The sequence below is a fragment of the Megalops cyprinoides genome, chromosome 2 (assembly GCF_013368585.1).
Source record: "Megalops cyprinoides isolate fMegCyp1 chromosome 2, fMegCyp1.pri, whole genome shotgun sequence".
NCBI lineage: Eukaryota > Metazoa > Chordata > Actinopteri > Elopiformes > Megalopidae > Megalops > Megalops cyprinoides.
The window spans coordinates 31,794,861-31,900,445 of NC_050584.1; the positions used below are offsets into that span (position 1 = coordinate 31,794,861).

A 105,585-nucleotide genomic window follows, 5' to 3' on the forward strand; every position below is an offset into this window, starting at 1 on the left:
TACACAACGTAGAATGAGGGGTCAAATAAGACGTGTCAGATAGTGCACATTCGCATACTGCCCTATTTTTCTGAGGACATCTTTCCCCTTTAAGAAGTATGACCTTCTTAAAATGAGTCTCTTAAATGAATAACCAGCCCATTGCATCCATGGATGTTCATCTGCCCCAAAGGCTGGCATCAGCTGCCAGATCGTCAAAGCAAATGATGGCAATTGAACATGTGGTTATATCTTGGTGTGTTCTTTGACAGTCTCCCTTTGTCCAAGCTTCTTCTGGGTGTGTCGGTCATTTTGTCAGAGGGACATACTGTGCTCGTCCCCACCCTCAGGGAGTGATCGAATGCCCAGAAATGTAAGTCAGATGTTTTGTTGCCCCCTCCCCCCACCACACCCAGTTCCCTCCTTATGCCTTCAAACACAGCAAAGGGAGGATGGTGAGTGTATACCATGCATCTTAGGCCTTGTGCATCTGCCAATAGACCTACCCAGCATTAGAAACAGATCACTTAACCCCATTGATTTCCTGTGCGATATGTATGAAAAGAGGAGCCCATCCAGCCAATGCAAACACTGGCAGGCCAATCGATTATGTGACTATGGGAAAAGCCAGTGTCAAATCAAGCAGCAAAACATTGCTAGAAAGTTTCAATTAGGGCTTTGTAGATGAAATTAGAGACAACAATGAATTCCACAGCAATATGCTGGCTGGTATAATGGAGCTCTCACTTTCACTGCTCAAAAGCTTGACATTCACGGCTGGAATCTGAAGCAGAATATCTCTTTCTTCCACTGCCTCAGCATATGAAATGGAAAAAACTGATGGGATTCTCTTTGGTTTTGATTCATTCATGTTATATTCTTGTCAATGCTCATGATTCATGATCAACAATATTAATGAAAGACCTCTAACAAGTCTTTTAGATTCCACCACAGATCACCAGTACAGGCATCTCTGAACAGCTGTTATTCAGATGACTCCTGATAGATGCATACACTGAAATCTAGTGATGGCTATAGGAACACCTTAAAGCAACAACCTATATGAGCTGGACTGTTTTCCCATACCACCTAATTAATTGTTTTAAGGCTGCTCATTCCCTACATGGGCCATAGAAGGTTACTAAACTGTACATATATTACAAGGTAGGCATGTGCTTTGTTGTTAATGCTTAGTTAAACCACATCTTAACAATACTCAATTCTACAGTTCTTCTATTCTGAGCGGTGACAGTGTCTACACAATGTTGCCATTTAGACTTGCGTTCTGGTGAAATTTTTTCTCTGCATTTTAAAAACCATTATGGATTCTGTTCATCAACATCATCATTATCATCTTCACAGTCCTAATTGTTTGGCTGCCATCTGTCTGGAGCTGTGATAATTGAATAATCTGACAATGCACGACAGCATTCTGAGACAATCTCTCATCAAAGCTATAATGCTTGTTTTCCTAAATTAGGGCTCATTTCAATGGGGTTTCTGATTTGGTGATTCGGAGCTGTACTCTCTCTGATGACAGCTCTGTTCACATTGACTGGAAAATTCATGTGCTTTGATCCATGGATGTTACTGTTCATTAGAGGGCATTTTACAGTAGTACTGTCTTAATTAACTGTGTTGTTTACGCAGTAAAGTATTTTTCTTTTTTTTTCAAGTACAATGTGCTCCTCATGGTGGTCTCTGAAAAGTAGTCAGAAGATTATTTATAGAATGTGTAACGTTTTCTCTTTACTTGTGATATTCCTTCTTCTCAGAATTTGATGAGTCTGCAGATGATATAGGATTATAACTCTGAACACTGGTTGATGGTGCTGTGCTAAATAAGTTATGATGCAGCAGTTACAGAAAGTTGAGAATCTCTACTTTCATACTGATTATTATGTTGCAGTAATCCATTAGGGGAATTTGCCTACTCCAGATTATTTTCATTATCTGTAATACAGACAGTCTAAATACTGTGTCTGCATGCCAGTGGATCATATGAGTGCCTTCACGGAAGTCCTTTCATAACTGTTTGAGTTGGAATATAATTATTTGAATTAGAATAATTGTGTATCTATTTTATTGCTATTTGAACAATGGCCATTGCAATCTTTCTCCAGCAGCTTTAACCCATGTATTTTCACTCCAGTCAGCATTGGCTTTGATTACTGGAGCAGATCGGCCAATTATTGAAAGAAATCCTACACTGACAGATGACTCCATGCATATCAATTTTAAGCAACTGTCATACTTTGCTTATGTTTTTAAACATGAATTAATGCAGACTTATTTTATCATTAGTGTTACTGATATACGCTGATATAACATCAACAAATTTTGATAAATGAGAAGGCTCCTAATTTCTTTGTTAGCACCCACATTGGATTGCTTAATGTTATGGTAGATATTTAGCTGAGGAGCTAAATTGGTAGTCTGTGTCTGTCGGAGCTTTGAGAGAAAGTGCTTATGACTTTAAAAATGAAAGCTAATGATCTAATCAAGGAGCCACATTTATTAAGGGCAACTACCACGCAGCTTGGCCTCATTAAAGAAAATGATTTTGTGAGATACTGTCTTCTCCTGGCACAAGTCCTGAATGTTGCAGTTACCTTCTCTGAGAAATTGCTTTAAATGTGGCTGATAATATAATTCTTAAAGAAGTTAAATAGCCTTGAGGATTTTTTTTGTGTTCACCTTTATGGGGTTGATATCAAATTGTATGCAGGAGACAATGCAAGGTGTAATTACTGTTTACAAAGGATAATCGCCATCTCTTTGCTGATCCAAGATCTGTGAAATGCTACACCCTTAGAATTGAGCAGACTGCTGCTGTCTCAGTTCCCCTTTGAACTGGAGACAGCACATTCTTTTGTCTTGACTTTCATACACTCTTAAGTAATATTGGTGGACATGAGTTCTTGACCAAGGATTCAGTATGATTTATGACAGAAACAAAGATAATCAGCTCTGTGCTGCATTGCCTGTCTCCCTATTTAACAGGACATTTACACTTTGAAATGTAGTTGAAAGTAGATATACCATGAAAACAGTATACCTTGCTCTCCAAAAATGGTAAAATGGTGTAAACCACGGTTCCCAACAAGAAGCTGAACCAACAAAGGAAGCATACTATGGTTACTTAAAACAATAAAGGAGGAAATAAGAAGATATCATTGTAGTGCAGTGTCTCCATTTAAGAAGCCTAGGTTCATGATTATATCTTACAAGGCATGCTATAGTTTCATGAAATGAAATTGTAAATAAAATAGTTCTGCACCTTGCACCATAAGAAGACTTGAGATGTGCCATGTGCCTCTCATTTGGGTGGCTTTATTTTTGGGTGTTTATGTTGCTTGAGCTGCTGTCAGCATGGCTAGGACTGGAATGTACGTAAGCAACATGATTAACAGATAATGACAGGTCTGGGTGTCAATATGTTCTGCCCTCAGATTTGTGGCATGGACATAATCGCTGGCCCTCCCACTGATATGTCACCACACAAGCAGCAGAGGTCCGTGGGAAAATGGACAGGCTGAAACAGGGTGAGCGAGAGAGAGAGAGAGAGAGAGAGAGAGAGAGAGAGAAAGAGAGAGAGAGATAGAGAGAGATGTTGTGGTGCTTATCGTCCCTGCTGGTGCCACGTGGAAGTTATTTTTCATTACGCTGCACTTGGCAGTAAATACCTTGCTCTTCAGACTGTGGTCCTGGGCTGAACTTGTGACCTCTCCATCTCAAATGGTGCTCCCATGGTCCCCTGCTCAAGGCTGCCGAGTGCGCTGTGGCGAAATCGCAGCCCTGTAATTCACAGCCTGCTAGATGGCCTGCCAGCAAGTATTGATTTTTGTTTCCCAATCTCCAGGAGAGAAGCAAAGAAAAGATTAAAAACACTTTGTCAGTTTGGGGTTGAATAAGAATTCTACACGGGGGAGACACCTTGGAGTGCGAGGGGTCAGGGCTGAGGGATGTCTTTATGGCTTTAACTCTTTCTGGGCTAAAGCTGTGCTGCCTGGTGCAGAGACACTAAGCGTTCCAGGGCAATTATGGCTGTTTTTGAGGGTCTCACTACAGTCAAACTATACGGCTTTGATCTTGGTGTAGAATACAGATTACCTGTAGATTATGTAACTTAGCTAGAAGAGTTGTTTTATACATACATACATACGTACATACATACATACGTACACACACACACACATGCACGCACGAGACATGACCATCCCAAATGCCATTAGTATTCTAAAGATAGTTTTTTTGCTTTCAATACATTGGTAAATACACATGCAAATGAACGTGAGGGATATAGGCAATCGTTTGCTACATATGCTGGCTGCACACTACACATATGTACAGTTACCACTGCATGGCAAACTGTAAAGGTTGTGAAAGTTTTCAAACTTTGGGCTAATGGGTGTATGTTCAGTTTTATTTTGAGTCATTCACTAGGTTGATATTTTGTATTAGTTTTAATGCCACTCAACCTGGTAGCAAGCTACCTGCTGACATCACATTTGGGGACATGACTGGAGACTGTTCAGGGTAACTAACCAGTCATTAAGGAATAACAAAAGCCATGTAGTCAATATTAGCTCTCAATACATTTTATTTTATTTTCTAGCTCTGTACAAATATTAAAGTACAAAAGAGGATAAGTTTTTAGACATACTCTCTAAACTGTCGAAACATTGATGCTTTGATTGGAAATTTTATTTTTACTGTTTTCCACATTTTAAAAAAAGTGTTTTTACAAATCAAAACTTATATTTTATCTCATATTTATAGATTCTCATATCTTGAAATCTTATATTTTAGATTCTTCAAAGTAGCCAAAAATATTTTTTAAGAATAAAGTTTTTTTGGAAAGAAGTCAATAATTAGGCATAAAAATCACTATTTATATTTGTCTAAGAAACAAATTTCAAGCATTTGGTCTTATCTAGATCTAGATCAAAACGTCTTTGAATGCATGTTCTATGTATATATATATATATATATATATATATATATATATATATATATATATATATATATATATAGTTGCCAAAACCCATCAGGGGTAGCAACACACAGCGGTGACTGCTCCCCTCATCCCCTCACCCCCCCCGAAAGCATGGGTGGTTGCCCCCCCCCAACACACACACTCCCATTGTACATGCACCCCAGCTCTGTCTGCCAGGTCCAATTAAGATCACAGGCAGTACGGTGTCACTACCTCTCTGTTCAACGCACCCCCCTCAATGGCCAAGTGTTTTTCAATCACAGCGCTCTAACTGGATGGATGGGTCTGCTATTGGGTAAAATTCAGGTATTGAGCCCACAGCTATTCCCACCCCCATCCTGAGAAACACACCTCCATGTTCCTCATTATCCTGTTGTTGACTATTGTTCTGCTGTGGTGTTTGTTGTGTTCCTGTGTTCATCTAGCCTTTGGTTTTAAATTTTGCTGTCATTGTTTGTAGGTGCCTAGATTTTATTTGGAATTTTATTTTCTGGGATAACTATTAAGTGTTGTATCTGCATAATTTTAAATAAAGCAAATAAAAGAGAATTAAGCAACTCAATGTAATAGCTCCAAAACAGAAGAACAGCTGTATATGTTTAGCAAACAGATGGAGGAATTCCCAGTAGAATGGCCTCATACCCATTGCAATCCGTTGACTATGTATCCGTTTACTTTAAATTACACTCAATCATGACATGTATGAAGCATGTTAAGGATTTACCCTTAGACACAGCCACGTATGTTGTGCTGAACATTACACTGCATGAGGCACACTTCAAGGATGTCAGACATTCTAAGAAAAGCACATGTAAGGATTTGTGCAGCTACTGCTCCAGATAGGCAATTTAGTCTGCCGACTCTTGCCATAAATTAAGTCCATGCATTTAAATTCCCCCGGTTAATATGGAGATATAAGACAGAAGGAATCTAATCAGGATTTCTACTTAGTGACGTGATGTCACACCACAATATCATGGCAGGTACCCTTGTTCTATAATTAATAATAGGTGTTTGTTGACAAAGCATTGCTTTCCCTTTCAGGATGGAATCGGTTTCACATACAGGGAAAGCATTATTATTTATATTTCACTGATCTGCTGTCATATCCAAGCTAAAAAAACCCCAAAACAAAACAAAATATGTTTTGTCTTTAAATATTTAAAGCTCACAAGAGTAACACTTAATGCAATATGCTGCCAGGGACAGAGGCTGTTTGGCATTTGTTAAGTAGGGTAAATTAATCGGTCAAATCTCAAAACCCTCTTGTAATTAGATCATGGAGAGCTAGGAATGAAATTACCAAGAAAAAAAATATTATTGAAATTTTTTCAATACATGTGTATTTTGTGTGTCCTTTAAAAGCCCTATCTTCGTCATAGAGCTGAATGTGACTTTTTATTAAAAGGTGTGATCATGCAACAGTAGGAATGGTTACCTCTCTGGTCCATTGTTGGGTTGTATGATATTTTGCTGTGACCGTTGTAGAGTGTCATGTAAATATTTACAGCTTGCACGTCATAGGACATTAACCCTACTGCATATTAAAATTTTCATAGCAAATTCAGCCCACCAATCATAACCTGGTGTATTGGGTCTTTAGAAGGCAACACTTACATTTGTTTGACAGTAAAAGGCGTATTTTGTGGTTTCATCATCCCTTACTCAGTGATTTGATCACAATATTTCCTGTTTCTCCAGAGCGCTGAAAAAAGAATAGATCATGCCAGTGACTTGACTGTCAGAGTCATATTACTGGAGGACACATTGTGTTGTATATCCATTCCCTGGTATTCTACATTACATTATTTAATTTAAATCAGTCTGCATTAGGGCTGCGAGAATGCTCCCAGCTGCACATGGACTCAGACACAGAGAGTGCTCTGCTCAAAGGGCATATTATTTTTGCTGTTTCATATTCATTCACTGCGCCTAGGAGCAGGCAAAATCACTCTGACCACCGGCCCCTCTTCCACCCCATCTATATGCCCTGCCCTGGAGCGATGACACATTTTTCATTATATTGTATATTATTATATATTATCATCCCCCTACTGCACTACATGCGTTCTGATGGATGGCCATATTTTGTCATGTGGTCCAGTTGCTCAGTAAACATTACAGCTGAGTACTGCGCATCCTGCAAAAAGTATTATTTATTTTTTGCTTATTTGAAATGAAGTGTTGTCAAGTGAAAACGTTACTGATGTTATTGATGTTTCAAAGCTGCCATTAGTAACAAAACAAAACTATCAAATCTCACACATTCTACTACATAAAAATTTTCCCCAAAAATAATTTTGAAATACAATTACAACATTACAATACATTGATATGAAATGTGGTACTCCTGAAAATACCTGTACAGGCCATTGTGAATTTCTGTGTGTACTACCGTACGTCACTCTCAGTTTGCTTTAAATGAATTTGTTGTTTATGATGGTCAGTACGGAAATAAATAATTAAACCAATGATACCTCACCAAAGTGCTCAATGGGAAAGCCATCAACTTAATTTCAAACCGTTCTCTGCATCATTATTTTACAGCAGAAGTATTTGATCATTAAATCACTGCTTTACTGTCCCACAGCCTCTTCACAGATATTATATCAGAAATAAGGTTCTCTTCCACAGTGTCTGATGTAAGGTAGCATAACTTCACATTTTGTTAAGTTTAATACTTCTGTTGCAACAGTCAATATGTATTTATCAGAATGCATGCTTTGCGCTTGTGCTGTGTAAGACTAATATGAGAACTGTCCTAAATGTTTAGAATTTTACAAGGCAAACCTCCAATAGTTATTTCAGGCACTTCAGAGTGCAGCTTTGAAAAGGGTATACTGTATATTTATATGGATTGGCTCTGAATCTGTGAGTTAGCATGTGAGAGAAAGATGAGGTCTCACATTTACCTGGCCTTCAAATGAGGCTTATTTTCACCTTAATAGGCTACTCGTTTTAATGATGATTAATTGACCAGAACAATTGTGCTCATTTCTCGGCTCCATGGAAGCAGCAAGGCAGCATTAGGAGTTAGCAGGAGTTATCGTGCTCGGCACAAATTCTCCATCTCCTGTGCAGCCACCGCACATTTTTCGGCTGCAAAGACACCGGGCAGACAGGAAAGCAAACCTGTTACAACGCCACTGTGGTGACATTGCCTTGTATTGTTTGTCCTCTTGGCTAAGGGAGTGGGAGAGAGAGAGAGAGAGAGAGAGAGAGAGAGAGAGAGAGAGAGAGGAAGGGAGAGAGAGATAGAGGGAGGGAGAGAGAGAGAGAAAACATGTGCTTGCAGCAGGATTCTACAGAAGAGAACAGTGATACCAGGAGGAAAGGAAAGATAAACACACACATGCTCTCACAACATCACAAACAGGCATAGCAGCTGAGGTCCACGTGGATTTGGAGCAAGCTGTTCTCACAAGCATCCTCCCCCCATCAGCAGAGCTGTCAGACAGCCCATACTGATAATGAAGGGGAAAATATTTTATTCAGATTTATTAATTTGAAAATGAAGCATGCCTGTAGACAGAGGGACAGTTCTTCTCAATCTGTCATCGTTGAGCCACACGCCGCTGACATTGGGATTCATTTGTCTTGTCGTCTCTGACAGTCGGATTCTCCCAGCGCTCTTCAGAGAGGGATCGCCCTGGGATTTTAAACCGGATAAAACACTTTCCGACAAGGAACAGCCTCTTTATTAATGCAAATTACCCCAGAAAAATGCTAGCAACAGCTAGTGGGCTCTGCATTCCTGCATAAATCGCATTTGTCATTTTGACTAAAACAGGCCTGAGTGTGGCCACATTTACGATGCTGAAGGCGCGCTGAGACACTTGTCACTCTGCAGCTGTGACACTGTGATGCAAACACAGGACAGGACATTGGACAGACTGTACATGCCACATTGCCTCCTTGCCTCATCCAAACTTTTTCAACACCCTTAGATCCTAGGGACAGATTATCTTTAACCACATAAGCAACTCCACATATATTGAACCAAACACACTCCTGTAAGATAAAACTAATCATTTCAACAGGGCATCACAGAAAATGAGTTGATATGCAACCCACAGAGAAGTAGATGTGCATTTCTCAGTTACCCATATGACGACTATAAAGATGCAAATTTGAATAAAACTCAAACGTGTGTGGTGGTATATATCTTCTCATTGCTCCTGCCATAAAAATATTTAACATATCGTGTATGATTGCCTGACAAGTAACTCTGGATGAGAATGACAAATAAATATACAAACAACTGAGTGACTAATACTGTGTGTGGATTTCAGGGCAGCACCAGTAAGTCATAAAAGCTGATTTTACACCATGCTGCTGTGGCAACCTGAACTGCACAGGACTTGTTCTTCACTATAGCACATAACATTGGGAGTGGTGAAGACATTACCTTCTCTTTCCCATCATCCTATCATTTGGGAAGGTTCTAGTGCTTCCTTATTACCTTCCCATGGTGATTCAAGTGTGATTCATGGTGATTCTGGCAGGTGCAGAGGTCAGATGGCAAAACCAGAGCATATACTGCCAGACTGAGCTGGTCCTGAGAATTCATCATTGAGTCCAAAGACCCACGCAGTCCTATTACTCCAACAGGGAGCGTGGATTTGACAGAGCTAAATCTGACTTGATATCCATCAGTGGAGTGGACTCCGGTGCTTGTGTTGACCTTTCTGCTTTGTTTTTCACAACACAGAGGGTCACGTGACCACGGCTGCCACGGATGCGAAGGAGGGTGGGTTGCTGGGCGGGTTGTTATTTTCGCGCCGTGTCCTTTGACATTTAACTCTCCTTACCTGTTATCTGAAGCCTCTGAGCGAAATGCTGTGTGACAGACTCTGCTCTCTCTCCTCGGCCTGTGTTGCCTTCGCCTCACTGGGCATTATTCTGCTGGCCAGGTTTCCCCGCTCTGTGTGCTCACGTGGCCTCTCTGGGGGGAAGAGGGGCCTTTTTGCCAAGGCTGCCGGACATGTCAGTCCACGTGAGGAGAGTCGCCTTGCGCACCCCCACCCCCAACCCCCCTCGCCCCATGCTCCAAGGCTCCGCACTCAAGTTGTAATAACGTTAATTGAATGCCGGGACATGGGATTGTTTAAAAGGGAAAGCTGTCAGTCAGCAACATGACGGGGGATAGTAAAAGTTCTGACAATGGAGGGAGAGTGTGAGCGGTGGGAGTGCTCTTCTGGATGGCTTTTCCAATCCTTCAATTACCTAAATGGATGAGATGGGGATGGGAGGTGCGCCCCCTTCCCTGCAATTCAGTGTCGCTCAGATGTGTTAATGGGGTAAAGGTAAAGGTGGAGGGGGTATTATACAGGGGGGACAGTCGTATATAATTTGGCCCGCTCCATATGCATGATGGGGGGAGGGAGATCGAGAGCAGAATCAGTCAGATTTCCAATTGTGTGAATTTCTGAACCTCCTGTGCAAATCAGCACATTTCAGCTTAAAGAGTTCCAAAGTATGAAGTCTGGGTGAGCTGAAATGATGTACAGTGGTTGAAATTATGGACAGAAATGGAAATTACCATAGGACACGTTACATATAATCCAGCAGGTGAAACTATTCAATGAGTCTTAAAAGATTGCCAATCAGGCTTTGTGTGTATGTGTGTGTGTGTGTGTGTGTGTGTGTGTGTGTGTGTGTGTGTGTGTGTGTGTGATCCTATCAGGAAGTGTAATGCTCCTACTTAACTTCTCACATGTGTTAGAAATGAGATCGGTTACGCTATTTATTTTGTCAGGTTGCTGTACATTGTCTTTGTTTGGACTGTGAATAAATGCAGAGAAATAATTAAATAAATGCATTGTTTTCATCCTGTGATATGATTGTAAAAGGATACCATTGTGTTGGGATATGGCCAAAAAGGCATTATAATAATGTGCATTAGCGTTAAGTGTGTTAATAAAGGAGTGCTTTAGGTCTAGAGTACATGGTAGCCACTTGACTTTTTTTCTCACTTACTATTTTCTTAGCATGGATTTGGGGGGGAAATAGTCCTTTTAATGTGAATGGCGTCAATATTTGACCAGCTGTACTAGTTCCTTAGCATTGACATTAAAAGACGTCATCTCTGTCTGTGCTCCTCCTATTCACCAATCAGAAATGCATCTTCTCTACATCTCCCATTCTTCCCCACTGGAAACGTGCGCTCACATGTTCCACTTCATCAATTGACTTCATAATTTTAAAAGCCTTTTTTACATTATTGTTTTTCTTTCATATGGCAAATGGTGCCATAATTTAATATTTTAATGCATGTTAATGTGTTGTTTAACCTTTTTGCAACAATCAGCCACCTCTAAAAGGTTAACCTTGAGCATGAGCCAGTGCAGGCACCGGCGGAGCGACACGTCAATCTTGAAAAACATCTCTGACTAATGGATTGGTAGTTGATTGCCCAGTCCATCTCAAGTTAGATGCTGTATATATTGAATAGACATTGAAACAAACATTTCTCAATTTCTCTGCACCAGCCTCAGGGTCAATGGATAACCAGGGCAATGAAATGCTGAGTAGACTACTGCCTCTTAATTTATCTTGGGTTTGATTAAGGCTTTAACTGTGACTCCTCTAAGAACAGCCCCAAATTGAAGGGGGGGCTTTTTAAAGTTCAGTCTTCAAATGACTGAAACACAGTGTCTCCTTGTTTTGGGTGGATGGGAGGAAGTGCGTATGTCATTTGTTGCTCTTTATTCATGCTTGGGATATGGCAAAATAGCTGAATATTATATTAGACTTTTCAGACTGATGCTGGCACACAGGGACAAGTGCTGGATTTCCCTACTTACTTTTGTTTGTGAGTTCAGACAAGAATATGTATGTCGTCTGCACATTCCTTTTTACTATTTTTTATCTGTCATGGTGTACTGTAAATTCTGGGCCAAATTATTATGCGGAGAGGCATCCATTTCACCCTAGTCAGAGATCTGCTGGCACTACCCCTGGGGGAGAGAATGGGATTGCATGTTCCTGCCCCCAAGCTCCCTCTCTGATTGGATAAAATGAGCCTGTTATTCTTTTTCAACCCCATGAAACCAGGCACGAGCCAGAGTCAGATCCCCTGGAAATGAAATGAAATAATGCAGCTGTTTCTAGTTACAGTACGTTCTACCAAAAAAAACCATAAAAATGACAAATATTTGACTTCTTTTCTGTACTTAAACACCTATGACTACACCTTATTTCTGAAGACTGGGCTGCAGGCATGTTCATGGACCACACACTGTATGGCTACCCATGTTTGGCCCAATCTGCCCGTGGAAGGCATGCATGGGGGCAGCCAGGGCATTGGATGGGTTTCCAGTGGATTGGTGTCTCGGGCCCACCCCTTTACAGTGCTGTCAGCTGAAACACAGACCCCGTGCTCTTGTGGGTTCTGCCCCGCGTGCCAATGGTGTTGGGCTGTCCCTGGACCTCAAGCTATGGCCAGCACATCCAGAACTAGGGTTCCTTGGTGGAGCACTGCTGCTATCAATGGGGGTGGAGTCCCTCTCTCTGCCTTAAAGAGACTAGAGATCCCTGCCATTTGTTCTGCTACAAGTGGCAGTAACAGTCAGGCTCTCTCATTAGCAACTGCAAAGCCTGCACATGCTGCAGACTCAGTCCCCAGAAACCGTTATGGTGAAAGTGACCTTTGTGAACTAAGCCACAGTATAGTTGAGCGTCCACTGCCCTTTTTCTACCTATAAAGTCATATTAAAGATTAGTAAAACCCTGAGGGATGGCAAAGTGGCACACCTCTGTCTGAATAAGTTTTTGGAGAATGTAGAGACATGCAAATGCAATTCAGTTCCACTGTATTATAGTACTATGTCTGTGTATAATGAAATAAGTGAGTGGCTTGCTTGATTGTTTTCACTGGGAGCTCACTGGGCACCATTTTGTGTGATTGTGTTTGCTCAGTCAGGGGTTTTCTGTTGCTGTTTATTTTGCACTGGCATTTGTAACTGTACCTGTTGAGGGGGGAAAATGGCCTCTATGAAAACCTAATCAGGATTGTGAATAAACAAGGCCATGATTGATGCGACAGTTCATTCATGGAGACATTCCTGGACTTTAATTACAAAAGGAAAGAGAACAAAAAGTTGCCTGATCAAGAGAATAACCGAAAAGGATTGCTGCCATGTTCAATACTGAGAGTTTTGGTCAAGAATGTTTTTTTGTTCCCAGCAGATGTTCTTGTTTCACTGTCCCTCAACCAGCATATATCACTGATGCATTCTGGGATCATTTCAGCATCTTTGCCCCTATAACTGCATTGGTGTATGATGACAGCAGTTACCACTCTAAGTTAAAGCTTCCTCCACCATTGGCAATTGTATGAGAATGCATTATCATACACAGCAAATGTGAAAACTGTACGTCCGTAGTGGATCTCCTAAACTGAAATGAGGCAACTAAATGTTTTCACAACATCTGAGGTGTCAGGCAGTACAGTGCATACATACTTAGGTTGTCCTTTTTTAGCCTTGATGTTTTACCTTTGCCGTTTCTCTCTAAAGGGCATGCATGAGATACAGGCAGCAGCGGGTGACAGGGGCTGAGTGATGGGGTCTGTCTGCTCAGAACCCCGCTGAAGTACAGTTCCTCTTAGTTCTGTATTGATCCCCTTAGCCCTCTCTCCCATTGCGCTTGACTCATGCTAACTCTGTTTAAGCCAACCAGTAACATGCCCCCCCATGACTTCACATCCTTGGAGCTCCCATTTTTTTCCAGCCCCTTTCTTTCTGTCTTCCTTTCTTTTGGTGTGGAAAATTGCCAAAGGCGAGAAATAAAAGGGAAGGGGGAAATGAAACAAAGCTTCAGTGGTCCAGCTCCTCAAATTAAAACAGAAAGCAAATTAGCAGCGCTGAAAGCTGAGTGCAGCTGTGTCTCCTACGTCTGCAAGATAAGCTTACCTTACATACGTTTCTTAAACTTTTTTTCCTTTTTAAAATATGAAGCCTTCAAATGGAAGGCAGGTGTGAATGCAAGGTGCCTTTGGGCACAGCAGCGCAAAACGTACAAAATCATAATTTTAGCAGATGATCTATTTTCCTCTTTAATGAATGCATCTTCAGATTTAATTAAATGTTTTGTTTTTTTTTTTCCGCTTTCATGCATTCATATTATGGTCCTTATATTTACACTGCTGTAGGTGTGTTGCATGCATTATTGACTTGGCTTTAAATTTTATTCATGTTTCCAAGCAGGTCTGCAAACAGCTGGAAATAGGAAACAAGGCATGACATTTATGTTGGAAAAAAGAATTGCATCTGTACAGTATGGGAAGGAGGCATAACTGCTGTGTGCTTTTACTTCTTCTTAATGTGTAATCAGAGGAGACCAGTCTGTTTAGGCCAATGGTCCATAGGGACCAGTGAGAGCACACATTTAAATGTAGCTGTAAGATTGGTTACACCGAGGGTCAGAGTTCTTCAGCATAATGACTTTATTTTACCATTAAGGCCTTGCAGTGTGCATGTCTGAATGGCAGTGAGCATGTATTGTTGAAATATAAGAGGAGATTTAATCATTTGACCTTTGGCTTTCATTTACTCACAGTCCTGCTCACTTGATCCTACTGTATGTTTGAGTAACGTTGCCCTTGTAAGGATTACAGAGCTTCCACAAAAATCCTCAGAGGCCTTTGGACAATGGCCCTCTGTTTGCTTAAAGTTTGAGCATATTACACAACCAATTAATGCAACAGGGAACATATTTCTTAAATTAATAAATTCAGAGTAGCCCGAATTTACTGCACTTTGAGGTAGTAGCTTGTTTGTTCCACTTGTATTGACTGGGAATTTAAAACTGCTGAACTGAAAGGAAAATCTGCCACAACTGATGGAAAGTGCAAAATGCATGCATAGTTAAGGGGATGTTGATATATAAAAGCAAGGTTTTAATATTCATAAGCCTGCATTATCAAGGCATTACATGTGTTATGTTACAATTAAATTGTTTTAATCTTTGTGAATGAACAAAAAGCATATTTTGCAATTATAATTTTTAATCTTTAACACAATATTATGTTTTCCTATCACATCAGTTTATCTTAAAAGGGGTAAACTGTTTAATCAGATATAAATGCTCATTTAGTCTGTTTCCTGTACAATGTTGATCATGACTTACTGACCAGGATAGCAAAAATGGTTCTTCTTTATTGGCTCTCCTAACCCATTTCATTATTTATTTGTCCAGGCCTGTGAGCCAACAAGAAGGGCACACATCTCTTGCTGAAATTGATGGATCAATTACTCACTGTATTGATTGATTGATTGGGTCTGGCTGATGCTTGCTTCCAGGGACATGTAGCGTGAGTAATAATAAATAAAACCAGATGGTAGGTCAGTAGATTATGAGGAAGCACATGCCTGTCTTTAGCACTGGCTGCTCTTGCAATTTTCTCAGTAAATGTAAAAGTTAGTGTAAGATTTCCAATTTTTAATGAGGTGATTTCAATTGTCCACATCCAAAAGAAATCTATCTGCTCATTAACATCCTAAATTCTGCAATGACTAAAAAATCATGGATCGGTCTGATTAAAGACATAACAGCAGGAAGTGAACTTTCCTCCAATAGTGTAAATCCTCCATGCTATTACCGTCACTATCCTGTAGAGTATCAATAATGTCAAAACATAAATCTGCTGTTAGCGGGCAAGTAACCTCTCTGCCAAGGACCAGGATGAAAATAGCAAAACTGTTTTTTTTTGTTGTTTTTTAGTTTTTGCAGAGCCATGCTATGGTTTGCTCTCTCACTGCGGCTGAATTGGTGTTATATTATCCAACACACACACGCACGCATATAAGATAATGGAAACCCCAAAAAATATATGAACTATTAAGGAGTTGGGATTTCCTTTCCCTTCAGAATAGTTTCACTTCTTATGGTATACAAGTTTTGAACTGTTCCTAGTGGGATATCAGCCCATTCTTCAAGAAGGAAAGCCACTAGTTCTTTGAGAGATGAAAGAGGTTGAAATCTCTTCTGCACTCCACATTCCAGAATTTCCCATGAAGGTTCAATTATGTTAAGGTCTGGAGATTGGGAAAGCCATGGAAGGTGTTCATGAAACCCATCTTGCATTTGTTTAGGAGTGTGTATGGGGGAGCTATTGACTTAGAGTGTGGGAATGTATTATGGCCTTGTCTTCCTTGGCTGTAATTCTACCATGAAGAGTAATATTCAGATCCTATGACTCCCACAGGATGGCTGTTCGTACCACAACAGATCCACCACCACTTAACAGTGGGGAGCAGGCAATGTGGATTGAAAGCTTCCTTCAGTTTTCTTCAAATATAAATCTGTACAGATGTAGGAAAAATAGTAAGATGACTCATCGGACCATATTTGTATAATTTTCAAGTGCTGAAGGTGCTGGAATGATACCAATGCATATTTTGCTCTACACCTGCTGTAGACATCTAAAACTCTCTGAGGCTTTCAGAATTACAGTGCATGCAATGATTGTGACATTTATGATGACATTTCTGATCATAATGGTATGATATGTAATACAATTAATGTCATAATAATAGTGATAATAATAATATGATGATGATAATGATGATGATGACGATGATGGTGATGATATTTGTGTAATTAAGTGGACTATATTTACAAGAGTAAATTGTTAGTTATAAATGTCTGCATGTTTAAAAAATCACAAGAATAATTTACATACGACTCAGCAGCCCATTTCTGTGATGACACAAGCACTTAAGGGATATTCCACAACACCGCACTGAGAAGAAACTGCATACTTATTCCTATGCTATTAATAGGGACCCATGGAGTTTCAGCTGGGAACATGCACTCTGGATTTGTTAATCGTTCACTCTGCTTACACCCCTTTACACTTTCTCCTAGTGTCATGTCATCCAAACCCCATAAACCCCCCCCAAATAAGTCACAGTGCGCACACAACTCCAGTGCGCACACAACTCCAGATGTAAAAACAGGCAAGTTCAAGTCAAAAGCACATACAGTGCACTCGATCATAAGCAATGACTCAGCATCAAGTTCTGTCTTCAGTAACAGGTAATTTCAACTGATCCCCCACTGACTGCAACATTGTCAGCTCAGATTTACTCAAAACCAGAACTGTAAATGACTGACAGTGGTGACTATAATACATATATTTATTCACTCATTACTTTGGGGTCAAAGGGAGGTCGTTCCATATACATTTTTTTCTTCTTCTTGCTGGTGTCACCTGTAGGAGGCTTGAAAGATTGTAGAAAGGCATTCATAGAAAGGGTGGATGAGAAGACACAAAATATGTAAGCACTTTGCAAAATATGTAAGCTCCATATCAATGTCTAAGAACAACTTTTCCTATATTAAATATCTTGTACACTTTCTTCTGTGGTGACAGCAAAGAGAAAAAGAAAAGAACATACAGTGAGTGATGAGTGAGCACGTGTGTATGGACTCATAAATATATACTTTATAGACCTTATTATAAATATATCTCATAGAAATAATAACTAATATTTTCTTATCTCTAAAAGCTTTTTTTATTTACAATGCAAATAGAAGTAAGATGGAGGGTATCACTTGCTGCCTCAGCAAATATATGAATAAAATGAGTATTATCTGAGATGATGTTGTACCAAACCCTGTATTCAACATTAAAAACTGAAGAGGAGCACAAGATGTAGGTACTATACATAACTAGACAGTCTATATGACTAGACAGTCTTAATCAAGCATTGTTATTTTTAATATATGAATCAGTAAAATATGGAGACATGACACAGGGGAAAGTATTAAGCTGTTTTCAATGAAAAGACAAGATACTTTGAACTTCCATATTATGGTCAATTTACATTTACTGGCCTTGCTATAAAGGTAAGAGCTATTCTCTTCTCTTTCTGTTTCCTTTTAAAGCTAGCCATTTGTCCATTTTGAGCAGTACTGTCTTTAAATTATGGCCTTTTTTACACTCTACAAAGTCATCAGAGTATTGATTTTTTGGGGGCAATTGATATTGACTCCTACAGATGTAGCTGTTGACAGTTGTTTGATTCTAAAGGAACTGTTGTCATTTGATGTATTGAAAATTTTAGTCCAGTACAACATATTTAATTCCTGAGTTGAGTTAACAGTAGGCAAAGGATTATAAGAATAATATGATAATAATTATTTTCTTAAAAGACATCATCAACTCAGCACTTTTTGTATTTGTATTTGAATTCATCAACTACTGATTAAACCTTTATGCTCCAAACACAGCTGCTATACAAAAATGAGGGTTTATCTTAATTTATGCTGATACTCAAGACAGATGAATCTATCTGAACATCTACCAAGAGCTCTAACTGACAATTTAGACATGAATTTGTTAGTACTCAGCATCCCAACAGCTCCAAATTTTTTTTGTAATATATGTAGCTATGGGATGGTGGTCAGCAAACGGAAATGGCAGGGTTGACTTAAAACACTTTTGTTTACTCCGTACATATTTAGCTACTCATGCCACCGGAGTGATAGAGGAACTTTTCATGTTTTCTTATCCCATGTTGTAAGTTTAATTTCCTGAAGCAACCTTTCTTTTTCTTTCATTAACAATACACAGTAAGTATATTTAGTACATACATAAAGTATATGTACAATCCTTGTATAATGTGTTGAGTGTAGTACAAAGTTTGAAGTTAAGACCAATTAATCTGATACAAAATATTAAACCAGACTATGCTGTGTAAGCAATGTGTTGTTGTTGCATACACAGATATTGAAGTATGTAAGCCTTAAATGTATCTGTCTCAGTAAATTCAGCTCAGTGATGCAAAACTGTTTGCAGTGTGTGATCAGTTGCTGCTATATGACTGCACTGTAAGTGAGAGGAGAACCATTATGAAATTATTTTTGGAAATGGAATGGCCAGGATACCAGACATTCTACCAGACCACCAAGATGACATTTCAGTCTGTTCACCAAGATGACACATTGCTTAAAATCAAACAGATCTGATGGAATTTGTTATTTATTTCTCTCTCTCTCTCTCTCTCTCTCTCTCTCTCGCTCTCTCTCTAGGAATCAATTCAGTGATCGTACAGGGTCCTGCCAATGTCCTTGGATTATGGATGCCACAGCTCTGATCTTTCTGTCCCCGCTCCTGACAGTGGTAGAAAAGACTCTTGTAAGCTTGAAGGGCATTGTTCAGCCTGGCCAGACACAGGCCTTCCTGCATGGCTTGCTCACTGTGGGTCATTGGCACATTAAGGCGAAGCAATGAGGCTCAGTCAAGCACAGATATCTGAGATACCTGCAAGACAAAAAGCAATGCTGTGTGGAGTTAAGCACAAAGGCAAATAAAACGGCAACTTTTGATGTTTACATGCTTTAAACTTGTAGCTAAATGTATGTAAATAAACTACATCATACATTTTATTTTATGCAAAATAAATGTAATACTTTAGATAAACTAGAATGTCAAAGCAACATTTCTCACTTTAATGAGGTCATAGGTGGATTCTTCTTAAGTTAATGTTAAATTAAGCTACTCACGTATGCAATAACTTTAATAAATGGTGGGGAAATGTGATTGTTTTGATTCGGTTTACAAAGCATGGGATAAATCTACTTCTTGGCAGCAGTTGGGGAAATTAAATGGACTGCTTTAGAGAAAATGGAGGTCTTCCTCTGGTCGGACTAGGAGACAAGCGCAGACCTCTCGTGTCAGGGACTATTATTTATTTCAAGTTCAGGTTCAATCCATCACTCTGTTGCCACCCCGAGCTGTCCCAGGGCTAATACCATATCTTTAAGCGTATTACCACGTCCCACCTTCTCCGTTTCATGATTGACGTTTCATAAGCGGTACTTCAAGGCGGGGCTAAATTCTCTCTTTCTCCAATCATGTCTCGCGGGCGGAGTTTGGGCGTCATACTCTTGCGGTGTGTCAGCTGCCAGTCCTGAACTAAACAAAAGCAGTAGGAAGAAACAAGGCGAATAATCTTCTCAGGGGGTGTTTAAAACCTGCCCCAAACGCATTCCACCGTCAGAGGGAAAAAAGTTTGCATTCTCTGGAGGCCACGGTCACCGTTATTACACAGGATTAGCATTCATACCTAAAGTTGAACCTGCGTTTCTCCTCTTGCACAGCCGGAGTGGCTAAAGGGCAGCATTTCAGATCATATCTCAGATTTCACTCAGACAAGCTGGGAAGGATTGAGAGAGGGCTTGTTTCTATTCCTTTCGGTCTCTGTTCTCGAAGAGCAAACGAGGGAGGGAGGGCGATAGAGTGAGGCAGTGAGACGGACGGAGCTCCAAAGGAATTTGGAAGAATAACCCGAAGATACGCGTGTTTGAAGCGAAGCGGAGGTGAGGGAGACGAAGGCTGAGATGGACGAGCAGCCCCGGTTGATGCACTCTCACGCTGGAGTAGGGATGGCGGGACACCCCGGCCTGTCACAGCATATGCAGGATGGCACAGGAGGAACAGACGGTGAAGGAAGAAAGCAGGACATTGGAGACATTTTACAGCAAATAATGACCATTACAGACCAAAGTCTGGACGAAGCGCAGGCCAGGTAAGGTGCAAGAAGGATGAAAGGCAATCTACAGTGTAAATATCTGCTACAAATATTAGCTGGTTGGCTAGCTCACAAGGGAACAATTAGCTGACTTAAATAACGTTATATTTGAACAAGCTAGCTCATTTGAAAGTTAATTGATGGACTCAGATTATTAGCTAATCAGGCTCTTTTATGACTAGCAACCGAGCTATCACGCGTGCTAAACGCCCCCAAAATTGCTACTTAACGCTGACAAACCCGTCTACCGTATGTGTGTAACTTTTCAAAAATTGAACACTTTGTTTTGACGAAATGTTTACTGTGCAGCCCGCAACTAGCTACGTTACTAGTTGGTAATGCACATTTCAGTAGTTTCTCAAACCCAGATATAAATATGTAATTGTACTACCAACATATTCCACATAGTAACGTTATCAGAGGATTAAAAATGCTGCTACACTTTGGTAATGCCACGTTAGAATTAAATTCGAAGGCGCATAGGAAACCACGCTTTGCGCTGTTGCCATCTAGCTAGGTAGATGGTGAACATTACAAAATTGCCAGCGAGAAGTTGACAGGAAGTTTGTTTTAGCAATTGTTACGCTTCAGCCACGTTTGTTCCAAGAAAAAAAAAAAAAAAACATTGTTCACGTGCTCTTTATACCAAGGGATAGCACCACACATCTGCAACAGTAGGCATACATGAAAAGGCAAAACTTGTGGCTTGTCTTGTCTGTGTGGATGTTACTTGACATGAAGTAAAGCAGACACAAGTGAAGCGTTTTGTTACTGATTCCATTTCATATTTCTAGCACTAGCCAGATGCCTAAGAAACAGCACATCAGTGCTTACAGCGCGCGATTGGTCAAAGAGGCATTGTGACACGTGCGTTATAAGCATAGCCTTTCGTGTTGACTGAAAACGCTGTCGAAGTGAAGACAGTGGAAAAACAAAAAGAAAAAATGTAATCTACTAAGTAATTGCAATAAGACGCTCTTAAGGTTAACCTCTTTTGTCACGGTAAATGCTTATAAAGAACAGTTGTTAATGTTTCTTCACTGCTGTAGCCGACATGTTCAAATATGCATTTTTGTATCGATAATTCTAAATATTCACTCGTACACATGCTAAAACGTATTGACAAATCATTCTAAAATCACTCACTTGTAGCAGGTACATTGCTAACAAGCTAAGTGACGTATTTCGGGATGTCGGGAAAGCGCTCGTTCTGGGCCCCCGAAAAACTCAAAAGAAAACATACTGTGCCCAGTTATTCAGCTGTGAAGATGATGCTGATGATGATAATTGTAAAAATGTTGGTTTAACCTATTTTTGTCTCGCCTGTTTCTACCCACAAAGCATAAAGCTATATAGAGCATAAAGCTTCTATATCTGAATTCGTATGTACTTTACAGATCCACATTTGCAATATCGATGGATTTGAATACAAGTTTTATTTCAAATATATAGTTAATCTTTGAAAGCAAAATAAAATATCCTTTGCATGTAGTTTTCTTATTGATTAACTCTGTACCACGTGAAAAGTACGTGACGAATATAGGCAATATTTTGAAATTTGATGTAGATTATTTGAGGCATGCTAGGAGTTTGATTAAACATTTCTCATTCTGTGTAAAATATGATTTTTAAATATTGCTTACTGTGACAACATATGGTGAAAATCGGATCCCGGATCCTGTCAATGAACATTTATGGTAATGTGCTGTAATATGCAATTTTGTTTCACAAGTGTGTAAAAATGGACTACCTTGCTTTGTTTTAGGAAGCACGCGTTGAATTGCCATAGAATGAAACCTGCTCTCTTCAACGTCTTGTGTGAAATTAAAGAAAAAACAGGTAAAACAAAACACTTCATACTCTTTTAATTCGTAATGAAAAGTATAGCCCTACTATTATTTGACACCGTAGCAATAGGAATATATTATTCAACCTCAGTTATCACTTGTTATATAGCTTCCTGTAAATGCTGTTATGGAAACTAAGTTTGTGGAATAACAGCTTTTTTTGGGGATTTTCATCTTTTTGTGATTTTGGTTTTTCTAATATGAGATAGATATGCATAAAAATAATTGAATAAATGAATCATATGTCTTATATGGAAAACATAACAGAATTAAATACTGTCATATTTAAAAATATGAAATTACTATAAACTTTAAACAGGAACATTAAAAAGTGCTTAGTGATTAAATGTGTACCCTTTAAAATTACTGGTAATTCTAACATACTATACAAAGCTTTTCTTGACTGATTTTGCCTGGAACATTGGATAGAAATATCATATCATCATCTGTTATGACTAAGAATGTGGTTTACCTTTGACGTAGTGATAGGACTTAAGCACCTCAAAGCAGAAATCAATGTACATTGCCGTTTTCATGCATTGTCTGCATGAGTTTTGAAAGGAAAACAACAGCAAAATAGGTTTTTGTTGCTATAGATAACCTTGAGATTTGCTTTGTGCTTTTTTAAATGTTTGCTGTACTGAAAAAACTGTAAGACCTCAAGTCTGTACTCTGATGAGTGCAGACACATTGTTGTATCATCTGTTGTGTCGCACTTGTTATCTTGTGGGAATGGGCCACATTTACGGACTGACGACACCATTTATTGAGATGGTGCGCGGTGGCTATTCAGTGTTTTTAAAGGATTGGACGGCATTTGTGAATATGTGTGGCCTGCTGTTTTCTTGTTGTACTAAGTCAGATTTTTAATTTGTTTGTTCACCTGGTGCATGAGGATCTGAAATGCATGAAATTTTCCTTTGCATTCACTCGGAAATGGCTCCTCCTCAAAGAGGCTTAAGGAGGTGCTCCCAAGGTGTCTTTTTCCTTTCATCTTGAACTGTGTGCGCTTTCGTTTTGCTCTAGTGTAAGGCAGAAGGAACCCGATACTCAGCTCCAAGTTCTGATCGATTGTGGAATGAAATGCAAGCTGTAAGACATTGCAGGCTGAAGATGGTGAAATGTGCAGGCCGAAATTACAGTGCACAACATAATTCTGTGTACTGTACATGTGAGTTGTCAAGTCTGCTGGCTCTGTCTCATTTGCATGTGTTGTATCCCTCCATTTGTGTGATATGAGTGTGCATGTCGTTGGTATAATGGCACTAAGAACAGGCTTACTGACATTATAAAGAAGGCGTAAGTCATCTTTCTAAACCACTTTACGATGACATTTTTGAAATTGGCACAGATGAAAGTCGGCGCTGCTCAGACTGATACAATATATTTTTCTCCTTAATTCTTTTTCAAGACCAGTGAGGAAAGGCTTCTCTAAATTTACAATTTTAAAATGGGGACTAAGGAATTGCCATCTCCATGCCTGGCATAGGAATATGTCCACATTGGTTTACAGTTATTAACACATCAGCAAAAAGTGATTGGAGGCAAGGTGACAATTTTGTCTTCCTGATTAGCCTTTAAGTTTAATTTACTGAGATTTTATTGCCGTGTAGCGGAAAGTAGCATTGGACCCAAATTTTATTTTTATGCAAAGAGGCTTCTGCCATTATGTTTTATTGTAGCCTCCCCGGTAACTTACAGTGAATCGCCCAATGTCTCAGGAGAGCAGGGACCTTTTGGCCTGTGGCTGTTCTCCTCTTTTTTTTTTTTTGCTGTTCAGCTTGGTTCTTTTTTTGGTGGGCCAAAAGACATATGCATGGTGTTTTACTCCCTGGTGTTTGCCTGGGTTCATCCAGAGTTCGTATCCAGATGAAGAACAAAGTAACTCTTACCTTTTCCTGACTGCTAACCCTTGCCTCTCTTCCTCTGTTGGCAACAAGGAGTGGAGGAACAGGCCACTTTAAAAATGAGGTTTCCTGTTTTTTTTTCACCTCCTTAAAATGAGTTGCGTGTCTCATCCATAATCTTTCAACTTCTTTTTTGACTTAGGTTAACCATCAGAATGTATTAACCCCAGAAACCTTGTCTAGATTTAAAGGATTTAAAAAGGTTTAAAGAGCATTCAATGAAACATATGACTCTGTCAGTATTCTGGTGAGAGAGTGCTATATTAATTTGGCTTGGTGGCTGTGTACTACAAGCAGGCTTCCTATCAGGGGATATCCATGCACTTGGCCACTCAAGATAAAAACGCTGCAGGGAATCCCATTGACTTAGAAGTTGAGAGCCCCCATGAATGTTTTGTTTTACAAGACAACTGCAGGCCTGCTATTGCTGATGGAAGCATTAATTTTCTAAAGCTGTAGCATCTTGTATTGTCACTTGGTACTTTTCCACAGTTCTACCATCAAAGTCCATACTGTCATCCTTCCAAGTTCATTTTCTTAACCTCCTGGGATATAGAATGATACTGAAGCGAATGGTTTTCAAACACACACACACACACACATACACACACATACACACATACACACACACACACACACACACACACACACACACACACACACACACACACACACACACACAAATTCATTTTTTCTTTTCAAATTCAGCTGAGAAATAAATTGTGTCTCCCCCAAAATTTTGACAGGCTCCAAGTTGCAGTGCTAGTTGTGATGTGAGCTGAAAAGAGGAGTTTTGAGAGACTTAAAAATTGTAATTTAAAAATGGAATTGTATGCTACTGAAGCCTGGAAAAATCTCTTTTGTTGAGCAAACAATGACTTGCCTTTCTAGGCGGACTGCCAAAATTGTTAAAAAGTAAAGACAAGTCTCCTTTAAAAGGGGGCAGTGTCCTTATTTTTCTTGGCCTCTGATCAGTGTGGTTGAAAACTGCCAAATACTGAGTAGTCTCTGCATACTTCAGTGAGAAAGAGGTTTCTCAGAGCCTACACCATTTTACTTGGCTATTCAGGCTGTTGAAATAGACTGGTGAACAGTACTAGGACTGGATTTGGTAATGTATGTACCACATACCAACTGTAAAAAGCTGTATGTTGTGTTTTAAAACATCAGATATGTATGAAAACAGCAGACACATTAGCTTGGCTATTTGCTTCTATATATGACACCTTTTTTTTTTTTCTGAAGATTGTAATGTAGGGGTCATTACATGTATAGATGGGAGTGCTGCTGACCTAAAAGATGAGTCTTAAAAGTTATGTTTTTGTAGGCTTAATGATGAATGCTGAAGTTATTGTCCAAACTACAAAGCCAAAAAAAGAGAATCAAAGCCAAAAAAAGCATCTTGTAAAAATAGCGATATTGTACTAGGACTACACGATTTATGATTTATCGGATAGCTATTTTTAGTGCAATAACAGCTATCCCCGGTATGAGGCGTTAGGTTTCTTCCCGAATTTGTTTTCACTTTAGTCACACCTGATGCGGGAGCACACCTCCAGTTTTTCAAGGCCATGTGAAATGCTTCCGGGGGAAAAAAATGCCAGTCGTATGTATTCAATGTTGATATCACAGCAACTGCTACTGATATGCTGCTTCCATGTGGTAGATAGAAACACATGGCTACAAAGATAAAGAGTGAAAACATATGCTATGTGTTTTTCAAAGCTAATAGGTAAGTTAACCAACATATAGATACAGGTGATATTTTTCTGCCCTGAAAGCATTTCACTGAACTTTGGAGGTGTGCTCCTGCATCATGTATGACTAAAGTGAAAACAAATTCGGGAAGAAACCTAACGCCTCATACCGGGGATAGCTGTTATTGTGCTAAAAATAGCTATTCGATATATCACGACGGCTATATCATGCAACCCTAACTGGTACTCTACCTGTAGTAGTAGGCTGTTGTATGTGTTTCTGTGTGATTGCACATGTGCACATGTCTTCACATGCATATACGTGATTATAACTGCTGTATTACCTGTTTAATAATTATGAAAATTTGATTTACATGTTTATTGGTGTTTCTGCAGTGCAGTACAGAAATGTATTAGTTATTTTATTTTTAATTCATATATACATTATGCAGTACAGTAGGCTTGAGAAAGGCAGTTCTGTTCTCCAGGCTTATAGCATATTTGACAACAAACTAACATTGTAGAATACAGATTACTATGTTTTACTGTGCATTACAGCCTGTTGTTCATACTCCGTAGTACTGCAGTCATGACAGTTTATCATTTATGATGAATGGGGGGAAAAAACAAATCTTCAGAATGTCTCATAATAAGGCTGTATATCACCTTTAAAATTACTAGTTGTAGTTTTGCTTGAAATGTGCATACTGTGAATAATATTGACAGTATTTTGATATGATGAAGAGATGGTTGCAATAACTACTGTTGACTGTAAGTAGATCTGAATTCAGCTGATACTCTAACCTTAATTTCAGAACCATCCCCGGTAAAAAAACAATATAGTCATGTTATTCTGACATCCACCATCTAGCGGTAAATAAAGCTGTAATAGCACTTTTGCCAGATAACGTATGAACAAGTGTTGATTATTAGAACTTGTCTGTGTTATGGTGGATTTCATCAGCTTCTTTATCATTGACATTCAAAATAACCTGAGGCAAATTCAGCATTTTTAACTGTGCATTATTTTTCAGTTGTATGTAGGCTAATTCATTTATTGACTTTAATGAACATTTACAGTGAGTGTTTATGAAACATGTTGACAACAAAAATATTACAGTAAAAGATTACTTTTACCTTCCACAGACAAAGAATCTAACATGGCAGGAAGGCTTAGGCTGACAGTGCTTCCTCATCTACACTTTCTGCGGTTACTGTGGTAGACAACAGATAAGTAGTATATTTCTGTGATTAATAATTTCCTCTGTTTTGAGTATTTACTTACACGTTACTTTTATATACAGACTATGCCATTCATTCTATTCATCCTATTGAATATGTAACTAATTATGTTACACTAATAGATCATAATTTAACTTTATTTAAAATGAAGATCATATATATAAAGTTAATAATATCCCTATGTCTGCTTAGTATAGGACCAATAGTTATTCTTAAAATTCTCTGCAATTAATCATAACATGCTGTAAAACTTAAACTTAATTATAATTACGATTATGGTTATGAAGATTAATATTAATTCGTATTATAATATTAGTATTCATAAAAATAAGAAGCCAAAGCTTGCCTTGAGAAAGGTATAGTGTATTGTTTCGTCTTTTAAAATGGCACGTGACTCTTCAGCCCTCTGCATTAACATAAAGACACAGCGAAAATGAGAGTGAAAATTCCCTGTGACATTTACTGGGAAAGTGCCTAGTGTGGCACGAAACGGAAACGGCCCCGCTCCCATTTTCTAAATACAGAGCCAGCCCCTCTCGTTTTGCACCGCCACAGATGGATCCCCAGCGGACAGCGAAGGGGCCGCCGCAAACGCGTTTGTCAAAGTGGGTACAGCCCAGCTCTGCAAGCGCCGCTCAGCTCGCAGCTTCATCCCGTCAGCATGGGGAGAAGGCGCAAAGCTGCCCCTGCACGGCCCGGGCTTTGCCTCCTCTCAAAACAGAGAGCGGCCTTGCTTGAAACGGTGAGCTGAAGTTACACTTTTGTTAAGTAAAAAGGGGTAGAGCAGAAAATGGATCGCTTCTTCAGTGTAAAAATGATATAACGGTGCACACAACGTGCAAGTATTACTGTCAGATTATGCTGTGATGGTCGTCGCTTTGAATTCTATGTCGGCAGCTGCGACACAATTGAATTTGCCATCTGTAATGCAGGGAGTTCTCCGGGTCAGTGCCTGGATATGATCAGTTTCCTCAGTGGTGCTGTTTTGGTGGCCAGGTTTGGCATTTGGGGAGTGAGAACGGGGACCGTGCTGCAAGGCGGCCCACACCGGTGCTTTGTCTCAACCCATCACAAGAGCAGCTGACTGACTCTACAGGACACAGTGCCAAGTTTGAGCAGGTCTAAACTCATGACCCGCTCTGTGTATTTTTTTTTTTTTTACTGAGGTGTACACAGCTATATGAAGGAGAGCACTGTGCAGTATAAACAAGCACGTTGGTGCACATCAGCCCAGAGGAAATGGAGAAGGAAGGAGCACTTTGTTTGAGCTGAGACGTTTCTGCTCTTCCCTTACAGACACAGCTCTCTTTTTGTCCTCCGCCGATCAATTGGAATCAATCATTCCAAATGTGTCTGACTGAAAGGAATGCTGGGCTGAATCAGTATTGGCATATGTGTCGTCTTGTTTGTATGTGTAGATGAGCATACATGCTTGCATGTGTGTGCCTGTTTATGCATGTGTTTCTTGGTAAACAGGCGCACACACGCAAGCATGTGTACTCATTATGTTTATATGTCAGTCCCCTATATGTCAGCACAAGCACACACTGTAAGTGTGTGTGACTATGCCTAACTGGAAACATTGTGACAGGGAGGTTGGCACGTACAGGTTGGCTGGGTAGGTAAGGGAAGCCAATTTTAAAATATAATAATTGAAAATAGCTATAATAACCATAATCATAATTATTCAGTTATTATAGTTATATAATATTCCAAGAAAGCTTTGCCCTTTCCAGCTGTTTCAAACTATTGTACAGTACTGTAAGTGCAGAAATGGGGTGAGGTGGGAGGAGGCTAGGAATACTTTGAACACAAAGCCGTTCAAAGTATTCTTGCACTTGCATTGCTTGGCTACCTTTGGATCAGTTTACTGTATGTTATCAATTTGACAAAGGTTTTCAGAGCAGTGGTAGATGGTGTATAATTGAAATTTTAGCTCTCTCAGTGTGACAAATTGGAACTGGGTAAATATTGTGTAGTCTTTTGCAATGAAGGCCATTTTGCTATCATTTTGAAAAAAAAATCACCAATCTGTATTAGCAGCAGAATTAACAGTGATTTAGCGAAACCTGTTAAATTCTGCAAGTGTAAATCAGTATCCCTTTAACTCTAAGAAAGCTGTTTATATGTGAATCGTTGAACTTTTCACCTGCTCTCCATTATATAATTAAGTGTCGAGATTGCAGTTGAAGAACCACCCATAGAACAATGGCGTCTTTCATAAGATTATACCTGCAGAGTTATTTTTTTCTTTAAGCAAATCTGTTGAATGTGCCTTTGTTTATCAGTGACTTGCATGTCTTACTGTACCCTGAAAAGCAAAGTCTGATCAAGGCTGAGTCTTGTAAACCTATTGCCCTGAATAAATGACACCTTAAGCTATATTAACCTCATTGCTGTTTTAATGCAAGTTATTACAACCTTTTATTTCATATGACAGCATCAGCCCATAATAAGACAATATTTCCATGTAAATATATGTGTGTTCTTTGGAGTTGAGGAATTGAAGTACCTCTAAAATGGGAGAGATTTGACATTAGGGGAGCCCTGTGTGCATTGTTGTGTTTCTTTGCTGTTCGAGATTGTGGTTTGGAAGTCAGGAAGGGTCTGAGTAATCCTTTACACGTGGCTACAGTTAGCTGCAGCTTGACAGATGTCTGTGGAGTGTAGGTAGAAAGCATTCTCTAAATGCTGGTAGAAATGCACATACACACCCATAGATGGCAAATCACCATAACAAAAGCATTAAACATCGACTGTATGCTCAAAAGATAAATGGTTCTGTAGCCATATCTTCTGAATGAAGTGCAATGTTGTCTTTCTTCTGACTGAAGTGCGATTATGTCTATTGCTTTCTTCAGTGTGCTTATTTAAGTTGTGTCTTATGCACTCACATATGCTATTTCAAATCACATTACTTGTCTGTCATGGATCAAGAAGTTTGAACCAAAGATCTACATTGGCACAAATGCTTTGGTGACTGATGTCAAAAACGTCAAACTTCTCAGGCCTATAGGAATAATAAAAATTGAGAAAACCTCACCAAAGTGTATGAAACGCGTTTTGAAGCTATTGTTGCACTTCTCTTAAAGATTAAAATTCCATGATCAATATAACTTTTAGCACACTTCATGTGTAGGTAATCCTTAGCATCTCTGTATTCACTCCCTTTTTCTCAAATCAAAATGCATATATGTAAATTGTTGGTTGTCAATTACATGCACATGTGCCATAAAATACTTTTCATTATTAGGGAAATTGATACAAAATGTTTGTAGAGTATAGATTATCAGGATTTTGTTTTCATTTCTGCAAGCAGTGGTGGCATAACCTTTATCTTATTATTGTGAGCATTGGACCTTGAACAAAATACTTTATTTAAAATCATATTTTCCTCCTTACAGCACTGAAAAATTGTGTAAACATGTAAACAGTATGTACTGAAGCATTCAGGAACAAATGATATCAGTATGTGCTGAAATGGAACTCTCAACTGTTTTTATAATATGAAGTGCATTTTTTCATCATGATTTGATTTGTGTATGTTGTTTTAACAATAACAGATGTTGCTTACAGTGGAAAAAATGATTCACATCTTCTCATTCCTAGCTTGGTCTCTATTAAAAATGGCAGTTGATACAGTTTGGTGATCAACATGCTTGATCTTTCAAATGCAGATTGGATGCTTCCATTTTAATGTTGGCTTGGTTGACCAGTCAAATTTTAACCTTGCAGTGAAAAAAAATAATATGCTAACTCTAATACATCTTGGTATCTAACACATCAGAAAGCTATTCCCAACAATTTAATTTTAGAAAATAACTCATGCGTAGGTGACTGAATGATTTTCTTAGTGGTATATTCTGAATACACAACATCTTTGTTTAGGTGTTTATACTGAATGCCTGATATTGACTCTGCACAGCTAATGCGTGTTTTACATCATTTTATGCTGATATAGAGAGTAGGAGTAATGAGTGCCAAATTAAATATCAATTTGGAAGTGTTGCTAATATATTTCCAAAATATATTTTTTCAACAAATATGTCAATTATATGAAGTATAGCCAGTAATTATGATCATTTTAGTATGACATTAAAATTAGCATATGTTGCATGGCTTGATTGAAAAGCACAAATACATATTAATGGTTAAAATGTCCTGACATGTGTTACCGTCAGTCGTATACCTGGAATCTCATCATGGTCAAGGATCTGGATTGATGGTTTTGTTATCTGTACTACTGAATCAATGCTGTTCATTAGCTAGTAGCTAACATTCAAGGAACAGTGCCTACTGCTGAACTAGTTACAAAATGGGTATAGAATATAAACAAAAGGCTAAACATAGTCTCTGAAATGAAAGCAATCAACTGGTGTATACAGAAACAAAAAAAAAGTTTGAAAAAAAAATCAACAATATGGGAATGTGGTTTTTATGTAAGATAAGAGGCCGGTTGAAGTCAAGAAAAACCTTTAGCCCTCGTTGGGTACGTTTTATCCAGGGTGATCAGTGCTTTTTGTGGGATATTACCAGTCTGTGGGATAATGTCATGGCAAATTTTAATTTACTAGCTGATTACTCTCCTGCACATGGTACTGAGTCACTCTTTGTATTCAGAATTCCCCTTTAAGTGATACAAGTAACCTGTCATGGTGCAACACCTATGCAGGTTATTTTCAGGATGTCATGATGAGTTTCAGCATTGACACAAGCCTAATTAGTACTGTCTTTGAACGGCTGGAATTGGTACATAGGTTTTTATATCCATAAGTAGAGCAATGGCAAGAAGTAAATGTTAGTTACTTCCTTAGTTGCTTCCAGAGGAAAACTATTGTAACAGAAAAAGTAATTGTATGAAACATTTACACAAGATTTACATAAGATTGGTGTAAAGATTCCTGGCTACTTTTCTTGACATTTTCAATTTAATAATTTCAAACTGGAATCTTTCTTTGTACATAGTTGTAAACAATTTGTTTACAACATGTGTCCAATGTATATGTTGATAAAAGCGTAAACATACTAAACAAGAAAAAAATACATATTTACATGGTTTAAATTTCAGTTTATGATTTTTTTTAAGTGTATTTTCTTTTTTTTCTATTGGCTCAGCAGCTGAAGGTAGACCACATGAGCCAAATGAGGTGTCATTATACAATGGCTTCTGTCCCATAGGTTGGGAAGAAACTCCGTGTTTGACTGAATGTAACTGTTCACGTTTTACTTTCTAAAAAAAATAATGAAAAGTAGCCTGTGCCCTTCCACTGTAAACTAAAACATGACAAAACACCTTAAAGAATGAGTTGTATGGGCCAGTGTATACATCTTACAAACTTAATAAATTTTGACTGGTGTCAAACATAATAGTTGCTCAAGTGAAGCACTTGCACAGGCAGCTGGCCTTTTTTGTGATCATCCCTGTACAAAAGCCCAATTTTCTAGCCTCTGTTTAAATAGTGTTAGGTTTCAGGCCTGGGGGATGACCCATTTATAAATATGACTAGCAGCATGATGTAATGTTATTTTTGAAGAGTGGAAAGAAGGTGTGTTCCAGAGGTCAGAAGAATAATGGTGGATGTTGGTTGAATGAGTGGAAGATCTAATTTATAGAGTGGAATGTGTTGTCAAGAGTCATATCAATCCGATGAGATACTGAGCACCTGTCCATTTCTGTGAGAGACAATATGGCACAAATAGCTGAATGGCTGTCTTTGCCATAAGGGCTAGAGCTGTTGCCGGAATTGTAAATGTGCAGCAAATATTCAGGTCAGTTTAAACTTCTGACTCTTGTAGTTTTCTTGAGGGGAAAAATACAGTTGGTGTGCAACGATTGAGAGCAAGAAAAAAGACAAAGCTGCTTGATTTTTACATAATTTTGCATCATTTGCATGGGCATTAGCACCAAACAGAATTCAGATTATGTATTTTGTGGAAGTGTTCTATCAAGAACTAATATTTTTGTCATGTAAAGGGGCTGCCATTTTTATTCAAAGCCTGTCTTTGTCAATTTTGTTTTATGGTCTCTTTTTGTTAATGTCAGAAACATGGAATTCTTAAAAATAAATAAATAAATATTGAAAGCTAGCAGCCGGAAACAGTTTATTTTACATTGTATCAGTGCAGTAGATGTACGTGTCTGCTCTAATAAAATGTACTGTAGCACAAGCCTATGTGTCCTTCCTGTTGATGTCTTGGAGGCTGCATGGCAATATCTCGCTCTGTTGTGTGAGTAGAGCTTTGCCTTTATTAATCCTGCATAGCATATGCTGATGCAGCAGCAATTCAGAAACACAGCCGCTACAGCTGTTCCCCAGTTGTACTACTTAATCAACTTCTCTAATCAACGTCTAAATTCTGCGTATAAAATAATTTTGGCAATGTCAAAATCTGTGGTCTGCATAGAATTTTTCTTTAGGCCTCAAGGAATCTTCCTCCCTTTTATTTTATTCCTGATTATTAACCCATATATCGGCAGTTGGACGGATATGCTTGAGCAGCAGCGTAATGCGTTTTGTTCTCCGTTATTACCAGGCTTTAATTCAGAACTCAAGCACAATTAAGAGTCCTTATAAATTATGCAAATGATCATTGGCCTAATTGAGACATGTTAATTATATTTTAAGAACTTAATTACAGAAATATAACTGTGGTGTGATTTGGTAATTAACTGTGTCAACAAGTATGGAATGAAGTGATCTAGCTTTACCAAGCAGGAAATTTTTCTTTCCAGGCTGCCAACTCGTTCACATTCACATTCACAAAAAAAAAAAAACCTTCAAAAACTTCCAAGTTCACCATATTCCTCACCTCACTTTGAAGACGTGATGCAGAGATGTTCTTTTGCGCATGTGCATTTTTGGCTTTCTCTGCCATAGGCTTGTGTTAAATTGTCTTAAATGGGTGTGTGAACTTGTGAATGGAGGGCTGTTTGCTGTTTTGTAGCTGTAATCACCTTGGTGACAGTATGAGGAAAATGCCGTCTAATAATATAACTGGCAACACCACTGGTCTCTGTACAAATGTGGCTCACTCATATCTGTGTGTGCGTGTGCACGTGTGGGTGTGTGTGTACACGTGTGTGCCCGTGTGTGTGTGTGTGTGTGTGTGTGTGTGTGTGTGTGGAGCTAGTCGTTGAAAACAAAAGAGGAAAAGACGTTGAGAGAAAGATCCTTCTTTAATTGGCCTGTAAAGTGTAGCACTACAAGGCAAGTGTTTTTTTTTTTTTTCACACACAGCTGTGACTGTGATCATAGATGCCAATATACACAGTGATTTAAATGGGAAAGCACTATAAAGGCAGTGGTACTGTACCTGTGGTAAGGAAGAAAACACAGAGAGGGAGAGGGAGAGGGAGGGAGGGAGGGAGAGGGAGAGGGAGAGGGAGAGGGAGAGAGAGGGAGAGAGAGAGAGAGAGAGAGATATGCACCAGGCTCATATTTAGTCACCCAGTAATACTTATTTGCAAATATGTATTCTTTTTTCCTGTTATCTTTTTGAAGGCTTGCAGTGTTTATATGGCACTAGTCTCTTTCATTATGTAATGCCATACATTTTTCTTTATGTGATTTAAAATGGCTTCTGTTCTTGGTTGTCTGACAAATCACATTGGAATCCATTGTGCTTTAATATCTTGCCACTTAGTGTACACAAAATTGCTTAGAAGGGAAATTTACCTGTGAGTGGTTTTTATCAACTGCAGTCTCTCTGTTGTTTGGGCCACTGTTAGCAGTCCTCACCCAGACTGAATACACAGTTGCAGCTCTCATGGCACAAGTGTGTAAGACAGTGACAGAGTATTTATTTTATTGCTGCTATTTATTTTTATTTTTGGCTCTGGTTTATCGCCCTGTGTCTGTATGTGATTATCCCTGTTGATCCGCGCATGCTGGGGAATCTTAAATGACCCCCCGCACACACGCGCTCATACATGCACATACACATACAGGCAACGCATGCAACACACACGTGCACACTCACACATTTTTTTCTTCCCTTCTTCGCATTTAATGTCTTAATGATGCTACAAATATATTAAAATCCACAAATTTGTGGGGTCTGTTAGAGTTAACAGCCAACGCCACTTTCAAATGTGGTTGCCATACCAACACCCCAGGAGTTCATCTTCCTTAATTCAGGGGTTGGAATCTGATTTCCTTCCCGCCCTGCCGTAGGATGTAGACACCAGTGCGAAATCTGCACATGGCTCCCTTTACTGTATGAAAGGACTCAGCCACCAGCGTAGTCCAACGGCAAAGCTGCAAGAGGCCCTTCATGACTTAGCAGAAATGACACAAATTAATATACACTACTTAAACCAGACCAAGATTAATGGCTCTCTTTTGCAGCAGCTTAGTCCAACTGTCATTCGCAGGGTGCTCGTTGGACAAAATCAACACTAATCAACATTTATTCCTCTTTTGCCCTGGGCTCAGAGGAGTGCTGGCGGGACCGTGTCATTCCCCCCATCTGTCTCGCTACGCTTTTCACCTCTCATCCAGCTCTGCCATACATCAACCCCCAGCATGCTGTGCCACTCCTTATAGAATAGCGCGCCTCTTTCCATCAGGGCACATTAGATCCCTGATAGATTTTCTCTTTTAATTTGCATTTGATATTTTACACTGTTAAGTAAGTGTTCAGTCTGTCACCGCACAGCCTGCGTGTGGATGTATTTTTTCCTCCTGTTTTGAGGCCTGCAGTTGTCCCTTATCTCCGTCCTCAGCCTCCTATTGCATTAGCCACATCAGCCTGCATTATGTTGGCAGGCGCATACATACATTATGTACATACGTAAGTAGATTTTCCTGAAAAGGCCTTATTCACTCTTTCTCATATTACTGGGAGGCTGAAAATCCCCCATGTGTTTACAGGGCTTGTACAGCATTAAGGAAGAAAACAATGCCAGCAATGCTCAGTACCTGGGCCCACTGTTATCCACAGCTTAATGTCTGTCGTTCACTGCCTTTTCACAGGCTCCCAATCCGCATGCCTCCATTTAAACCCAATTTATTTAGAAATTAATGTGGAAAGGAGTGCTTCCCACAATTCCGCAGGTATTCAATTCAATTACCTTTTATTCACAGCTAGCCGCTCTGTTGCTAGCACCGCAGCAGATACTACAGATTACAGTAATTGTGTATTTGACCACATTATTTACAGTTACAAGAAATTGGCAACCTGGGCTGAGCATTCCGACAGAAATTACACTTAATTTGATAATGATAAGGTTATTTGTTTTGTTGCCCTATAATACGAATATTAGCATTCACCCACCGTATGAGAGCCTGTGATGTCTAAAAGGAACTGCAGGGTTTTTTCCCTTTCTTCATGGCTAAAGATTTTCAAATTCTAGTGCCATTAAGGTGGGGGCTGGTGGAGGTGTACTGGAGTCGGGGGGTATCTGTGTACATGTCAATAACAAAGTAATGCATCGCAATGAGGTGTGTCTCACCGTGCCTTATGCTAATTTATGTTAATGAATTCCGGTGATACATTTTCACTTCAGTATCGTGAGAAACAAAGGACCTCCATGGTTTCCCTGTATCCTGCCACCAGGATTGGCAGTGGTGAGGTGCAGAGCGAGAGCGATAAATTTAGGCTCCATCCTGCATGGTAGGATGTTCTGTCATCCTGCTGGCCTGCATTCATGCACAGCCTCCGCTTTCAGAACGATACTCAAAATGTCACATGCCCCCACCTCCACCCTGTTTAATACAGCCTGCCTGTACAAATTCCTCATAATTACGCATGCTAATGTATAGCAGTGGCGAACTGCTGTTTCTCATTATGTCTCCTAGCTTCCCCGTTGCGTCTGAAAAGGGGGAGTTGCATTTGGTCCAGGAGAATAAATCCCTGTGGGGAAAAAAAAAAAATATTCCGGGATAGTCTCTGGCTCTCTATATGAAAGGAAAAAAAAAGTTCAAAACTCCTAAATGAGGAATGTGAGCTGAGATAGGTGGGCCTTTGATTGTCATTTAAGGGAATGGGTTTCATTTTGTCGGCTGATTGAGTGGTGACTAGTACAGGTGCAGCACTCGTATTGGTCTTGTCAGTGGCTGTCAGCCCAGGAAATGACATCCGCAGCGAATATGTATGTGTCAAATCGATTAGACCCTTTTCTTTTGCTGGCATCAAAACATGTGGCTTTCTCCTTGTGTCAGCGCTAGACATCTCAAGGAAACAGTTTTTTTAAAATTTCTCATGACTCAGCAAAGTGATTACGAGCAGAGATTTTGTATTTCACCCTGAGAATGTAGGCAATTGAGCCTACACCTTGGCCTTTATATGTCCTCTGACCATTAAAATCCTTGTATTGTGTCTGTAGAATTTGTTTCGCCTTGGGATGTGTGTTCAGATGTTAAGCACTCGCATATCCTGGCATGGCACTGAGATGGCTTTGTTTACTCTATGTTCTTATCATTGAGAAACGTATGCAATGGGCGATTTCTTTGCATGTCTCTACGGAAATGCATTGCTTGGTAAGCGGCTTAAATCCTCTCTAACACTGTTATGAGCATGGAAGAGGAAAGGTATTTTGTAAAATGAAATTAGAAATGGACAATTTTCTGAATGGAATACATATTTTTTTATGACAGAATTATTTCATGTTTTACAGAAAAAGGCCAGTGTTTATTGTGTGTGTTTTTTCATGATGGGTGTATCGAATTTACCCCCTTTTCCAGCAAAAAGCAAATGTGTGGCATCTCAAGTGCAGACTGTGCACAACAATCTGAAGCATAGAACCACAAGTGGAGACGGCGTGGTGATGGGAGGGCACTCTGCATCATTTCACTCTTTAGGTTTTTTGACTTTGTTTTGAAACCCACAACCCACATCTGGAAAATGTGGGTGTTTTTGTGTGACCGAAACAATCTGTGCACAATGGCACTGGCTGTATTGTGAGAATGGCATTTCAGGTGGGCTCTTCGGGTCTTTAAATAGACCGCTTCAGCAGCTGGGGGGAGGGGTGGGGTTAGGAAAAGTGCATGGGCGTTCTGTTGCAAGAAGAGATAAATCTCCCTGAGAAGGAGCATGTTGTGGATTTGGATCACTTCCCGGTGCCGACATGAGTGACATCGCAGGTAGCTTTTAGCACAGCAGGGTGAAGTACAGGATCTCTTGCAGGGGTCAGTGCTTGGCACGGTCATTTGGCAGAGGAGGCACATAAAAAGTACATCTGGAAGCTGCCACAGTACCACTGGAGCACCCATAAAACCCTAAGGGAATAATCAGGGCAAACAAGACAAAGAAATGGAGCAAAACCTCTTGTGTTTTGTCTGAGAACAGCACTGTTGCAAGTGATTTTAAACATTTTCAATTACAGGCTTAGGAGTTATATGGAGGAGTGCGTTTATTTCAAGGGACCATGTTGGTTCAGTTACTTCAGATGCTGTTAACCTGATTATGAGCATTTAGATCAAACAAAATACTATGTAACCTATGTAAATTGGATGCAGACAAATTAGACACATTGTCCTTGTGCAGTAGTCTGTTGTGCGTGTTGAAGTGAAAACATAACATAGCCTAGGTGTGACCTTGAAAACAGTGTTCGAATGACCTGTCTCACATTCTGGAACACTTAAAAAATCATTTTGCCATGGCTTGATTGAAGATTTCATAACTGCTCAGTCCCCTGCACCTTTTACATTGACAGCCTTAAGCTCTCTTTCCTTCTGTTTGCAAGATTGACTTTGCCAGTGTTAGTTATGCATAGTTAACTTCTCCCGGTATTCTATAAATGACTGTCATTTCTTTTTCTTCTTCTGCATAATCAGCGTTATATTCATCTGTCTCGGCTTCTGCACCTTTGACTCACGGGCTGTGTGTTCTGCATGCAGAGTTTGGGAAAGGAAGGATAGGGGATGGGTGCCTTACATTACAGCTGGACTTCCTTCTGGAAAGGGAGCGCTGCAGTGAGGTAGTACTGTCCTAGGGCTGTGACTCGCTCGCCATTACGTTTCACATTCTGTGCTCCGTAACAGGATGCTCTGCTAAAAGGCAAAGTGTGCACTCAAAGCATCAAAGCACACTCGCTCTCTCTCTTCTTTGTCTCTCTTTCTCTACCCCCCCCCCTCTCTATCTCTGTCTTTTTCTCTCTGCTTAGGCCTTTTTTGTGGATGTTACTAGTTTCCTCTGTCTCTGTGTCTAATCTGGGGGTCATAGCTGGTAAGCATGGAAAGGCATTTTTTATACTGGAGGACATGAGTAGATTCAGCAGCCAAACAGCAGTCAAATGTAATACGTGGCTGAGGTGGTGAATATAGAAACCCGAAACTCCTTTAATTCTCATTCAAAGAGCAGTTGAGACTAAGGAACCACAATGCACATACTCATGCTTGGAAACATGTGTTAACATGTAGCGTACTAATGCTTAGTGTAAAATTATAGAAGTGGAATAATGGAAGTGAGGGATATAGACTTAAAGGGATATAGTAGTGTTATTTGTAATACACAGCATTGGCACAGGCAAAATACCAAATAGGGTTAATCATTGCCAATGTTTTTTGTCTTTTCAAAACATGCTGAAAAGTCCATCTCTTGGCTGAGGTTATGCATTAAATTTTCTGAGGATCTGTTATGTACATATAAAGACAATGTAGTTTGGCAACGGACTCAGCTGCTGCTGCTGCCCACAGATTCGTAAACTGACCCTTCTTTGTTGTCTTCCTGTCACCAAGTTCAGCTTGTTCTCCATAGCACACCTCCACAGAATTCACCCTGATAAAATTATGTTGATAATTCAATAATGTCAAGAGAGGCAAGATTTAAGAAAAGGGGGTTAAGAGCTTTGAAGGTAGTTTAACCTTGATGAAATAGTTGTTTCAATGAGGTTGATTTTGCCCCATTTATCTTCATCCATCAAGACACAGTTGATGTATGCAAATGAAATGAACTGATAAGAGTACAGTGCAGTTCAATGGACCGTTTCAAATGTCTGTGTACTACGCTGGCAGGGCAATACTACTTACTTTCCGAATTTAGTATGTCTCCCAGGATTTTTTGCCCCCCCTCCGTCTCACCCCTTGCTACATTTTAAAGATGTATAGCATAACGTCAAAATGTGGTGACTCGTAAAATATTAATAGCAGGTAGAAAATTTTTACACCGGTGCATTCTTCACTTTTAACTATGTCAGCACAAACTGCAAAATGGTTATGTGGGCACGTTTTCCATAGATTTTAATGCTGGTTTTACGATGCTGTTTTTTCCCCATTTTTCACCTCTTTGAGGATTGGTAGCTGCTCTCACTGCATGGACCCCACTTGACAAGTTTCTGGTCTCTGTGATTTTAATTGGTTCATGGATTCAGGCATATTATTGCTATACCTGCTCTAGGCTGGGTAATTACATTTCCAGGATAAACCCTTTGACAGTGTAATTGTGTTGATGATTTTTTTTTTTTATCATTTTTTTGGACAGGTTAATGATGTGGGTCTGTGTCTTAGTTACAGAGAAAAGAATATTCCATATTTAGTGTCCATTTTATAAATATGGCCCCCAAATGTTTTGCTGTTAATGTAGGTGGCCATTGTTTGAAGATGTATGTTAGGAGTTTTATGTTGTTATCGTTTACCTCTTTACGGGCAAGTGAAACCCACAGGTGTAGTTTCAGGCACAGCGTCTGTACCAAAGGGCAGGTTTTGGCACAGCAGCCATTGTTAAATGTCTTCACAGTTTTGTGTCTTATTACTTATTTAGCTTGACATGAATTCAGCTTAACATGTTGATACACCAGTCTTTTGTGATGAATAAATATGCAGTGCACCATATATGGTAATAAACTTTACAGTAAGAAAATGCATTGCCTCAGATGTATTTATCATATGCGTTCTGGGAACTGGGAACGGGAGCCTAAGAAATCTGTAAAATAATTTATTCTGTGATTTACTTCATCCTTCTGAATTGATTGATTCTCCTCCAGGTCACACTTCATTTCACAGCATATCCACCTGCAAGGGGGTGAGGGCGAAGACAACCTCTGTGTCTTTTTACTGGACAGCCACTGTAAAGATATAGTTGTCAATCATTCTTTCCTTTGCCAGGTCCGTTTTGAATATGGCTTGTGGGTGGGTCTGAGGGAGATTGATGTCTCCCAGAGCCTGTTGGGCAGAAAGGCCAATCTATCTCTGCCTGGAGCCTTTTACAGGGCAGTGCAATCCTAACTACTGAGTGCCACTAAAAATATTAACATTAATGAAGACCGGTTAAAAATTCAAATGGAGCAGAAGTGAATGAAACACTAATGAGGCCAATGTCTGCCATAAAATGTCATGATTTATTTAGTGACACTTTGGCAGTTATTGCTTGGAGGAGGCTGCTGTTTTTTTTTAATTCTAAAGTTTGTATGCTATTTTAGATTGGCACACAGCACTTGTGAGAACTTTGACAACAGCTAACTTTGGTCTGTACCATTATAATTGTTTTATCCACATACATTGCTGATGGAAGGCAGTTTATCAAATCAAACCCAATCATCCATCTTGGAAATAAAGGTTGTTTGTTCACTTTTCATGGACTCAAAATTTGGGCTGGTGATTAGCATATGCCAAACTACAAACGCAAAAATAGTTATAATAGCAAGGATAACAGCTGCAATAAAATAACATCACACAGCTCTGAGTGATATGTAGAGTCAAACATATTATATTAAAAAAATAGTTACCCCTGTTCATCCACTTCTTATTATGAAGACATGTGTCCTCCACTAGTTCCCTTAATAATATGTTGTGCAGGTACTTGTCAGCTTGAATGATTAATTTGAGAGGAAACCTGAGCCAATTTGTCAGGATTTCTGTGGCCCTGGTCAAAGCACTGGGGCAGCACTGCCTTTGCCTCAGCAAAATCCGAAGAGGGGCGTCAGGAGCTGCAGATCCACAAACAGCGCCCGCCTTTCTCTAATTAGCGGACAGGAAGGACCTGAGGAGTCCCCTTGTTTCCAAAAGCAGGCAACTCAGCAGTCGGCTACAGCCGCTAATCAGGTGTCCTCCCAGAGTGGCACTGTGATGCGCTGGTGCTCGAGTGTCTCTGCCCCAGCAGTTCCTCTTCAGCTCTCTCCTCCTCGGGTTGGCCAGTGCTATGTTGCAAAGGATCTGGTGGGTTGGGTTCCCTTTTGATACGGAGAATTGGCACGTGGTGGGCTTGGTGCCATGAAGTCTGTGCCGGGTGGTATACTGGACATGACCACTCTGAACAGCTGCTGCATGAGTCTGCATTTAGGGCAGCGCGACCCACAGAGAGGACAAAAAGGTGTCACGGGTCCCGGTGACATCTTCGCTGGGAGGCCCCTATGATGTTTTGATGAGGCAAGACACTAATTGGAAGTGATGATAAGTTCACAGTCAGGGTAGAGGTATCAGAGGAGGTCAGAGTGCATGTAGCTCACGCCTTCTGTGACTAAGCAGCCATAGACCAAGTGCAAGAGTTACAGAGGCCATGGAACTGAGGAATGGAAGAGGAGTGCTTAGAGAAACATAAAGTGTGACCCGGAGAAGATGGGTGTGCGCCAGCCATTCCCTCCCACCAGAGAGACAAACATGTTGCTCGCTCATAGATTGTGCTGATAGCAGTTGCTGTCGCTGGTCCTGTCACTTCTGTCGCACACCTGTCCCGCTGGTGTCACAGCTGAGCACAGCCAAGGAGAGACAGGTGTCACTGCTTTCTGGGCAGATGCCTATCATGACGGTGTGGACCTGCCGAAGCTGAGCAGGACGCAAGGTGTTTGGCCTCCATCGCCGGTATGCGGACGCTATGCAGAGAGACACCCGGTGGCTCATTCTCATATGAGACTGCTCACCACAGATACTCGTCCTGAGGATGGTCTTGCCAGTCAGAGGAGGCTCCCCGTCTAAAATGGTTAGGGCTGTTTCCTTCCTCTAGCCTGTCTCCGGTGTGTCTTTTTGCATTGCCTCTGTCTCGTCCAGGACCTGTCTTCAAAACGATCGTGTCAGCTGACACACAAAAAGAGCTTGCCATCAAAAAAGAGCGGCATCGCGGGAGAAGGGGAACCACGGCATTTCGGACATGAAAGACTTTGAGTTTTGGGAGCATGCACTCCAATAGCGCACATTGCATCCCGCATTCCTGCAAATAGCAATTCAAAAAGCACCTAGTAGTGGCCTGGCTCTTCATTTTACAGGCAATATCTGGCATTCCTCCGTAGCTCTACCTGCTAGCTTGTGGCACTGCCCCTCAGAGCAGGGAGGTGAAATAGCAGGAGGCAAATGACTAATGCAAGCCCCCTCCCATACACTCTCTCTCTCTCTCTCTCACACACACACACACACACACACACAAAACCACGCACACCTCCCCATTCTGCTCCACGTACCCATTGTTTTCTTATTGCGTATATTTATAAGTGAATTTGAATTGAGCTGTTGTGGGGCCAGACAAAGGTTGGCAGATCTCTAATGTCCTTCAGCGGGCATATTAACAACACTCTTTACATCATGTGACGCGGTTTTCCTGCACGTGTCCCACCTACCACAGCACGTTTCCAAGGTGCCTGCAAATATATTAATAATTAAATTGAAAGAAGGTGTATCCGAGCCTCTGGAGCCTGCGGTGACGGATATTGTTTGTAATATAAATGACAGCTAGGCTGAAATCACGTGGACCCTCGTGTTTTCAGTCCTTTCTGTGATGGTAAGCCCACTCCCAGCCCCTCCTTCTTCTGCCTCCATCATGTATTAATTGCTCTTCTTCTCCCCCAAAACGTTGCGCCCAAGAAATATTGTTTGGGCTCGCTGGCTGTCTGGTGCGATCTTGAGGATTGAAGGTCCTTCCCCAAATCATTCTGTCCCTTTACTCTGACTGTCACCGCTGACAGCCCTCATGTTTATTTCATCCTGCGTTTGGGCTGTCTCGTTTCCCTATCCCCCGATGTCATTAACGCACAGAGAGCGGACCCTGCAGTGCCGCGCCGCTTAATGAATTCCACTGCGGCGCTGCGCTCCCCACCTCGTTACCCCAGCTCAAGGTGTCAAATTAAAAGCAGCCTGGAAGGAAGGGGAAGAGGGACAAAGAGAGGGAGAGAGAGTGAGAGAGAGAAAGAGAGAGAGCTGTGTGTGTGTGTGTGTGTGTATGTGTATGTGTATGTGTATGTTTGGGGGGGGGGGGGGGGGGGGTGTATGGCCAGATATGGTGGGGGGGGGCAAGTGGATGTGGTGTATGGACTCGCATGCAATGCTTGTGGTGAAGACAGCCTTTTGTGGACAATAAAGATGAAGAATGCTGTTAGCTGGTGGCTGGTGGGGCCACTAGGCGCATGCGCCGGTGCTAGTTGAGATATTGAGATTGGTATGCTGATTTGAGATATCATTAATATTAACAATGATTAGAGCTATAAGTTAATATGATCTAGCATATGATCTCTAACTTCAGTATGCCCTCGAAGATGTGTTGATTTTCTTCCAGTTCTCACGCTTCCTTATTGCATCATTTTTGTATTACAGTGGAGTATTACAGTGTTAAAAGCCAGTGCAATTTATATGTGTAGTCTTAAGTACCTGCCGATATATTGTAAAGATCCTCGGTAGCTTTGTTTGCTCGTGTGCTTGGAGCGCATGCTAATTGAACAGTAAACTGGTGCTCTGTGGAATTTTACTGGGATATGCCTGTGTGAAGGCCTCAATGCTGAATTCAATCTCTCCATGGACCAGGGAGTGTATGTGCACAGTAAAACTAGGTTCACATTCATTCACATGCAGACAACTAGGTGCACCGCACAGGACAATGTTTATTTCAGTAATTCTTCTCACATTTTTTTTATTTTGATGTAATTATAACAAAACACCAATACTGCCCCCTTCGGTACGGTGATGTCACTGATGCATGTGGCCTGTGGTCGGAAAGAGAGAGAGAGAGTGAAGGCATGCGCACCCCTTCACTTCTCATTTTGACAGCCAATGTTGTGACCCTAATTCTCGACCATAAAATGTTTCCTACCACAGCTGTCGCAGTGGCCCAACTCCCACACAAACCCGGCTTGATAGCAGGGCTTTGTTTCCGGCTCCATGTCAATCTCTGATATGCACAGCACGGTGTCACATTTCTGAATTTTTGTGAGCAGAGATGAAGAGGTTCCTTTGCGTAATTAATTGATTCAATCTCCAGAACCAAGAAAAAGTGAAATTGTACTAGTTGCAATTATTTAGTTGTCATTCTTGTGAAGGTAATGAGGTTGGATGTGTGCTACCATGATGGAGTAGTGAAGTCCGTGTGATTCCCTGGAGGAATGGAAGGGGCACAGTGTCTCAGGCCTCTCTGAGAAGGCTCCTGGCCCTGTAGCTGTCCTCAGGCAGCTCTGGCAGGTGGCAGGTGCATCCAATCATTTCATTGGTCGAGGGGTGAGTCGATCTGCAGTGGAGATTCATGAAGGGAGGTGGGATGGTGAGGTGTCGGGGGGCATCATTGCTTGGAGTAGTGGTGATGTCACACAAACCAGTGTGGCAAGCAGGACACAACAAGGGACTCTGTGGCATCGGTATCAGTTCACAGGAGATGAGATGGATGTTCTTCTTCAAACAGACAACCTGGTTTCATGAAAGACCATAATGTGGCCAGGGACAGTAGCCAAGATTTATTTTCTTTTGGGTGTTTTTTAGCCATTCTTTTGTTCTTTCTCTGCATTCTGCCATGTCCGTTGGTAAAGTGGGCCCCAAAAAACAGCGGACAACAGGACAAGTGACATCGTTTTTATGACGGAAGCATTCGGATGCCTACAGAATGACCCCACAATGATGTGAGGAAAGCTTAACCGAGCATCCTGCTTCCACCTGAGCTCGCTGCCGGGCTCGCGCCTCTGAACCTGCTGCCCGTCTGGTGACTCGCGGACCCCCACCCAGCCAGCCGCAACTTTGCCGAGCTCCAAGCGCCATGCTGGATCACCTTGGCAGCTCCTGCCCACGTCTCGTTACACTGAAAGAATGCGCCGCTTCAATTAATGATATGTAAATATCCTTGAATGGGCCACATTTGCATATTAAGAGAGATTTGTGGAATCTGTGGAGTAATATATTTTAATTAAGGATTAATTAAAAATAATGGGGATTTAATTTCGCCTGCTAGATTCGGTTTAAATTTGAGCATGCTACTGCCATGGCCGACTGGCTGAACGCTGAGCGCTTTGCAATGTGCCGATGCACTGCTCGCTGTCTGTGAGGTGCTGGCCAGGCAGCTCTCTAAAGCAAAAGTGTGTGGGACAAAAAAAAATAAATAAAACATTAAAGGCGGGGGTCTTGTTTGGCTTAATTGAATTTTTTTCTTCCACCCTTTTCTCTCCATCGTCTCATGAAGGAAGGGAATGGCTAGCAGACACGGAACGCTAGTTGTGTCGGCAATTATGTTAATGGCATGCTATTAGGCTATGATTCTGTATGAGCGATCGGGGAGAGAAAGTGCTTCAGCGAGAGGAAAAGATAACAGACATGTGCCTTGTTGAGACTGCTCCAGTACTCTCATTTGCATACTCAACCCTCCCACTACCTGGGGGTGTGGCCACAGCACTGGGCCAATGGAATTGAAAAAAATAACAGCTTGCACAAGGGACTTACAGCCTCATATGACCAGACCTTAAATGCTGATATTATTTGTATATTTTCATGCATTTTTTATACATTTACTATTGTGGAAATGTATACATTTTTTCTCATGACACAATTTGTATAGCTTCCTCTGTTTACAGAGCTTTGAGCCTCAGCATGATGGGATGAGGGTGTCGACATCTGTGGGTAGCAGTAGCCTGCACGCATACCTTTTACACATGATGAAATGGACTGCCTGGGCAGTGGAGTGTTCTGCATGAGAGAAGATGTAAGGGATCTATGGAGTGTCACTACCTGGCGCAGTTGGAGCGTGTGCCTTCCCTGCAGTGGCATCTTTAGCAGTCTCCCATCCCCGCTCCTGCTTTGGTGCCAAAGTCACATTCTCTTTCCATGAATGAACGCTGACATCATCCAGGCTCTGTGGAAGGCAACTGCATGAACCCTGGTCTACTCCCGTGACCTCATCCTCAGTGCTGCAGACATTGACACCCGTTCTCGTAGGCTCTCCAGCAGAAAGCCTTCAAGGGGTGGGGGGTATGTTGCATGCATTGCCGCAGTACCACGCTGCCTCCCCTCCATCTCTCCTAATTGTCAATGAGTTTGAAATGGCTACAAGGGAAAAAAATTGCATATAATGTAATTCATTCCAGGGTTTCTGTGGATGATTGAATTAGTAAAAATAATTGAGCAGAGAGAAAGTGACTGAGTGGTGCTGCTTTTTTTTTCTTTTTGCATTGTGCAATTACCATTTTGCATGCTTGGAAGCAGAAGCAATTCTCCAGCTTTAGCTGGGGGAGGGGAAAGTGGGAAGTCAGGGGCTTCTGCCTTTTTTCCTGGGTTTTTTTTTTTTTAAAGGGAGCCGTGGTGCTGATATTATTGATCCCAGCCTTCAGAATTCATCATCGATTCTGTGGAGACTCGTCGCATCTTTATTTATGTTTCCCCTCCCTTGGTCTTCATGTATTATTCTTTTACTGCCTCCTTATTGTGTGTATTTTTCTGTGGATAAGACCTGTCATCTTTAGGCGCGGTGGGGGATTTGATCAGAGAGATCTGGTGGCCCGCGGGGAGGCATTAAACACCCCGCAGATCCCCTCTTGCCACCGCCCCGCCCCCCCCGAACCTTTCGCTTCCCCTTAATGAGAACTTCTCCTAATTATTTCAGTGGCTGGAGCACTAGGGCCGCACTGGAGCTGGGTCTCAGTGCCGAGACGTGACTGTTATGCTGATAAAGGCAAGGGATCAATAATTTAGGCCCTGGCCTTAATGGTAGGGCGAGGAGCTGATCTGTCTGTGCCTGAGACTAGACTTTAAAGGTATAGTGCAGATAAAGTGAGCCGGTCCCCTGATTTGGTTAACCTGCAAGCTTGAGGTGTTGTGTGTGTGTGTGTGTGTGTGTGTGTGTGTGTGTGTGTGTGTGTGTGTGTGTTGGGGGTGTTTTCATATGCTGGTCTGGAGGGAAAAAGGAGGAAAAATTTCAGCACTGCCCTATATTATGGGATGGTTTTGTTCAATGAGGAGGCGTTCTTTGATTTGTGGGGGAGATTTTTCACCTTTTTAAAAAGGATGCGAGCATATTGTGAGTGTGCTCACTCACTTACAACTTCAGATTCTCTTGTGGTTTTGTTTGGTCGTGTTTGTGCCTGAAACAAATCCAGCTCTGTATGTCCTCCACTTGCATTTGGTCTCACTCGGGTGAAATTCTAAAAGCAGAGATGCCAGTTACTGTAAACACAAAGACTCTTGAAATGACTGGGTTTTAAAAGGTTGGGTGTGGGGTTCTGACTCTTCCTGGAAGAATTCTGTTAATTATGATTATGATTGGCACATTGGCACATTCACTCTGAAGCTATGACTGGCATATTAATACTGAGACCAGGACACTGGCATATTAACTTTGGCATCATGACTCTGGTACGTTTACACTAAGGTTATAACTCAGGCATATTAACACTGACACTCGCTGTAGTCTTGGGGTGTTTTCAAGCCTGTCTTCCCCCTAGAAAATGGTTGGATTGCAGTTTGCTTCAGGTCATCCCCCCCCCAGGAATGCATGTACTTTAGATGTAATAAAGGCGATTTTAAGCAGTCCCTGCAGACTCACCTGGGACAGGCATGCATTTTCTGATACGCTCCACATGGGCCCACCCAGTGTCCCCTCCAGCCTCAACAAGCCTAGCTTCCTCAATTATTAAAGCCATCATTCCATGCCTCAATGAAAGAATCAAGACAGTTTGAGCAGAGCCCTGTGAAGGAATTGGACAAGATGGCCACATGCATAATACAGTGGTTTAGCAGAACATCCTCCTCATGAGGCGAAATGGTGACCAAGTTCAATTGCTCTCTTTTGGTTGAATGATGATCAGATCTGGCACATTTGAAGGAAGAGGATTGTATGGATTTCAGCCTTGAAATTCCCACATCTGACAGTCCAACGTGTTGTGGTTTATGTTATAACTTTCCGTTGGAGGGTTTTTCTTTACAGTGCGATGGACTCAGAAGAATTGCCAAAGAATGATTACATGGGGACAGCCTTTGTCTTACAACGCAGTCCTTGCTTGAAGTAGGATCTCTCTGGTTTGCCCCCCTGATGAGGTCAAATAGTCTTGATTGAAATGTTGTTTGAGTGCCGCCACAGAACAAGTATTACAAGGCATTCTGCCATGAACTTTGCGGCACAGGCAGATGCATTATGTTTTAATTTTGCTTCATGAAGTACAGAGAGAGTAGTCTGCATTATGAACAAAGCATTAGCCATGAAGATATAGCTAGGCTGGACAATATCTCCGCCATACGTATAATAGGAGATTGACATATATTTGGCACTTGTGCCTGTGATCCCAGGGCTTTGATCTTTTGATATTATTCTTTAATTTTCTGGGTATTTCTGTTGTTAAGTGTGGTTCTAGGCAGTTAATTCAAATTTGGCCCAAGGCACCAATAACTCCAGTAACAAATTCCAACTCCAGCCTTAGCCAGCATGGTGGAATGGTGGCCGTCTTAGAAGTTTAATATATTATTGATATTCATGTTAATGCAATTCACATTTTGAGCTGCTCATTTCAAGGCTCTGCCTTTTCTCTAATGCCAGGCAAAAGGCACCATTAGATAAATAGAGAAAAATAGAGCTATTGTTTGTCTTGTGGTGTGCTACAATGAATGATAGTGACACACTAAAGCGTTTAAACAGTAAATTGAAATGAATGCTCCTTTATTTTTAGCCATGCTGACAATACATTAAAGTAAATACCGTTGAAAATAAAACAAACTTTTGTATGTGCAGAGTACACAGGACTCTCTTGTTCCCTACAATAAATGGCGGCCTGATTAAATCTCCCTGAAGTAAATCTTCTCAGAGTGACATTGAAATGAGTGGGGAAAACAAACAGAAGATCAGCGTTAGTCTCATTCTCTTCTTTGTACGATTACTTGACTAATGAAGAAATTCTACCATTAGGAGTGTATTTGGATCTGATTGCTGATAGTGATGATATGATGGTTCCACTATGCTGACAGAAACAACATGTTTAGGAGGTTTATAAAAATATTAACTTCGTTTACATTGTAGGTAGTAGAGCTGAAAATATATTAGGTGTTTATTCCCTTGTATTCTTATGTATTGAAGGTGGCTTCCAATCCAGCACAGACATAGCCACAGGCCACATGTGTGTGAAGGGACTTATTTGTACATAAGGCCTCCTTTTTTCCTTTTATTTTCTCTGAAATATAAATTTACTGCAAATGGACTGGGTGCAAATCATTTTCCTCAGTCTCTGCTCTGGTATCCCAGAGTTGACGGAGTGGTTTTGTAGAATAGAAACATTATGGACTGTTACTGTCAAAGTGTTAAATGTGATATATTGAATTGGGTGGGGGGTGCGGATGGGGGGTGCACACTGCAAGCTATGTCTGAGGCAGGGCGCTCATGGGAGAAGAAGCGTTCACATATACAAAATGAATGAGGTAATGTGGTAGGAGGTAATGGGTTTACGCAGCACTGTGGAAGAGAGGAGCTCATTAGAGAGAGGGGTTAACCCTGCGACTCCTGCGCTTTCTTTGTCATCCCTATCGTCGGGGGGATGCTCTCAATATGGCAGCCATATCCGAAACTCCCGCAACTGGAGCGCTCGAGATCAGAAGCACAAGCAACAGGGCAAATGAGGAAAACAATGTGACCCGGCTTCTAAAAGGTCACCCTCCCCTTCGTAGACTGTGTTGACTGTTGTTCACCTCAACTCTGATGTGATAGAACACTTTTGAGGGTAATATTTGGTCTGATTGTGAGAGAGCCCCAGCAAATGACCAATTGCCTAATTAAGTGGTCGATTCAATGAGGGGATTAAGGCAGTCATTCAATGTGGGGATTAATAAGTATTTATGCTTTTCCTGGTGTATTCTTAACTACCTATCTTTTTGGTTATGTTCAAAAAAAGCTACACATTGTATCAGTTGCTTATTTTGTCAGAAGCCGCTGGCTTCTTCTGGTGCACTTGGTGTATTAGCCAGGGGCAATAACAAGATCAGGACTTAGATATGTGCATACTGATGAAAATATGCCAGTGGAGGAACTGAAAGCGGTGCAGTCTGAGAGGGTTAACAACGCTGAGTCGTTGTGCCATCAGCTCTCAGTTGAATTCCACCCTCGCAAGCTCATTTTGGGTGACTGGGAGGATTGTGTGTCATTAAGGGCTGTGTTCTGCCTGCTATCCAAGTGTGAAATGTGGGGACTTTGAGATGCTGGTCTGCTTCTGTTTGTCTGACTAGTGTGTCAGAACATAGAAAAGCCTGGAGAGAGAGCTGGGGTAGCTTTTTAAATCTTGAAGAGCCAGGTTTAAAAACAGTATCATTCTGCTCTTTTTTTCTGTTTTATTGCTTGTCGTTTATTGTTTATCCATTCTGTGATTGTATTGTCAGATATTTTGAAGGGAAGCACGCTCTGTACAGAGCACTAGAACACTGAGTTTTGTGGATCGTGCAAAGGTGTCACGCTGCAGACAGATTGACGTGGCGAAAAGAACCTCGAGGGAATTATGATAACAGTAAAGCAGACCAATTATTCCCCAGTTGACAACTTTCAAACCGTTTTACAGTCGATTCAAAGATATAAAACTTTATTGCACAACTGGAAAGGGGACACTGCCTTGTTGCGCAGCTTTCCCAGGCCTAGGTTTATACTGTCTGTTATTGCTCTTCTGTGACATTTTAAACTTTATTGAACAAGACTTTTAAATCTGGGGGAAGTATATAAAATGAGGAATTTATTAGATTGCGCACGCATATGTGGCCCAGGCCCGTAAGTCAAGACAGCACAACCTTCAGGTCAGAGTGGATTTCCAATGCCTCGATGGGGGTTTTGTTCATAATTCTGTACAGTAAACACAACATTTTATAGCTGGCCTGATTTAATGCTTTACATATTTTTTACTGCTTTGTGGCACATTGCATATCATGCAGCATTCTGTGATACCGATCATGTTCCCTTGTATACAGACATTTTTTTGATATTTGAAATTCTGTATTCTTTATTTTGTATGATTTGCCTCAGTATATTTTTCTGGTTAAATGGTTGTGCAGTATTTCAATCCCAAAAGATTTTTGAGCTGTATTGTCATTTACATAAAAACATTTTTTGTCTGTTTTACACCAAGGTAAGAACAGCATTGAAAGGGCACTTCTTAGCAAAGCTACAAAGCTTACAAAACAAAACCTGAATTTTGAAAGGATAGGAAAGTGGTTGAATAGGCCGTTGTCCTAATGATAGATCCTTTCCTTTCCATTACAAAAACAGGGAAAATAAGCTGGTTAACCTGGCATGACTTCTCTAGGAAGGCTGGACACGCCCTCTGCCATGAGAAGAAGGGAGGCTCTGCAGGGAAGTGGAGCTAGGAAGTCAATAAGTCCTGAATCTTTTATGAAGGCCACGATATTCAGATCACAGTTTAGCCAATGTGCAGACCTGGCCATTGGTTATACAAGGAGACTGAAGAGGAGAGGAAGGCCCGAATCTCTCCAAGTATTACTGTGCCCTAGTGCATTGAGGTGTTACACTGTCCACTCTGTCTAGGTCAGATGGTGCCTGTAGGAAATTCAAGATGATCACTAATCCTGATTGGTGATTTGAAAAGAAATTCCAGTGAATGCACATAGCAATGAGAAAGTTGTGTACATATAGCAGTTTTTAGAATTGGCAGAATGACCATGATGATTTGGCCTATATGCATACCAGAATATGTCTGTTGTACCTTTCATTTTTTGACTTACTGGGATCATCCAAAAAATTAGATCTGATTGTACTTGTCTTTAAAAAGGTTTGATTTTAGAAATTATTCATTTATTGTAATAGCCCCTCATTGCCATGAAATCTATGTGGGGCATCAAATGCCCAGTGTCCATATAGTCCACAATTTAAGTGCTGTCTTCAGGTTTAAGCATATTTTGTCCTTGCTGGCATTTCCAGCACCATTAATCACAGGAGAGATGGTATTTTTTCAAGGGCCGTTGCTGAGGTTCAGCATTTGCGTCAGCTCATGAATATAGCATTGGGGACCTTTCGGTCCACCGTCGTCATTCCTATCATGGATTTTCATTGTTGTTGCATATTTTATTATATATTATATTATACATTTTAACATCAATGATGTTGATCACTTATATTTTTTATCCCATATATACATTATAGTTACATTATAGATAGTTGGAGATTTAATTATTTTGTCAGTTCTATTGTTTTTTCAGCCTGCATACTGTGCAGTCTTGCTGTGTGTCTGTGGGAATGGAAATGAAAAGTGAAAAGCTCATGTCACACCGTGATTCCATCATGTAATCTTCTGTATTTGCCTGTTTTCATTCACAGCAGTGAAAGTGAGGCCTCTGTTCAAAATTACTACAGGATGCTTCCTCATTAACTTTGAACAATGCATTAAGCAAGTGTTTTTCATTTTGCTTTGATTTTCACTGATTACTAACTGTGGAACTAATCATGTTCTATAAGGAGCAAACATTAAAATTTGGTTAAATGTATTACTCAACAATACAGACAATTACAGTATGGTAATATGGATTTACCTGCTGGCTTGAGAGTCCCTTTGTAAAATCTCTTGGTGTGCCACTGTATTGCCACCAAGGAATAGCCCGGCTCTGTGTAATTGACTCTGTAGCAGTGGTTGTTCATGTAGTGTAACTTTTATTTATCTCCTTTTACAAAGAATAACCTGTTTAGAGGAGAGCAGACAGCAGCAGCACCCACCTTAAGGTTGGGAGATACTTTTTTATCATAAATGGTATATATTGTATATGCAGTACTCAAAAGAGCAGTAAAGTTTGTGTGCCGTGCAGTAGAAAGGTGAGTCTGTGGCTCTGTCCCAGCCTTCTGGAGAAAGGAAATCTCCACAATAATAGAAGCTGCCTTTCCTTTGTGAGCTTTTTTGGAGGCACACCGCTGGCACTCATTGCAATTAAAATGAAGTGTCCATCAGAGACTATCTTGTCTGTGTGGCCCATATGTTTCTGTGCTGATACAGTGCGGATTATTCTGTTTGGGAAGCCGATAACGGGCTGTTTATAACCTTGGCAGAGTGCAGGGCCTAATCTGGCAGGAGCACATTTTCCCCGACTCTCTGATAAAGGCCTGTTAGCAGCTTTATCACAGGGGGGAGATAGGCCAGAAAGAGGCGCGTGGCTGCGCGATGCCCAATCTGGCTCCGCACAGCGTTCGGCTGCTGTATTTTTAGAACCTGTTTTCTTCCCCTCAGCCGGGGAGCAATCAATTTCTACATCTCCCTTTCAGAGTGGTGCGTCTATTTCTGACATTAAAGCCACAGAGGACAGCGCGACAAAGAAAGGGGCGTCGTTCCCATTGGCACTGCCCCCCGTCATGCATGTAGATTTATCGGTTATTAATTGGGAAAAGAGACAGTTTGTCCCAGGAAGAATGGCTGGATGTGTGGATGTATTTTAGAGTGTGGGTTTTAGATCATCAGCATCCTTTTTGCTGTTCTATTCAGTTATTTGCATCAAGGCTATTTGCATCAAGGCTCTACAGCTGACTGCTGATTTGGATAAACTCTTGCACAGGACAAACACAATTTATGAAAAACAGGAAAAAAGAAAATAAAAAGAAATTGGGAAAAGCCTGGATAAGGATGGTGTAATCACAAAACTGTGTGTGCTTTAAATCTGCACTGTTATTTGTCAGTATACTAGTCTGGCAGTAAAGATGCTCTCTCTGTACCTTGCAGTAAAATGGGGTTAGTTTTCAAGACTAACATGCCACCAGTAGGTTTTATTCTTTTTTGACTTTTGTGTTTGTAGTATGTGCAAAATACACTTGGCTCCTTGCATTTTTGTCATAAAACATTTCTGATGTAGAGTCTATTTTTTGCATTATTTAGCTTTTCCATGTGTGTTTTATGTGTCCTTCATTGGTAGAAGAAAATCTCAGCACAACACGCCCTTCACCTTTTGATATTGTTGAATATTTTTCCTTTAATTTTTTTTCCCTAAAATAAATCTTGAACAGCACCACTAACTTCTGCTGAAAACTGAGGAAAAATGTTCCTCAGAAGATGCTTGTGCTTGGGTGCGTGGGTTGGTATTTATGTTGAGACAGTACAAAACACATGGACTATTAAGTTTTTTGGGATCACACTGGAATGCATAACAGTGGCTGTGTCCTGTGGCACCAGGCCCCAGCCTGCTCTTTTTGCTGCAGCCAGGGAGCTGAGGGGGAGTGCACCTCATATGCAGCTCTCTGGCCTTGGGTTGGCTCCTGTGTCTCAGCACAGTTATACAGTGCTATTTTCAGAGGGGGTGACAAAATTGTCATCCATGTCTCCAAATTGGCCATGGTTTTCTTGTAGCCAAAGAAAATCATCTGTTCCCCCATCTTTCATGCATGGCTGTCTCAGAAGAAAAAAGAATCACATGCCTGCAATGGCAGTGCTGGCTGCACTTAGAGGTAAATACAGGTAGCCTAAAGCATTAGCATAAGATTACTCTGAGAACTGTCAAGCCCTCAGCAGTCTGAATTTTCACCACAGCCTTTGTAGTGGCATTTGACACAAACTCCCATGGATGACTCAAGGAATAAAGCTACACCCAGAAGAATGAAGCAATTATAGAACGCATTTTTCACTTTTAAGCCATGAAGTGCACTTCGGCAGCATTAATGCTTGATTGAAGTAGAGGTTTAAATTGTTCTGTAATAATTAGTTGCCAAAAAATGTGTAAAACAATCAACCACATATGAGTCACAGAATGTTATTGTTTTCCTTGAATTTGCCCTTGCATGGTACCAGAGGAAAACGGTATGTTCTGCTGCCGTCCCAGCCAACTAAATGACCACAAATTTGAGTGTACAGACCTGGTTATGTCAACTGAACATACATACATTTGTGTTCATGAATCAGCAGTGAGCTGTGTTTCATTTGTCAGAATGAGGACATACCATTTTATTGCCCTACCAGTGTATAGCCAGTTACAAAAAAACCCAGCCGCAGTAGATTTGGCATTTTCAGCTCTCTTTTATCCTGGAATGCATTTTGAAGTGTTGATATCTGATGGCTCCTTTCTGTTAATTTAATGCTAGACTAAATTTAATACTATGACATGGCATGATAATTGAGGTGACTAGTCATTTTTCTACTGTAATGAAATTTTCTGCTCATGCAAAGAACATTGTCACAAATAAACTACCGAAGCCATGCTTGTACAGATAGTGTTATACCTCTGCTGGTATGTATGTACTATATACAGACCCATTGCTGTTTCAGGTTGATTTCAAGGGCCTTCGTGTGACATGATCAGCTCTCTGGTTTGTAATGGCCTGGCGAGGTGAAGAATCCAGTCAGACCCATGCTCACAGTCAGATGTTTCTCCTGCCGTTGTGGACACTTTTTTTTGATCAGTGTGGCTCAGATCTGCAGTAGGAGAACAGAGATCCTGTGCATATGTCTGCCTTCCCGAATGCTGAAGCTGATTTGGCTCTGTTTGCCTGGAGCAAGAGATACTCATGCTTAGCAACAGAAAGTCTGACACAATCACACAACAAGCCATTAAGGCAGCCACATGCCAGGCTCTGCACGGATATTGGGAGAGTGTCAGAATAACTGTCAGCTGCGCTCTTCTCTTTTCCCTTGTTGCAAGAAGGCTTGATAAATTACAGTTACTTCGACTGTGTGTTGTGGCCATGTTGGTTCTACAGAGAACCTTGATTCTGGAGTCTCTGGAGGTCTCCAGCAACTAGGTCAGATTGATATTATAATCCAGTGACTATCTGCAGAAGAAGACAAAGAAAGGAGGGGACCTTCCGCAGCAAGCCCCAGCTGCTTGAGCGGGCTTGTGAGGCTGCCTTTCTGGAAGAATAAAACAAACACCACAGGTCGCTGATAGTAGAAAGATGGTATCAATCAAACCTGTTTTTGCAGGTACTGCAGTAAATGACAACTCCACTAGAGAACAATTTCTTGGCTTTTTTTCCTCAGGAAGGAATGAAATTGTATGAACAGGGTGAAGTTCCTTTAGATTTTTGAGTGAATTATCGCAGTTTTTATTAATAGGGAAACTGTGGGCAGTTGGCTGTTATGTAATAAGTTAAAGCTCAGCTTCAGCTTTTGAAGAAACTGTCATCACATGATTTGAATGAAAATATGATAAAGGACTTCCTCATCGCTGGATACACATCTGCCAGGTGTACAATGATGTCATGGGCAAAAAAAAAATAATAGTAAAAAAAATAAAAATTCAAAAGCAGCACCAGCAACAGGCTCACCTCTAGAGAAACATGAAGTGCTCTCTGCTACCCTTACTGCCTGAGGGCAAATGTTTACCAACTTTGACAAAGTTATGACAAACTGGTGGTGCATTAGCACCGCCAGCCAATGCATGCTTTTATTTACCCTGAATATTCCAGCAGAAGTTGTTCAGACTTAACTGTGAAAGTGGTTCTGTCCTGGCAGGTGTTCAAATATAAGAATGTCTAAAAATATCCAGGGCAGCTGGAAGGTATACAGAGCACCGGAACAGTGGGATTGAGAGAGCCCAGCACCATAAGCAGGTGTGTTCTGATCTCCAACTGAAAGTCACATTTAAATAGGTCTCTTTCTTTTTACAAAGAGTTTACCCAAAATTCATGTCATATTCCATTTCCCTGTCTTCAGTTCCCCATGTTTGTGTCTTTGTATTACTTTAGCTTGAAATAATTGGAGGGACTAACACCAATGGCTGCTCCCCAGTCTCGTGGCCTTCATTAACATCACAGCATCATCTTCCATTAAATCTGCCTCATCACAGCATCTGGCAGCGGACAACAGACTGGTCATTGAGTAACATCAGTATCAGAGAATGGCTCACATTAGAGGTGGTAATTCAGTTCTGAAAGTTAGTGGACTTTATCCCTGCTTGTGCTCTGTGCCCAGTGCTGGTGCCACAGCACGGTCTGCATTTCCCCATTCTCACTCCTTGCATCTCTCAACAATGACTTCTGCTCAATCAAGTGTAGCCAGGCTTGTATTAAATATTCTTTTGTAGCTTCCTGGGTTGGGGTGTGTATGAGATTGCATAGATACCATCCCATGCTGAAGCAGTCACCCCCCCCCCCCCATGAATGTTTTGATTGACAACAGGGGGTTCCCACTGACCTACATTTGCATCTGTTGTGTGACCCACATAGGTCCGATAATGAGCGACCGTGGTATTGCAAACCTTGAGCACTTGTGTCAGTTTCATCTATTAAGAGACGACTGTTGATAGGACTTATGTCCCCAGGGCCTGTGGACATCATGTCTGCTGCTTCAGGGATGCGCTGTCCCATTCATGCATATCTTTCGCTGTGAGCACTCAGCCGGGACTTCTGACTGCTCATCCCTCTGATTACGGTTTATCTAAGATCAAAATGAAATTATAACCCAATATCACATATGATATGCCCGTTTAAAAAACTCAAATGGACACATTGCTTACACATGCTCACCTCAGTTATTGCTGGGTGAAGTTTTTTTAGAGCACTATTTTCCACAGGTTGTTTAAGAATGAAATGTATAATAATACGAAACGTAATATTCGTAATGTTTACATACATAACATTAATGGTTGCTTTAAATAGAATCTAAGCTTTATAAAGTTAATCTTAGATTTGTAGGAAATGTAATGAACAAAGTATACATTTGCCTCAAAAAGCAAAATGCTGGTCTTCTCCAACAGTATCATGTAGAAGTTAGTTGCAACTGAGTTTGATATTTTTGACGGCTTGCTTTTTTTTTTTTTTCAAGAATGCCGAGAGCAAAGTTAGCACTGGCAGCATTTTGTACACTCATAAATGGAAGCTCCCCTGGGATATCTCTAGACTGCAATGGATGCTGCTAAGTTTATTGCAGATACTCTGCAGGAAAGTAACGGTGTGTTTTGATGCTGCCCTCTGCATGAAAGTTGTCTGGTAAATATAGGAAACAATAGGTGTAACCTTAACTTTAACTGCAAGACAATATTGAAAAGTAATGGTGGTGACAGTCCATTGAAATTTCTAGAAAGAACTTTAAAGTTCTTTCAACTTGAATGTATCATTACCATGACAGATGTGTAGACTACTTTCTATAAGAGAAAGTCCTCCTCTAAGCCTTTAGTGGAATCTCAAAAGAAATCACTGAGCAGTTCTATAGAAGTCTTTGTATCTCTCCTGTTGACTTCATGGGGTGAATATGTATTGCACACGCTTTTTCAAATATGATAAAAGCCCTTTGAAAAGGCATTTTCCCATTCACATAACGAAGAATTACAGCTGCCATCAGAGGAATTTTGTAGATTTTATTTGAAGAAAGTGTTTGTTTATACAGAAGTAGCGATTCTGTAACAATCACGAGGAAGAATACTCTGTTTTTTACCTCAATTTTAAAAAGGGTTCTGTCTTTCTTAGCTTTTAAACATATTGTCATGGGACTTGATTACCTGTTGCACACGGATGACTTGTAAGACAGTCTGACGTCTGAAGGGGGAATGCTGAAGCCCCAGGTCCAGAGTATCTGTCCTGTTATTAAAATATATTTGTGCCTGTTGGCTGTTGCACAGTCCTGTTCCAGTAGCCCTGTCTCTCCCCGAATGACACAGATATGCGGTCTCTTAGGAACCACTTCCGTTCACTTGTCAAAGGGTCTAGCTTTCCTTAATCATATACACATATTCCGCAGCCTTGTTTTTTTTTCTTGTCTCGGTGCTCATTGTCTAATTCCCAACACAACAGTTTGAGACTACAAGAACCCTGCGCATGGATACCAGTGCCATCTCCTTTATTCTTTCTTCATCATAGTCTGCCTTTGCGATTCAATTCTGACATGAACCCAGAGGGTGAGAGCCAACGTGCCTTTTGTCTTGGTTACAAGAGGCAAGAAGGTAACCACGTCTGTTACTTGCCTTTCTGTAAACACTTATTCAGATGTTCTGTTTGTAATCAAACTGAAGTCACGGGACCGGAGAGTGTCAGATTATATGAAATACACCCGAAGGGGGATATGGCTGCATTGTCTCATGAGTGCCACAGGAAAGAAATGAAGTGCTTTTCTGCTTAATTCTTTCATAGGCGTCTTCCATTTCAAATGAAATTCTCATCTCGCTACAGAAGCAGCTCACATTCAAGCTTTGTTCCATCTTCATGGGGTGGTTACCCTTTCATTTCTCTTTGGCCTGCAATTAAGATGACATAATTTCATGAAAAACCTTCTCTTTGCTGTTGTGATTCCTTTTATATATATTAGACTTGTGTCGGCTTACTGTACGTGTATTATGTAAAACTCAAAATCCTGTTATTTCTATCACTATATAATATCAGTCCCACAGGCAGTGTGTGATGTTATAATGAGGAGCAGAAACCCATTGCTCTCCACTGACTGCTCCACCGAATTTCCTTAAACTGCCAACTAAGAGCCCCATTAATAATTCATCTCATTAAAGTGTGTAATTAATCCGGAGCTGTAGAACAGGGAGAGAGCAGAGTGCAAAGCTCTTCTAGGGGGAAGCAGCAAAGGGTAAAGTGAGGAACACAAACCCCATTTTGACAGCTGCAGCTTCACAGCGCGGCGCATCATCGAATGCATTATTTATCCCCAAAAAGGGACAGGGGGAGAGAGGGGGTGGAACGCCGGCAGTACGACACAACAGCCTCCTCCGGTCCTCCCGACGAGCAGCGATCATTAATGCTGCTGCAGCGGCGCGGGGTGCACTGTGCAGCCCCTGACTCCTGCGTGTGTGTGCTGTAATAAATGCGGAGGGGCCTGCTTTGGTCCTGAATGTGCTGTGGGAGGAGGGGTCTCATTTAGCACACATCCGCAACACACGTACACACGGCTGTGCTTCACATATCCTACAGTGAACTGCGCGTTGCTGCGAGGTCTGTGTCAGTTGCGCTGATTTAGCCCTACATATAAAATACAAGAAGTGAAGTAAAAACAGCTAGTGAGGCTTTACTGCTTGCTGTTTGCCTCTCTCCTTGCTGACTGAAACATTAAAGCGGAGGCCTGCATTTAAAATTAATGGAGGACAAATTGTGAGAATCTCAGGAGATGCGTTATCATAAATAATCTTTGATTATGTGATTATGTCACACTCTGTATGTATATGTAACTACCAGCAGTTTGTGTTCTGTTTATAAGCAGACATATGGTATGTATCGTTGCATGGTAGCTTAAGGGAGATTCTCCCCATAATTGAATAATTTCAAAGCACCTCCTGCCCCTGTTTCTGTCATAGGAATCAGTGCTGTAGGGATGAATGGAGATGTCCCTCAAAACAACAAATAAGGCTTATGCAGATGAGGCCAGGCGTAACAGGTAGACCAAAACAGTCGCTGTCAGATGAATTCAGCATCTCCCCTCATCAAGCCAACGCCCGCTGCTGCTCGTGAGCCCTCATCTGCTCCAGATGTGGTTTAATTTACTGCGACTCAGCTAATTACAGTAATTAAGGATTAATTACTGTTAATTACTTTTACATAAACTCATTGCCAGTTAAAGAGCGAACCCTTATGAAATGTGTCATGCAAACACAGAAATATGTAGCCAGGGAGAGCGAGGCAGGCCTCTTAATCTGCTTGAATGAGTCCATGAGGGCCCAGCCTCTCCCTTTTGCCCCTCGTGTAGATTGCACGGGGCAGCCTCCCCATCCTTGTTCACCCTCAGCTTCATGCTACACCTCCATAAATTGCCTCGCTTTCTCTCCTCCAGGCCTGGCTGCTGCAGTTGAGCAGGCTGCAGAAGGGGCTGTTAGCCTAATGTTTCGATTTCCACTCAAGCCAAAAATTGTCAAAAAATGTTGAAACAAGAATTTCAAATGAGTGAATTAAAGTGAATTAAATATGGTCTGCTTTTAATCAGTGATTACGTTTCTGCAGGTGCCTAATATGTGTAATTGAAAAGCAAAACTCCAGTGCTGTGCTGTGATAGCGAACCAGAGAACTAGTCACAGTATCAACAGGGAGAATTGCATTTCATTTTTGAACAGTGATGCTAGAATGAATGTATGCCACAGGCAACACACATTTAATGAGCACCAAACCCACCCTTAGGAACAGAAATTAAGTCAGATTGACCCCTCTGTTGATAAATAGTCTGCCCCTCCAGAAATATGGGATAAATGGCAGAACTATTTGTAGAGCAGATGATATTGGATTTGAAGAACTGATTCTACAAAAAAACATGAACAACTAATTCTGACTTGGATCAGTGTAGCAGGTTTTGAAAGGAATAATCATACATGTTTAGTTAATGTCTTCAGCATGGACCTCTCTGTTTTGCTGTGGTGGGCTGTCAGTGTTATGCCAAAAACACATACAGCTGACTAACTGCTGTCCTGTTGTCCTAAATAATACAGCCTGAGATGGTGTGGCCAAAGTACACAGTGTGTATGAAAGCACACTGCAATGGGAAAGACAGCAAAAAGCACGGGGACTGGGCTGTGGGAAGAGCCACGGGAACTGGCCAGCCTCGTCTTGTTTTTATTTCCTTGGAGACTTGCAGCGGCGTTGGTCATCTCAATATTCGGCCCAGTTTAAGCAAGTGACATGTTCATTTAGCCTCCTGAATGAATGGGTTTAATAAGGAGCCGGGAATTGAGGCGGGACAGTGCTAATGACATGAAAGTCCAATCACAGTGTTCCCTCAGGGCCTGAAGACCTCAGTCTGTAGCGCGCTGTACTGTAATGTTTTTGATTTAAGCCCTGTTCTTCATACCATGGCTTCAGACAGTTCAATCTACACTCATGGTGACTGGGGTGTTTAAATGTTGTGAGATATCGTGTGATTATGTCTATAATATTTAAGAGAGCTTTACATATCAATAGAATATTATTTGTTTATTTGAATGCCTATAATATTAATCCTAAAATTCAGTAATAGTACAAATGGAGGTTTATGTTTTGTGATTTTGTGCCCATTTCAGAATGTTTAAGCCCCCAGTTACACCTGGTTTATAACTGAAGAGTGGATGAGCCAACATTCATATCATTTCACCTTACATTCAGCCACAGCACATCCATACAGCCAGACAAAATTAAATCACTTAATTTGTTCAATGCTTTAGTTACAAAAAGCCGGCAATACCATTCCACACATAATCATGCAGATTATTTTCTATGAAGCCCCAGGCTCCTCAAACTGCTTTTAAATGTGAAGAGGTGACTGATTAAATCAAACAGATATATAATATATATCTTTAGACACCTATAAGAAAGGGGAAAAAACTTTAGTGGCCTGAGGCCTAATATATTGCCTGTTTTGAATAATGAATACCACTCTTTTAATGAACGCTGTTTGCTTAAAATAAAGGGATAAAAATGTCTTTCCTGTAGCACTGACTGCTTCATTACAAGCTGCCTCTAGGCCTGGTTTGGCCTGCTTAAACCTCCAGCGATTGTAATTACCATTATTAGAGATAGCTGCAGGGGAGGTGCACAAACACCCAAATGAAGTGTATGCCTGCCCACTCGCTTCAGAACCACCGGTCACAAGCTCAGGGGACCACAAAAGACAAGAAGCCACCAAAGCAGGCTAATGTGATGCCTGTCAGCTTCACTCCCGCCAGTTGTCACCACCAAAATGCACAAGGGTTCATTTTTTTAATTGACACCTTGTTCTCTCACCCTGTTTTTTTATTATTATTTTTCTCCTCTCTCCCTACCTCTCTTTGTTATTCTCACTGCCTTACCCCTTGCTACACTTAACAAGCTGGTCAGAGGATCCTTCTGCCAGTCCTTCTCGAGCAGCGCTGTGTAAAAGATGGGTAAATTGTTTTATAACGTTTTTACCACTCACTCCATTTACTGGAGTGTTTGTTTCTGTCATTGTGCCAGAGGGCAGCTGGGCACCGGAAGGCTCGCAGGCCTTTGTCAGATGAGCCTCTGCATACCTGATATGCTGGCTTTACTGTGTGTTGCAGTAAATGTAATTGTAAATAGACTGAATAGACTGGAATATGTTAAATAGATTTTATAATAATGTTTTGCTTTACGAATATAGGTCATCTAGTCGTAATCTATGTAATGTAGTCTAGATAGGTAATGCTGGGGTTCTCATGACAGAGGCTCTCATCTCCTTCAGGCAATTTTAATATTTTTATTCATGTTAAGTATGGGCTGTTAATTGTTGGGTGCTGTAATATCTGTTAGTGATGTTATTGATTCCCTGTGATGTTATTGAGCCCTGTGATTCCCCCAGGAAATGTTAAAGATTGTGTAGGTCAGTGTTGCTGTGAAGCCCTTGACTGCAATTTTAAAACCACTCCCTTGATTGTGGTGACTAATATGCACAATGCAGACTTCACATGGGATGTCTTGCTGGCAAAAACGGAGTGCTGGTTTGATTTTTGAGAGGTAGGTAAAGAGAGAGAGAGGAGGAGGAGGAGGAGGAGGAGAGGGGCCTTATTTGAAGAGTTTGATCCCCCATTTTGGTACACTGCATCACTATAATGAACGATGCTGATGTTGAATTAGCGCCTGGGTGTCACTTTGGCTCTGGGGCCCGAGATGTGACAGGCCCACCATCACGCACCGAGTGAGGGGGGTGACTGCTGTGATTTATTAACTGCTAAAGCCGCAATGAAGTGCAGCAACTGAATCACCAATGCAAACAAACAGGGCTTGTGTTGTCACCATAAATACTGCCAGACACGCCAACTACAGCCCCAACTAGAAAGGGTTAATTATATAAGAGCACTCTTCTCATTCATGTCAAATTTACCATTTGTTTTTTGTTATAGTTTGTGTATTTTTGTTATAAGGTTTTATATCAAATTTATTTTATGCCAGTTTTCTATAAAATAACATTTGAAAAAATAACATATTTGTGCTGTTTGGTGTGGTGTTTGTAATTTATGAAGCTTGTTTGAGCTTGAGGAAAAAATTTCTGAGAAAATGAAATGTAAAAACAAGGTGAACAGGCTCTGGCCATGTTGACCATGTTTACGCTGCTGGCCTTTTTTTGCCATCTATTACCTTGTAATACTATTGCCTTGGATTTGGTTCATTTGAACTGAAAATTTTCAGTCAATCCAAATGTTGTCATTTTTTTTTCTTTTTTTTAACTTCATTCATAATAAATGAACTGCATTCATAAGTGTTTATTATGATTTGTGTCGATGGTCAAACGAAACCGTAATAAGTAGCGTGTCAACCTGGGGGTTTATGTTTCAGGTGCAGCTTGCAGGGAAGAGTTAATTAGAGCTCCTTAGAGGAGCACTTTTATGTGGTGAGTCCTTAACCCTTAGTTTGATATGATGCGCCTTAGAGCGTTGTCGGGTCCCTGGTGCAGCACTGGATCGGAGGGCGTTGGAGGCAGTTTCCTATGCTACTGTTGCACATCCATTGCTGCTCGGTAGAGCATGGTCCCCTGTGCTTCCCTGTCAGTTGTAAGTGTGTGCGCGCATCAAACTGTGCCGTTTACCCCCCAGTGCAACACTTGTGAAGTATACACATACAACACTGTTATGGGCTGCTGAAGGGTGCCTTTTGAAAGAATATGGCAATAAATCAACATGCTAGAAGTGAACTCGATAAATGTTTTTCCCCCCACTTTTGATGTCCAGCAAAAGGTCTGAAAGCATGTGTTTTGTTGGCGTGCTTTTCTGATGTATCTTACGTGCTAACAGTGCTGTAAGCCATCTCCCGTGGCAGCAGTGGGCATGTCTGGACTTGGCTGGCATTGTGTATGGGTTTTGGCTGGCACACCGCTCCGCCCCCAGCGCGGCCCGCTCCCCTGGCTGCGACGAGCGGATCGCGTTACGGCGTCGATGCAAAATGGAGCTGCTCCAGCAGCCCGCTCGCCCGAGACGGAGGAGCTCTGATCGGCTCTGTCAGAAACATCACAACCGGCTTGTTTGACCATACGTCTTCCTAATTGTGACAGAATACTCCAACATCATTAATTAAACATGCTTTCATTTAACCGCTGATGAAACCGCTCAGAAGGAGCCACAGAGCGATTGGTTAGTCCACTATTGCGGTGCTGTGTCTCTGTCTGTGTTCCTCATTCGCATGTTTTTCAGTACGTGTGCTGTTCCTTTTTATCTGCTCTCATGCAATCACTTCAAATCATAATAAACCCTGCATAAAATCAGGCTGTCTGTGTATCAAGCCTTTTACAGCTAATGAGCTGGTGTTTTGCCACTTATATTTCACCATCCAGGGGTGGACTTGCATTATGATACTTTCCACACCCACTGTTTGGTTAATGGAAGACACAGACAGCTGTGTATGTTAAAGAAGGATGCTTCTTTGCAAATGCATGCAAAGGAAGAGAAACAAAGGGGATTTCATATTTCAGTCTTACTCTTGCCCTCAAAAGGGATATCTCATAAATGAATATGCAAAGAATGACATAAATATCCTCAGATATCTCCAAAGCTCATGGGCCGTTTTTTTATTAAATACTGATTTGATTTGGAAAGGCCAGATGGTGTAAGGGTGAAGCAATATCATATCCCACCCTTTCGATTGCATTTTATTTGGAGTTTTGTTCAGTCTGTGTCACCCCTGAGTTCGCCACGAGCAGGGGTTGAGGTGATGAAACGGCCGACTCGTTTCAGACCCTCGTGGTCCCGCTTGTAGCTCAGGAAAGCAGATCAGAGAGTAATTTCCCGGAAGAATGGATTTCAATATGATAAATGGCAATAACTGAGCTGCCTCTCACTGCTAAAGTAACCGGGGGAGAACAACCTGACAAGCGTCAATCAACGAGGGCGGCATTGCGCCTGAAGTGTTCCTGTTATCCCTGTAAACACGCCCAGCCATGTGTGGAAAGGGTGCATGGCGGCACTGAGCAAGCCTGCGTCTGCAACATCATAACCGCGTCCCCACATTCAAAACGTGCAGATAAAAGGGTGGGTAATCGGCTACCAAGAGGGAATTGCTCATGAGCGTCTGGGGAAGGAGATCAGGCCTTGTCTAACAACAACTCATCTTTGAAATGCTTCCAAATGGGGGAAAAAAAAACATCCATTGGAGACTCTGAGCAAGTGCTGCTCCTAGAATTGGATGGAGGGCGGGAGAAGTCGTGCACAAATAATTGTTTATCCCTTGGAGTGCTCTGGATGCCTGTCTGCGGGTGGCTAAGTAAGTTCAGCAGCACTCTGGATGGGAAAGCTCAGCAGACCCAAGGCTGGCAACATTAAGACAAATCAATTATCCGGCTATTACCGAATCAAAATAAAGTGGCCCATGATGGTTAGCGTAAATATGACCCACAGCGAAGTGAATTTTATGGACACTGGGTTTTTTCCTCCCCCTTCCCTTATTAATTGTATTTATTTAAGATAATTCATTGCATGCTTTTAATTATGTGCTTCAGGACAAGGACAGAATAAATAAATCACAATTTGCCTTTAACAGGTTTACTTTAGAGAGGAAGCCAAAAAGACTGCAGGTCATTGGGAATATTTTGTACCTGGCCGAATGGTAATCGCATTTTTCTGTAGGCTTGTGTCACACGAATTAAAGACGAGAGGTGCCTGGGCTTTTCAGTCAGCAGACTGCATTCCTCTGTCACAACTAAGCTGTGAGTTTGATGGGAGCTGAAGTATTGTAATTTATCAGTAATGTATCGATAATGATGATGCCAAACAAAACCTGACATTAATTTGGAATGATGCTACGAAAACACTGAGCGGTAGAACACAAGACAGTAATAATATAACATTAAGCCTAGGCAATGGGAAGAGATTCATTTAAATTTGACTTCAGAGAATGAACATGCTATACAAAACAGCCGGTTACTGGTTCTGACCTTAGAGGACTCGTTATTGTGGTTTCCCTTTGGCAAGCATACCACTGTTCTTGTGTGGCTTGGTAATAATATTACTACTAATAATACTACTACTACTACTACTACTACTAATAATAATAATAATAATAATAATAATAATAATAATAATAATAATAATAATAATAATAATAATAATAATAATAATAATAATAACTATTATTATTATTAGTGTGATTGTCCAAAACTCAAATAGCAAGTATAACATGGAAAAAAACATGTATTGAAATATTTAATAACACCCAGAAATGCAGGATTTCAGTATTTTAATAACTCATGTGTTATTAAGCTTCTCATAGTTTTCACCACCGTATTTGCTATACTTTCTAACGTTAAATCACTGTTTCCTCAAACCTAACGTTAGTTAGAATTTTTCCGATTTGTGAGTCAGAACTGTGTTAAGCTGCTTATGTTTCAACTAATGCATTGAAAAATAAATAATCATACTGCATTTGTGGAATGTTTTTATGTGAAAAAGCAGTGGGTTTAGAACGAATGTTGCTTTGTTGCGTCACTTGTAAATAGCTGCTCTAATGTAATGTTCTAATCACACCGGTTTGACTGCATGCTGTAGGGACCACTCTAGAATGATCACACCCGTTTGACCGTACGTGCAAAAGGGTTAAGAGCAGTAGTAATGCACACACATACATTTGGGGAATTTTTTTCTGCATTTGTTTTGCAGCTAGTCATGCAGATGTCATCTATGGCAGTGAATGACTGTCATAACAAGGCATAGGACTAAAAAGTGACTGCTTTACAGATTTTTAAATGTACTTGTAAGCCTTCATGTAAGCCTTCCTAAAGGAAGATGATTATTTAGGGTTACAAAGAAAAAAAAAGTACAGTATAATAAACACACTGATACATACTCCAACTTGATTTACCAAATTTAGACCAGTTTCACAGATAACGCCTCAAATTTCATTAGTCCTAACTTGAATGAATTCTTTTGTAGTTTAGCAAAGCTTTTCAGATCTAAGGTCAGGTAGCATGTACTGTAGGATAGTAGAGTACACATCAATGTTGCTTTTTTTAAGAATCATTCCTTGGTATCATAAAACACAATGCCTTATGTTGCTCCCATAGATCATTATTTGCTTCTACATTCATTTTAATATAATGTACAGAAGTTATGTTTCTCCTGAGGTTAATCGTGAAGCACTATGCTTGTGTGACTGCATTTTTATTTTAGTGCTGTTGTTCACCCTCATGTGTATCGAGTGTATTTAATGTATCATGTAATAATGGCCTTGTGAGTCATTTGGGAAAAGAGTATTTGCCAAATAAACAAACAGTACAGGATGATAGGTCATTGGCTGTGTATTTTAGTCATGAGCAATATTGAAGTGTTACATTTAATTCAACATTTTTACATGAACAGGTAGGATGAATGCAAGTTAAAAAACAAGCTTTTCCAGAGATTTAAGAGAAGTTTTCCTTTTAGAGGGAAATATTAGCAGAACAGTTACATAGCAGCTTGGTTCTCTGATTAAGAAACTGATTAAGCAACTGTCAATGCACCCATATGCGTATTACATGTGAATAACACTATGACACTGCTGGAATGTGGCATTGATACTCTGTAGGACACATTAGCTTCTCTATCACTGCGCATGAGTTATGACCCTCTGATATATATGCCTGTGACTTCTGCAAACCTTCCATTTGAGTGACCCTTGGGCAGAGAAGCAGTCTTGATACCTTCAGTTCAGCGCTGTGAAGAGCGGTTTTTGAGTTATGAGCCTAATTAGTTGCGGACTTCAGTCACTGCTCTAAGTCATGTGACCACAGGGCTTTGTCTCAGGCTCCCCAGTAGCGTCAGACACAGAGAGAGGAGGGATGGGCATATATGCACAGTTAGAGAGATATAAAGGAAGACACCAACTACAATAGTGATATTGAGAGCACTAGTAATGCACGCATATAATAAAAACATGCAACCACACATTTCATTTTCTTCAGGAAATGCACACAGATCTAGTTGTGTAATGATCTACTGTCAATGACCGATGACAGCATATCTAAATGGGATCCTGTCTCTGTTGTATTGTTTCTGGGTTCATTTTTTTCCCTTCACTGCCAGATGTTCTCTAAAAGGCCTGGATCAACCACAAGACAAAGCTTGTATCTGTACCACAATGGAACAAAGACAATACAAACTGGAATATTCTTCAGTTTTAAAAAGATACCTCAAAGGCCAGATTAGAACAAAGATGATAAAAATTTGGAGTTTTGCCTCAGCAGTGACAGCTCCTATTTTCTCAGAAATAGTTCCTGCTAGTTGAGACGGTGCATTTTTGGAGTTTTGGACCAAGTTTTGGGGGAAGTTTTGAAGCAGCGAAGGTGTGAATGGCAAGAGATGATGTATTTCATAATCCTCTTACAAAGATACCAGCACCCCACAGTGTAACTCTTTGAAAGCAGCAGATTATGCAGGTTGGTGTCGCCTTTCAAACATTGTCCATTGTTGAGGAGGACCAAAGTCTGCCCCTCTGCTTTTTTAGCCAAAGGATCCCACCCTCATTTCCTTTGTTTAAAGGTGAAGGCCAGGTCTGTGACACCATTCTGCCACATCTGTAGCCTTTTAGATTAACAAATTCTGAATGTATGAGCTTGATGGTGGAGTTCACAGGTCATTTTACACTTTCCATGGAAACACAACCACAGAATAATACTGATAAAGTACTGTAACATGATTTGTCTGCCATACATCACCCAAAAACACTTAATCACCTGGGGTAATGCATAATGGAATTAGTATTTTTTTCTCTCAAAAGCACGTATAATTAATGAATTGCAGTGCATCGCCATTCTTGTCAAAACAGCCTCTGAAAAGACTGGTGCTGGTGGAGGGGCTAAGTAAAATAAACACTGGAGAATGTGAAACCAGGGTCTGGCAGATGCATTTGAATCACTGCATGAAAGCAGGGGATTTTTAATTTTCACGTGGCAGTGTAGACATTTTATGGCTTGGGTAAAATAAAAATTGTAAGCCTTGATTTATCATCATTGATGCTGCCCAAAAATAAATTTCACTTCCTCTGTCTCATTCACCTATTCTTTCATATCCAAAACTTTCTTTATAACCCCAAATAACCCCTATTCAGATTAAAAAAAAAAAAATTCTCAAAGGACATTTTGACAGGTGCAAGTATTCTGAGTCCACTTGAAAATTTCACTGGCCTCAAGTGCATTGCGATGGTCCTAAATTTTAGTTCACTGGGCACAGCAGCAGCTGAAGACCCTTTTAAGCAGAACACTGTATATTTGGCTGATAGGTTTAAATTCTGTACATCAAAGCTCCAAGGCAACCCTTTGAAAAGTTGTAGATGATAAAATGCCGTAGCACTGTTTTACAGTTAATTTTACATTTGGAACTGTGGACTTGTTTTCACACTCCATTGACTCTAGTATTTATGAGGTAGTACCTGCAGGAAAATGTTTTATATTCTGCTCTGCAGATTCTGTGGAACGAGAGTGGGGCCTTTGTAAATCACTGTACGCGGTGGGAGAAGAGGCCTTGCAGAATCACCGAATCAGGAGAGTTTTCAGGGGGAATCTCTGTGACTTCTGTAAATAGACAAGATCATGGGCACATGGGGGAGGGGTGGAAAAGTGCTGGGCCTGACACAATGGGCGAGCTGGCAGCAGGACTCAGCCCCCCCCCCCCCCCCCACCCCCCACCACGATCATACCTTGTCAACGCTGTGAAGGACACGCGCTAATGAAACAGGATGTTTTTACAGTCCCTGCGTTCCCAGAAGGAATCTGACCGCTCCCCACTCAGTCCCCCTCACGCTAGGCCTACGGCCTGAACTCCTGACCTCCTCACCAGCAGTCTTGACATTTGCATCGTGATTTGGCTTGGAGGAGGAGGGGCAGATTGGCAGGGGGTGGAGGGCTCAGGGCTCAGAAGTGGCTGTGCTCCCTCCCGCTGGCTCAACAGCAGGCCTCTTTCTCATTCCGGTCGCCCCCCCCGTCCCTGGCTCCCACGCAGGGTCTGAACCCAGGCCGCAGTCTGGGGTTAATGCACCGAGCGCTCCCATTGTCTCTGCATTAATGAAGTTATCTCGAGTCATTCCATTTGACTCAAGGGCGCTTAACGGTGGGGGCACCTGATAACATGCGTTAAAGATGTAAAGGCAATTAGGGTGACTTCTGATCTGAAGCTGATCGACTTGAGAACTTAATGTCAAAATATTCAGACATTCAAAGCCCTCAAATTATCACTTTCTTTGATTTGTCATCGACATGAACAGTAATGTCTATTACAGTAAAAATATGAGCTATTTATAGAGAAGGACTCACTGATGAGAAAGGGTGTGTGTGTCTTGCTGTCAGCATTTTTTGACCACCATTAGTATCGGTGGTGAATTGGATGTGCTCCTGGTGTGTGATCTCTGAAATGTCAGAAAGAGTCCCTTAGAGTCTGAGAGCACAAAGGGAGACCTCTAGTGGGCATGAGAGGGAGCAGTTTGCTTTTCTCTCTGACCGAGACTGAGGGATGGCCTGGTCGCAGCGCTGCGGGCGGCTTGGCTCCGGCGCCTGGCAGCAGAGCAGTAATATTCAGTGACACACCGCTGCTGCAGCCCCAGCCTGGCACACGGTGTCCCATTTCTCGGCCATGTATCTTACAAGCCCTGAGTTAGAGCATCTCACCTGCAGGACAGTCTGTGTTCCCTCTCTTTGGACTTTTCGTACCTGTTCCTTCAGGAATATATATATATATATATATATATATATATATGTAGCTCTCCAACAGAGGTGATGCATATTTCACAGCATAGCTCTCAAACAGAGGTGATGTCCATGAGCTAAGTCAATCAGGGTGAAGCATTCTCTGTTTGGTGGTTGAGATGCCTGTGGTTGCCCTTAGTTTTTATGTGTATCTGTTTTTGTTTTTCATACTTTTTGTCAGGCCAGGAAGCACTGACATGACCCTCTGAGAATGCACTCATAATTATTTGTTAAATGATATTTTAAATGGATGAAATTAGGGTTTTATTTTCTTGTCTCTTGCCAAATATAGCATGTAGTTATAGCACTTTATGGCACAGAAATGGGCAATAAAAGGAATGGTGATATATGTGGTTTGGCAAAGTGAGTAGGACTGGGCAGTGTCAGCTGTGGGCAGAACAGGACAGTGTTATCAGAGGTGTGTAAGAATGATTCCTCCAGTCCAGTGGAGAATAAAGAGCAGTGGCATTTTGGTACTTTGTGTGGTTGCAGCGGCACCTGATGCCTTCTTGTAACCGATGTGTGTGACCCCCTCTGCTTTTGTGACCTTTGACCCCTCCCGTATTTTGCAGTGCTGAGTATCCGTGGTGCCCAGGAGGAGGAGCCCCCGGACGCCCAGCTGATGCGGCTGGACAACATGCTGCTAGCAGAGGGCGTGTCCGGCCCAGAGAAGGGGGGTGGTTCAGCAGCTGCCGCCGCCGCTGCTGCCGCCTCTGGTGGGGCCAACACCGACAACTCAGCTGAGCACTCTGACTACAGAGCCAAGTTGTCCCAGATCAGGCAGATCTACCACACCGAGCTAGAGAAATATGAGCAGGTCAGTGCCCCCGTCTCCCCCTCCCCGTCCCCCATCCCTACCCCCTTCATTTCATCACCGTTTCAGCACATGTGCTCCATTAACCATCGTCTTTAAATGATCCAACACCTCAGTTACAGCCCGGAGTTCTCCAGATTACTACTGGCCCATTGTAGCGCACGTTATGTTCAATGACAGTATTTTGGCCGGACATAAAAGATCCTTAAACCCCATTTTGGAATGAGGATGAGTGCTTTGTTCCCCCCATTTTGCTGCTTTGTATATTTGATCCAGCAAGGCATCTCGCTTTGCTAACTTTATCTGTTCTTAATTGTCAGATTATTACATTCTAACCTTTCATTGAAGTGCGGTGCCAGTTCTCCTTCGTGTTTTTACAGGGGAATGGATTAAACAAATAGCACTCAGTGTGGATGTCGTCTTGAACAAACTTGGAATATTGTTATTTAAAGTCATTCAGTGTGCCCTTTGGCCAAAGTGGACACAGAATAGCTCATGGCTCATTAACTAGCTCCACCCCCACACCCAGAGCACTGCCATGTTTATTGTCTGTTTTTGATAATGCACTTTCACATGAAGCTAGTCCCCTGTACCTGATCATTGAATCGTTAGGTCAGAGTACAGAGATGCAGTGATCTGGAAGGAGATGAGGTCGTTGATTTTGAGTTTGGCTGTACAAGAGGCAGGGCAGCCCATTGATCAGTGGTACTAAGAGATCCAGCAGCTTCCCCTGCTGGGCTGTCACTTCAAAGCCAGGCCAGGGTAGAGCATAACATCATGGGGAGCCTCTGCCTTCTAGCCTATGAGGTCACCTTTAGCACAGGCAGGAAGGGGCTAAGAAGTGTCACACAAGACTTTCTGCACCCACCTGCCAGAAGGCGTCCCCACTTAGACGGGTGTCATCAGAACAACTTTTCTTTTTTCCACAAATCCACCACTATTTAGCAAGCATTAAATGACTGGATTAGACAGCGATGTATACCATGTCTCCAACTAAATGTGCAGGCTTTGACAGGAATGCATGCTCTGTTTGATGATATATGAACTGTCCTCCACACCTCAGAACTGTAAGCAAAGCAGATACCTTTTTAATGCCTGCTCAGGGAAAATGCAACGTAGCAAACTGTTGATGTAGGATGTTCTGTGTTAAATTAACAACATGGAATTTATCAAGAGACAGGGTTGCCATCACTTTTGACATGTTGTAGCCATATCAGTCAGGAGACTGGAGATGATCTGGAGAGGTCACATGACTTAACCACATGACCGTGCCACCACATGCTGATGATTCGTATACTGTATTTAAGATGGTTTCCGAGTGCAGACGGAGGGGCAGTCAGAGTTACACAGGGAGTCATGGCAGCGGACACCAGGTACTCTTCCCTGTGCATCCCTTCTCCATACACTTCAGCAGTGCGTCTCTGAGGAGCACACAAGAATGCTTCTTCTTTCATTCACAAAATGACCGCCCTCTGTTAATGCAAATAGGAGAGGAACTAGATGGCAACCCAGACTCTGGTGATCCGCAGTAGCGTTGCATGCGGAGAAAGAGAATGCATCTTTGACATGTCTCTACTGCATTATTGATTGTCTTTTTTTCCTCTTAAAAAGGGACAAATCATGAATGTATTTTCATTATCGCGTATCAGAGAAAAAATCCTGGCTCTGATCATAAGTCTCATATTTTGTGCATACTTGATGCCTTTGATTGAAATGTGGACCTATTTTGTGGTGTCAGTTGCCAAATGTTGTTCATTTTAAATCTTATATAAAGATCATGGAAAGGAACATTGACTGCCGTGAAGTGCATGCAGATCCATCAGTGGCCTTGTCTTAGTCAGTGCCCACCACCTTATCTCATTAGCCTGATTAGGAGACAAGGAATCCCTCTTGTTTTGTATTCACGATCATATAGCCTTCCCAACAGATGCTGGAAAGGGCTGGAGCCTCTGATTTGTTTCACGTGCCTGTGTACCTGACTGTTAGCGCGTCTGGGTGTGTGCATGTGTGGCATACGTGTCGTCGCGCTTCTGCTCAGCTGTGGTGTACATTGATATTCACCACCCAGCTGCCACCCTCTATCGCTGCACAGCAGAGGAAACCCAGTTCTGACAGAGGACAGAGTTCCCCTGTCCCAGAGCATCTGGTGACTCCGAGAGAGAGAGGGAGGAACGGCTGTGATACCGTCACAGGTTCAGTCCCTGATCAGCAATGCAAGAGAGAGACGGCGGTGATGGGGAGGGGGTGGTTTCACATTTCAAAACCGCTGAACGCAAACAGGCATACTTGTCAGGAATGAAAGCATGTCATTCAGCAGCCCCCCCCGCCCCCATTATCTCCTCCAAGATGCTCCATCCTCATGTTCTTATTATGGAAAACATGCTCGCTTGGAGTTCAAGGAGGAGTGCACTTCACAGGCATGCCGAATTCAAACCTACCCACATAGAGCCAGGCTAAAAGCACCCCTCACTCGGCATTTCAATGCCTCCCGTCCGATTTCCGCGTGACTGCGTGATTCATGTTGAATCCTATATTTATCTACCAATTTCCCTCCTGCATGCAAACACAGACGAGTTTTACATATTGTCACTCGCTGGTGTTGGAAGTGACTAATCTCATTAGTATTGCCAGCTGCACTCGCGTTAGCAGTTGCCACATACATATTATGATTTTGCTATCACTGCTAATTCCACAGATGGGCCCCCTAATGTAAGCCTGATTCTGCTCACCATTTCACCACAGCGGGCCTGCATGTGTCGATGAGGGCCACCCTCCCTGATCACCGCTGCTCCTTGTCGTTCCCATCGTAGGCATGCAATGAGTTCACCACTCACGTGATGAACCTGCTGCGGGAGCAGAGTCGGACGCGCCCCATCTCGCCCAAGGAGATTGAGCGCATGGTGGGCATCATCCACCGCAAGTTCAGCTCCATCCAGATGCAGCTCAAGCAGAGCACCTGTGAAGCTGTCATGATCCTGCGCTCACGCTTCCTGGATGCCAGGTTGGTCCGCCCGTCTGTCTGTCCATCTGCCTGCCTCTCCACCTGTCTGTCAAACTGTAGGTACCAACAGGAATACCCGCGCAAGGCCCCTGTGACCTATCTCTTAGGTCCTTTTTTCCCATATGTTTGTCTGTTCCCCTTTATGCGGAGAACTTGTACGTTCATGAATCCTGACTGTAGGGTGGAAGTGCTCATGGAATGGTCCCACACTGTGTTGTACCGCTCCGTATAAAACAGCCCTGTGCTGTCAGCCTCCATCTGTGTCAGATGGGTAGGTCTGTACATTTGTAGACCACAAGCAATCCCGCCTTTGCTCAGTTAAACCTTTTTCTTTTTTTATTTTAATCACTTGTCGGCTACCCATTGGAATACATTTTGGATTTGTGTAAATTTAAGAGAGGATAAATTACACTCAAAGTCTGAGTCGGAGGCGTAACATATAAATGAGGGTAGTCCTTCCTTTCAGCTGCTCCTCTCATTTCTACTGTAAATGATTATAAGAATGCCAGAGCGGTTTTCCTTTGCGACAAGCACAGGCTCACTCAGGCAGGCTGATTAATCCTTCAGCTGCAGGAGACCATGCTGTGCACATTTACATTTCTGAAGTGTGCTCTTTTGGGGCTGCGGACAGATATTCTCCAGCAGCAGTGCTGATCCATGGAGAGGAACTTGCAGAGTGCCCCTCTGGGTTATGTAAAAACCCTCATTAGATGTAGCATCCACCCTTACTCTTACCAAAATGGACTGGCCGAGATGGGGAGGATGGTGAATTAATACAGGTGTTTGCACTGTTTCTCCTCATGTTTTACAGTCATATGCATTGGGGTTTTATTGTGAGTATGTACTCACATCGTCTCAGTACTCAAGCCTTGTAGTGCAGCTTGACCATTTCTGATGTAACATTATTATCCTGCTGCAACAGCTGGGTCATCTCTGAAATGCTGATATCAAAATTTAAATGTGCAGGTCCCCGAAACTGCATTTCACGGCACTGGTTCTAGTTTTTACCACAGTGGAAGCTTATTACCTCTTTTTTTTTATCCTGCCATTCCTAATGCTTGTGTTGCCTCTGTCTTCGCATGTGCTGTCGACACAGGCGAAAGAGAAGAAACTTCAACAAGCAGGCGACAGAAATTCTCAACGAGTACTTCTACTCGCACCTCAGTAACCCATACCCCAGTGAGGAGGCTAAAGAGGAGCTGGCCAAGAAGTGCTCCATTACTGTGTCACAGGTAAGCAGCTGTTCTACAGGCAGCACATGCTCATTCTACAGTCCATTCTATAGGAAACACATGCTACTGTGACAACACGCACCACTGGACCCAGATAATGTATAATGTGTCTATTGGCCTCTAAGTACGAAAGTCAACCTTTTTGCTGATTTTATTCGCATTCTTACATGATTCCAATGCTCTGGTGTAGACTACTCAATGAATTCATGCAGATCAGTGTAGATGCAATAAAATGTGTAAATCTTCTCAGGATACTGCCAGTGTTTCTATTCAGGCTATGAAGGAGGCATTTAAGGCTCATGTAGTGCAAAAAACACTCTAATAAAAATGATCAAATAAGGAATAAGCTATAGTTAAGTGCAAACATAGAAAAAGTTCAAATATTGATCAGGTGTCACTCACTCATTACAGTTTTATGATTTGTGTACACTGTAGTTTCCTAAATGACTAGTCATTCCAACCAAACTGTACCATTGCTTGCTGCTCAGTTTGGATTTCACAACATCACCATCAGCTGTGTTGTGTTCTAACCCGAACCTTAGCTCCATGATTTACGCATTGCTACCAGACACTGCACTCGAGAAAGCTGAAAATTGATCTCCTCCAGCTTTACCCTTTCTCCCTTTAATGGATCCAAATGGAAATACAGCTTGTGCATGTAGTTACAGTGCTCAGCTTTCATGGAGAGCAGACTGTCTGTCTGAATGCATGCAAAGAAAATATCTGGAGAGGTTTCCTTAAGTGTTCAAGGAGCTGCTTTCCATAGCCATCTCATAGTGGAGCCCACTCAAAAGGCATCTGTGAAATGGACTCAAATATGCTGTAGATTTAATAACAATGCAAAGACAGGTAGACATATCAAAGTTTACATTTACTGTCAATATTAAATTTGGTTTAGCTTCAAACTCCCAAGATTTTGGATGTTTAATGCATTTTAGGGTGGTTTGGGGAGGTTTTTATTCAATGGAGCAAATTTTTTGACAGTGCTCTAAATTGTTCAGTAAACTGCTAAACTGTGCTCTGTGACAAAAGATAAAAGATATTTGGGAAAACCTGTAAAAAACATGTGGATGCACTTTTATCTTCGTAGGTGTCCAATTGGTTTGGAAACAAAAGAATCCGGTACAAGAAAAACATTGGAAAATTCCAGGAAGAAGCCAACATGTATGCAGCCAAAACAGCTGTCAACGCAGCGAGTGTATCCACGCACGGAAGTCAAGCGAACTCACCTTCCACTCCAAACTCTGCCGGTGAGTGTGAATGTTTTGCTCAACCAGCCTCAACAATACAGCACTCCAGTTTCCTGTACCAGTAATGAAATGGAAAAGGCCAACATACGCTGGAACTCATAACAAGTGTGTAGCATTGTGTAGTAATATAGCTAAGGAGATTGATTTACACCAGAATTTGATGATGAATTTTTTTTTTTTTGTCTAGCACAAAACAGCTGTTATATTTGGCAGTTAAGTTTAAGTTTAGTTTATTTAAATATATGGTCAACAGATGTAACAATTAAGAGCTAGTATTTTTCACAACTTGCATTTTTTTAATCCGTTTTGTCTTCTTAATCTGATCTGTTGAAATGCCCTTACTTTTAGCAAAATCATTAATAGGCTGTTACACTGTACAAGCTCCCCAAGCAGAAATATTGAGCTGAATTGTCAGCCAAAGCAATATTTGCCAATAGATGATTGTGTTTATTTTCAGTAACTTGACCATTATTGATTCAATTAGGATACGTTTTCTCTAGCAACTCATGAAAGGCTTGTGTGGTAAATGAGAGCTGAAGTATCAGTATGAGTGAAGGGGTAGTTGTGCTGAAGCACCAAGCCCAAGCTGATGTGAATGGACACAGACTTTGCCGTCAAGACATTATACTGCGGACTAATTTACATCACAGCACACGCTGTGGCATCGCTGTCTAAGCCAATGGATTCAATGGAGTAAGTCGGGGAATTGCCTATACTAAGATCAAAGCAGCCTCTAGCAAGAAGATGACATGGGTTACATATTACACATTGACTTTGTAATATTGTATACTTTCTTGTCTCAGTAGTTATTAAAAACGTGATCAAAGATTAGCTAACCTGGGCCCCACTCCAAGTAGCAAGTCTCTTGCTTTCTTGTTCTACTAATGAATTCTTCACTATTTGTTCACTAATAAAGCCTTTTCTAACATGGACTTCTAAAATGCTCTTTCGATATAATGTGATGTATGTATGCAGTCATCTCTGTGATGTGCTTTGCCTTTTAAACCATCACAAGGAAAGTATTGCTTGTTTTTGAGCTGGCTTCTGGCATGTCTTTAAACTGATGATGTGGCACAGTAGTTTTGTTTTGGTAAGTCATAAGATGTATCTGATTGTGGACTATGATTGTTTTTGAAATTGTTCAGCCACAGTTCATTAATATCTAGGTTATGTTTTTCGGCCACTAACGCACAGATTCTTCCATTGTAATTCAGCTTCCCTGTTGATGTGCAGCAACAAAAATTAATCCTTTTGAGGTCTATCAAGCCATTTAATATTTGACTGTGACTTGTTGATTTGATTAGTTGTGTAAAACTATTATGACTGAAAGCGAAACCGTTTTGAAAGGCTACTGTGGAATAAAAACCTCAACCATCAGATTCAGAGATCAAACATAACTGAACATCAAAAGTACTGGTCAGTTACACCTGAACCATATACCACCACTAGCTGTACTTGCTTGAAGTTCTGCCTGCTTGTCTGCGCCTGGTGGCTCTATCAGCCTGTTCCATCTATCTCTCTCTGGCAGAGGACCTCTCTCTCTAATCTGCTCCACTAACAGCTGACCACTGTTGGCAGCCTCTTGCTTTTGCATGATGGCCGTCCAGTCTCTGCACCAGGGCATGGCCATGTGACCATTCCTCCTTCCCTCTGTGATTCTGGTGCTCACTCTCTCCTTTCAGGTTCTGCTGGTTCTTTTAATATGTCAAATTCCGGAGACTTGTTCATGAGCGTGCAGTCACTCAATGGGGACTCCTACCAAGGGGCCCAGGTTGGAGCCAACGTGCAGTCACAGGTAGGGATTGCTGCAGTTCAGCTGCAATATCAGAGGCAGGGCCCCCTCTCACTCCCCACCCCCCCAGGACCACACTCCTTACCAAACTAATCTGAGACCAAGGTGCTCAAACCTGAAGAACTTAACATTTTGCTGTAGGAGTGTAAATGTTTGAGGAAAATGAAATCAGAGAAGGTGCCTTCACGTCTTGGCTCTTGGCATGTCTTGAGAGCGTTGTAACCCTTCTGCTCATCTCATGAGCTACAAAGGGTACTTTAAAAAATATTAGAAGTGAAGAACCTAAAAGGACTACCTGGTCAGATCTAGGTTTGGATCAAAACTTTGTTTGAATTTTGCCCTAGGCTGGGTTGTGTTCTTTGCAAAAGTCAAGTATCTTAATATCATGTGGATGTGCACTACATTAATTAACCAAACATTTAAGCGGGCTGGTAAATGTAAAATTAGCACAGAAGGAAGGAATTCTATGACATTAATGAGAAGCTTCACTGTAGTATGAAAATCTGCCATAAAAGTAATTGTACTCATGCAGAAAAATGTAGTCTGCACCTTCAATGTTATTATTAAAGTATTCAAACCTGTTAACAAATATTTCTAAAATATTGCTGGGTATTGCAGTCTCTCTGTGTTTCATGTATTGATATTTGAATTGACATTTTCAGCAGGGTTCATCCAATTTAGAGAATATCTCAATTTATCTTATTACAGGGTGCCTCACTTAAAGTTGCTCCGAGAACCACTTTTTAGGCTAATATTTGTGAGGACTCTGACTCTCTGACTTTGACTTTCTCAAGATGGTTCTTTAATTATTTAGTATGTACTAGTTCAGATCATTAAATAGTAGAACAAACATGGAAAATAAATTATTAACCATTGACATAGGAGCCCTTGGCAGCATGTTACCAGAATGTTTTATTAACATCTTTAGATCAGATGATCACAGATGTCTTCGGAAGACTGAACTCATCTGCACTCAGAGCGAGTCACGTGGTCTTGCCCAGCATGCTGTACTGTACGGGTAGCTCTGTCTATATCATCCCTCTAAGAAAGGCAGCTTATTTCTTCATAGTCCCCACCCCACACCACCCCCTCAATTCAAAACACTGTTTGATTGCTGGGGGATGGGTTACTATTCAAAACGATTCAAAACAAGAGTGTGTAGTTTGGTGAAAATTTGTTTTGGCTTCTTTGGTAAACCCAGCGTTTTTGTTGTGTAGGTATGGTAATTTGACTATGTGGAACCAAAAGATGTTTTTGCAAGGAAATGGCATGTTTTTCATGGTTTCATATTGTGCCAAAGGATATGATGACTATGTTACTTTTTTTGCTCAGTGTCTGGCAGCTTTGTTGTTTAATTTTCCATAACATACATGCACTTGAAATTGTTCTAATGGTTCTTGATATGTAGACAGAGTAAAAAGAAAGCATAGCTTCAGTCATGTTCTGCAGCTGAAATGTTTTGTTTCTGCGGTGCAGATTAGGTCAGTTTATGACTCTGTTCACCATCGTACCACCTTTCCTGTCCATGGTAACCTTCCACTCTCACATGTCCTTGCGATACTGAGCAGTTGTCTGAGTGTGCTTTGTTTATGTTTCCTTGTGTTTCAGGTGGATACCCTTCGCCATGTTATCAGTCAGACAGGAGGATACAGTGACGGACTCACAGCCAGCCAGATGTACAGTCCACAGGGCATCAATGTAAGAAAAATACGCATTTGTCCCAGTTCTTTCTACCAATTATTTCAAAGCCATAGGGCTTAGAATGCCACTTAGTAGGACTTGTCTTAGCTCCACAGTCACCTAGTTGATTGCTTCTGTATCGGTCATGCCGTGGGCAGACCATTGCCCGTGAAAAGTGCGGATTGTGCAGGCTTCATGCAGGCAGCTGGCGTCTAAGGCTGTCAAAGGCAATCAGTGTTCACATGGCACCTGCGGCCACGCACTCCCAGCAGAGAGGAGCCGTGAAACAGGTGACGCCTAACCGCAACACTAGTTTCAAATGTCACCAAAGACCGGACTTTCCACCAAGGGGTCAATGGCTCCAAACCTCTCAGGACGAGCTAAGAGTTTCACTAAAAATAAAACAAGTAGAAGGTACATAGGGGTAACGCGCGCTTTTTGGGGGGCAATGCTAGCAGCTGTGGCTAGCATGAAAATTCACAGCGACAAGCTGTGTTGCAAAGAGGAAAATTGATAAGACAGACACAAGGAAAGCTGAGTGTAGACTTGGGACAGCAATCCAAGCACATTCCTCAGATCACACATCTGCCATCTTAATGGCACTGACAGCAAGCCGCTATTAGAGGACAGTCGCAAGCACAAGTGTGCTCTTGGCTTGGCTTTGCTGGCTGGCCACTCCTTCCATAATGAAAAGAAATTTCTCTTGGAAAAAAAAAAGTGTGTATCCCAATCCCTTTTTTTATTACCGCAACATTCCGGGGGAGGAAAGGTATCCACCCTAGAAGGCTTCCTTTGATAAACTAGAGAGAAAATTACTGCATGCAGTCTCTCCATCCAGGCAGCCAAACTGTCTTCACGGATAATGTTACGCCTATATATCTGCGAGCAACACATTCAGTGTTGAAGCCTGCAAATAATTTAAATGATGTGTCCTTTGATGGTATTGTCTTTGTCATCAAAGTAAATATAAGGTAAATGCAATGACTACTTGTTGTCAAAGTGTTGTAACTTTTACACAACAATTTACTAAGTAATCCTCTTGATATATTGTGTGAGATGGTAAGATATTTCAAGACATAGATTAATTACTGTCCTTGTCGGAACAGTGAAAAAACTACTGGAAAGATGGCAGTATTATTTTTTTAAAAAAGTGATATTCCTCATTGTTTATGTGTTAGGTGGCTTGTATACCAAGATATCAAGGTAACATTTTTGTTAGGGTTATTAAGAGTCAGCTTCCTCTGATGTTCAGTGACTTGTCGCTTAGGGAAAAGCTTTTTTAAAATAAAGACTGATTACATGCATGTCTGTGTTGGGGGCATTTGCATTTGTAAGTCGACCTCTTGAAACTAGAATCTTTTCAGATCTGGGCTCACCGACATTTCCCTTCAGATACCTCATGATATATTGTCATTAGCATCAACAATCCTGACCTTTTATGGTTCAGTGCAAGATTTTTTTTCTGTTTTTAAATAACTTACAGTGTAGTGTCAAACACTATAAATATTCATGAAAATGATGAAACCACACAGCTGTAAAGTGGTCTGTCATGACCCCCATTTATGCGCAATATGGAGAAGGAGAGTAAGGATTGGAGAACATCCTTTTTGTGAAATTATTGCCTCCTATTTGTCTGCTGGTGGTAATGACCAAGCTAACATACAGTGTATTCACACTGTCTTCCTCTGTCTTAGAACAGTAATTATGGCTTTGACATAGATGTAGAATGTCACAAAAGCTGAAGATTTTGTAAGATTTTTTTTCCTCTCATTTTATGATTATAGACTGCTTCTACCTTAAATAACAGGCTGTGAAATAAGAGGCTGCCAAGGGCCATTCTCTGCCTTTTTCTGATGGCATGAAAATTGCTATTAATGTCCCAAATGCTCTTTAGCAGGCCTGTCTCAGGGATTTGAAATGGCTTCCATGTTTCCCATTGTACTTTCATTCCATTCTCCAATGTGATAATTTGGTATCTTTGATTTTTCTCATTGCCTGTCATATGAGTTTTGTTTTGGAGAGCACTTGATACATTCTCAGTTTTGTAATTTGTGTTTGTCTCTCATACAAATCATTCCCTGACAGGGCAGCTAAATGCTGCCTTTTAATTCTGCCTCTCTTAGAGGATGCATTTTGGTATTTTAAGATGTGTAATTAGAGCGCTGCAGATTCACAATGTCTCCTGCGACAAGGTTTTAACTCCACAACAGCGCTGTAATGTTGTAGCTTTTTTTCTGGTTCAGATAAAGAGGGCTAAATTACTTACAATCAAACCATTATTCATTTAACACTGTGCCGTGTCTTACTTTAATATTATTGTTTAAAAATCTTTTTTGTTGTATATTGAAGAATAGCGAATTACACTTCTGGAATGGAAATGTTTTTATTTATGAACAGATTATTTAAAAATTTAATTTAGCAGACAGTGGGCACGAAGAGAGTGGCTGTTTCCTCTTGCAGAGCTCGGGCAAGGAAGCCACTGGGAGGCTCTGACATAATCTCAATAATGTATGTGCATGCCCACAGGACACGAAAGCACTCCACACCAGGCTGGCCATGTTCAAGCCAACGTGCTTGGTGGAGGGGGGGTGGGGGGGGTGCAGCGTGCACTCGTGGATTCAACCCTTCTCTTGTCCTCTGCTCTTGACTCCATAGGCAAATGGCGGCTGGCAGGATGCTGCAACCCCCTCATCAGTGACCTCGCCCACAGAAGGACCTGGAAGCGTTCACTCTGACACCTCCAACTGATCCTGCCACCATGCTGACAAAACAAACAAAACTGCCTCAGTCTCCGCAGCCTCCACCATCCAGACCGGAGGGCAATCCACCAATAACAAAATGGGTTTTTCCTCTGTTTTGGGGTTGCTGTAGATGGGCAGAAAAATACAATATCATCAATACTGACAGTTATTCATGGTTGTTGTCTTGTCTCTTGGTCAAAACCCTGTCCTCTATGGGGGGTTATTTAGAATCGCACAGAGGAATTTCACAATAACCACAGCAACAGCAACAACAGCAAAAATGCTTGTACAGTTTTCACAGTTTATCCAGAGGTCTGTGGTTACCTCACTGTAATATTTCACTCAAATTGAATAAAAAGGTAAAATAATCCAAACAACAAGCAACCCTTTTCTTTAGATTAAAATGCTTTCACTCTACCTCTCAGCAAAAAAAAAAAAAAAAAAAAATCAAAAACAAGCTTTGTTTTCTATATTTTTGTTACTACTAGCAGGTAGCGCCTGACTACTCTCATCATTCTATATCTCAAAGGACACTCTCTTGTCTTCATCTTGTATTAACTCCAGATATATCTGTTGGCCCTTTTTATTTTCAGCTTCAGGTGCCTTCTTTTGCATATTAAAGTACTGACCATGTTGATCCCTAGAGCAGAAAAAGGTAGTAGAAAACATCAATTGTACATTTTGCATGGATCTTACTATAGCAGTGGCAAGTCTCAGTACATACCTGAACAGAATCAGAGGAACTGCAGAGTAACAAACCCCACTAGGGAACATGAGACCCCAAAGCAAATTGGTGAACTCAAGTCATTTACATCGGCTTTGCTCACAGGTTCTAGACTTGTGAACATGTGTCAAATCTGCAAGTTAAATGTTTTGCACAGATTCCAATCAGCATAGTGGGTAAGATTTTAGATTGCTGAAAATGGAGTACAGTATAGTTCCACTTGCAAAGATACAATGTACAGTTCCTGTGTGTTATGAAATACGACAGTTCATTTTGATGCATTTCTCCCTGGTAGTTGGTTTACACTGATTTAAAGTGGCCTGTACAAAAAGATAACAGAAATGTACAAGACAATGTGTGGTATATTCATTTGCTGCTCAGGCTCTTCAATATTTTTTTTTTATTTTGTAAAATATTGGAAAGATCAGTGAAATATCGTAGAGATCCTTCCATCTAATAACTCAAAGCCAGCTTAACAATGAATTATGTTGTCATATTTTGATCACATTGTAGCTCCAATGTGTCCTCAGTCCAGTGTCGTTTGAAAGTTCTTTGATGTCTGTTCCTAATCATGTGACTTTGTATTTTTTTGGGCTGCCACCAAGTGAAAGCAAACACATGTATTCCTGAATTGTGCATTGGTTATCTTTCATGCAGAATTACTTCAGCTTCTGTTTCTGTCTCAACAGAGATTGTATTTGGCATAGCAATTATTCACCTAATAACTACATTCGCTAATCACAGGGATATGTGTGTGTTTAGCTCTACTCGTCCATTTAAGACAAATGAGGCTCAGATAAACAAGGTAAATGAATCCTAAATTTGAGTGAGTAGGAATCTCATCTACTCTGTTTTGACTGCTCTATTAGTCATACAATTCTTATGCAGTATTACAAAGGGAAGCATTTTGTATGCATATGACCATTCGTACGACCACCTTACACCAGACATCCTGTATAGCCAAATGCTGCTGTCAACCAAAACAGTTATCTAAGTGGGAAAAAATGTTTTTTATGCTGATTTTTACAAAATGCTAACAATGATGTTGTCATTTAGTTACACTGCTTGTTTTGTGTTGTTGCAACCTTATCTATGTGTGTCCGTCACTGTCAGTGCTGGTGCTACAAACTAACTGAAAATCAGATGAACTGTATTTTTTACTCGTGGATACTGTCAGCAAATCTCATGATTTTTTTTTTTCCCCATGGCAGTGCATTATGTCTTAGAAGAATGATCTTAAACATGGAAGTGATTACGCTTTGTAGATTAAGAGATTTCTACAGTCACCTCTAGCCTGATAAGGTAACAAATGGGCAGAACCATCATGCAATTATTGTGAAATGTCTTTTTGTTTTTCAAGCAGAAATAAGCCACTCTCTCTTGTTGACAAGGGATTCTGATTCATCGACACATTTTAGTGCCATTGAATAAATCTCCAAGTTTCAGCCTGCAATAAACCATTCCCAAGCAATCTGTCAATTTAGTAAACAAATCCAAAATGTGAAATGTATTTTCTCCTTTTGTCTTTGTTTTTGTATTGCTTAATTTTTTTTAATTCTCATTTATGTTCAATATTATCAAGTTTACACAGATTACAGATTGCCTTCTCTCTCAGTTTTACATATCCACTCAGACTATTACTTACCAAAAACTGCCGAAGTTTAAATTCTCTACATTGTCAGCTTTATTTACACTTCTTTCATGGTTTCTTGCAAATCATGTCTTGGTATCTGTAGTGATGAGGAACATGTTTTCAAGAATGTTCTGGTATTCTCAAAACCAAAAACACAGTAAGAGATGAGTAGTTTTTATAGATAAAAATAATGGAAACATAACTGTGTGGCACATACGTACAGCAGTTGTTTAGGTATATTTTTCATGTTGTGAGAGACGAGACGTATTTCTTTCAAGGTTTTGTCATTTTGCTTTGTTACCGTATAGGACTACCTATATTTTGTTTTCTTGTTCTCATATATAAATTAGCTCAAGAACGCTCTATATATGTAGATGTGTACCTTTGTCCTTGTTTTGCTTTGTTGAAAAGGGAGAATATCCAAATTTTTTAAACCATTGCGGCTAATTATTTTGTAGAGAAGGGAGGAGGGCCATGCACATTGGGATGTTATCCACAGGATTTAATTTGTACATTCAGACACAAATATAGCATAGGGACATGCCTTTAAAATGGATACTGTCTTGTCAGGGTGATGTGAAAAGTAAGTGTAATCATTAAGTTTTGATATTGGTTTTTTATCAAGCCCAAATACTACTCATAATTAGTTACTATACACAAAAATCAACATAGACTGGCTACTCTAATTAATGCTGGCTCTAATGCAGCTATTACAAATTCAAAGCAAGAAACAAAACATGAAAGATAACTTGAGCATTGACAATATTTACAAAAACACATAGTGTGTATTTGGTTTATATGGCCTGGAACAAAGTGTATCATCTGATTACAGAAATATTGTGCATTCTATCAAAAAAGTAATTTGTTAGCCTGCAGAGAAATATTTCACTACTCATTTGTTAGATCCTTTCTTTCCAAAATGGCTGTATTTACTTTTCTCATTAAAGGTGTATTGTTAGATCTAAAATCTGACTTTCCTCTGTGTGCATCTTTTGTCTTTTGAAGTGTAGTTCTACACGATGAGCTGTAAACAGTATTTGCCAGTCACCTCCCTTCCATAAACTGACTGGGGCCCAGATAAAGGTCCATAAAGCAACATGTTTCCTCTGATCCTCTGTACTTTTCACATTACCTGTCCAATATCATGGTATTATTAAAAGCTTCATGTAATGATGCTTTTAGTTTTTGCAGAAAAAAAAATTATATGGGAAAAAGCTCAGCAATTTGTAAAACATCAAATGTTTTGTTGCATGTCTTTTGTTCTTTCATATAATACTGCAGTGTTTTTGAATGTTTCTTCTTTTTTATAAAGGTTTCCAAGTGTGAAATCAGTGAGCCTTTCTCTGCCTCAGTTTTAACTTTTACAATCTCTGCATATGTAAAAAGGTATGAAAATGGAAACACAAAACTAGTGTCTTTTTGATTCCAACTAAAAACTCTTGTGTTCTGTGGAGAAAAAACTAAAAAGGTGTAGGTTTATGGTCTCTTCATTTGTACTGGTAATGCATATTATCAATAAATAGTTTCTTTTGTTGCATACTTGTGTTTTGTCATCAACTTTGGAAGGTACTGTTATATGTTTACATTTGTAGTCAGTGAGGAACATGTATGCATATTTGTACTATATTATATTTCTACTCATATTTGTCTTTTCTAAACCTACTTTTTAAAAAATGTTTCAAGCTAATTCATTTTAAACAAATGTGATGAAACATTTTACAGGTACCTGTTAACACCAAGAGAAACACTGCACTGTATGAAAACAAAAATCATAAGCAGGCATTACTGATCTTGAAGGCCTGTGACACAAACTTTCAGGCTGTTGATCATGGCCTGTGTTATTACTAAGCACTGAGTTGAGCAAGTTGAATGCATCAAACATGCACTAAATAATTAGCCCTTGTTTAACAGATTTGGAAATGTTTGATAGATGCAACCAAATGCTTTTTTATCATAAAACAATAAAGGTTCATTTTGTGAAGGGGCCTTTTAAGTACCTTTGGGACATGCTTAATTTCAATACTTGTCTTACATGCTCATAATGGTTTCATTGTCCCCAAGGAGTCCACATTGTTTGGATAATTATATAAGTAATTTCAATTTCAGAAATCTCTTAATCCCAGATTGACATAATTTAATACTTCTCCTGGAATATAAAATAATTTTCTGAGACCTATATGTCTGTTTTTGAATAATTATTTTTGTTCAGTACATTGTTTATGCCACGGAAGACAAAATAATTCACTCTTACATGGTCCTGTGTGTTTCTGCAACATCAATATCTATCATCACCACTGTTCATTCCATGCTGCTCATTAGCGTTGGACAATGTGTTACACAACCACTAATGGCTTTGGGCAGACAGGAAGCTTCAGACAACAAAAGTTTGTCTGCCTGAGGGCACAAGTTTACTTGCTTCACATCTCACCTTCACACTGCTTATTCCACCTAATCATTTTCATGGCTTTTTTTTGCCATTGAACGAGAGTCTCAAGTTTACAACAAGGGGAAGCCAGGTTTTGTGAGGATGCATCCCCCTCCCCTTCTCCCTCCTTCCCCCTCCTTCCCCCTCTTTCCCCATCCACCCACTCCCACCTTAAGATGGCAGTCCCTCTGAGGCACAATTTATATGATGCTCAGAGGGATGTGAAGAGCTGCACTTATCTCTGGTGCCCAGATAAACGAGAAAGGGTTTCTGATCCTCTTCTTCCAATTCACCGTCTGTTTGAACTAGGTGTGAAAGGGAGATAGATATAATGAGGGAGAGAAACAGAAAGGCAGAAAACACATCAACTTTAGAAGAATTAGGAATGGTTTCCAAATGTTTCAAGGAGTGAAATCACTCTGAGCGTGGCAGTGCCCGTGGGAGTAACAGGTGCAAATGCGAACAAATATACTTACATGGGAAAGCCTTATTGTTCAAATCAAGAGAATTTCCTCTACTGATGAGATGAAAGGACAGGGCTGTTGGATGAACATTTAATTTAAGTGTTTTCATTTGCTGAGAAGGAAATAATTCCAGCTGCTACCAGGTAGTAATATTTCATCAAGGGGAACGCAACCACTTTAGAAGTGAGACTTCAGCATCTTAAGGGAGATGGTAGGCTCCCGTGGTTAAAAATGATCTGACATTTCCACAGCTCTTTTAATGTATCCCTTTACAGTCTGCAACTCATAAACAAATTGCCTACAAAACAAAGTATTTGCAATATCTGCTGTTTCAGGAGTCTCCCTGGAAAGGTCAGTAGCCAGGGGACAGACATGTGGGAAACAAATTATGTGAAGAAGATAAACGCAATCTAAAGCAGTGATGTTTATTGATGGCAGCCATTTAAATTCCCAGGGTGGAATATTTTTCATTGGCGATGAGCAGAACTTTATGTGAGAATGAATTGCGAATACAAACCCTTGGGATATGTCTCCCCAGTTTGATTACAGGGGAATTATTTTTTAAAATGTACGTCAAACAGCTTAGCATTTAAGGAGGATGAGAATGAATATGTTTATTTAATTTGAAAATTTATCAGTGTGTGGACATTCCTTATCATTTAAAAATATTTCATGTGTCAAAGAAAAATTAATCAGCATGTTTATGATTGCTATCTATGATCTTGTACACAGTGTAGCAGGAGACCTGTGCAGTCTTTCACACTATTATTTAAAAAAAGACAAGCTGTTTACTGGAAACATTTAAATTCCAGCAACCTGTGTTCATTGAATAGTGTCCGCTATAGATAATCAATTATTATTTCTCTGACCTTTTCTAGGCTGAACAACACCATTTGTGAGGGAAATGATCATGTTCACCACTCATGAGAGACCTAAAATCCCCAAATCAACACAGCCAAACAGATTTTTAGAAAACCTGCGTAATTATCTGCCTTCGACGCTGTTTAATTTTTTACTGGTCAAACGCTACTCCACTCACTGCTGCATAATTCAAATAAATGTGTTACCATTAGTTGGGAGGGGGCACACAGGCCAAGAGAGTTGTGGGGCGTTGGGGGCATGTCAGAACAGTACAAGAGAGCAGGTGTCTTAGTCTTAGGTATAAATGCCAGCTTATTTAGAGATGTAAACAGAACATTATTCTAGCTTTTCAAAGGCCTTACTAGTTCAATGTTGGTCAGAACCTTGTTACTCTATGTTCTTTTGCTTTAGCGCTATGCCAGAAACATTGAGCACAATTCAGAGGAAAGTATATATGTACACCACAGCACTTCCAGCTTGACAGCTGTGCTTTGTACTCCCCTTGGATGTTAAGGCCAGAGAAAACAGAGGTGTGTACCTGAAGGCGAAGGAACTACGGGTATTCTTTGGCTGTACCAAGCTGCTAGATGGATAAATGTCTCTTGTTGGTCTTGCTGCAAAGGATGATGGGATGAAAATCAAAATATTTTGCTAACATCTAAGTGAGATAGACTTGTGTCTCTTCTTCTCTAATGACTATTCTATAATCCTATGGAACATACACCCTCTGTTCACCATAGAGGTTCTTGCAAACCTCCTGGGTTCCACTGAAAGTAATCTATTCTGATTGTACATCCTTGAAAAGGGCTAAGAGATGCATGTAAAGATTTATCAAGACCTTGAAATAATCAATAGAAATATGGGTTCAATTTAATTTCTTTCTGAAGCAATCAAATTAGAATTCAATATATTAGAGGTTCCTAGTGCCTGTTAATATTATTTTATGTATTGATTTACACACTAGAGATATTCATTTTTACATGAAGGCAAATGAATAAGTAAATATGCTTCATCTAATTTTTAGTTTAAAATATCTGTAAACCAGCTCTTTGCTACACACAGTTGTAAACAGGGAATGGTCTACAGATATGCTTTTCATAATCAGGAACAAGATGGGACAAGATCCAGCAAACTAGTGTTGTGCCTGTGCTCAGGAACAGTAGCTTTGTCATTTTTAGGGGTTCAGGACTTAATAGGCAGTTCAAGTTGGCAGCCAGGAGAAACTCGTTGGGAAAGAAATCATAGTGTTCAAAAGGCAGGAGAACATCAACAAAGGATGCATAATCTCAAGGTATAATCTGTGAATTCTCTCTAAATGCCTGACTTTTTTTTACCTGTGGTAGTAACACACAATGAGTCCAACCAATCAATACCAAGATAAAAGTGAACATCTGAGAGTTTTCTTTTTTCACTTTATTGGATTAAAAGTTTTAATGGCTTTACTCTTTTGCCTCAACACCTGCTAAATTCTGTGTATTCTAGGATTGTTACTGGCCCCACAGATATAGTTTACAGTGTAATGTCTTCCATGCCAATTTCATGATTTTTGCTTTTTTTTTTTTAAATGCAGTTCCCAATCCAATACATTCAATAGTGTTTGCTGCGCCACTGTGATGCGCGGTCGAGTTTGGCAATACAATTCTGGTGTGGATACACAACGTGACTGTGAACCTTAGCATAAATGAATTGATGAAATGATTTGTCTAATCTGACTCCTACCTTGAATTCTTTACGCATTCTGTACGCAATGGAATTTGCGTTTCACAAGGATGTTCTTGAAGAAACTGTAATTCTGACATGCCAGTTATGAGAATTCAACGACCAATCAAGGTCATCGCCACCTCTGATGTGCCTTCAGCCGTAAACTCTGTAAATGTGGGGAATATTTGCCAGTGGTAAATAAGGTTGTTTTTTCTTGTGTGGGTGTCTATGCATCATTTATAATGTGGCTTTACAGTATGATGTGAGCCCTAAGCATTTATGTGATTGCATTAATGAGCCAGATACAGGCTAGATATGGATATTTTCCACACCAATTTTAAATGGAGTGAAAATAACCCTTGGATCAAAAAACAAGGCCCGGAGACACTTGCTAAAAGTAAGTAGCATTGTTATGTTTTATCTTCGTGGAACACAAATCCAGGAATCACTTGAAATGTGTACAAATCTTAAAAGGGACACATGCACTGTTGGAGCTGTGGTTGTTTTGCCAGAAAAAGCTACAGGAGGAGAGAGGAAACATATTTTGTTTAATTCCAGCTCTGTTAGTCGAGTCGAGTCCTGTCGAAATCAAGGCTATCATTGTGTGCTATCTTGCATGTTGAATTATTTAAACATTAATAATTAATTTAATTTAAAGATTAATTTTTATAATCTTTTTGAGGGTTACACAAATATTAAATGAACACGCTGGCTGTGTGGGAAACTCACCAGAAACAGGAGATAATCTGAAACCATTACATTAAGATATCCCAAAAAAGGGAAAAACTTTGCCAGTGGGGTTGCTGACTTGAGTGGCATGCACTTTGTATGTGTTTTGCATATTCTGAACTGAGCCATACACACTATTTAAAATGTTTTTAAGCATGTTTAACTTTGTTAATAAGCATATGTGCAGTAACATCTGTGCATGTCTGTACATAAGTGAGTGTGTATTCCTGTATGTGCACAGTTTTGGGTCACTCCGCACATGTATGTGTTTTGAGCCACCAAGCCACTGCACATTCTTTGTTTGAGGACACAGCTGTCAGTGAACTGCATTGGCAGTTGTCACATTGACTTTCCCAACTGTTCCAGGGCACAAATCCATTCAGTGCCTGAAAGATACCTTCTCTTTTTCTTTCCTTTCACATTTATGCAGGAAATGCTGTCAGATCAAAAGTGAAGAGACATGTTCTCATTGGAGACATATGATTAAACAAGTTTTTCTTGCTTTTCTCTGGACATGCTCTGAATAAACTGTTTTCCATTACCACTCATGGTTTAACAGGAGGTGCATTTCAAGAAAGCTATTGTGATGGCTAAAAAAATAGTTTTGCATACAATGCTGTGCATTACCTAGCTGCACTTTGCACCCTTGATAATTTTATACAAACATCTGTTCTGATTAACCTTTAAAGTTGAATTCTAAAGTTGAAGTCACAAGAGAGAACAGGCCATGCAAGTGTAGACAGTATTATTGCATTTCCCACAGCTCCGGTCTGATCTAGCTGAACATCCTGTAACTAAGGAGACAATACTTTCTGACAATGAAACAATGCAGAGAGAGGTTTTGTCAATTTATACTGTCTCTTAAGCAGTTGACTATTGATTATGAAGGTAAAAAAAATACTTGTTTTCATTGTTGATGTCAAAGTCATCTTGTATAGCTCATTTTTAAAGCTTAGTCCATGTCAAAAGGAGATTAAGTCATGTATTGTGAATTTTCTGTCATCTGATCTGCAATGACACTCAAGTCTGTTCAGATAACAATATTGTCAAAGTGGAGGCAGCTCAGAGCTTTAACTCTTCCCTTTTTAGTTGTTGAAATAATTGATAGCATATGACATAAATACAGAAAAAAAATTTGATGGCACATAGGAACTTAAATAGTTAAAAACAGTGTTACATTGCTGTGATCTGTGGATATGCCTTCAGTACATGTGGTAAGCATTAGGCAAACTAGCAAAACACTGGCATTAATATGACAAACAAGTTTTCTTTTCGGTGATGTTTTCTTCTCCTGTACATGTAGCTCTTCGTTTGTAAGCTCAATGCCTACAGAAGTGACAGAAATCCCTTGTTAGCGCAGTTCTGCTCTGACAGTCCTGAAAAAAGGCTGACTGTGTACTTGTTGTTTTCCACCCAGAAAGATTGTGAGGAAGATATGGAAGAATACTGAAGCAATATTGTGATGCAGATCATTTTTGAGCTACTCCATTACAAATGGCAATTAAAATGGTTCAGTAAGAGCAGAAACCAATTGTAAAGACTAGAGATTTCAAAACACATTTGCTTAATATTCTTGGTGAAGGTTGAAGCTAACAGAAATTCAAACAGTTTTCAAACAAGACAACACTGAATTCACTGCTAAGGTTTGAATCACCTCAGAGTCGGTGAAAAACTTCTTGTCATTTTGCTTGGAACACATGCCATTATTAGAACAAATCATATGTCTTACTGCCATGTTCACTCAGTAATATATAAAGATTATTTTAGCTTTACATGTTTTTACTCAAAATGTGATTTTTTTTTATAAATAGGCAGGAGAGATGACAGATGGACATATAGATAGATGTCAGCTGTCTCTCCGCTAATTCATTTGTCATTACAGAGATCAAAAGCTGAGAACTGCAGCAGAAATTCCTTGTGGCAGGACCATGATCCTCTACAGCACTGACAGCAGATGTTAGTTTGGTGAGTTGCCAAATGTGACTGTGTGCAGTGCTTCCTATAAATCCCTATAACATTTGCTTTATTAAAATAATCAGTTATGTACATGGTATATGTGTGGTACAAAGAAGACTTACTGTGCTTTGAATTGTATGAATTCTGAAACATGAATTGCTACGCAGATGTCTTCTTATTAAATACAATCCAAAGTGTGCTATTTAGTGACATTGATGTAAGTAAAATTTATTTGTATAGCGCTTTTCACAGACATAAGTCACAAAGTGCTTTACAAGAGCATTATACAACATAAAAGAGAGAAAAATTTAGCTGATTTGACCTAAGTGAGAGAGCTGATGAGTGAGGGTGAAGTAGGTCAGCCACATAAGCAGGAGCCTGACCGTGCAATGCTCTGTAAGTAAGAGCGAGAATTTTAAACTGGATCCTATACTTCACAGGAAGCCAGTGAAGAGATATAAGTATAGGGGTAATGTGAGACCGTCTATTTGACCTAGTAAGTAGTCTTGCAGCAGCACTCTGAATTGCTTGCAGACGATCAACGGCAGACATACTATGTGACATGATGCGGTAGTACTGCTCTTCTGAATGGATCCAGACAGCATGTTAATAATGAATAAACAGTAAGGTTTACTGTATGTGAAAAACCATTCATTATGATTTTGTTTAAATATTTAACTAAATAAGTATAAAACATATACAACTTGCTCTATCATCTACGAATGTGAAATAACTTAGACTCAATAATCTAATGCGTATACATAAACTAATGTGTTACCATTGCAGTAACAGCTACAGCAGCAGGTAATGAAAGAATCACAGAGGAAATACCAGCTGACCGCATGGCAGGACGGGTCAGATGACACGGAATCAATGTGTTAACCATGCGCTGAGGGCAGGTCTTTTGGAGGGTTGCCTGGGCACGTCTGGGCTCTCCACGCGTCTTGCGTGGCGGACGCTCTCAGCATGTATCGGTCTCGGCTCATCTCCATCTGCGGTCGAACTCCGAGACACCCCGCTCTGGAGCGCAATCACACTGCGATCCCCATCAGGCAGTGTCAGACGCCGGTCTGGCTTGCATCCGTGAAACTAATTACATCCCCGCTCCTCTGATCCATCTCTGTTTGAGCACCGCACCTGTCAGAGGTTACGGATGTGTACAGTACTTGCCGCAGATGTCAACTAACCTGCTGCAAATTAAAAATGTCATAGAGCCCTAAGGCAAGGCGCACTGTCCCACTGTACATGTTCCGTTAATCACCCAGAGGTAATACAAGGGAGAAATAATGAAATCTCACTCTACAGTGAAGATTTTCAATATGAATTTGTGATAATCCATTCCATTTAAAACGTATGTGGTTAAATTGTAAAATAGAGTTTTAATATTTTGCATCTTTGAAGAAATATGAGCAATCAGATGTTAATTTAAAGGCGAATACTCACGCCAGCAAAAGTATGCTACATTTTGTTAATAACGTATGTCACTCATCAGGGAAAGCTGTCCAGATGGAGGCTGGGAGGTGTTTGCTGAGAGAAAGTGAGACTAAATATAGACCTCAATCTGGGGATTTCCGATTTCTAAACATCAGTAACTGGAATGAGATTCAAGAGATCTACAAAGCCCATTTAAGCAGAAAGAGTAACAATTTGTTTTAAGGAGAAGATTGCGAGGCAACCCTGCCTGTATGTTTATTCAAACTTAAAATGGCTTCACAGCAATTGGTTGTGTCTGAAATATTCAAAGTAAGAGGAGAGCTGAACTGACTTTGTTCTTAAGACCCTTCATGACTGTATTTTTATACAGACCACAGTGCATTTACTCTTGCTCTGGAATCTGTTTCATATGTAGCATTTTAAAAATTAACAAGGTCTGCCAGGAGTGCTCTGCAGCATAGTTATTGAATCATCTGCTTATACATTCTTTGTAGTCCTCTGCTAATTAGTACCAAGGCCTCTCATTACATAATTTTACACTCAAATAAACATGGAACATATTACATTTAGCTTGTTAATAGCCAGCAATATTTATTTCAACCAGCCATGAGGAAAAGCGGTTCTGGCACAAAGACAATGGATGTAGTGGTTATGAATATTCGTTTTAATGTATTGTGCTGTAGAGACAGACACATTTCAAGCTGTGGTGGGAAATAGGTCACTCAATCTGTGGGCTCAATATCAAAAGGAGGACACAGCATTCCTGAAGAAAGTGAGGGCAGTGTTTCCAGAAAATAACCATTGCCTATTGTTTTGCAATGCATTTGAGGACTTTAAAATGCACATTTTAATTGTTATCATTCCAAATGTTAAATACGAAACGCATTGCTGAGAAAGTGATCTGTTTGACTGCTGTCACATGCCATGTAATGTGAGACTGTTATTGTAGTTTCAGAAATCTCACAAGTCAAAATAATGAAGCAATGAAAACAGTAAAATGATAAATGTTGTTTATTTGGACAATGAGGGACCCCTAGTTATGAAGTGTCAATATATGGCCTTATTCCTAGTCTAAGTATCAAAGGAACTGACCAATGATCTGTTCATGGCGAACAGATGTGTTCTTAGTCTCATAACATTTTTATCTTGTTTTTTATGTCTCTTTCTGCTATTCTTAAAATTAAACATTTTAACCAAAGGCAGTTCTTTGTAAAACCATGCATTGTCTGCATTACCTACACAATGCCTCTTAGTGGTTATGCTTATCTTTGCTGGTGCTGTTTGTTTTGTGGCAAGTGTTTCTTGAGGATTTTACAAATGGCATTGAAGGGCGCTATATCCTTAACAAAGTCATATTTTGTTGATAGTAAAAGAAAAGAGGCTGCCTCTGCATGTTGTGAATTGATGGTATTGTGACTGTTTGGGTCTCGTGCTTGACATCTTACATTCAATATGAGCAAGGAAGACACACGACAAGGTTTCCGAGACCCAAAGGTTCAATTATAGTGAAAGACTAATGCAGAAAACCACCCAGCATGGGGAAAAAAGGACACACATTAGGAGAAAGCCCTGTACACATGGAGGAAAAGCAGAGATTTTCCACTGTACACTGTTACATTTTAACATGAAATTTTAAATGACATAACACTTCTAAAATGACACAGCAAAATAATACATTGTTTTTTGCCTCACTTCTGGAATACAGTATAGGAGAAATTTGTTGGGGGAGCTTGGGGTGTAAAATTGCCTCAAAGGACTTATTCACCTTTGTCACCTGATGAAAACGTGAGAAGATGAAAAGTCCACACTGTAGGCTGTCATTATTACTGGAGAATTGAAGGTGAACATCTTATGATGGCATATAGTCTCTCTATTTTCAAAACTTGAATTGAAACATCAGGAGTGTTCACCTTTTTGAAACAGTGGTGTGATTTATGGAGACTTTGTCAAATAGTTTGTTGGCTTCCCTTAGAACAATTAGGGTGCAATAAAAAGAAGCCTGCATCACACAGTGTCCCTACTTAACATGGGCACTGGTACTTACAAGTTCAAAAACTACACATCAAATTATGATTTCTCATAGAGTAACCTAAAATTAAGATGTGGTAACCTGCAGTGGTTCACCTTTCCCCTGTTAGATATTATGAGTAGAAATGTCCAAATACATGGATTTGTGTCTAGTTCCACAAGAACGGAAATGGCAGAATTCTCAATGGTCACAGAGTAGTTAATGGCGAGTGCAGTGGACTTACAGCCGACTGGTCCATCAGCGGTCAAGATAAATGGGCTGCTACCCAGTGATGCATGCCTTGCCAGCGATATCCCGGAGTTTTCCGTGACTCCTGCTGATCTCATTAGTAGAGCGGACCGAGACCTCGCTGCTCCAGCTCAGTACAGATCACACCCTGTCAGCCCTGATCAGTGTCTCCCGGTGCACACTCACACGTCAGCCACTCCAGCCGCAGTCCCACATGAAAGAGCGAGTGGCACGCAGAATGAGACAATTATCCACTAAATCATATTAGTCATGGCCATTACAACCCGTCATCCAGCCTGAAGTCATATGTGCGCGCTTTGGAATTCTCCAGTGGTAAGCAACGTTTTCTCAACCTAAACAATAATTGCTGCTGAACCAAAGGTAATCAAATGCTCTCAAAACAGTCAGGCACCTGATAAGGGTCTGAAACCTGATGTCATATCTGATGATGTTACCAGATTTATTAAGGTTTCACTTGAAATGCTTTTGCTTCATTGACCACCCTGGTGTTAAAATTGGCATTATAATTCCTACAGTTCTCTCTGATATTTTCTTAGCTTTTGGTCTGCTTTTTAACATGGTAGTTGCAGGTGTACTTATCTATTTTCCAATTACTACACTAACTGCTTAATGTACCCTCTGTTCACTCCCATCTCTCTGTCCAATGGCACCACCGTTTTGATCTTTTTGAGGAAAAAACCCTTTCATAGATTCAGGCCAATACAGTACATTCTCACAATCGGTAAGGGCTGATCATAGCAGGCAGAGGGACACAATACTATTTCATACAACGTTGAACTAATCATTACTTATAAACTAGCTTGTTGCAGCAAAAGTGTTCTGTGCTTAAAGGTTCTGACAATACTTACATTATTTCAAGTAGATCTAAAATATTGTTGTGTAAAGTGTTCAATGTATAAAATCCCATGAGCGGATTCAGTAAAGAATATCTTAGATGTCAAGTGGCTAAATGGTCTGTTCTATTGTGAAAGAACAGAAAATCTAAAGAACTGTAAAGATTACATTATCTGCAGGGCTAGAAATATTTGTCCCCCAGCAGGATACATACCAATAAGCAAGTTTTCCCATACACAGGAGTGGACAACGTGAAGATGTAATGTACACTAGTTATTTTAATTTTCAGTTCCATGCTACTTTTATGAAATACATTCATATCCTTGGAACATTTATTTATCCTGTCTGTCTTATGACTAAATTCTGCAGATACAACAGAAATGTGCCTCTGATTTAGGCTGGAGAGTTAATTGGAAACAAAGTCTTGATTTTCACATCAGATTACCTTAAATTAGGTGCTAATTGAATGTTATCTTCGCCTCATCCATTTCATTAACACTTTCTGAGGTGGTTAAAGTTTATGGGGCAGATAAATAGGAGCAGCAAACAGTATTTCTTATGCACACAGACCCTACTGGTGCAAAGAGAGGGGCCTCCACCCTCATTGCATCAGATGTATCACATTGGCTGTGGGTTCAAGGCTGTAGCGAAGTGACTTGAGCAAACCTTTGTAAAGTATTTTTACCATTTAAAATAATTATTCTATAAAAGACCAGGTGCTGACAGACTAATAACACTAATAATAACTAGACTAATAAGTCTACTTCTGATTGCCTCTTTGTGGAAAAAATAAGAACCTGAAAGTGTACAATACATTCACCATGAAAACAAAAATATACAAAACGCTATTATACAAAACGCTACGCTATTATAAATCAGAGCCCAGTAAAATGAGGAAGGCGTGTGTTTATCTGGCTGTGCTGGCAGTGAGTAGACATGTGGGTATCACTGGTGGGAGGGGCTGAACATTGTTCCTCTCTTGCAATGACCTCACTGCTGATTTGATATTCTCATAACATTCAGTGTCACCTTTGTTGTGGCAAAATAACCTTGCTTTCTGCTCCTGCTGTCCAGAACGCATTGTCTCTCCCAACAGGACACGAGCAATGACAGATGGCAAAGATGGGGACAGTCTCTGCAGGCCAGGCGTGCAGACTGCAAGGGTGCATTTGAGTCTGATCAGGGAGGCGTCAGGGAAGGTCCAGCCCTTTTTGACTCCGAGGGACAGGCGCTGGCTGCTTCCACATCAGGGCAGGCTCAGGCATAGGGTGCCATAATACAGAGTGTCAGGACTATTGGGCCCATCATGGGTGAACCCTGGGTGGGGGACCTCTTTGTGTGCTTCCTCAATCGCAGGCACACCTTGCTTGTGATTGGAGCAGGGCTCTCTAGGATGAGCTGGAAAAGCTGCAGTCTACATCTATTGTAGTATGTATAGATGTGCCATGGGGTTGCAATGGAGATAGCAAATGTGGCTGTATATAAATTCTATAGTAAAAAAGTGTCTTTACTGAAAAAAAGACAGGCTGTGCTTTGCAGTAATCAAAGGGGTTGTGGTCAGTCATGCATGTGTAGTAGTAAAATCCTTTAACATGACAAGATGACATATCATAGCTTGTTGGTGTTTGTATAACATCCTGGAAATTTAAACAAGAATCCTCTGTGGCTGATTGATGCTTTCCTGGATCCAGCAGCGACCTTGACAGGGCCGTGCACCTGACAGCCGAAGATTGTGTGACATTTGAGGAAATTCATCAGCATCTTGGTCAGTGATGCACAGATTATCTACTTCCCCGTCTCCCTGACACTTCCTCTTGCTGCCTTAATGGGAACGCTGAGACCATTACTGCTGTATTGATTCTGTGATGCACAGAATGTACCATCTTGTGTGTAATCAGGCTGACAAAGTGCACAAAATGAAGGAGATGGACCACCGTGTAACATGTGCCATGTGGTACCAGAACTCTCTCTTGTCTAAATGCAGATCATATCTTTTAGGCACATGTGAGTGTGGTTACTTTATTTTTTTTCTCAAAATGAGTAGGTAACATACATCGATTGTAAGTGTTGATGCTGACAGGTAAGCATTTCAAGCAGTTTTAGTGCATACAACCTCTGTGGTAAAAAATAAAATTACTATAGTACTTGTATATTAAATATTTGGTCAACAAACTGAAACATTTTAATATTTTAGGTTCAACTACAAATATTCACACTTCGTTATAGTTTAAAGGTGCTTCCTTAGCATAATATTTAAGATAGGAATACATTTGTACTCCATTATTATAAATCAAGGAAATATATGTCTTGAATCTTATTGGCAGCTTTTTTTGGCTAAAATATACGTTGCCAAATGAAAGAGTAATTCAAAATCAAACAAATATGCTTTAACTATAATTTAAGGAATCTTCATGATCAGATTCAAATAACGGCTTTCATGTTGGTATCAAATGTTTATGTATTCATAGTCAGAATAAAAATCTAAATGCAAACAGCAGAGGAAAAACAGGCAGGAAGAAATGTAAACGAAGTATTCTTCAGGAAAACCTCACCATCATCTCATTTATCGACAAGCTGAAAAAAGTTCAGGTAGTCCTGTTTATAATATTTGTTCAGTAGATATGTATTTTAATACAATATAAAGCATAAGCGTTTGCTGACGATGGGATACAAGTCTTTGGCTTTGAGTCCAATGAGGGGATCACACTTTGTGAATGGGACAGGTTTTTTAATTGGTTGCGAATTTCCTGAAAATTCTCCCAGATCTTTATTTGGAACTTCAATAAATTTGCCACCATGAATTATTTAATGACAACAAATCCAAATTTATGACAAGACAGAGACGTTCTGGTGATTTTTTAAAAAAGGTATGGAATGGCAACACCACAGCAACAACATTTGTTCCCTCAGGGGTCTTTCTTATTTTAGTTTGCTGCTATCATTCAGTGCACTCATGAGAAGAATATTTATTTGTCACTTTTGGTATGAGTGTGCTGCCTCACTCACCTGATAGCTAAACCACCTGTCCAAAGACTGTGGTTTGTGTTTCCTGTCATTCCTGAAGTTAGTTCATGTGTAGGTATAGTTACTGTAAATGGACAATTATTTATACACATTTATACTGATAAACATGTGGCTTAGTCACATATTTACATTGCCTTTTATTGTGGAAAAACAGGTGAAGTGTGGCCCATGTTTTGGAGAGTAGCAGCTATGGAAAAAGAAGATTCCATTCTAGAAGATTCAGTTTCCACAGGGTTTTTTAGGAGTCTATTGTACTGTAAAAATAGGGAACACCTTTACATGCATTAACCAATTTAAACAATCTCATGCTATAGCTTTCGCAACATTGATGAAAACACAGAATACAGAATAAGACTTCTGTTATCTAAATACATTTGGACATCGGATGAATAATTGCTTGCATATTTCTAACACTGGTAGCCAAAAGTTTTGATATATGTAGGTTGTGTTTTATGCGCATTTGTAAATTAGCTAAAGCAATGGCTCCTATGGTTTTCCTTGACAAAGGGTAATTTTAAACAGAGTGTGATATGCAATGTGGAAAAAATAAAATCAAACGCAGTTTGAGTACTGTCTCAGTTGCTCTCCATGCTTGTGACTGATGTTTTGAGATGAGGCATATGGTATGTAGGTCACCTAGTGGTCCATATTGCTTTTACAAGCTGGGAAGGGAGTGGCCATTCTTTTACATCAGCGTTTCCCAAACCTCTCCTGAAGGACCACTTGTCCTGTATGTTTTAGATCTCTCCCTGCTCCAACACAGCTGATTTAAATGATCAGCTTGTTATTAAACAACTTCAGTAGTTCATAACGAGTTGATCATTTGTATCAGTTGTGTTGGAGCAGGGAGAAATCTAAAACATGCAGGACAAGTGGTCCTCCGGGAGAGGTTTGGGAAACACTGTTTTACATAATACCATCCTCGTGGGAGAGGCCATGGTTTGGACAGACTGTAGGTTTTCCAAAGCTCCTTCTTGTCAGTGTAAAATTTTTCATCAGTTCTGTTAATGACATTTGACATTTTAAGGCCGGAGAGTGGCATGTTCTGCTGAATTACTTTCACCGCTACTACATATTCACAATCAACTAAATATAGTGTGAAGGAGAGCCTTCACCTCACCTAGAAACTGAATGTGTGTTAATTGTTAGTTTGTTAATTGTTAAATATTCAGGGGCCTTTTGTCTTCAATCCAATTCAAATCTACCAATAGCAGATCATTTCATCAACTGCATCCAAATCTGTTTGTTGTAAATTGTATAACTGTTTGTCATTTTAATTACCTGTGTGTGTGAAGCCAGTCATTGGTTAATGGACCACACCTGCCTAATCAGAGGCACATTAAATACGGGTGTATGGGTGCTGCGAGGAGACTCTTGTAAGATCTTGTGGTGTTTATGTCTAAGGCTGTGTTTCTTTGCTTTGAATTTTAATAATAAATTATTTTTTAAAGTTTATTCCCTCTTCTGTTGTCTTGTAAGTGCTGGCCAGCTTCACTGCTGGGCAGAAGCACCAAACAGTCACCATGACTTTATAAGAATAGGACCCTCTGCTCTGAAAGACCTGCAACTCCCCAATAAAGAGGTGAGACCACTGGCCAAATTCAGGAGTTTTACATGCTTTCTTCTGAGCAGTCTTTCAGTATCTATATCAATACAAATAGCTTTTTTTAAAATTTAGTTACATTTACATTTTTTTTTACCTTTACTATTTTTATGCAGTAGTACAGATCTAGTACAGTCCAGCAAGCTAATGCATAGCTTGAAGCCTTTTTATGGGTGATGGCTGTTTTTATTGCTGCTTGTTACAGCTGCAATAACATAGTTCTGTTGCATTTTGTTAACTAAACTAGCAGAATTCTTTTCCATATTGATGTTCCAATGACTGAGTATCTCACACTATGTGACGGACTTGAATTTGTGCCAGGCCCACTCTGGACCTAATGTCTGTGTGGAAATGGAACAGAATGACTTTCAATAACCAGAATGTTAAAGAACTTCATCCTTCACAGGTGTCAGTAAACCAATGAATACAATCAATGTCTCCAGTGACAGCTGGTATTCCAGCTGTCATAAAACTATCAAATTACCACTGCTGCCAAAGACTGTTGGAATTTGGCTGCATTGTTCAACCTTTTTAACAAAGCCAGATTCTGGATGGCTTATACATAGTGACATGGCTGATTTGACTAAGCCTGGAAGTAAAAACAGCAGGGTGAAACTTT

The 105,585-nt window shown here is 40.5% G+C and overlaps 1 protein-coding gene across 4 annotated transcripts; it reads left to right on the plus strand.

Annotated features, from left to right (window-relative positions):
* Positions 1 to 19,923: 19,923 nt before the first annotated feature.
* Positions 19,924 to 87,496, plus strand: pbx1b (pre-B-cell leukemia homeobox 1b). Of its 4 annotated transcripts, XM_036521993.1 has the most exons (10): positions 19,924 to 20,517; positions 22,286 to 22,359; positions 73,363 to 73,607; positions 74,912 to 74,977; positions 76,415 to 76,605; positions 77,702 to 77,837; positions 78,928 to 79,087; positions 80,770 to 80,882; positions 82,488 to 82,577; positions 85,215 to 87,496. In XM_036521993.1, the coding sequence occupies exons 1-10, from the start codon at positions 20,330 to 20,332 to the stop codon at positions 85,305 to 85,307; spliced, it is 1,356 nt and encodes a 451-aa protein (XP_036377886.1). In that variant the 5' UTR covers positions 19,924 to 20,329; the 3' UTR covers positions 85,308 to 87,496. The 4 variants fall into 4 exon arrangements, with proteins under 4 accessions (XP_036377886.1, XP_036377887.1, XP_036377888.1 ...); XM_036521994.1 differs by lacking the exon at positions 74,912 to 74,977; XM_036521995.1 differs by lacking the exon at positions 80,770 to 80,882 and having other exon boundaries at positions 85,215 to 85,290.
* The last annotated feature ends 18,089 nt before the right edge of the window (positions 87,497 to 105,585 follow it).

What these genes read in the sequence shown, in the direction of transcription:
- pbx1b (XM_036521993.1), top strand. Translation starts at nt 20,330, where the DNA reads ATGGACGAGCAGCCCCGGTTGATGCACTCTCACGCTGGAGTAGGGATG. An exon ending in AGCTAGAGAAATATGAGCAG is followed by an intron (nt 73,608 to 74,911) that starts GTCAGTGCCCCC and finishes ACTGTATTTAAG; the next exon opens with ATGGTTTCCGAGTGCAGACG. An exon ending in GAGCCAACGTGCAGTCACAG is followed by an intron (nt 80,883 to 82,487) that starts GTAGGGATTGCT and finishes CTTGTGTTTCAG; the next exon opens with GTGGATACCCTTCGCCATGT.